Genomic DNA, 144179 nt, shown 5'->3' on the forward strand with positions numbered 1-144179 from the left:
TTGTCCATCCCATCAATCTCCAACTGGGATATGGGATTTCTTAGATTCACAACTGGTATTAAATATCTGTGGGTTCTATGTACTGTTCCCTAATGGGATAACACAGTACTGACTCCCTTATGGCTATGTGAAGACTACCCAGTGAATTCCTCTGGGGAATCTGATGAAGCAAACAATATAAAGAGGCTAAGTACATTTGTTTAATGACAAACACATTTATTTAATGAAAAGCAAGTTACTTGGAGATAAGATTGTGAAATTGTTCAGAATAGAACAAACAGAGGAAGTTAAATGAAATTTTATCTTGACATTCTTTGATATTTTTGAGATAAACAACTTCTCAAGTCCTTTTAATAAAACCAACCTCTTCTACAGCATTATCTTTGCCTGTGGTTGAGTTACTGGCTGCTTCATCTTCAGTTGTGACTACAATTCAAACGCAAGACAGACTTCAACTATCCCTTGCAAGTGAAAATATTTGGTCCATGGAAGAAGGCTGGCATCTCACTGCAGGTGTTGTTGGAAAAATGGATCATTTGTGCACTGATCCTGTTTGTCTTTATCTATGCTTATGACAAATGACTTCATCTTTCTTGGCCTTGTTTGAACATTGCCAGTTAAGGAAGCAGAAAGTAGCCTAGAACCAGGCTGGATTGTTTGAGCCTTCAACTTTTCCAATTTAGGGAACTAGAAAGGGATTCTGGCCTTTATAGCCACTGTCAAAGTTTATCTGTCTAGAATTTGGCTGGAGTTGGACCTAGAAATGTTGGAGGAGGGTTGTTGGCAGTAACAGAGGAGAGTAGTCATTGAGCTGGATCGTCTTTGGACTGGGTTTAAGTTGAACACTGGGATAGGCTGCTGGGATGGATTTGAGTTCCAGACTGGCAAAGTGTGATAGCCTAAGGAGAAGACAGAAGTGAAGTTTACGGTTTCAGTTTTACAGGTCGAAGGCCAAAGGCTGTGGCTGAGCACAGAAAGAGAAGGTAAACTAGGTCTGTCCTTATCTCAACCCATGGGAGTTACATTCTTCTGATTCTCCTCCCCACCCCCCCAGGAGCAGGGGGGGGAAGGCGGGGGAGTGAGGGAGAGACTGTGTGGTTCTGAGTTACTGACTGGACTTAAACCACAACAGGCTGGAACACTTTACTGTTAAAATACAGACTACAGTGGGCTCTAGTATGAATTTTCACTGCCCCAAAATGGACACTTTATTTGATGGTGGGAGGGATACAGGCCCTGGATCAGGCATAGAGATGGTGCAGTAGTTGCTGCATGAATCATGTGACTAGGCAAGGATTTTGGATCCAATGCACAAATCTCCCCATCTTGCCAGGCTTCTGGATGTGCTTCAGCTGTTGGGTCTGGCCTTAAGCAAGAAAGCAAGGGATAATTGAAGGAAATCAGTATTTTGTTTGTGTCATAAAATTTGAGCTCCTTAGTCCTTATATCCACTATTCTAGGGGATATTTGGCAATTGCACTGCAATGAACAGGCAGATCCACAGTCTGTGACTCTGCTTCCACTGACATGTAATAGATGGGTCACAATTAGAGCTAGGTCAGGACTACAGTCTGACAAACTTATCAGATTGCTGGCTGCCATATCCTGCTCACATTCCCAGGGCTAAACTAATTGCCAGATTTAGGGTTTATGTGAGGATTAAGTTTTTCCTTCATGTCAGATTGGCAGAGGATGAGCAGCTTTTGCTCTCCTGCAGGGCATGGTGCAGGGTCCATCTGTTAGAAATTCTCCAGGGATGCTTCAGCTAATGGCAGAACTGTGCCTCTCTTCTGTTCTCTTTAAAGTGATGCCATGGTGCAATTTTTGAAGCTTTTTGCCTTTTGTACTAATAGTCTTGTAACTGTTACATGGTCTCAGAGACTGCTTTATGGTATGAGATTTAGGTGGGGGAGTGGATACTCTGAGGATCCATCTGAGCCTAATGTCGATAACGTTACAGTGTGATCACAGGGAGCTGAATTCAGTCACACAGAGGTTCCTTTCCAGGCCCACGTTCTGCCTCACCCCCTGCACGTTCAGAGGGGTCATGTGTCCCCCTTTCTGTCTCATATTCCTGTTTAGCTGCTGCTCTTCAATTTTCTCTTCTTTAGATATATGCTTCTCTCTCTGTCTATGAGACTACCTAACGGCCTAAGCAGAACCTTTCCAAAATAATTGTGTAAAATTAATGATACTATCCTGTGAAACTATACTATTTTGATAATTCTCACCCATATCTTTCAATTCCTGCATTAGCTTTGGAGCCAATCATTTCACAGAGTGCTGGAAATGAATGTTTCATATAGCTTGGAAGCTGTGATTCTATGTTCTCATATGAAACATGGCATTGTTTCAAACATAAATCACTCAAAGGCAGCAGCTATTTAAACTGGGTCAGAACCAGTGAATCAATGCAAGTGGAGAGGATGTTAGTGAAAGTAATGTGATCTTTATCTTCAAAATCCCATAACCTCTAAACCTAGAGAACAAACTGCTGTATGTCTTTGGACTGGATGATTAGCCTTCTAGTGGCAAGCAGCATTGATTTCTGTTCTTGGTGGTAATGAACCATCAATAGTCAATGGCTTTTCAAATCAGGCAAACACACAGGTCTTTTTCTGAACAGGACAGGATGTTTTCTGCATCTCAAGTGTCTTGAACCACTTTCTGGATATCATCCAGCCCTGGTGAAATAAGGACTAGCCAGCAGGAGTAAACAGAAGTTTAAATAAATAGGTTTTGTTCTCCTAGTGTGGGAGAGTAAGAAACGCAGGCATAGATATATAAAAGGAATTGTCTGCATGAGGCCTTCTTTTCAAAGGCTTACATGGCGAGTGTAAAGCTGCTCTTAAACATGCATTTCTCAGGCAATGGCACTAATGGCACACTGCATACAGTCTTCAGCTTTAAAAGAGACTGCTTGGGTAAAAAGGAGGTTCTGTTGCCTGGTTTTCTAATTCTCTGGGCATTGTTTTTGGAAATATCCTCTCTGTGCAAAGCCCTGGGGAAGAAAATAAATTCTTTTCCATTTTTGAGTGCCTGGGATTTGTGAACACTAGAAACGGGCCAAAGCCTTGATGCTATTATCGACATTTCAAAGTCAGCTAAGCTAAAAGTCAAATACTACTTCACCATAGAAAAGGAAAAGATTGTGGCTAGTAGTCCAGTCTAGACAAGAGACCTAATAACTCCCTTGTTCTCTTGCCGCAGCCCAAAGCCTGCATACATTCCATGGGAGAAGATTTAGTACAATTCAAAAGCTAAAAAGCATTGCCTGTATGATTAACAATCACGTGATGAAGAAGAAAAATTTGTTTCAAGAAATTATGAGTAAGAAATGCTCCTATTTTCTCCCCAGGCACTCTTCTTTGTTTCTTGAGTACCCTTCTTGCTGTATCTTTTGGTGCCTCTTTTAATGGTTTCTTTGTCATTTTCTCTTTTCTCCAAAGCTTTTACTGACTCAGATTCTTTTCTTTCTTTAATCAAGGGTCTTTTTCTGGTTTCTCGTGCCCCCCGCACCTCTTCAGTTTGCACCTTGTCATTTTTCCTCTTTTTATTTCCCAACCTACTTACTGAGGCTGCTGTCAATTTAAAGCTACTGGCAGAGGGCAGGACCTGGCTTCGCTCCATAGATGAGCTCTTCACGGAACAAAAAATTTGGGAAGTCATTAGACTTCATAATCTGTACTATGCCTTTGGAGACAGTGTTGAGGTTCATTAGTGTCTAATGCAATAAGCACAAACACAGAGTGATAATGTATCACTGGAACAGAAGGGAAGAGCAGATTCTGATCTCAGAGCATTGACTGATGGAAGTCTTAAGTAACTCTGTTGATACTCATGGAATCATACTGTCTACATCAGTGCTTACAAGGATATCCACTGCCTCTTCTCTTAAGTGACAACCCCTGCAAATACTAGCTCTGATTCACAGCTATTTTCACTGAAGTTTTGCACCAGCAGAACCTCACTGCTCTCAGTGGAGATAGGCCAAGTTTAGTGATATAAATGAGTAAAAGAGTAGCAAACCTAGCCTATATATTTCCTCTGAGTGCTTTCCAAAAATCATCATTTATATTTTGAGAGTCTCTGCATTTCTGTTCAATTATTCATGTTTGACAGAACCTGCTCCAGCACTACTGTGCTTTAAAAACTGGAACCTCCTCCAAGGTATAGCACAGAAAAAATAGAATCTGTTATTGTCCTTGAAGGGAAAGCTGCATGGCTGCTGGTTCTATTCTTTCAAGTAGACTGATAGGCTTTTGTCCTATTGTGTCAGTTCATGTTTGCTGAATGTATTCTAAAACATCTCAATTACTTTCTACTTCACAGACATTTTTATTAGATTTGTAATCTCATGCCTCATATCCTCAGAGTGTCTTCAGTGCTCTGCCATTGCTAAACAATTATCTTGAGGATGTATTTTCTCCCTGATGGATTCTAAGCTTTTCTTCCAGAGGCTAGATTTTATTGCAGATCTTATGTCAGGACAGCAGAGGCTCCTTGTTTCTTCTTAATTGTTCCCAATAGAAGTCAAACCCATCAATACAGGGGGAAGAGCTGGATTGATAACCCAGACAAGAGAGAGAGCAGGTTTTGACATCCAAGATTCTCATAAAAATTCATTTCACGTTCCTGCTGACCACCTTCTTGTTGATTCATAGCAGATAAACAGAACACTTATCTCTTTTTTCCTCTGTTACAATGTACCAGAAGGGCCAGGCTCATCTCTCACACAGCATCTTTACTGCAGCATAACAGGCCACAGGACAGCAGGTAGTTTTGCAAGCTTCAGGATTTTGGCTGTTCTTTCTGCTCATGCCTATAGCCTTGTCCTCTTCACACACTGAAAAATTTCACCAACCATAGGTGGTCTTAACCCCCAAAAGACCGCAAATGAAAAAGCGTGTTAATGCTGTACCCAAAACATGATACTTCACACCTGTCTGCTATGCTCCATATTTTCCACAGTAAAACAACACAGGGATACATTCCCAGCTTTCAGATAAAAGTGTCAAATTCATTAATTAGCTGTCAAATTAACATTAAGTCTAACCTTTCATTCCACTTTCTATTCTTCTTAATACTGTATTTGAAAATGGGGATCCTGACAACACAGCAGGGAAAAGATGTCTTTCCTCCAGTCATCACAGTAGCAGCATCATAGGGATGTGAGACTTCCTAGAAGCATTGCACGTGACATATTTAATCCATATAGTGCACATTTTGAATAGATATTTTAAGGGACACATGTATTCATGAGTTAAATGGACAGCATGTGGAGGAATCAGGCTAGACTTCTCAGTTTCAGCATTTGGGAGATGTCCTACCAGCTGGCTGCTGTGAAGTAGCAAACTTGCCAAGCCTACAGACTGCTGACATACTTCAGGATCAAAGGAGAAAAAGAAGAACCTGGAAGACAGCAACTGTTTGAGAAATTAAATAAGATTGTCACAACAGACTTCCTTGGCATAATTCCAGTGGGTCCTTTAGCATGTAATAAGAGTATCATTAGGTTTTTCACTAAAAGGCTAATCACGACAAAGATTTGTCTGATTTTGGTGAAAAAAAAAATGTTGCTTTCATGTCTGCAAAAGTCCAACAGTTTGAAGCTATTGCTACCAAGTTTAGTTCATTTATTGATTCTGTCATTCTGAATGCCTTCTTCCCCATGCATCTGACAGGTGCTTGAAATACTACTACAAAACATGCAAATTCAAGCCATCATCCTTTTGCACGAGTGTATCATCTTCAGAAGCACCTACATTATTCTGGAGCCAAGGCAGTTTCACTCAGAGGAATGTAAGAATGGGGTGACATCCTCCCCCAGAGGAGCACCAAAGGCTGTAGCCTCTGTTGGGGTCACTCACATACTCTCCCATCCAAATGCAGTGCCCGTTGAGCTGATGCCTTTGTGGCACAATACCTTTCACAGGTCTTTCCCCTCACCAGAAAATGGCTTTTAGTAAAAGGGAGAAGTTGGACCAGCAACTCCATTATCCACCATCTCCCAGTAAAACACTGAGAGGGCTCATTCTTGCCAGGTAATAAATAGAAGAAGTAGATAAATACTCATGGGGTAAAATATTTCATGTTTCAAATTCACTGTGGGCTTTTTTCCCACACAATTTCTTGCAAAGGTTGGCAGTTGCCTGCTTCCCCATCCTGGCAGTTGCCTGTGTGTGTAGGAAAACCCATGCCTTGGCAAGAAGGAAGCATATGACCAAAAGTTTGAAGTGCTCAAGCCTGATGAGAGTTAGCCTTCAGCTTTAAGTAACTACAGGTCTTCCTATATTGCTTCTTTTAAAGAATCACACAGTTGCAGCTGTGGTTTGCATCTCAGCTCTGCCTTCTTTCTGCATCTACCCAGGGCTTAGGATAGGAACTGAGCATCTGCAAAGGGCGAACTACGAGCACTGAGTGAATATCCAAATAAACAGCACCATGCTTATACAGCATAGCTTGCTACGAGTTCTGCTTATGTAAGGTGACTCTTCATTTAGGTGCCTGAAGTGTCTTCATTTTCTCCTTTACATTGAAGATCTGTTTCGATTTGTTGCTTCTCTCTTGTAAAGCCAGTATTGCAAAAATCATTGGAGCTTGGTTCTGATGTGCATCTCTGACCACGTGCACAGCTGCATGGTCCCAAACCTCAGATGGGCTCTCATGAACTGGCTCTGCTAATCCCGGAACTAGGAGATTTAGGGTGTTATCCAGCTTGCACCTGCAGGAGTGCTGCTCTGTTACTCCTTCTGCCACTCAATCAGCATAGTAACTCCATGCTGTACTGAAGGGATGCTCAAGCTTGGGTTAGCCCATGGTGGAGCTCTTCATGTGCACCTACATCCTACAGAGCACCACCTCTGCCTTCTCAGCACAGTAACAAATGGAGGGGCTTTTTGGTGTTTTTTTTGTTTGGTTCTCCTTTTTTTTTCTTTTAATATTGTGTGAGAGACAGAACCAACCTTGTGATGACTGACAATGGTCTGCAGAAGGTGCAGATTATATTGTGTGTATGTATGTTTTCGTCTGCTTAAGTAGACTACCTTGGGCAGGAGCAGCAGGATGTTTGTCATACAGTTGTAAGGCAAAAGGAGCCATGAAGTGAGAAGGAATGACTTTATAGGTCTATTCCATAAATCAAGCCCACAAAGGCCCCACCATTCCTGACTGACCTTGCCCACCCTCCCAGGTCTGCTCCTACCCTTCCCACTCCATGGAAGTAGGGCAGGGGCTGGCAGTGAAGATGCATTGGGGCTGGGATCCAGCTCCGCACAGGCCTGCCCTTCCTATCCTGTGCCCATCCCTGGGGATGTGCATGATGCTGGGGCTAGGCTTCCCCCCTCCCCTGGACTGCCAGGTGCTCAGGCAGCAGCAGATCTGCTGCTTTGTCTGGAGCTGTGGGAGCTGTGGAGCAGGGTGCTAGGAAGAATTACTGGGTTAAAAGCTGAGAATGCCAGAAATGGGCTGTCAGGAAAAATGAAGATATTCATAAGAAACTAAGTATATGGCTACTAGTGCTGTATTACATTTCATTTCACCTTCACAGAATTACCCCTTCCCCCTCTGAGACTGGCAAGGACGGGGTTAGAGTTAGACAGGGGAGCTCACATCAACGCAACAGCCAGAATATTCTCAGCTGCAATATGCTGACCTGCAGCATCCTACATGAAATTGATTATTTTTACTGTCAGCTCCCTCCTGCTCTATTAAAATTCAATTTTATGGTGCAACATTCCCTATGGACGTGTTTTGTCATTTGCTTCCAAGACATGCTGAAAGCATGTATGTGCTTCTAGCAAATGCTGAACCCTGAGAGAAATAGCTCGTAAATCAGCAGCAGCAGGCTGTAGTATGATAAACTGCTTGCTTTTTTGTTATCATATAATATGTGACCATTTGTAACAGTTTTAAAGCCCAGCTATACACTATTAAATACCATTCTGTGTGCCAAGCCTTTTCGTTCCGCTGTATTAAAGTGTGAGTAAGCCTTTTTTCTTTATTTTTTAGAAATGCTAAAAGCATCAACCCTGAATGAAGCCCAAGGTGACCAAGGTCGTGATCCTGCAAGTTCCCCAGTGTGGCTAGGTCCCATTACCACCAAGATGAGCAGTTAAAGTGCTATGAGATCTCCCAAGTGGTGCCACTTTTGAGAACATGGGCTGAAACAGTCTTAAACTGTGCAGCAATTTAAGGGAAGTCTGTCTCATCGAGCTGTAGGAATCATCAGTGCTATTTTGACTGTTCCCTCAGCATATGAAGGGAAATAACACAGGCATGGAATTGAAAATCTCTTAGCATATATATATTTTTTTTTCCAGAAAACAATCATGAAAAAGGACTAAATTATCCACCTGTTCCTGGAATTATCACATTTCCCATGTTTTGTGATGTTTTTGATTAGGCATTGGTTTTGATTTTCATCTGCAAGCTCAGAAAGGCAGACTTGGAATAGTGCATCTGTAGATTTCCATTCTCCCCTAACCCAGATCTTCACACAGCAGATCAGAGCTGCATAAACAAGGCTCTTAGCTCTAATGTGACAGCTCAGTTCTGCATGTATTCTAAAAACAGTGCCACTGGTTCATTTCCTGCGTCTCCTAGACTTGATTATGCTGGCTATACGCCTCCTATACATTTTTATGTCTTTAGCAATTCCCAAGCACACCATATAAACATACAACTGTCGGAGCCCCAGTTTTCTTTTAAAAAATAATTAATATTTCATGATGCAGTGTGATGTTTAACATCTTGTGCTAAGTATTAGTGATGCATGTTTGAGTTCACAGTTCAGATTTACTCAGGAGGAGTGAGGAAGAAGGCAGCTTTTCCTCTTAGTACCCCTGTCCATGCTGTGTACACTCTAGGTTACAACTGAGGGAGCACCCAGGTAATAGTTCAGTTGGTATTTTTCCAACACATTTACCCCTGTTCTAGGAGAATTGCTGATACTGTGTGGTATCTAAAACTGCCTGGCATGATATACAGTGGTATTTGAGAAACCCTAAAGGGTAGTATAAGTAGACACTGTGTCTGACTTTCCTCTCTTCACAACAATGTAAATCAAGATGACCAAGACTAAAATTCAGAAGGAAATTCATGGCTATAAACCAAAAATTCATGGCTATAAAACTGGTGTAAGAGCACTGTCAAGCTCTCTGATGTGATCCTCAGAAACAAACTGCCCAACATAGTCACTGCAATTATTCCTCTTCATTGGCTGTGTTGAGGAGCCTGACTGTGCTCAGTAGTGGGGCAATCACATCACCTGCTGCTCTCTTGTCCTAGCAGCACTGACTCATGTGCTGTGGCACGTTACAGTCACACAGTTGAGTTGCTGCTGTCCCCAGCGAGTCTGGCTGACAGATGCTGCCACCTCTGACCGAGTAAGGACACCAGGTCCCCTCATGAATCCTCTCCTGAAGCACCATGGGTTTCAGCCCAGAACACACTGAAGATTCACATTACCTTGGAAGAGAGAGCTGGAGTCTGCAGTGGCTCAGAACCTGTCCCACAGTGTGATCTGCCTTCCAGGGTAGCCACCCTCTCTCAAGAGGGCAAAGCAAAACCAGGTTTAGTCACTCAGGTTGTATTCACATTCAGACAACTGTCAGAGCTCTGAAATGTTATCACAGAAGCAGTGACTGCAGCTACAGGAAGCACTGTATCAACCAAATCACTATCTTTGATTTCTAGTATGAATGCTGCATATTTAATGTTCTTAATACACTTGCTTTGAGAGTATTTTCAGATGGATTGTATTTTTATAGACAAATTCCATGGGGCTGTTTGGGCAGAGTGATGCTCAGTAAACTATCCCTGTTTTCCCTCCACTGTGGCTTTTGGTAAGGAGGAATTATTTGTGCTGTCCTTATAAAAAGTGGTTCTGGTTTGACTTTAGGTATTAGGTATTGTTGCAATTTACCTTAAGTTTTACTGAATCTTTCTATATTTTGTGTGGGTTTGTGAACAATTATCTGTAGGAATATCATGATTTAAGAACTTAGCCTTTATGTTAGCATGGGTTGTTGTGTTACTTGAAATCTGACTCTGTGTTGCTTGAAGTCCCTGTTCTCTGTAACACGTTAGCTTTAGTCCTTACTCTCTAGACCATAACCAAAACACCTAGGGTCTATTGTATATAGGATAAGTTATTTGACAACCTGGCAAGGTAGAAATCTAACCAGCCAGCTTGGCAGCAAAACTTACTTTTAAGTTGTCCTGAACTAAACTGCCTTCATTATAATATTATAAAACACACCCACATTCGAAAAGACCCTTGCCCAGGTGAAGACCCTTCTTTCTTGCAAGTGAAGTAACAGAAGAGAATGACACTGCTGGTATCAGAACGGTATGTCAATCACTAACCAATCATCGTAACTTGTAGTTTTCATGTATAAATTTAACAATGAAATCAGCATGGGGTGTGCTTGATTTGGGGAAATTCCACCTAGCACCCAGCCCTGCAACAAAGAAGTGCCTGCCTCTTAATGCTACACTGGTATTAACGAGTTTTATTCTCCTGACTTCTGGTGACAGGATCACCCTCTGCTAAGCACAGTGAAAGAGCTGTTTGTCACCAGTTTAAATATTTTTCTTGAAGTTGTTAAACTGCATTTTGGGACATCATAGCCTACCTCAACCAAAGAAAGGAAACCCAGGAATGGTGTCATGATCCTGTCTCAGCTACAGCCATATACAGTAGAGACACCTCTTTTAAAAAAGAAAAATGGGCATACCAACACAGTTATGAACTTGTGAACAGTCACTTGTGAACCTCTCCCTGTAATGGAAAGCAGCTCACTAGTTTAACCTGAATTTTCCCTCTGGTTGTTTCCTGTTATGAGAGAAGATTTGGTGAGTAAGAGATGCTAAAGATGCTGAGGTCTTACAGCATGGGATTAAAATGAAATTACTGAAGCAAGTTTCACTGTTGCCTTCCAATAGCCAGAAACAGGAGACATTGGTAGAAATGCATTATATGAGTTGTGCTGTCATAGCTTAGAGAGGGAGCTTCAATCAGGCAGATGTTAGGACAACAAAAAGATGCTGGTACTCCCAGAGAAGAAAATCTTACACAGCCTGTAAAGGGTATGTTTCTGAGCCAAGTGCGTACTTAAACACTGAGGAACATGGTAACTGTTCCCACTGTAGTTTGCTCTGCAGAAATATGTTATGGAAATGGTTCCAAAACCCAGCAGTAGGAACAGACTAGAGGGGAGGCCACCTGTGGGGTTCAGTAACCCAAACTCATGGGCTTTCAGTTGCCAAAACTGGTCCAAACTGTGTGAGAACTGGATGCCCTCCATCTGGGAGTAAATGCAGAAAGAAAAGCGTGGACCTGGATAAATCCAAGCAGAACGACGTGTTTCATACGTTTGTTTTGGTATACACAGTTAGATGGATGGATGTCATTTCCAATACAGAAAACACTAGTCTCAAACAGTCATGTGGTTAGAAAATGCAGTGTAAATTGTGAATAATGAAGATAATTACTCATAGTTCCTCTGCAAACATACTCAGAGAACAGGAACACAATGTATTGTTCCCAGGTATTTTAGCCCCTAGCTATATATTTTTGGGTGTCTATGCAAGGGAAAACTTCAGAGGCCATGGTGGCAAATCCATCTCATGATGTGTTAATTAGAACAGGATTAATAAAAGATATGTATGAAAAGTGAAGGACAAACACAACTCTGTAAAGATACTCATTCTTTTAGGGTTAGCTAGGGTATTTCTGACTTAGCACCTATTTTTGTACTGAGACATTCCAATATGTTCATGCTAAGTTATGCCTTGCCAGGAGAGCAAATACTTAGCTTTAATTGCAATATTTAGTTACAATGGAAAATATTATTTACTCACAGTTTTAATCAGTTTAAATGGCAAAAACATAATATAAAACTGCTACTAAGACATGTATGTTAAATACTTTTAATTTCACTGCTACATTTCACAGTTTAGTGGAGACAGGAGCTAAAATAGCTGCACAGTCATCCCTAGTACTGAACTACACATGTGGGGGTGTGTTCTAGAAATACATCTTGTTTCTCCCAAAGGTTTTTTTTCCCCTAACAGTTTGTTAGAAAAGGTAAAATTCATGCTGCAGAATAGAGAATCATAAGACTTTCTGCTGTTGACTCCCCAGCTCAGCAGTGTTTTGGCTTGCCTGAAAAATAAAAGGTGTCCAGAACTTGTCCCCTTTTTCACAGCTAATTAATGTAAGTCAAAACAAATGGAAGAAAATCTCTGTGTCCCTGGTATTGGTGACCTGTGTCTTCCTTTTGTCAGACTGGAATCTAAAATCATTTTCTAGTGCATGCAGTATTTAGCCAATATTATAGATCTGCCTAATAAGTAGCGCTGGATAAAACCTCTGGTCAATATGGGAAACAGTTCACATACCAGCCATGGACTATTGGGTGCAGCCACGCAGAAGAACATTTTCTGCCATTGACTAACAATAATTCCTGGCATTTACAAGGCATCTTTAACCTGACAGCCTTAAAATTGCTCTGCAGCAATACTAAATTCTCAGAGTGCCTCTCTGAATTAGGTGACAAAGTACATAATTTACAAGTGAGCAAAGAAAACAGAAGGGTAAGATAATTTTTGGTCAGATAGTGAATTTTTAGCAAAGTCCAGAAAAACATGTAACCTTACAGCCTCCTATATTTATTGAAAGGAGATGCCAACTTTGCTACTGAAGCAGGTTAGGTTTGTATCTCCTGTTCATTCAGTCTGTACTGATGTAAACCTGCCTGTAATGTCAGCACAATTATACGTCCTGTATTCAAACTCTGCTGTTACTGATGGTAGAAGGGTCACTTGGTTCTAAACAAGGATATGATTGGCTGCACGTGTATCACAGAATCACAGAATGGTTTGGGTTGGAAGGAACCTTAAAACTCATCCAGTTCCTATCCCCCTGCTGCCATGGGCAGGGACACCTTTCATTAGACCAAGTTGCTCCAAGCCCAATCCAACCTGGCCTTGAACACTGCCAGAGATGAGGCAGCCACAGCTTCTCTGGACATTCTGTGCCAGCACCTCACCATTGTCACAATAAAGAACTTCTTCCTGATGTCTAATGTAAATCTACCTCCTTTCAGCTTAAAGCCATTTTCCTTTGTCCTGTCACTACATGTCCCTTGAAAAGTCCCTCTCCAGCTTTCTTTAGACCCCCTTTAGGCACTGGAATCTGCTCTAAGGTGCCCCGTGAGCTTTCTCTTCTCCAGGCTGAACAAGCCCAGCTCTCTCAGTCTGTTTTTGTAACATAGATGCTACAGCCCTCTGAGCATCTTCATGGCCTCCTCTCCATTGTCCTATTGTGTTGGAGCCTCAGGGCTGAATGCAGTGCTCCAGCTGGAGTCTATACACACGAAGTCTCAAGTTTAATTGCAAAAATTCTCTGTACAGATGTCTCTGAGAACAAAATTGGTTTCAAAGTGTGTAGACCTGTGAAGAACTAGCTATGAATACCTAAAGAGCTACCATTTACAATGCAGTTCAGAGCCATGGGATGAAGCATAGCTTCTTCAGACTTGCAAGGCAAAATAGTCTGCATTGTAAAAATACTATAAAGATTATTGTCTACTTTATCATACTTACTTTTATCATAAATATAAGTGAAGAACTGTTGTGATTGATGGAATTTCTATTTCTGGGGCTTGCAGGGGGCTGGAAACCCTCTTCTTCACACAAATCAGATTGCAAATTACATCTAAATACTAGTATATTTAGTACTACACACAGTCAAAAAAAGGTCCTCTCCTGTACACTCTGTGTCTTGTTCTGCTCTTTTAGCACTTCACCACCTTGAACCACGCTTTGAGTCTGTGCTTTCAGAACTGTTTCACACTGCCAGTTTCTAAATCCTATGTCATTCTTCTTCCTGACAAATGTAAATATATTTATACAGCAAAAAGATGTTTATGGCTTAACGTTTTAGTAACACTGTAGTCAGTTTTCACTGTTACATTTCGCATGAGATATGAAAGAGTAACAAAGAGAATACCAGTGTGGGGGTTTACGTTTACGAGCTTAATGTATTATGATACAACAAAATGTATTACCTAAAGTTCCTTTTCTCGTAAAGGCAAACGAGAGCACCATAGACAGGGCAATAAAAACCAGTGGCCAAACCAGCAGTAACATTCTGTAATTGCAAAAACACTTTTATTTAAAACAAAAATGTAAATTATACAAAAAAGTTTGAAATGAGCAGTGCTAGGGTCCCTAATCTTGGCTGTATGTGTATTACACAGCTTGTAAGAACAGAAATGACGAACTAAACAGAACCAAGCCATTTTTCCCGCAGGATGTGCTTTGACCCTTGAACCCACAGCAGACAGCTTGGCCATCTGGATGGCATGTGTGACAGGATGCAAGGAATCACCCCTTCAGATGGGTACCAATGGTTGGGAGGAACCCCTGCCACACACTGGGGAGAAGGGAGGGGAGAGTCAAACATTCTTGAAGCTGAGAGGGAAAGCCTCGTAAACTCTTGATTTCTTCCTGTGCTCTCCTTACTACCCTGTAGACATCAAGATAACTTCAGAAGAAAACTGGACAGGAATTACTTAGTCTGGAACCAAATCAGCATTAAACGTGCAGGGGAGCTCTTTTTCCTCTCTCATTCCAAATTATAACGAACTTAATTAACCTGAAGCACCTCACAAAACCTAAATTAGTCTGTATTCATTTCAAGAGATAGTGGTATCTCAAAAAAGTGACAGGCTCCTCCAAAGTACCTACCAAAGCATTTGCTTTCCTTTCGGTCGGCGGCTGCCCGCCTCAGAGCCGCCCGGTGAGGCTGCCGCTCCAGCCCCAAGGGGTCGGGGCTGGTTAAGGCCGGCCTGAGGGAAAACAGGGAAAACGATCCACCAGCTGCGGCCGTCCGCTTGGAGACCGCCGCCCGGCTCCGAGGCCCGTTAGGGGCGGTGCTCCCACGGCGGCTCCTCCGGCACCGCCCCTACCGGAGCCGCGGTGGCCAGCGGCACCGACCGGCGGCCTGTGGCGGCGGAGTCGGACCCACGGCCCGCGCTGCCCCGCGCCCCCTCAGCGAGGCACGAACCGGCCACGAGCCCTCCCCCAGCCGGGGCGGAAAGGGGGGGGGGAGGATGAGAAAGTAGGCGCAGCGGGAGCGCGCACATTACCCGGCATGCAGCGGGCGCCGCGCTCGCACCAAGATGGCGGCGCCGCTGGAGGAGTACGAGAAAGAAGCGGGTTGCGTCCCCATCCTGCACCCGGAGGTGAGGGCACCCCGCCGGGAGGCGGTGACTGGCGGGCTCGGGGCGCGGCCGGGACGGCGCCCAGTCGAGGGAAGGGTGGCGGTGAGAGGCGAGCGGGCGGGGTGCGTTGAAGGCGGGAGGTGCGCCGCTGCCGCCTCCTCTCGCTGCCGGCCTGGGTGTGCGCGGCTGCGGCCGGGGAGGGCAGGGCCGGGCCGGGCCGGGTCGCAGCAGGGAGGTGGCTAGGTGGGAGGAGGATGCTCATACTGGTGGAGGGGAACAGGGCTGCAGACCCTCCTGTGGTGCCCTCCCCGGTGGTGGTGGTCTCGTCCGGGACCGTGCCGGGGGCTGAGGCCGGCGGTGGGGGCCCCGTTACCTCCCGGCCCGCGGCTACCCTGTGGGCAGAGCCGCCCCGGCTGGTGCCGCAGCAGTGGCGTCCCCGACCAGCAGCACTCGGTGCCCGGCCCCGCCGCCCCAGGGGGTGCTGCGGCCCGTTAGCCCGTGGGACGCTGTTCGGAGAAGGAGGGATAAATGTTTCTTGTTGCGTTTTGCTGGCAGCAGCCTGCTGGTCTGGCCTGGTCCCATCTAGCCCAGCGCTCCCCGGGGGCGTGGGGTTTATTTTGAAAGGAAAAGGTCTGTCATTTCCAACGTGTTGGACAGGCAGTGGGAGGAATGCTTATAGGTGATGTGTGGAGGTCGCTTCGTGACACATTTTTACTCTTCTTTTGTGCCACCTACCTCTGTCAACAGCGCGAGCATTCTTCAGGACCGGTGCGATTGTTTTGAAATGTATTTTAAACAGTTTAGAAAATCTCTTATGTGTGGGCTTGTCACCTGATACATTAAGGATTGTAAGAATTGATTTTTCAGCCTACGAAAAAGATTATTACGTGTGCCAGGATCCAGTTTTTGCAAAGCAGATGGTACTCTTGTTCCTTAAACAACATCTCAAAGACACTTTTAGTTTTCTTGATGACTGAAGAGGCTTTATAGGCCTGTGCAGTTGTGTATCCTACCCACTCCTCTGTACCTCTCCAAACTGTGCTTGCTTATGACTTTAAAATAGACCTGTCTGTTCAGCTTAACTAGCAAAGCGATGCAAATAAGTGTCTTGATATATATATATATATATTGTGATTTTATTTTTTTTAAAGGGATATGTAAAGGCTGTTGCTACATGTTCCTTCAGACTAACTGGAAAAGTACTCTTGTTCGCAGTGTCTGATGTTTTTCAGAAGTTACAGAAGTTTTCGGTAATGATCCAGATTGTTGCGTGTTGATGCACTTTGAAAGAAAATGTTGTTAACTTGTGGAAACTTTAGACGGGCAGTCTGAAACTAAAAAATAGAATAGGAATCACCTACAGGCTGTTAGAAAACAATTGTGTTCCCAAGATCAAAGACAGTATTTGTTAAATTAACATTGAACGATTACTATGTGGAGAACAAACATGTCTCAGTTTAAATTGGGGGTTTTCACAAGTTGAGCAGTCTGGTAGAATTTTATACTGTTGCTTTGGTGTCTAAGGCTGAGTGTGTGTATAAAAGACACAGAAGGAAGTTAATAGATACTGTGTTCTGTAACACCAGTGTGAATCTTTTAATATACAATAAATATCACTTGTCTATCTAGTCTTCAAGGGGTTTTACTTGATTTTGCTGGCAATGCTGAGTGTTATTTGACTGTATCTTATTCACAGGGTAGTACTTAAATGGATTTGAGTGGGTGTCCCTTAGTCCTTAAAAATCCCTTTGTGCAGATAAGCTTTAAAAGAGAAGGATGTTTTCAATGTTGGTGGTGAGACTGGCTGTTAAAAGAGCATTTTTGGAGCATCTGTTAGAAGCTTGAGGATTTGTTACCGTAGCAGTATTGTCACAGGACCTGCCCACTGAACAATGTAGTGCATCTGTGCTCAGTCATTTTTGAAGGTCAGGGGCCTTAATACTCAGTGATTTCCACTTTTAAAGAAAATAACACCATCCCCTTATGTAAGTAGTGACGTTGGAGCATATAATCACTGCTTACATTTGTATGCATATAAAAATTATGCTTTTTATAGGACTGTCAAAATCTCATGATTTCTTGCATTTCTTTCTCCTGTTACCTGTCATGCAGCTTTTTCAGATATTTTTCCTGTGTGTGTATTTTTTTATTTTTAAATGAGACTTTCACTCCTTACTGCCTTTATGTTTTGACTAATTTTGATTGCATTCCAAGTTTTTTGATGAGCTTTTTTGGAAAGGAAATTTTTGTTTTCATGTGGGCTCTATGGCTTGCATTTTGCCATGAGATGTTATGAACACAGTATTAGCATTGTAGGAAAGATGTTCTTAGGAGCAGTGGGAAAAAATACTGGAGTGCAGTAAGATCTTTGTGAGATCTCAATGTTTATTTGTGAAGGGTTCATCTGAAAGTGGTGATCCAGGTAATTCTGATGAGGAGAGGTAGAAAATATGAGTGCTTTAGGAAACTGATGATGAGGCTGCTCTTGGTGGGTTTTGTGTAGTATCTTTCTGATTAAGTTTGTGGGCCTCTCTCCATCCCACGTGGAAGCAAGCTGAACTTATATAATAGACTCTTGCTTCAAAGAATATTTATTATCTCATTCTGACCACAAGCTCACTTTAGTATGTCAGTGTAGAGGCCACTGTTTTCTACTAGTAGTGTTGCAAGGTGACTAGTGGGACAGTGAAGCATATAAATAATTTTAGTAGGGAAGTACAGTAAGTAACATAAATTGCTTGTGTAATACAGAATGATCTTATAGTATATGATAAAAGGGTGGAAAAATGCTGGCTAACTAAACTTGGAAATAGTTGCTAGAAAGAATTACTCCTGAAAGTCTTAGAGTTAGTCTACTAGACTCAAGACTTTTTTCATTAATTAATTGAAAGTAATAGCAAAATTGCTATTAATATACCTTGCAGGTGAACACAATGGGTAGGTGCTAAGCAGGGAGGACAGCACAACTGTACAAAACCATCTAGAGTTCATCTGAAGTTGTTCTACTAAAACAAAGTTCATCTTAGTGCAGCCATATTCAAAGTAATGCATTGAAGGTAAGGAATGTAAGCATGGGATTGTATCCCCAACTTTATTGACTGGTAGGTTATAAATATGAACAAGTAGTTCAGCAGAAGATCCCAGTATAATGCTTTGATTTAAAAAAAATATGTAATGTATTCCTTGATTTATCTTTTATTTTTTTCTAAGGGTGGTTTACTGATGGGAGCAAGGAGAGCGTGTTGGCTGAGCATGTGGTAATACTAACAATGAAGTTTTGTCTTTAAAAGTCATTGTTAAACAAGGAGGAGTGTGGAAAAGAGTTAAACAGTTTAAGAATGCCTGAAAAAGCATATAAGTTTATACTTAACAAGATCCAGTGGCTGGATGGTGAAGCTGAATGACATAAAATTGAAAAGTACAAATGGTAAACGGTCAGGGTGAGTGGTCATCATAAGGAAGAAAGGAGGATAGGGCTGGAATTAACCAGCTCTTAATGTTTTCAGCTTGAGTTTGGATGTCTTTCTACAGACCAAATTGGGAGCTTTCAGCTTCCGCACATGGATAAGTGTTGTGTTTCAAGTCTGTGAATACAAGCAGGTGTAGACATTTGGGGTGACTGATTCTGTGGGTGATATGCCACCACTTACACATACGTGAATCCTTCAGCAGGATTGTGGAGTGCATGGATGACCGAAGAGAGTGAGTCCTGTGGGTGTATATGGCATTATCGGCCCTGCAGTGGGATATGGTAGCTCCAAGAATGGCAGAGCCTCCCTACTGTGCACAGTAACAACAGTGCTGTATAGTGCCTGCTAGTTTGTTTCCTTCTCCCAGTGTTCAGGTTTCTGGTGACAGTTACAATGGCAAGCTCTGCTTCCATTTATACAGCGTAGCCCTAATATGGGAATGCTACTTAATACTGTTTGCACTTGTTATTCTTTCAGTAAATGATCTTAGTAGGCCTTCTGACTTTAAATTCTTTGGATCTTCTAAACAAGAACAACTTAACTATTGTGTGGGAAGTGATAGGCTTGAATGGGTTATTTTGAAACCTAAGGAGGGGGGTTGGAAATCTTTAAAAATTTGATTTTGTTTGTATTACTTTTTATTTGGAAAATATTCTTGGTGTGTGTGGCCTAATATGTCCCGAACTGCCAAAGGTGTTTCAGCTGTTCAAGGCTGTGACTCCTCCAAAATGGTAAGAACTCTTACTGGGGAGGAGCACCTGTTTTGTTACTGCTGTGTAGTGAATCCACCATTGTCCTTAGGCTTATGGGGTATGTTTGAGAGAGGTGCAAGTTATCAATTAATCCCAGCTGAAACGCTTAACTTCAGTCTTTGTTTCTCTCTCTGTGGTTCAATTTGTAACTACCTAGGAAGTTAGAAGCACAGTATCTCCTTGTAATCTTTGGCAGTAGTGTGAAGAAGATAGGTAAACTTATTGTAGATAGCTTTGGCTCTAGTTTCTTCTGTTTAAAATGTCAGTGAAAGGCCTGATTTTAAAGTCAAGCTGTATCCACTGTGGAATTCTGTTGATTTCATGTGGGGCTGTATGAGAGTGCAGTTAGTTCTTAATTGTTCTGTAAAGTTATGGGACTTTATAGTTTAGTTAGGATCACTCCAGGGACTAAGCTTACACCTGTGAGCTTATTCAAAGACCAGTTATTGTTTACTGGTATTACTGAAAGAGGAGGATGGAACCATGAAGTGTCAGGCAGATTAGTGTGCTTATTATTGAAGCTTGAGTCTTGCTTCATGGGTCACATTTAGCTTCATAGTTTGAGGCCAGAGGGGACTGCAGAGCTAATCCACCCTTCTAATACAGGCATTCAGGGTTCTTTAATGAACTAATACTCCTTATAGGCAGGGTACTACTTATAAAGCAAACAGGAAAATAAACAAAATCCAACAGTAACAAATAATATTGTATAGCTGGGAAAGTTGCCTCCAAATTTAATTAGTCTAAGACCTAAACCTGGTTTTAGTCTGAATTTAGTTCATTTCTCTTCATTACATCTTGAGGGTTACCTATTCAAATACAGTATGCCTGTATTTATTTAATATGCTGATGGTTATCAGATCCCTACACTGTTGTTACGGTCTGCAGCCATACCGACCCTTTTGAGTCTCTTGTGAAGTCCTGTTCTTTCACTCTTTCAGTGTTTTCATGGCATTGCTCTTGAGTGCAATAGCTGTTGTAGTGTACTCAAAACCAAAATACTATTCTAGTAGTCATACCAGGGCCAGTTGCTGTAGTAAAGCAACTTCTGCATTCTTGCTCAGCATTCCCCATATGTAGAGACTGTTGTCCTGATTCTGCTGGAAACTACTGCATTGGAAGCTTGTGCCTAGATGTTAACCCATCTCAAAGTCAGTGCTTTCTGGATAATTTCCAGGATGGGTTTTCATTTTAGGTATGACTTTGCTACTGTTAGTATGTAAAATAACCTTATTCTGGCCTCTCCCAACCTTCCCCAAGTAATGTAAGCTACATGGTGTGAGAAACAGTATTATGTATCCTTCTCCCCACAGTTGTTCAGCTCTAACCGTTGTTTACCCCTAAGTTGCAGACAATCATGAAATAAGGTGGGGTCAAATACAAGCTCAGTAGGATGCTTAGTGTCCTCTCAGTAGTGTTTTCATATTGACAATACCCTAAGGTTTTAAAAATATGAGCTACTGGAAAGAACAAGAGAGGGGCTTTTTTTTTTGCTAGCATAGTCCTTAACCAGGACAGTAGGTATAATAATCACAAAATAAATCATAAGAATAAAGCTTCTTCACCTTTAGTTTTTAAGACTTGTAAGATAGAGAACATGAACTTTCTGTATATTCTAATTTCTTAATCAAAAGATCAGAGAATACTAAATCAAACACCTTTGACATTAACTGTGTTTGACCATTACTACTATTTTACTATCTGGAAGTGCTGGGTTTTTTTTTCTGTGAAGCCATAGTACTTAGCATTACTAGTCTTTGGTTTTTTTTGTTAGTTCTATATCAAATATAGAAAAGGCAGCACTAAGTTAAAATGGAAACCATTTATAATCCATAATCTTCTGTCCAGATCATGGGTGTTTCTTTAGGCTTAATGAAAAACAATGTTCACATCTTTTGGACTATATGATTGGCCTGGCCTGACCAGCCTGTACTTTAAAGGAGTTTAATAATATTTGTTGTTATATTAGGAAGCATTTTATCGTGACAACAGGAGAGGTTTTAAATTTTCTGGCTTTTCCCTCAGGTTTTGTTCTACACTTATTGAACGTTTTCAAGTTGTGTGGGTTTGTGTTTTTACTGACAATTCTATCATTCTTACATTGTAATCCTGACAACTTTTGTCCATTTCTTTTGTTGTTTGGATGCTCCTCACCTGGTAGGGTTATGGATGTCTTGTATCCTTTCGCTTGCTTTTCAGTTTTCCTTATTTTCCACTTTGTCATGCTCACTATCAGTGCTTCTCTTGCTATTTTACAAGATTGTTTTTACAGTTCTCACTTCTCTTGTAAACTAGTTTTTCACTACTTTGGGCTTTTTCTCAATGGTAACATTGTGGCTTCTCAGGTATCTAGTAAAACACCTAAACCAGATTTCAACTGTTTAGAGTTTTAACTCTACATACTTTCTTCAGATTTGGGCAGTAATTATTTTTTCACTTTGTGAAGTAGGCCCTCTTGAAGTATCAGTGATAAATATCTGGTTTGACCTGAGTTTGTCTTGACTCAGTTTGCCTTTACTTGTTAAACACAGATTTCTCTCAGATTTCACAGGTTTCAGGTCTTTCAACAGCATTTGTTTCACTGTGTTTAGCTGTTTGTTCAGGATAGTAATGAGGCACTATAAACATGGAAGAGGGTTACATTTTAACTTTGCAGAATCCAGTTTATGGAAATAAAGAGGAAATTGTTTGTTTGCTGTTTGCTTGAAAATTGGGTGATACTGTCACTGATACTGACATGTTTGGATGGGAGCCGCCTCAGTAATTGATATTTCAGCGTGCACAGTGTCCTCTGCTGTTTTTCGAAGACCGTATGACATAAAGAACTGTCTTTCATAGCATCCCTGTAGTTGAAAGAAACACATGGGTCTCTTACACATGAGACAGTAGAACAAAGTCAAAAGCTTTTTCTGAAGTTGGAGGGAGTCCTGCTGAATTGAACCCTCAGGCCTGTCATGCCTAGTATGTGGTGTAACATTAGACTACAATTTGTCTTGTGCAATTTTCAAATCTAGTAATTTCTTCCTATGCTTGTAGATGCCCTTAGGTTTTTAGATGCGTTTCCTTGATTGTAATTGTAAGGATAAAGGTGCTGAAAATGTGGGTAAATGGGAATGCTGTGGTCAGAGCTTGGAAAGCTGCTCAAGACCAGGAGAAGGTGAAGATGACTCGAGGAGGGACTGCAGTAGCAAGAGAGGAAAGACATCAGAGTGTGCTTGAAAAAACTTGTATTGCTGGCTTTAAAGGGTGTGGTTTTGGAATTGAGTTTAAGCTGGTTTAAAGCCATGGTGAAACCCAGACACCTTGCAGTTGTGTGGCCAGTTGGTGAATTGGGATACTTGCTTAATGAGTTAGCCCCTAACTGAAACCATTTCTGTGCTGTTATGAGAACTGGTAAGAGGTAATGGAAGATGGGCAGCCAGGACTGTGAGTCTGACCACTCCTCTTGAGAGCAGGGCAGTTTTAGCTTGACTTAAGCTAATTATGAAATTTACCTTTAAGCACATCCAGCTGCACACATTTGCCAGTGATATTTGGTCCCAGGATAAGCCAGTTCAGGAAAGCGAATCAGTCGAAAATGCATCCAGCTGAAAAACTGCTAAAGATTGTGTGTATCTTGTGCCAGCTCACTCAACCTACTCATTGCAGGATCAAGTGCACTACAGTACCAGCAGGAAGGTACAGGGTGACCTAGTGTGACTGATTGGAAGCTTAGGAGTTGGATAGAATAGAGTCATTGTGAACTGTCACACCATAGAATACATAGATACTAAGCTTTGTCACATATGCTGCAGAAAAAGTGACTATCGGCATGACTAGAAGCACCTTTCATGCACTTCCTAGGTGTGGTAGATGAACCAGCTTGTGTTTATCACAAGTGGGAATGAGAGCTTGCTTAGCTGGCTCCATTTGCTGATTCAAGGTGGTGGTGGGAATGGTGAATTGAAGTTTTCCATAAGGACAGAGTGCAGTTTGTGCTAACTTTCTTCTCTATCTGCCAAGGAGAAAAGAGGGCCCATGGCTAGGTAAAGCTGACTGGTCTTTCTGTCATATGCACCTGCCAGTGCTATGATTCTTGATTTCATTTTTTCCACTGTTTCTCAGAGATGAGTTAACTATAAACTTGTGAAGCAACATAATTTACCTTTGAGTGTGGCTTTGGCAAATACTTGCTGAATAAAGCAGAACCTTCAGTATACTTTTTTAATATGTGATATTACCATGTTTGAAAATTTAATGAATAGTATTGATGTTTGAAAAAATAATTTTTGAAGTACCCTTTTCTAGGAATTTTAAAAAGAAGAGTTTAGCTTTTTTCCTTCAAATAGATGAGGATCAGGATTGAGCTAGATACGTGCTTAGGTGCATTTTTGAAAGTGAGTGCTTAAAAGTGTAATGCATATTTGGTTTTAAGTTAATCTCATGATGACTGAATACTAATGCTAGGTCTCTCAGGTATTTTTTTTGTGTGGAGAGGTCTCTAAGCTCATATACTCTGTGACTCAGTCTGTTGAAATCACTTGGAGAAAAATACAGTTTTACTTCTGTTGAAATACCGATGTTTTGGCTAAGTATAGAATGCAACACCCCTTGAAAAGTAAAAAATAATTTATGTACATGTTATTGTAAGTTGCTGACTAAACCAAAGCTTTAAAGTAAACTTTAAACCATAGTATTTTATTTTTATAACCTTTACAAATGCTAGCAAGCACAGCTGTTTTAAATTAACACTTGCTGGTGGTACTGTATGTGCAAATACAAAGCCTCTGAAAAGGCTACTTGTGAAGCTATTTCTTCCTGAAGTATAACACTGTTCAGTTTAGGAGCATCTCTAAGTAAATGACTAGAAAGCAGTCCATTGGTTGTGTTTGCTTTGAAGAAGCAAAACTTGCTCATTACCAGCTGTGCCTTAAATCATGCAATCTCTGACCTCTGCATAGAGTGGTTGGATTAAGGGCTTGAGTTGAGCATCTCTGACTTGTTATGTAAAAAATGAGATCTACACTGGAGTGTGTGCAGGATTCTTCTCTCTGTGATTGCTGATTGTTGCTTGTGGGTGGAAATCTGTATTGGCAAAAGAACTTCATTATGTTTGAGATGAAGATTTTCTCAATTTATCTCGCCACTTTTTAAAGCATTGTCAACTGAAACTGTGACTTGCTTATGAATAAAAACCTCAGAGTATTAAGTGCAGATTTTATGTCTGTTGTGTATGTATGCTACAATTAGCTTCTCCAGGGATTTTCTTAAACACATCTTTTCTTCTAGCATGTCAAGAAACTGTGTAATAGGCCAAAAAATACAGGAGGGAAACTAAACAGACTTCACAGGATGAATTGATTTGCTTGCACTTATTCTGTGAGCATTTTTCTATTAATGTTAGTGCCTGAGTGGCTAGTATTTCTGTGTATATAAACTAATGTGGATGTTTCTAATATGCATATTGCTATAAATACATTTGTAGAGCTTCTTGCACTGCCTTAAAAGTAGGAGCAAAACTGAGAAAGCTTACTGAAGCTTACTATATTCTAACAAATGAAGAACAGAGAAATTGAACACACAAATACAGGGGAAGGAATTCTTTAACCTCCAGTAGTCCACGTTAAATATAACAACATGAGTATTATTTTAATGTTTGACTAACCTGAAATAGTTGCAATCCTTTCCAATTTTGCAAGTATTCTTTCAACTGCATATGGATGTGGCAATAGTAGTCATAAAAAACCCCCACAAATTATGGTTTCTTCTGTTTCATTAGAAACCAAGACAATAGTATGCAATATTTTTTGGAAGGTTATGCTTTTATTTCTCTTTATGTGTCAATTTTCTTGGTCACTATTCAGAATTGGAGTGTCTGATCATGGTATTGCTTCCTTGCAGCAATATTGCATAATGTTAAAGGAAAAGCAGTTCTAGCCATCTGTTAATGCCTACCAAAGCCATGTGTGGCAGCTGTAAGTAGCAGTATTTTCCTCCCTTCCTTATGTCCAAGCAGGCATATTGGCCTGTTCCTATCCTCCTGCTATACAGAATTGCAAATGATGAAATTGGTCACTCAGAATAATTCAGACTTGGACGTCTTATTAGGTGTAGCTGTTTGGGTTTGTTTTTTGTTTTTTTTTTTTTTTTTTTTTTTTTTTTTTTTTTTTTATTACAAGTACTGCTCTCAGAATTAACCTTATTTAATTTTGGCTTTTTATTGGAAAAGATTAAGAGATTTGAGAATTAAGGGCAAATGAACATAACTTCGCTTGCATATGCAGTTGTGAAGAGAATTTATTGGGAATGCCAGTATTCTTAGTGCTCATTCTTGGGAGCTGTGCTTACTGCACGCGCACCCTTCTTGCTTTTTTCTTTGGAGTTACTTCTTGTGCTTTGCTTTAACTTCTTCTTCCTCAGCTTACCAGTTCTATTTTCCAGAGTATGTTCCCTTTTCTCCTCTGCTGAGTTGTTTCTGTTTTTCCTGAGTGCCCGTTTTTCTTTTTAGCCTTATTCTCACTCTTCTGAGATTTTTCCTACCCTGCATTACTTACGCATCTGTGCAAGCAATCTGCACATTTTGTGGCTAATGAGTAATGACAGACTAGTCACAGATGCACATGAGCGATAGGGCGCTGTCAAAGGATAGTGAAGAGGGAAGCTCATCTGGAAAGACTGATCCTTGGTAGTAATTGGGAAACCAAATTTGATTTTTATAAATAAGATCTGTCTTTTTTGAAGCCTTCTAAGTCAACCAGTTCTGCCAGTTTCTAGAAGTAGCATCATTTTCTTTATCCTGTCAGCTTGACTTTCTTGAAAATTTAAAAGCTGGTGTGTGTTGTTCCATGATTACTTAGTCAAATTAACAATTGGCAGCTGCCAGAATGTTCCTGCTATCTTCTCTTTATTTGCATTTCCTTTATCTGTGGCTCTGGAGCCTGTCTTTTCACAGGAGAAACAGCTTTAACTTGCTGTCTTAGTCTTGTTTAATTTTTTCCCCCTGTAATGAATTTAGTGAGCTCACTGTGACCATGGCTCTGAGTACCAAAGCTAGCTTGAGTAAGGCAGCAGGGGCACAGTGCCAAGAGCAGTGGGGAAAAGTGGGCAGAGAAATTACCTTTCTTTTTTAGCAGTGGTAAACTGATAATTTGGCTTAAGTCATGCTTGGAAATGGCTCCTTGAAACAGGGTAAAATAAGTAGATTTAGTGTTTGCAACCTGCTTATTGTAAATCAGTGAAGGCCTTTCCTCTCCTACTTTCCGTTTAGGTTCCTTTCTGCTGTGCTTGGAGCCATTGTCAATAGAGATTAAAATATCAACAAATCAATGTGTTTGGATTTCAGTTAGTTTTTAATCTCTGAATTAGCTATTAGTGTTTCTTAACAGTGGATCATCATTGTAAAGTTAAATTCTCCTGGAATAAAAATTTTCATCGTGGAAGTAAATATTTTAACAGTTTGGAATATTGTTGAAGGCATTTGTGAATGTGGTACATATTCTCAGCTGAAAACATTATGTTGTTACTTTGTTATCAATCTGTCATGGTTTAAAAAAAAATTAGTTTCAAGAATTTTAGCTATTTTCTTAAAATTTGCATGAGGGTGTATGAATTTAGAAGAGATTCATTCTTTGCTGATTGAGGTTGAGAACTTAAAAGCCCAAATGGTGACAGTGAAACTGACAGAACTCAAAGGCACAATGTAAATGTGCTATAAATGATATTTTCCCACTTTTTTAATGCTTGTTCCTTTAATAATGGTGGACAAATAATCTAGATGAGTGTAAGATTTTTAAGCAGAGCTTTATTTTCTGTCCAGCAGCTTGGAGGAAGTAATCTGTCTTTTGTGTGTTTTAATCTTCTGTTAAACCCCCAAAATAGATGCTTCCTGAATGTTGTACTTGCAGTGTCTTTCTAGCTCAGCTGCTGCTGCAGAATGACTGACATTAGGCAAGCTCACCCCTGAGGTTGGTCCTACTGAGGCTGAACAGGATGTGTGATGGTGCCTGGGCACAGGCAGCTTTGTTCAGGCAGCTGCTGCTGACTTAGAGCTGTGCCTGCACATACTATGACAGCAGTGGTGGTTGTGGCTGCATTGAAGCCATTATATTTGGTAGCAAGGCATATAGAGAGATATCCACAGCTTTTTAAATAGCAGTCCTTTAAATTGCCCTGCTGAACACTGAAAAATAGAGAACTTGCCAAAGAAAGGGGGTGGGGAGGTTAAGTGTTTGCTAGTTCAGCTTTAGCAGGGTTTTATTCTAAGCCATGTCTATTGCTTTTATTTTAAGGCATATCTTTATAACAAGTGAGTATTTGTACATTTATGAGGAGTTTTAGTGTCTATACTTACTAACTTGTTAGTCTTTATTTCTTTCTAAATCATTCTTTCTAGAATAAGTAGGAGAAATTACCTTTCTGTATTTATAGTACTGTGCCCTAGCCCTGCACAGGACTTTCAGAGCCTGAAGAGTTCTTTTGGAATGAAGAGGCAGTTTCCTGTTGCTAGCTGCTGCATTGCCTCTTGTATTTTACCTTGCCAGATAAGCATAGTGTGTAACAAGGCTGTTTGCAGCGACTGAATTCAGCCAGTCACTGTTAGGTGATTTGGACCAAGTATTACTGTGATTCACAAAATCCAGGTCCTCTTTTGCTGTAATTCCTGGCAGCTTGTTGACTTAGGAACTCAAAAGTCACTCTGCAGATCATGGTCATAACCTAGGTACTTAGAATGCTGAGTAAGAGTTACATCTTGTAGAATAGCACTGATAGTAGTCAGTATGCTACTATCAAGTTGCATAGATAAATACTGTGTGATAAATTTTGACTCTTAAGCTTGGGAATCCGCATCCAGACTGCAGAGAACTGAGTGTATTAGGTGAGGATTCAGATTTGATATGCTTTCCTGGAATATGTCTTAAATTATTTACTTGCAAAATGACTTATATTTGCATCAGCTTTTCAGGCAGTTCTAAAGTCATCCTTTTTCCACAGTTCACACCGTTTAGAAGATTCTTGTGTGATGTTGGAGGTTGTTATGTTTGTATACCTTTCAGGATTTTAGGGATTGTTTCAACTGTTCTTACATGTAAAATACAAGCTAAACACTCTTAGTAAAGCAGGAAACATAGGGTTCACTTCAAGTTTAGATCTGTCATGAGTCTTTATATAAAATAAAGACTCATGCTAGTGTATGTTCTAGGGGAAAAGAGGGAGACAACCGTTTCTTGCTTACTCATTTAGTGTCAGGCAGTCATATTTGTCATCATCTCAAATCTAACTTTGGAATCACTTAATCTATCTTGCATTATTGTAATCTGAAAGTTTCAGCATAAAAAGAGTAGTTCAAAGGTGCTATCAGTACAAAAGGAGATTAAAAATTATGTAATTTTGAAAGTAAAGGGTACTGTAATTGCCTCCAGTCCTCAGTAAAAGTTGCTAAGCTGTAGGAGGGGATAAGGAATGTCATCTCTTACCTTTTTGAATTTACATGGTTAATAGTTAATACTTAAGATTTTGCTCTATTCCCATAAACCATTTTGTGAAAGCATTAGTATCAGAAGGCTGTGGTTTCTTCATCACTTCAGGCTGAAATGAATTTATATTACTTATAAGTGGACAGCTCTCTTGACTCTGGGTACTGCAGGCTCAAGGGAGCAGAAGCTTTGCTTGTGTGCTTGAGGTGCTCAGGAAGATGCAGCTTAAGAGAAATAAGTGTTCCCTGGTAAATTAACATCTGCCTGAAAAATAACCCAGGTTTCTCAGTTCACTTTTAATAATTGTTAGGTAATGAGAAGAGACCTTCCTCTTCCAGCAGCTATGGAAAGCAAAGTAATACATTGAACCATTTGAACTACTCTCATGTGCTGCAGGACAATGTATTTCCTTTAGCTTTTTGCAGTCTGACCATTGCAATTTGGTATGTAAAATCCTGTTGCAATTATGTGGTGTAATAATAGGTGAACAGAGATGGTATAAATCCTGCTTTTTTTTTTCTCTGATACCAGAGAAGAGAAAATCATGTGGGACAAAATAATGAATTTAATCTTCTCTTTTATTTTACCTTTTTTCTAATTGTAATGTCCTCTGGTATCTTTTCCAATATCTTTTCTTCAGATAACACTGTCTAACCTAGTAGCTGGGGAAAAATAAAGGTTTGGTTAAGCTATTGCCCTCCTCAAATACAAAGTTGAAGCTATGTTTCTGGGTAGTAAGAGAATTCTTTGTAACCTGCAGTTTGGATGACAGCAGATGCCCTATTACACTTTTAGGTTCTCCTGAAAAGATGTCAGCAGAGCAACCTTCCTGCTAGGCTGGCAATGCTTAACTGATTAATCTAGTTAGTTTTACAGGCTTAGAAAGAAAAAGTGTATGCCACAAAATAGCATTATGCTCAAGGAAAGATGCACTCTCCTGGTCGTTTAGGTGCTGTGTGAAATTAAAAAAACCCTATTTTTTTAAAGAAAAATCTATGCATAAGAATAAACTTGTTTTGAAAATGAAGGCTTTTGCTGCACTAGTTCTCAGTGATGTTATGTACTTGGTTTAAAAGCTCTAAACATTTAAATTTCTTGATTTTTTTTATGTACATAATGTCTTATATAAGTGTTCAAACTATATAAGTGACTATGTTATTTTAGTACAATTTAGTGCTACAAAATGTATGTAATGCATTAGATTTAATTTGTTTTTTTTTTATTTCTTTGACTGAAGTAGGTGCACTGTATGTAACAAGTACAGACATGCTCAACTGAAGTTACTCTATTTTGAGATTATTACTGAGAGCTTTAGGATTTGCAACTAACCTACCTTCTTGATAGTTTACTCCAGAAGTTCGTTACTGGGAAGGCAGTGAGGCCCTGAACAGGTTGCCCAGAGAAGTTGTGCCTGCCCCATCCCTGGCAGTGTTAAGGCCAGGCTGGATGGGGTTTTGGGCAACCTGGTCTAGTGGAAGGTGTCTGTGTCCATGGCAGGGGGGTTGGACTACTTCTCACACTTTTTTACATGGCTGTGCTGAACTGCATGGTTGATACAGAGACAGTCAGCAGCAGTACTTGTAACAAATAGGTAAGTGTGTAGCATCTGTGTAAAATCCGTTGTTTAATTCTGGCTTGCTGAGCTGACTTTCATATGCATCAAGTTTGGAAAGAAAAATGGCATCTTGCTGCCCTAGTAATCTGTCAGTACAGTGTTTTAATATAAATTCCACCAAGGGAAATGTTGGAGGTTGAAGTGTTGCCTTTCTTCAAAAGAATTAAGTTTGTAGGGAGCTGTATGTGGCAAAGAACATGTTATGGTCGTGTCATTGATTTCTGAGACCCATAGGTTAAACATAAAAAGATTACCTCTAGAGCTAGGACTGGAGTTGAAGAATCAATAAAGTATGAGTAGGTTCTAGTCACAGGTATTAATCATTCCCAATTAATTTGTTTACTAGAAGGTACATGACTATGCTATTTGGAGGGATGACATTTATCTGTGGTAGAGTAAGACCTCATGAGTTTATGGCCAATAGCTTTTTTGAGCTATGCTACATTGCATTTATAAATGCCAAAATCTAAAGCTAAACAAAAAAAGAATACTGTTACTTTTTGCTAACCTTTTATAAAAATACTCCAGTGTAGGCTTTAACGGAACTCTGCTATTACAAGTCATGTTTCCTGGGAGGTGTTGGAAATCTATACTAGGGAATGTGGTTGCCTGCTTTGCAAGATGTAGAAATGTGGCCAGTCAGCTTTCCACCTGCAAATCTGGATAGCTTCATAGTTCACTGAACTGGGTACTGGGTTTAGTTTGCTTACAGCATCATCATCATTATTATTATTATTATTATTATTATTATTATTATTATTATTATTATTATTATTATTTTTGTTTGAGCAACTTCAGTAATTCTGATTTTGGTATTCTAATAGCAAGTTTTGTTGTTTTTAGGAAATAAAGCCTCAAAGCCATTACAACCATGGATATAGTGAATCTCTTGGACGGAAAAGCCACATTGATGACTACAGCACTTGGGACATTGTCAAAGCCACACAGTGAGTTTACTTTTGAGTGTTAGATTTGTCTGTGTCTGTATTAGCTGAAAAGCAGTGAAATGGATTTTATTGGCACACAATGGGAGAACTGTATTTGTGGGTACAGCAGTAGAAGATTTCAGAAGTGAACTGTACAAAATTACTGTTAAGACAAATTTATGAGCATTTTATGAAAACATGTGTAAGGAATTATGGTAAGCTGTAAATGTGCATGGCTGCTGGACAGACTGTTGGAAGCAAACATATGGTTTTCTTCCTGTTGGTAGTGATGTTTATTTTCTGTAGGTGATGATTAAGAGGCAAGTGGGCAACACTGATACGCAGACATGAGGGTTTCCTTGGTTTGTCAACATCATTTATAGGTTAGAAAGATTATATGTCTGTGTTAATTTCTACCTTTGTCTTTGATCCTGCAGTTTCACTGCTTGTATGGAACTGAGTTTATTGCTGAGAAAGAATTGTAGAAGTAAACTGTGCAAATTTAATAATTGCATTATTAATGCAGATGAGTTATACAAATTTGCCTTCTGTGCAGTCCTGTAGTACATAGTAACTCCCAAGACTTTCTGAAAAATTGTCATGAAACTAGTTTTTAGCTTTGTGTTGTTTACCATTCAGAGTCTACCATGACTGTCACTTTTCTTCAATAAGCTGAGGTGGTAGAGAGTTTTGTCAGATTTTTCTCATGCCACTAATTTGAATGCTTAAACTATTATTTCTCTTGCTGAGCTAATTGATTTGTTTCCTCTTAAAAGTTTTTTTTTTTCCTTTTTTCCTAAAAGGCATCTTCTCCAATTGAAAGCAGCTTTGCAGCTCTGCCTGTGACATAGGCCCCATTTAGGTTTAGGAAGTATGTACTTCAGTTTTTGTTTTGAGTTTTGAGGAGTTTAAGTTCCTGAAATAGATGTTGGCTGACACTGCAGTTGTTGCTCTAGATTCTTTAATAGCAATACTACAATCTGCAATCATCATATTAGAAGATTTTTAGAAATGAAAATACTGTCACAACATGAAACTATCTGCTTCTTAAAAGCATGGAAATAATGACAGCAAAAGTGGTTTTACAGGTTACCTGCTTCCATCCTTGTATGCTTATTGCATTTTTAAAACCCAAAAACACATTTGGCCCTGTTAGCCCTCAAATTTAGACTGATTATGCTTTCAACTGAGTTATAATTCTTTTCTAGTCTCCTCAAACAAGAATCAACAAAGCTGTGAGTTATCCATTATGTTCCTTCCCAGTCATGGAAAAATGTGATTTACAGAGAGGATGACTGTCACTGAAGAGGAGTATAGTTCTGTATCATAGCCCTGATGGTTAATATCACAGGGAAGGGGGACTGTCAGCATGGGTATATGATCAGGTTGTGGTATGCAAACAGCACTCTACTGAATAGAGGAAGAACTCACCTTTAAGTATTTACTAGGATTAGAAGGCTATGTTATGTAAAGCAACTGTCTTAAAGGGAAAAATCTCTGAAATTTAAGACAGAAAATAAACTCACCAAGTATCATAATGCTCGAAATAAAAATTAAAATAATGCTAATATATTTATTCTGTTATTAAAAAGATAAACAGTTCCTATTAAAATGATGTAGTTATTAATTTTTGTAGAAATATAATATTATATATGGGAAGAATAGGAGATCTTATCCTCTACCACTTGCCCCCCCCAGAATCAATATTCACTTAGATTAAAATATTGGGTGACTTTTTATTTTAGTGCTAATGTAAGTAAGGTGCCACAAAAAGTTCTGTAAAAAAGGGGGAACACAGGTTCTTAAACATTAAAGATTATGATAAAAAATGGGATAAAAAGGTTTAAAACTCATCTGTACTTCATATGACCTGTTTGACTGTAAAATTCTATTTTGAGATGTTGAGTTTGTGGACACAGGATTACAGAGAAATTAAACAATATTAGTAAAATAATGCATTTGCTCTTGTGTTTTTCAGCAAGGGAAAATAAGAGCTTGCAAACTGCACGTTTTTACAAACATATTTGTTCTTTCATATCTTGTTGAACTGTTTGTGTGCTTTATCTGCTTAGTCTGTAGATTGGATACTTGTTAAATTAACATGCTCATACACACATACACTGAGCTACAAATCTAATAACCTCTTAGGATCAAATTAAAACTTCGTATAGAAAAAAGGATTCAGATGATGTTCTCATTGCAAATATGTATTTATATTTTTTTCCCCATCATGTTCCTGATAAGTTCTCCCACAGGCGTGGAGCCTTAAGGCATGATTTACACCAAAAATAGGTTCTCAGTGTGCTTGTTCTGCAGAAACGTGTGCTGGCTTGAATATCTATTGTTATAAAGGACACTTTTCACTGGCTTTGTTATAAACCTGTCCAAGGGCATGTAGGTAGTGTTAAAAGTAGTAGTGTCTTAGCCCTTTGTCTTGCGAATGTTACCGTATGTGTGCAGTCTCTTGGCATCTGGTATTTCAGTTCTAGCAAAATTACTTGATTCATTTATATGAATGTTTCCACTGTGCTTCTGAAAGCAGAATTGGGCTGCTCATGTAATTGAAAACCTGTTTTCAAAGTAGCAGTACAAAAATTGTCCATTCTTGCCTTTGCTATTGCAATGAAGGAACATTAATAATACTTCATACTTAATAAGTATTTCACTTTCAACTGCACAGAAAGTGTTTGAATTTCCTCTGCCTGTACAAAATTGGAGGGTGGGCTGTGTACTGATTTAATTTCTCTGAGACAGAATTTAGTGCTCTCACTGGAGCTGCAAGGGAATGGAGTCTTGTAAAGAGTGGTGATTTGAAAGTGAAGTTTAATGGGGAGATGTTGGGTATATTTATCTCTTCTGGCACTCTTTGTCATGCAAGGCTGGAGTCATAACGTTGAATGTGATGTCTTGGCAAGAGTGCTCTGTTAACATAATAACTTTTAAGTTTCTGCCCTTGTTGTTTTAAATCTTTTAAGCCACAAAACTAGGTATAAGTAGCCTAATGTTCACAGGTAGAGAAGTGTATGATGGATTGTGTCTAGGAGAACAAAATCATGCAGTCATAGAAAGGTTTGAGTTGGAAGGGACCTTAAAGCTCATCTAGCTCTAACCCCTCTGCCATGGGCAGGGGCACCTTCCACTAGACCAGGTTGCTCAAAGCCCCATTAATCCTTGCATTGTGATTTTCAGTTCTGTTGATGGACATTCTGTTGTATTGAACCTGAGCAAATTCTCATTGTTCTGCAAGTGTGTCAAACAGCTACTATGAGCATAGGTATTAAACATTAATGATATTAATGAGTGCTTTTGTGACTCCTAGAAGATTGATTCCTTGTGCTCAAGTGTTAAGATTTCATTATCACAAGATTAACTTTTCTGTTAGTTTTATTCATTGAGGTAATTCAAAATGAAGTTGTGTGCGTTGTGAGATAGTGCAGCATGAAAGATGAAATGTGCTGAATCTTGCTCAGAAAAAAAATGACAGATACATCGGAGAACATGCTTTTCTCATTATTTCTCATGATTCATGGGGTAACTGGTAAGAAAATAGGATATGTATGGAATAATTTAAATCAGTGAGAGTTGACCAAAGTGACAGTTGCTCCTGGCTTTTTTCAGCTATTCACAGGAGAAGATGGGCAGATGCTGACATGGATATATGTTTTGTATGCCTGGTCATTTGTGCCCATAGCGTTTGATTATATCGCTGAAAGTGATGTGTAACTGCAGTTCACATGGAAGGCTAATATAGCCACAACTGCTTAGACAATTTGAGGCTTTGGAACACATGCAAGAGCTGAGTTCCTTTTGTCTCTCAACATCACTGTTAATTAAGCAGCTCTTGAGTTGTCCCTTTGCTGTTGAAAACAAAACTGTCTTGCTGTTTAATGCTAAACCCATGAGAAGGTATGAAAGGCTTTGTTAGTATTTAACCACCATTGTTCATGGGAGTGAGACTTCAAAAGATAAAAAAACAGTAATTTTTCTACTAATTCCATTTCCAGTTAAAACAGTTTTGAGTGGAGTTACAATGACAACAAGCTGAGGGAGTTTGCTCCTGGCTTACCTACTGTTTGTTGGCATGGTGATGTGCTCACTGAAGAGAGATTCCTTCCTAGTATTGTGGCCAAATGTTATGTTAATCGTGGCAAAGCTGGCAGTATCTGTTTCAAAGAGTCAATGTGCTTGTAGAAAAAGATTAAAAGAATGGATTATGTATTTAAAATGCAAAAGCCTTCTAGGATACTATTTTTGAAAGTATTAAATGCAGGATAAATTCAACCTGCAATGACAAAATGTTACAGGTTAGTTACCAAAATGGCTTAGAGTCTGTAATAGTGAAGCATGCATACACAGTGGTATTTTTGCCCTGGAAGAACTAGTTCAAGTTCTTTCAGAGTAAGGGAAGTTCAGTAGGATGCTTTAATTATACTTCATATTGATGTTTACAGCATGACAGTCACTCTTGAGAATTCACCCAAATGCTTGAAGATTTGTTAGATTAATACCTAAGTGTCTTGTATTTTGAGGCTTTGACTCCTGTCCTCCTTTCCTTGCTCTTGAAGGGCATAGAGCCATTTATAGCAATGTTATAAGCACGATTATGCTGAGTGTCTGAAAGAGACGACTCTCATTTTGTAGTCTAACAGTGCGTCATGAACCTTTAGAGAAGGCAAGGTGAAATCAGCTGCAGCGAATCAATGGAAGAAGACTATAGGTAGTATGTGAGAGAAGAATGCTTGATTTCTAGGGCAGGGCTCAAGAAGCCCTGACTGCATTGGATTCAGTGGTTTATTTCATAGTAAAAGAGCCTGGTGTTCCAGGAAGAAGAGCAAATTACAATTTCTTAACCTTTTTTGCTAGGCAAATTTTGTTTGCCTAGATCCTTAAAATCCTTTTGTGACAACTTAGGAAATTGAAGAATTATTAAATTACACCTTCTGTGTTACATCTTTTGTGATTGAGTTGAAGATACTGAAATAAATTGCTAAGAAGAGTCAGACTGATAGTGACTTAAATAAAAATTTGCTATATACCTCATACTCAAATTTTTGGAAAGTATTTTGTTTTCCTGGGAACACTCTTCAGATGTATTGCAGAACTTCATGATTTGTTTTGTGGCCAAGTGGTAGGAAGTACCTTGAAGTTTGCCTTCCAGTGGGTAGGAGAGGAAATTTATGATGCTAAGCCCAGAGAAGAATCTATTCTTACTACTCCTTGTATCTGAACCCATCCAGTAGTCTTTGCCCAGGATCTAGAAGCAGTGATGGGTGAATCCTAGAGAGTACTGTTTGTAAACATCAGTAGAGCATAATTACAGCATCCTACCAGGGCTTCTCTAGGAGCATTGCAAAAGCATTCTGCCTGAACAGGCTGAAGGGATGGTTCACATGCTCTCCTTCATTTTCATGTCTCTTGGCCTTTTAAACAGTGGGGTGGGGGGAAGTCAGGAATGGCATATGTTAAGCCATTTGAACAAGCACCTGCCAGGCCACACTGTTTATCTAGACTGGAATTTGGGAGATAGTGCATCTCAAGTTTTGCCAGACTTACAGCCTTAACAATTTTCCTGGCAGTTATGTGTGTCTTACTGTTTGTATCTTGTCTGGCTAGTTGCATTTTAAGACTTCGTAAATCAAAACTCTTCTCTTCCCCTTTTGCCAATAATTATTAAAACCTAAGCTTTGTTGTGAAAATTATGCATGACTGCTGCTTTTATACTCAGTCTGAGGGACCAAATTTTACAGACTTGTTGCCATTTGGCATATACTGCATGTAACAGTCTTTGTTCTGATCTTTTGTAATATTTGGAAAGATTATATGTATGGCAGCAATTTCTAGCATTTTTCATAATTTCTAATGTAACATCCCTAAGAAATTGAAAACAACATGTTCTAGGTAGATTATGTCTAGTATTTCATTTTATTATGATTTTTTTAATAGTGCCCACTGGCTTATGTGCTTCAGAACTGTGATAGGCTTGGGAAGCGTTCCTGAGGTTTGTTGACTTGGGTCACTTGAGGCTTCACTATTGGAGCACTGTCCAGATTGAGGATCCATTCAGATATATGACAGAAAAAGTAACTGCCCTGGAATGAAGGTCTGTCCATCAGTTATGAGAGCTGATCAAGTAGAGCAGAAGGGCCTTAAGTTGCCTAAGGCTATCTCTTCTGTAGAAAGTAGAACATAGAAGCAGCATAAGGAAAACTTACTTAAATTCAAACTTTAAGCTGTTAAAATTCTGTTTTAGCAGAAGTCGGATGTCACAACACATTTCAGGATGTGCACAACACATCAGTCTCCTTCTTGAGACTTGAGAAATCCCTGTGGGTTGTGCAGATGTTGAGATGTGATCTTTACTTACTACCCTGCACCGCTTTTATTGTCACTGTCATGGTTTAAAACCCCACCTCAGTCTCCCACAGTACCACACACCCCTTTTTCCCCACCTACCTCCCCACTCCCGGAGGGATGGGGAGGAGAACCGGAGGAATGTAACTCCCACGGATTGAGATAAAAAGCAATCCAGCAATTAAGGTATAACACAAATCACTACTGCTACCACTAATAAATCAATGATAGAGGAAATAAACAAGGAGAGAGAATACGATACCACCCGCTGAAACGAGCCCAACCCCCACCTTCCGGCCAACTTCCAGTTACCTCCCCGAGCATGACGTGCTGTGGTATGGAATAACTCCCCCAACTAGCCCAGGCCAGGCGCCCTATCTCTCCCTCCTCCCGGCCTCCCCTCCACCCTGGCAGAGCATGAGCTCAGAAAAGGCCTTGGACAAAACCAAACATTTGAGCAGTAACTCAAAACATACGTGCCACCAGCAACTGCTCCCAGCCCTAAAGTCAAAAACACAGCACCGCACCAGCTACCAAGAAGGAGAAAAAATGACTGCCACTGCTGAACCCATGACAGTCACTAAAAATAAATGGTAAAACAGTGTAAGCTTCAAGCAAACTTTATTTAATGCTGGAGTTAGTCCTGAATGAGATACTCACATGATGTTTGTGCTTCCTGATTTGTTTCAACTTTCAAAATATACGCAGATGGATTTTTTTTTATCATGGAAGGTAACTCACATTTAATAGTAATCTTTAATGAAAGAATTTAATACAAAATTGTAGAATTTTGAAGTGGTATATAAAAGAAAATGGTACTAATTTCTATTGGGAAGATTGCTATTTATTACCTGAGAAGAAAAATGAGGAGTGTTAGAGCTTGATTAGTGTTTGTAGTTAACCTAATGATCTTGTCATCTGCTGAATTTCAGTAAGCTACTATCAAATCAGTTAGCTAAGCTCTTGCAATCTTCAGGAGATAGAAAGGAAGGAGAATGGAGGTGGGAGAACCAAATGTAGTGGATGCCCTGGGAAGACAAGAGTTGTATTTATTCTTGGTATGCTACTGATTGATATATTGCCTTGCTCTGTTGTATAGTTTGCTGTGCAGACAAGTTTTCTGTAAAATCTTGGGCTGACTAATTTCTATAATAATATAACTTCTGCCAGTGGAGGCTTCTTGTTGCAAGAAATCTATAACCTTACATAAACAGAAAGTAAAGTTTCCTCTTCATTTCTCCCCTCTGGAAAGTTTTGTATTGTGACCATGAGTATGATGTTCGCCGAATGTGTTTTTATGTAAGGTAACAGCTTCAAAAAAAATCTTGGTTTCTTCTTCAAGGTATGGAATATATGAACGATGTAGAGAATTGGTGGAAGCAGGTTATGATGTACGACAACCAGACAAAGAAAACGTAACACTTCTCCACTGGGCTGCAATCAACAACAGGATAGATCTGGTGAAGTATGTATTACACTTTAATCATAAAGTAATCATGCTCTTAAAAAATGTTGAATTCTTTTTTTAAGGTGTTGAATAATCTTGAGTTTTGTAAAATCTCAATTTTTAGTTTTGAAATCTGGGGGAGGCGGAAGAAGTTAGCAGACCTAATTTACGTTTTGGCAGCAATATTTTGATGATATAAGTAACAGAAATAAGACCTGTTATATGTCCAAAAGTCAAGCTCAAACTCTTCTTAGATGAGATAAACCAGTGGAACAGCTAGTGAGCTGCGCATGCAATTTCTTTATTGGTTCTTTATTCTTTATTTGGTTTAAATACCAAATTTCTTTTTTGGAGGAGGGGAAGTTTGATACTAGGTGGTAGTGAATGCTGAAGAAGCAAGATTAACATGAGGCAAGGGGTAATTCCTACTTGATTCAGCATTTTAAGAAGTTCTAACTTAAATAGATTCTTTGCATTTTATAACACAGCTGTTACAAAAAGGTAACATTGTAGCACCTCTTGTGTTTAATAACAAAATCTTTAATAATGGGAGCTGTGGGATTTAGGGTATTCTTTTGCTTTTCAGTCAATAAAATGTAGAGTTTAGTACTTGAGACTGTTTTCAAATATATTATTATCTTTCAGAACTTGGAGAGCTTAAATTCTGAGGGGATAATTCTTGCTGTTTAACAAATTATGAGTGTCTAGAACATGTCGGTTTTTTTCCCTCTACCAGTAAACTGCAAAAAGACATAAACTGCATATTTTCAGTCCTCTTCAAAGCAATTCTTATTAAAGAATGTGTGTTCTTACACATAAAACCAAATGCAAAACATCTTCATTTAAACATGTTCTCCCCATGTATGTCCTCCACTAGCATCTTCATCAGACCAGATCTTGAGTTTCTAGAAGATCTCAGGTTCATGTTTCTCTTATTGCATTTAAAGGACTTTGTGTCCTGATGCAGTTCTCTTAAAAGGTAGTTGAATGGATGAAGACAGGTAAATAAAGATTTGTGTCTGATGAGAAGGGCTTTGGGGTCCTGAGCTTGCTGGGGAGGCTGTCTGCAGTGCAGCCTTGTGGTAAAAGAGGTCAGTGGTATACTGGGTCCTCATTAAGAAAAACAGTGCCAGCATGTTGAAGGAGGTGGTGCTTCCTCTCTACTTGACTGTTGAAGGTGAACATCTGTGTGAAGCTGTTGGTTCCCCTTTGCAAGACACTTCCTGGGGTCGCAAAGATGATTAAGGGACTGGAACATCTGACATAAATAGATGGCTGCAAGTGCTTGGGCTTCTTAGCATAGAGAAGGCTTTTTTTTTTTCCCCCTTTTTCTTTCTTAACAACAAAAAAACCCTCCTCCCAAAAATGTGTCTGGGGACCTTCTGTCATTCGTAGAGTAAAATTGGCCCAAATTTTAAATTCTGCATTGGTCCTTCTTTGAAGCTGAATTTGTGAAAACTACTTCAGCATGCAAGTATTTTGTGGTGCTATAGCAAATATATTTGACATAGGTATGGTTCAAAATGCCACATCCAGATAAATGGAAGTCTGTTTAAATCTGTCTGAATTGCCAGTTATGTTTTCGTTATAGGTTAGGAAGATCTCTCCAGCTATATTTGAGTGCTGGAAACTTGTTTTGAGAATTTTAATTCAATGTCATTTTAATAGTACCAGCCCTATCTCTTTCAAGTTATTTTACTATGAGCCCTGACAATTAAATCTAATGTGTCAGATTCTTCCTTTTTAGTCAACAATACATCAAAGCTCTTGTCCCTTCTTGAAGCTTCCCTACCACTGTGACATACTGCATAGCATTTTGTTCTTGCTGCTTACTGAAGTGTACGTGACTACCAATGTGTTTAGCTGTATCTAAAATTTGCTCCTCCTGATGCAGTTCTTTTGCTCTTAAGTTCCTATGTCTTTAGGGGGTCTTGATTTATTTTAGCTTATATCACCTAGCATACAAGGTGCTCTCTTACTCTCTCGTCAGAGAGACACTGTTTATTCTATTTCCTTAGAATGAAATTTTGTTTTTGTTTGATCCTATCATATCCTTATCAAACTTATTTCCCTATTGTGTGCAGTGGATATGTTAAACATGTTGGCTAGTAAGCTTGGTATCACAGAGATGGAGCCTAAGTGTAAGTGGTCTGCTCTAAAGATACCAAATTTCAGTGCCTTGCTTACTGCGTATTGACTGTGTAAGGTCTTCCCAATGAAGTAGCTAAGCAGCTCGTCTGTGGAGAGCACAGGCTTAGAATTAGACTTGTCTTATTTTTAGTATTTCCTCATCCTGTCTATTTTGAGAGTTGAGATTCAATCTGGATAATGGTGAAACCCATTGATATTTTATAAGAGAGACTACATAACCTTTTCTTAGTTCTGCAGCATCAGTGTCAGACATCCACAGAGTTACTCTTTGTTTCATTATGACATTGATCTGTTGGTCTGTCTTCAATTCGATTTTATAAAAATGAAAAAAAAAATTGGCCTTTTATCTCTACAGTTCCTACTGCCTGCATTTCCCTGTTCCCTGTTTTGAACCTGCATTTCCCTGTTCCAAACCTGCATTTCCCTGTTCCCTGTTTTGAACTTTCTTCAGACATTAATTTCTCTTCTAGTTTTCCTCCTTCTAGCGATAGTGACTGTGTGCAGAGTCCGCAAGCACTGAATGCAAGCTGGGGCAGTTTTCAAATGCCTGACAAAGACTTAGTGATCCTAAGTGGGTATCAGTGGAAGTATTTTCTTCTTAAGGCGACCTCTTTTCAGATCTGCTTGCTTTGAATGTAAGTAGATTGCCTAAATAGGACTTGCACACTTAGCATCTTCTAGTGTGGAAGATTAGATGACTCACTGAAAGTAGAATAGCCAAGTTCCTCCTTCTACCATGGACATTCTCATCAAGCACAACATTTCTTCTTCAAGATCTATCTAGACAAGGAGATTAAGTTCTCAGTCTGGTTTTGCAGAAAAAATCTCACCGTTTTTGTGTACTGAATCTGAAATGCAGTGATAAGTCTCAGCTTAGTCTAAGAACACTCTTAAGGAAACACAAAATGTGCCATCTGGCAGGAGATCATCGCCTTGTCTTGTCCGAGTTGTCAAACCGCAAGTTCTTCCTTCTAAATAAAACGCACTAACCAGTAAGCAGTGCTGCTGCTTAGTAGAATCTGAACATAGACTGTGTTTCTGCGGGGACCAGTGTTTGAATGAAGACAATCTGTTTAATGTTCACCTCCCCATGAGTGGCTGTCACATCAGCAGGATGGATCCAAGCTTTGACTGTGAATTTATCTGTACTGTGTTTTATCTACACAAGATTTCCTTGGGAACTCCTTGGCAAGGGAGACTAAATAGCTTCTTAGTGTATTTTTCAGATTTGTTCTTTGGTAGCTGATACTTTGCTCCACAATAACAAAATTACATTGTCCCTTTACCTTATATACAGACTTAACTTTTCACCTACCCACTTGTCTTTTCTGTGTGCCAAGACTTTCACAAAGTCTTTGGTTGTTCTCATTGAGATTTCAAGAAGCTTAACTTCAGCCAAGAGATGTTGCAGTTCTGTTCTTGTGTTGGAAACAAGCAGAGTAGACAATCAGAGCAGATCTTAATTATGATAAAACCAAGAATTTGTATGACTTTGGTAAATCTGCTGAAATTCTTCAGTGTGCCTGATGGCTCTAAAGCAGCTGTATAAAAGAACTCTTCCTTGAGATGTTTTTAGTGTGGACTCATACAGCTAATGTGTTTTTCAGTTTCTGCTCCAAAAGTTTCTTTTTTTGGGGCTGTTTTTGAAGTTTCTGAATCAATAAGCACTAGACAAAAAGAAGATAGTTACTTAGAGAGTGATGTTTTTCAGATAGTTCTGTTTGTTGCCACCCTTCTTGCCATGTCTTGAAACAGGTAAATTGAGGTGCCAGAAACGAAGTGCTGAGGATTTGAAGGACAGTTTGTGTGAGTGTGAGAGCAGCATTCACATATGCCTGAGTGGTATTTTGAAAGCAAAAGGTCTGTAGATACAGGTACTTGAAATGCGTAACCACTTAGGAATCTATAGCTAGATAGTACTTTTCAAAGGTCTGTTAGTAATAGCTTTTTTTCCCATTGGCTTATATAGTAGTGAATGAAGAACTAGAAGCCTTCTGATAGGGCCTGTTTATTAAAAACATTAATTTCTTTGTAATGTTTCCATATTCTTTCACAAAGAAGTCAAATTGCCAGTTTAGAGTCCCATATAAAACAGCAATGAAAACACTTCACAGAAGCAGTACAAATGACTATGAATATAAATTTCTGTGGTTAAATATGGGTAATTTGCTTTGTTCCTTCAGGTAGCTGGTATTTTTTATAAATGTTCTTGAGAGAAAAATAATTTCTAGCCCATCATTTAGAAGTGTATCTTAAATACTCAGATTTTTATTTTTTTTTCTTTGATTAATAACAAATGCGAAGTGTGTGAAAACCTTAGCACTTGGCTAAATGTGTAATTTAAGTTCTTGGAACAATGACTTTGGCAGGGCTATTCCAGAGGTGATAATATGCTGCAAGTTGAATTGCATGAAATTTTGCCATTTAGCCAAAATTCTCTAAATATAATAGTCTTTTAGCAGCATATTCTTGTACCAGTAATTCTTTTTAATGCAGCAATCCCTAAATATTTTAGAAGAATCAATTTTATTAAATATTTCTGTGATAGCACAGGTTGTACTAACATAGCAATTATTCTGTTTTACCTTAGAACCAAACTAGGAAATAGCAGCATGTTTAAAACACAGTAATGCGGTAGAAAGTATCCCTATTCTCTTAACCTGCATCAGAAAGGTAAAAAATTGAATGTATATGCATGATCTGTAGAAAAGAAAATTATATCAAGGCAAGGAAAGGTTCTGGTCTTTTGATCTTTATCATCCTGTTTTGCATAATGTCAGTTGTGCTTACTATGTATCCTCTATATTTAACCAAGGCAAACAATAATGTTTACTTTTTCTGTTATTCCAGATACTATATCTCAAAAGGTGCTATTGTTGATCAGCTTGGAGGAGATTTAAATTCGACCCCACTTCACTGGGCAACAAGGTGGTGAAAAATCTTCTGGAATTTTCTTCTCATGTGTTTAATTTGGAATATGCTATCGATCAGTTTATGAAATTGCTGTATACAGAGGGAATACTCTGTACAGGAATTAAGTCCGTCATTGTTAACTGGGCACACTGTGTATGTAGTATGATGGAGCTACAGGAGCTTTCAGTATATAGTTCAGTTTTTGTCTAACCTCTTCCTGATGTAGAGGAAGTTAATTACTGTGATAGGAAAGAAGTAAAATTAGAGTGTATAGGCACCTTGGTTTATTCTTACTTTGGAGATCTTATTTTTGTCAGTTCGCTGAAGTTCAGCAGCCCTTGTGCAAATGGGGCTTTTTGACATTCTCCTTGCAGTGTTCTATTACGTGTATAGAATTTTTAAAGATGCACTTAAAAATCATAGTTATGATGCAGAAGATAGTCAGAGAATAATTAATGGCTTGGAAAAATGAAGACAGCTTTAAGCAGTAGCTGCACCTTCACATATCCACCTAGGAATGGGATACAGAGGAACACTGTCCATATTAATGTTTTTACTGTAGACTGCAAAAGGAGATTTAGAAAGTTAGCTTTTAAAACATTTAATGTGTCTAAGTAATTTGTTTACTAAAGGTGAGGATTTGGTTTTTAGCCTTCCTTAAAGATTTTAGCTTGTATATTTCTTTTTGTTAATAGCACAAAAGCCTGATTAAATTTCTTGGTGTTAGTGGCTGTAGTCTGTTGTTCTGTGAAGCAGTGTCTGCTTTTGACAGATTAAAAAGGCCTTTTTGCTCATGTCAGAAACTGTATAGTTAGGTACCTTGTGTACAAGAAGGATATGCCAGTGCTCATTATGCCAAAAAGATGCTTAAGTTTTTAATGTAGTGTGGAGGAAGTGTAGGCCTTCAGTTTTCCTTTTTTTCTTCCTATTTTTATTTCACTACTGTTTTCAATACTAGAAAGATAAACCATATGCCCCACAGAAAGTGAGAGTGTATAGCCAATTTGACATATCTTAAAATAGCAGGTTTCATATGTGGATTGGAAGAAGTTGGAGTAGAGTAGATTTGTAAACTATATTTCTAAACTTACAACTTCTTTTTGTTGACTGGCTTTTTGCTATACAACACTTGAGTAAATTGCATGTGATGAATGCATTGGCTGCACAGAATTTGCTCGTATGAATGAGTTTGCTTACTCAGTTGCAAGAAATGGATCATGACAATTGTTTTCAAAGTATGAATAGAAGTGTGGGAGCTCTGGTAGTATAGTAACTGCTAAATATATTTGTTGTGTTCAAATATTCAAGTTCTAATAGTTTTTCTGTGTATTGTTAGTCAGTTGTTTGTTTTTTGTGTTTTGTTACCTTTAGACAGGGTCACTTATCCATGGTTGTACAACTGATGAAATACGGGGCAGATCCGTCGCTAATTGATGGAGAAGGATGTAGCTGTATTCATTTGGCTGCCCAGTTTGGACATACTTCGATTGTTGCTTACCTGATAGCAAAGGGACAGGTACATTTTCCATCAGGAACAAGTTTTGTATTTTGCACTCAAATTACATGTAATTGTATGTGGGTTTTACGTTACCAGAAAAATCTTGCAGATGTATAATCAAGTAACTTGTATAACAGGTGTGAACTTGCTTAAAGCATAGCATTAATCGAGTATAAATGGACTTTAGAATGTTCTACTGTGATTATGAAATCGCCCTGTGTTTGTTTGTCCTCATGGTTACGTACAGATTTGTCCTCTTTATCTGAGCATATAATGCTTCAGTCCAAAAGAAGCTATGTGTCTTTACATGTGTACATACATAAATGCACAAAATTTGCTTTAAAATTTAAAACTTATCTTGGAAAGAGTTCTCCTTATCAATAGCTTTTAAAATGATGATTTTTATTAAAATCACCAAATATTATCAAGTATGATTTTGGTATCCTTTGTATGCTGTAAGGTTGAATTAATTTTAACAGTAACTTTTGGAAGCACTTCAGAAAGTTTTACTTTAAAATTATGTCTTGATTTGTATATTTAAAATGTAGTATGTTTTAAATATAATACTATCAAGAGCATTGTAATAATAATCCCATAAGTCATAGTTCTTTAGCTATACTACACACAGCTGCAGAAACAATGTGGTTTCTATAGAAGCTGTGGGAAATACATGATTCTACTTTTTATTCGTTTTTATATTTTTTTACCTCCTTTGTGATGCTGTGACTTAGTTTTGGAAACTTGAGCTGCTTTTGCTTATGTGGGCTTACCCTATATGCTACTTGCAAATTATTTTTGCCTTTTATCTTTATAGAGACCAGGTTCTCTTCTAGCCGAAGAGCAGGCTTGCCCTAGTTCTGAACTTTAATCGTAGTACCTGTGTGATAAATGACAATTACATAAATGTCAGTGTAGGCTGTTGTGCTTTGTTAGTTCTGATCCTAATGCTTTTGTGGACTTGCATGTTCAGAGGAGAGACAGCTTTCATAACTGTAGAGAACTGACTGGTGGATTAAGAAATTGCTCCTAGTTGCTTCTGTTCCTTTTTGAGACACTGCTGGAACCCACTTCAGTGTTGCCACTTCACTGGCTTCCTGGGCTGCAGCAGCCAATGGTAATATTTTGAGTCTGAGGCTTGAGTCCAGTCCTTGACCTTCTGGAGTGTAGCATAGGGGAAGAAATTTGGTCAGATGCCTTCTGGCCTTGGTTAGAAGTGAACCCACTTTCAGTGCCAGCAAGTACTACTTGGCCAATAGGCAACAGTGGCCGATAGCTGTTGCTTTCTATTTAGTTATGTCTCTTAGTGAATTTTGAGAGCCCAATACCTGTCTGTATCATAATTTGTTCGTGTTTGTGTCAGTAGGTTTTCCTGGTTCAAAAATCAAACCTGGGGCAAGTACATGACATAAATATAATCAGATAGCAAGTAACAGAACCTGTAGCACAGCTCAAGCTTAGGTAAGGTGATTATTTTAGCAAAAATGTCAGAAAGAAAAACTGAGAAGAGCTTGAAGGCACTTAGAAATGTTCCAAATTCATGCTTGCACCTACTTGTGTATGCTACCTACACTACTTAAAATGCCAGAGATATATCAGGGGGCATATGTAAACACGTCACCCCAGAATAAGCTGAGATATGGATGTGGTATATCAGGTGGTTGAATAATGTGTTCGTATTATGGCATGTGTGAGAGAACCTCAGTCATACATGGTAGTTTCTAGTAGGGTAAAGTCATGTTGTAAGAAATATTCTGTAGCTAAAGTTATAGTTTAACTGTTTTGTACTCATACTTTACCATGTAATCATGAAGTATGTATTTTTTTAATTATTCTCAGAGTTGCAATTTTATATATTAACTACTGTCCCAAACTACATGAGGCTTTCTTCTGAGCTATGGCCTAGGATTAGTTGGGCATCTAGGTTGGGAGATGCCAGTGTGGTAGCAGCAGCCTTGGCTGCTTTGGTGGTGCAGCCTGTGAGAGCTACTCCTAAGCACTGTTAGCTCTGTTGGCACTAAATACTTTTCTCTCCATCAGGCTCAGGCGAGTATTAAGACATTGAATCAAATGCATATGTCCTAGACCCAACCTGCAGCACATCACTTACACAATTATAAGTCTAGTCATGTTTCTTCCTCATGATTATCAAAACTAACTCTGCTTTTGATGACCTATAGTATTCAGAACAAAGTTATTGTTGTTTGAAAGAACAAGATATGTCAGTTGTGTGTTAGTTCTGTGTCACTTCTGAGCCTTGCTTGATGAGCTGGCTGCCTGTTCATTCCATGAGAATCCTACAAAATCTCTGCTTCTTGTGAATAACGAGCACATGTTTTTCCTAAATTAGGAAATGTGTTCAGTCTTACATCTCCCTTCCTTATAAATCTTCTTTACTATATGCTTTTAAATATGTCATCTCTTCAGAAGTCTGTTTCCTTTTCCCTGGGCAACAGTCCATGTGAAAAAGATCTTTTCCTTATGGAGATAGGATTCTGAACAAGGACGTGATGGGTCTTTCTACGAAGGTCTGTGTTTTGTGAACTAACCAGTAATGGTTCTAAAGAGGATCAAATTCCTGGTCCCTTCCTGTGCAATTTAATGCACTTCTGAGTGGAATCTTGGTGCTTTTTGTGCTTTTGAAAAGGCCATATTTTATTACAGTACTGGTTTGACTGTTGCTTGTTAAATGTCCTGGTAAGCCTAAATGCTGTTCTGATCTCTAGCTGCTATTCAGAATCCTACCTTGTCAGCTACACTGCTTTCAGAAAGTAGTGTTAAGTGGCAGAATAGCTACTACAGCTCCTTTCCATGCAGGAAGCTCTTTCGCCCGTATGCTTTTGCCTCTCAAAAAGCTTTTTGTAGAATCTTGTACTAGTGTCTTAGGATTAAGTCTTTGCATATGCAAAATTGTTCTCTTTCAGAACCAGAGTTGTTCTATTTCAGAAATAAGTGAAAAAATTTGCCTTTTGTGGTCCACAGAGTTCATACTTGAAATACATACTCAGGGCAGCAGGATGTGCAATTTTTGATCATTGTATCACTTATTGTTGAAACTGAGGTTCTTCCAGTGCTCATACTGTGTTCTAACAGCGTAAATACAACCCTCCATGGGCATTATCAGATTGACCTGTCACTGAGAATTAAACAAAGAATTGATGCAGAAATGCTTGTTGGTACACACCAGAGCAGAAGAACAGTCTCCTAATATGTACATGCTGCTGAAAGTTTGTTTTTGCCTCAACCCTTTGGCAAAAAGTAGCAAAAGAGCTTCCATTCTGAAATGTCCCACTTGTTGTGTGGTTGCAGTAATAATCTGGCAAAATAATGAAGCTTTTTTGATGAGAGGTTTGTTAGAGCACAAGTCTGCTATCCACAACTATGTCAGCTTTGTTACATCTCTACAACAGTATACAAGTCAATCTTAGTTGCTTTGCCTCTAGTTAAAGTTCCTTTGAAAAGGGATCTGCCTCAGCCCATCGTACAGCTTAATATGAGTAAGGGCTGTAGCCGGCCTGGGTCAATTGGGTGCAGGGAGTAGTCTTTTAGCTGAGTGCCACCTAGTCTGCAAAGTGTAGTTTTGATTAGTGAGGTGAAATCACTGAAGGAATGGTTCTGCTTACATCTGGGCAGTCAGATCCCAGCTGTTATGAAGAATTGCTTTTCTATATGAAATACGAAGACGAAGAAGTCATTGCTCATGTTACAGTAATTTCTACAATCTTCAAAATACTGTTCTCCACAGTGTGACCTGTGACTCAAAGTCATGCTTCTCAAAAATGAATGAACTTGAGGCTAGGTTGCAGTTCTAATTTCCTTTATCATCTCAACAACAGGAGGTTAAAGGGAGTGCTGGTTGTGCTGTGCTAGTAGGCTCAAAAGGATCCTACTCTGTGCATGTACTGTGGGCAAGCGGACTTGGATCCTGATCTTAATGTGTGTAAACTCATCTGAACAAATTGTACAATAAGCAGTGTACAAAAGCAGTGGTTCTCTTTCCTCTTCATCAGCTGCTCTTTAAATTTATTATTTCTTTTTAATTAAGCAACAGAGTAAAACCCCAGAAATGTAAAGTTATCTGCAGGCTAGGGAATTTTAAAAGCAATTCTTTGGAATAACTGAATTTGTTTTCCTGGAAAACAGCTGTCTGGGTCAACCTAGCAGCACCATGAGCTCCGAATCCCAGGGTGCTGGGTATTTGGCAGACTACTAGAGCAGAGAAGAAGGTTTTGGGGTGATAGAAAGCAGCATAATCCACTTTCTGGGTTTCTGTCAGTAGTTTCTGTAGCAAAAGACTTTATTCAAACACATTATACCTATTTTTCCTAGTGAGGACTGAGGGGAGCAGCATAGAAATTATTGGCATAGCTGTATTGCCTCTAAGTAAAACTGTTCAGATCTTGCATTAAGGTAGTTTAGAGTAATTTTGTTAGTGATGGTTTTTAGAACTTGCTCAAATGTGCTTGAGAATCTTATCTGTCTCCAATGTATTTAGGGATTACCAGTTTCCAAATTAGTGAGGTGCAGGGATCTATGACAGGAAAAACTGCTGTATTAGATCCTTTGCGGTGGATAGAAAGGAATTGTCTGTATGGTGCTGTTTTGTCATTTGATGGCGATGTTCTGTTAAATGTATTTTATATATATATATATTAGCTGTAGAATTAGTCATCACTTGATTCTAGGTCAGTTTTATTTCTGTGTCTGTTGTTTTTATTAATGGCTTTTGTTTAAACTTAAAGATTTTCTGGCATCCATTAAGTTGATGCCCAGATCTGTAAATATCTTTGGAACTGAGTGAACTAAGGAAAATTGCTTTGCAAGTGGAGAAATAGATGCATCTACCATTCAGTAGGATATAGGATTCATCCCATGGTATTTATGGTGATTTATCAAGTGTTTTATTAAATATTGGTGCGTGTTTTTAGTTTTCTCCTGCTTTTGAGTACAACAGTCTGTATATCTGTTACATTGAAGATTAGTAGTAAGATAGAAATGGCTGGTCTTATACAGCATGACTGTTTCTTCATTTCCAGAATAGATTGGAATGGTTATGTTTTTGCAGTGGTGGTGTTAATGCCTGTTTTCGTATTTTAAATCCCTCATTTTATTATGTACTAAAAGCTTGCCAGTTTTTCTCCAATTCAGTTGGCTAGTCTTAAATGCCGCTTCTCACTGCAAGCCTTGTAGCTACTGAACCTTGGACATGCTTACTTATCTCACCAAAGTACTTTTTATTTTCCCCTTTTTTAGGATGTAGATATGATGGATCAAAATGGAATGACACCTTTAATGTGGGCAGCTTACAGAACACATAGGTAGTGTCTCACTGCATTTCTTACTTTCTCTTGATGTTAACTAAGTGGCATATAGGAGTGACTGTGTTTGATTTTTTTGGAAAGTTCTGTTTTTTTGTTTGTTTGTTTTTTTGTTTAAGTAGTCAATGTTGTTTTCCACAATCGCCACTTCATTTATGATCACTGTGAGTTAACCTTAAGAGGCAGCTTAGCCCTACACAGCCACTTGCTCATTCCTGCTCAGTGATTTGAGGAGGAGAATCAGAAGAGTAAAAGAAAACTTGTGGGTTAAGATAAAGACAGTTTCATAGCAGAAGGAAAAGCTATGTGCCCAAGCAAAGCAAAATGAGTTCATTCAGTATTCCCCATTGGCAGGGAGATGCTTAGCCATTTCCAGGACAGGAGGGCTCTGTCACCGGTAAGTTACTTGGGAAGGCAGATGCCATAACTCCAAATATCCTTTCCCTTCCTCCTTCTTTCCTCAGCTTTTATTGCTGAACATGACTTTGATCAGCTGGGGTCAGCTGTCCTGGCTGTGTCCCCTTCCAGCTTCTTGCTCACCCCCAGCCTATATGCTGCTGGTGGGGCAGCATAAGGAACAGAAAAGGCTCTGACACTGTGTAAGCCCTGGCCAGCAAGAGCTAAAACATGCGTGTGTTATCAATGCTGTTTTGCTCATAAATCCAAAACAACACCTTAGGTGCTGTTATGAGGATTAACACAATCCTAGACAAAACCAGTACAATAACCATAAAATAAATTGGAGACTGGATATCATACAGAAATCCTAATGTGAACTTTTAGTTTACAGAGTAAATCTTCCTGTGACTGGAAAAAGTTGGTGTAAAATAACACTTCTCCAAAGAGCAGATTTGTCTGAATTAAATTCCTGCTCTGAAGGGCCTATTTCAATCAGTTCTTGAGAGGCTAGCTTTTATGAATGTATGTCATTACCAACATTATCATCCTGTTTTATTTTCCATCTTTTGGAATGTGAAGTGGAAATCTAACATGTTTTGAACTTCAGTTGTTGTCTGCCAAGTATATAATCATGTGCATGATTTTACAAATCTGTTAATACTGTTAGATTTTGGTAAACATGAAAACAGAATCATGTAACAAATGTGTTTTATGACATCCCAGAACAAGCTGTCTTACTGAGCTCCTTTAAATGTCAACAGAATTGTGGTTGCTTTTTGGTAGGAAGGAAATTTGAGCTATTCATAATCATCAGCAAAAAATGTCACACTGTATTACATAGTGTGCCTGATTGATGTTCTTTATAGAAATCAAACTCATTAACAGTAAGATCGTATGTATTTGAGATCATCTTCTGTTGGTCTAACAAGAATTTTCTTTTCTAGTGTGGATCCAACCCGATTACTACTTACATTTAATGTTTCTGTTAATCTTGGAGACAAGTACCACAAAAACACAGCATTGCACTGGGCTGTGCTAGCAGGAAATACAACAGTTATTAGTCTTCTGTTAGAAGCTGGAGCTAATGTTGATGCTCAAAACATAAAGGTAAACGCTTGGTCTGTTCTTATTGTAAGTGGTTTGAGACAGAAATAATCGAGCCTATGATAAATCCCAAGATTATTATTGTGGGTGGGATTAGGGTGGGATTGTGAAGATGGAGCAAAAGCCATGCCACTGATGTTTAATTTGGGAGTCAGTTTTTCAAACAGTGATACATAACTACTAAATCTGCACCCTCAAAAGTACTTGTGTAAATAATTTAGCAATGGTTATGTGCAAATATATGGGATCAGGGTGTGCAATTACACTGCATACACGAAGACCCACACATTTGGATGTGAAATTGGAAATCTGACAGAATATCTTCTAGTGGAGTTCTGGGCTGACTGTTGGAGTGAGATGAGAGACACCTCTTCCAGAAAGGTGACAAACACTCTTGTATATCTCCCAGTGTCAGTAAGGAAGTTGGAGGCCTGAAAATACGTTGAGTGCCTAATCACTCTACCAGAATCTCTTAATGCTGAATCTAGATGCAGTACTATCAGAGCCAATCCCTACCATAGACCAGCCAAGCAGCTGTTAGAATTTCTGCCATAGACTTGGCATCTATAAGAGTTTCTCCAGCAGTGGTAGGTGCACGTACTGCAGTTACTTAAGTCCATTGCCTCCAGACTCTTCTGTATATAATATTAGGTGCACTTTACCACCCAGGATGCTTATTCTGTGGTGTCAGAGAAGAATTCAGTTTTAGAAAAAGAATTCTCAATTTCTCTTTCAGTATTTGTATTTTCCACTTAATGGCTGTTATGTATGGAGTGGTTACACAGGAAAATACATCTGTAAATTTCTACTTACAAAGTATTAAATGCAATCACATGGCTTTTCACAGTGTTTAAAACAAATCAACTAGCCTCTTGCATGTACTGGTGTGAATATATATAATAGTTTTTCCTGGTCTGTAAGGTCAATTCTGTGGATGAATTACGCTGCTAGCCTCACTTCTTGTAAACTGTGGAAAAGCTTTTTTTCTGTGCCACCTAATGGTAAAAATTAAGGTATTTAAGGTATTTATATATAAGGAAAACAAAAATTAGTGTCATACCTTGCTTCCCTTGGCAGACTGATCAGTGTGTTAGAGCTTTAAAGTTATCACCTTACCTACATTTGTGGACTTATAAAACCCGTAATAAAAATATATATGTTTGGCCAAATAAAAATGTATTTGTTAGCCTGAAGCACTTCATGTTCTCTCCTTCTTTATTGACAGACAGCAGCAGTCAGTAGAAAAATAGGTTTTGAACCTGCTGGATCATGATACCTTTCCAGTCATGCCAGAGGACATGTGCCTGGTTTCGTTAACCACTGCCTGCCTTCTGCAGTGGAGTCTAGGTTGCTTGCATGCCTTCCCAGATTTCCTAGGATCTTCAGGGGATAGAAATCATTTTAGCAGTGTTTTTTTTGCCATCCTGCCAGTGACTTTATAACAGATGCTGATTTGAGTGATTGTAAACATGTAGGAAACTTAGGAATTCAGTTGATTTTTCTAGGTTTGTAGAAAATAATTCAGTTTTGTGTTTCACCTTGTGAAAAACTCGATTTTGTGTTTCACCTTGGACTGTCTGGTGAAAAGGTTTTCCTTGAGCCAAAAAACAGTCGTTGCATATGGGGCTCATGTTTCCCCAGAAATGAAAGGAATAGTGAAAGGCTCCTTTCTGATGCAGTCACTTTCAGATTTCTGCAGCACTATCTAGTAAGGGCGTTTTCTCAGCTAGCCCATAGAGTTGACTAAGAGTTGTGGTAATGATCATCATTTTTTGGCTTAAATATTAGGTGCAAGCTTTGACTGTGTTGTTCCCAACTCAAGTTAGTCTGTATTAGAAAGTCATATAGTGCTGGCCACCTAGGTTTGGAACAAATTGGAACCAGTCATCTCAGTAAGCTACTCTCTTGCTTTGCATGAGAGTTTGGCAAGTGTATGACAATGGCACTCTTATTCTAGAACAAAGCTTGATACAAGCAGTGGGTTTTGTCCTGTTTGTGTTATTTAAGTGTTTATAATATGCTGTACATGGAAATAATACTTTTCTCTTGGTATAAGATAACTTTTTCCTTTTTGAGAGCTGGATTACAGTTAGAGTTGGAACCAGCTTTTCAGTTGTCAAAATAGATTGCTTTTTTTTAATTAGCTGATTTTTTTTGTTAAGGAAATTATCTTGCCACCCCAGTAGATGATGGATTGGGCCGATGAGGAGACAGGATTTCACAGGGAGTCAGCTTATCACTGGGGGTCATTGGGAAGCTGCAAATTTTACTTAAAAATAATCAGATGCTCCTTTTTTACTAGAGAGTGATAGAGACCCAAAAGAGCTTTTACAGTTGAAGGAAGATTTTATTTCTTTTTTTTTATAAATTGAATGGACTTCAGATGTAGTTTCTTGATTAATCAGTGTATCTGTAGGCTTGTCCATGGAAGTCTGTATGTAAAGTTCCCTACAGTAATAGCTTCAGATTATTCTTTCTGGCTAAACTCTTCAAATATATACTACTGAAACCTTATTGCTTCCTGGCAAATCAAGTTTGTAACTAGGTTAAGTTCCCAATTTTTATTGGTTTTCTATTTTGTTTTTTCTTTCTAAGTGAGTCAGTCATCCACCACCCCCGTGAAAACAAGGAAATAATTATTAAAATGGTGAGGTGATGAGAAGCCCAGTCAAATGACTTTAAAGCTCCCTCAATCTTTTCATTTAGACAGTTCCTAGGTGTCTCATGGCCCTCTAGTGGAAGGGATGCTCAGCGGGACCACAAGACAACTTCAGGATTTACTTGGGAGATCAACCCCCAGAGGGGATTGCTTGTCCACAGTCTAGGTGTATACGGTGATATTAAACCAGAAGCACCTCTGAAGTTTTCCAGAGCAATTCAGATTTCTATTAAATTTGTGATGAAGCAGGACCTTAGCTTGATTTCAGGCATTTCTGCTGAGGATGGAGTTAACTTAATCTGTTTCTTAAACATCTGGCTAAATAACTTTGAAGCCAAGTTAAGTCAAAAGGTAATTTTTAATTTTTTTTTTTTTTTCTAGTTAAACATCTTGCACAGGAGTGCAAGGTTGTATTTTAGCAAGAAGCTTCAGCTTATAAACTGTAGTCTGTGCTGTTTACTCTCCTTTTAGAGATTTGGAGCAAGATTTCAAAGGCAAAAATGACAGTTAAGTACTCAGTTCCCATTCTTTCTATGGGATATAGGTAGCTAACTGTACTTTTTAATCTTTGAGATCTCTTCTGTCTATAGTAATTATTGCCCTTTCTGGGTAATTTCAGTTTCTGGTACCTGTCTCACTTTTTTTTTAGGAGGGGGCCGAGCGATGGAGGATTCAGCCATTTTTCAAGCCTCCATGAATGGTTTGTTTAGGAGGGGAGTTAACTCCAGTAGAAGAGAGGAGGAGTCAAATGCAAAACTGAAGCTGGAGGTACCTGCAATTGGTTGTCTCTTGCCTCCTCTGTAATTTTAAACCCAGTCAATAACATTCATTTAGCTCTCTTCCTAAATGTTTTAAAAGCGACAAATCAGTTTGGTCAGCACCTTTGGCCCCTGTATCTCTCTCTCTGTGTCTCTTTTGCTCTGTCTGTTGGTCCTCTCTGAAAGTAGGGAAGGAGAAAGTACAGACCATTGCTGGCTTAGCACCCAAAGTACGTGGAGCACAAGCTAAGCATAAAAGCTTAGAGTTTTGGAATGAGTTGGAAATGAGCGATAAGTTTATTCTTTCCCATTTTCTCTCTAGGACTTCAGTAACAGAGATGAATATAAAGACATTAAGCTTGTGGGAAAAAAATCCTTATAGAAATATTCCATGATATTAGTAACTTCACTCTGCCAGAAAGGCAGAGAATTAACTGAGAAGTCAGGCTTTAGACTGTGAGAGTTTCCATGATCCAGTGGGTCACAAGTTCTTATTCTTTGCTTGATTTCTGCTGCCTGTCAATAGTTGAGGGGGAAGCACAGTCTTTCATTTACAGACTAGCAGACTGTGTGTAAACTAGTGAAATATAGGTGTGTTATGCCTAAGGCAACAAGTAATGCTATATCAGGACATATATATTGTCAGGATCACATGTTTTATACTCGTCCACGCATGTACAGTTATGAGAGAGTGAAAAAGACCAAAAGGAATGAATGATGTTTCATGTCAAGTAAGCTGCAGAGCAAAAAGTGTGCCAGAATGTATCTCAGACTGGTTTAAAATGTATTATTTTTGCTTGCCAATCTTCTGTTTCAAAAGTGCTCTGAATGCATTTTATTTTTAAATTGGATGTTTCCTGCTTTTGTACCTGTGGCAGGGAGAATCACCACTTGATCTTGCAAAACAGAGGAAAAATGTTTGGATGATAAATCACCTACAGGAAGCAAGACAAGCAAAGGGATATGACAGTCCATCCTTTCTGAGAAAACTGAAAGCTGATAAGGTAAGAAGTGGTCTAATGCTTATGTAAATCAGTATTACTGCTGCTGTTGGTTAGGGGGAGTGTGTATTTGTTTAAGGTAAGCAGTTCAGTAGTGGGCTGTCTCCACAATTCAGTTTCAGAAAACGTGTTTTTGTTATAGCAAGAATAATTGCAAAAGAAAAAAAAAAGCTTTATTCAATGCAGGAAGGAAGAAAACCCTAATCCTCCACACAGTTACCTTTAGTTTTTGTGCTAACTATATGTTAGGGAAGTACCAAGTGGTCAGGTATTGTAGGGAACAGCCAACACTTTCACAAAGCATTTAAGGAGAGAAGCGTTTTCGATACCCTGAACTCTGGTCTCCTCTCTAATTATGTATACTTTTGTGTGGATGAAAGAAGCAGTCATTCTTAATAATATAATGTAGTCGCTAATGTGGAGGCCTTTCTCTGCTGAGGTTATTATTTTATACTGCAGATAGGAGGAGGAAAGAAATGATGGGATAACAATTGCTCTGGCATGAAGAACTGTCTACCTGCCTATGGTTTGGTAACTTATGTAGAGTTAATATTTACTTACCAGGCAGTATTGTGCTGGATATTAAATAGTGCTATCACTGACTTGTTACACTTTCGTAATTTAAAGATAGATTGCATCTTGATTATTAAAGCACTGGCTACAGCCTGTGCTTTAACCCTATGGTAATGTAATAATGCAGTGATTATTAATTTTAAGTGGTTTGTGCACAGTGTTGTGTGTACATGGGCTTTGTGACTATGCTTTGAGTATCTGGAAGAGTTCAGTGCCTTCATCAGGAATTGTAGCCACATAATATAAGACAATAAAGCTCCTATCTTTCTTCATAGATGCTTCAGTATAACTTTTATCTATTCGTTACATAATAACAGTCTTTAAACTTCACTGAGATTACCATGTGCCTTGTAGTAGTTTATGCACTTTGACAGATTCTTAAAGAAGAGCTACCATTGTCTTTATTCTGGATTAACATCAATGTCTTTAGAAGACAATTCTTCTAAAATATACAAATCATTGAATCATTATAAATTTTGAGGAAGATTTTTTTCTTGCACACTCACTGGAGGTATGTAAATATAGGAAATGATAAATTTATGAAGGCTCCTCCCTCCAGGTCAAGCTTCCTGAAAGTTTATTATAAGTTTTTTGTGGCTGTCTTGTGTATTATAGAATATTATTTTAGAATCTGTTCCTGAAAATAAAGTTGCTTACTGATATTTGTTTCTATATAGGAATTCCGTCAGAAGGTGATGCTGGGAACTCCTTTCCTAGTTATTTGGCTGGTTGGGTTTATAGCAGACCTAGACATTGATTCTTGGCTCATTAAAGGGCTGATGTATGGTGGAGTTTGGGCTATGGTGCAGTTTCTTTCAAAGTAAGTGTTTTATCAGGACACTGTCTGTTTAGTGTGTGCACCCAAGAAATGTTTTGCTGGTATCTCTATTGTTCAAATAATCTTACATTTCTTTTTTGTGTGTGTTATTTCAACATGGAACATTAATCTTTTGTTCATTTTTTTTTTCATTGCTATTTCTTGGAAAGATCTTGTGTGACTTTAGCGCTTGTAATGCTCTGTTGTCTTGCAAATAGCCATGAAATTACCTTGGGGGAATGCCACTGAGCTAATAGAAGCTAAAAGCAGAACAGAAATTCAGTCATTATCCAGAGGAGGGTGCTGAATGTCTACAAAGAGTTATCGGCATGAATTCTGCAGAAAGCAGTCAGGGAAATATACTAGAAAGGAATAAAAAAAGATAAGAGCAAGTGTGCTATTACAGCCTGTTTTTTGTTAGCAGTTAAATACCCAAAGACATCAAAGGTTCCATATAGAGAGAAATTAAGTAAGAGTCAGAGGGTGGAAAGGGGTTAACTAAAGAAAAAGGCTGCTTTCTAATAACATTGTCAGCATGTTACCTGGTCATAAAGAATTTTAGTTGTATTTGAGGTTACTTTAAATGCATCTGTGTATACATGTACACACACATACTCATGCAGGCATGCTCCAGTAGATTTTCAAGATCTGTAGACTATCTAGCCTCTGCTTTTTGTTGTCATGTGTTATATGTGTAGAAGAACCTGTTATATCTTCATATTTATGAGATTTTTGCATTTCTGTCATTGAATGTCATGTTTATTAGAACTGCTTACTTCTTCCTTTTTGTTTAAAGAGGTGGGGGGGGGGGGGGTCATCAAGTTCTTCCCTCTGCAGGACCTTGGAAATGATCTGTTCTGTGTTTTTGACATCTCTGAGGCTGTGTAATTTGCTGGCGTTCTCCCACAAATAACGATTTGGCGATGCAAATCCTCCTGCAGGAAGCAAGGACAAAATTCCTTCCAGGTTTCTCAGGATCCATGTTTTTGTCAAGTTTTGTATTTTTTGCCTACTTGACACACATTCATGATTAGCAGCATTCTTACTTTGTCTTATGATTTGCTTAATGTTTAGTATAAATACTTTCTGAAGAGTTTTTCACTAAGCCCAGGTTTGAATGAAACCATTATTCTAATAGTATTTCCTTTCCCTGTGGAATTTTAGCTAACCTGCTTAGCTGTGTTTTCCTCCCTGCTCCTTTCACACACACACACACACAAGCACAGAAATCACTGAAAGATTTCTGCTAAGTAACTACTGTGGGTCCAAATGTGTATCCATTTACTACTCACCATGTTAGCTTGTCTTCTTTATAGGAGTTTCTCAAATGACCTAAGGAACTTCCATTAGGGATGGCAGTTACTGCAGGAGTGAAATGGAAACTACTCTGTGCACACCTTTGTCTATGGCAGCCCTGAGGGCACCACCAAAACCAGTAAAATACTTCAGTGTAAAGATATTTTGGCAGATGATGGAAGAAGTTTTATTTCAAGAAGCTGAGCAGTTTAGAACGTGACTTTTGACACGTTTAGCATTTTTTTCTTGAATGTGGAGTAACCTGATCATTCACCTAGCTTATCTCAACTATATTCGCTATTATTGAGAATAGTCTGGAAGATGTAAGAGATAAGAAGGTGAAAATATTTCTGATGGCTTAATTTTATTTTTCCTTTTTTTTTTAATTAAAGTAGCAACATTCTGTCTTTAAACTGGGAAAATCTAGTGATATGGGAAATGAATTCATCTGGGTTTTTTCTGACTTTCTATTGGCAAGTGTACGCAGAAAACGTTCAAGAATCTGAAATATTTCAATTATGTGGGCTGGTAACAGCAAGGTCTCTTAAGCTTTTTTCTTACTGAAGTAATTTAACGTGTAGTTCTCATTGTATGGGCTTCCAAACTAACTTTCGCACTGAAATCTTGTGAGTAAGTGCAGTTTGCAACCACTGTCCATTTAGTCAAGGAATCTCACAGGTTTCTATCTGCTTTCACAGGGTGGTTTATCATGAGTATTTGCTTGTTTTACCTTTCTTCTTACCAGTTCTTGACGTTCACTTCAAAAGTAAATGTATGAATTTTAATTAAGTAACTTTCAGTCAGCTGGACAGGTTGAAAACCATAATTTCTCATGAACTGTAGCATTGAGGAAAATGTTTTTATGGTGTATTTTGCAATATCCTATGTAGTACGCATTTTAACAGGAAGTCTTTTTCAGAAGCAGTAGTTCAAGCTTTATAAGTTGAAACTTATCATGTGAAATTGTTCCTACTTTACAGGTCATTCTTTGATCACTCCATGCACAGTGCACTGCCTCTTGGAATATACTTGGCAACAAAATTCTGGATGTACGTGACATGGTTCTTCTGGTTTTGGAATGATATCCTTTTTTGTATACAGTATAGTAGTATTTTTTCATGTTAGTAATATGAGGTAATACCTAAATAATACAGCATGCTTATAACAGTAACTAAACTAATCAAAATTTATAAATTGCTATCTCCATTAAACATTGCTTTCTGTCCTGATGGTAATTATTTTATTGCTTTAAAAATGTGTGCAATTTCCTTTGCTAAACAAGTTGCATTCCTTTGGTAAATGACTTTCCTTGAAATTGACTTACAGTAGTCTGCAAAATTTCCTGTACTTTAGCAGTTTCTTAAGTGAGGGAAATGTAAGCAACTCCATAAAGTATGCTGTAGCTGAGAGGTGACAGGGTGTAATTGCCTGCATTTTTAGACACCACTTTTCTGAAAAGCGGTAGGTAATTTCATGGTATGTATCAATTCCAATGATATTAGCTTTGTAGTTAATTCTTCCTCAAGATTTTGCAGATTCCATTTCATACAAACTTTAGATACATTTGTTAACTGTATTTTCAGTCTTTGAAGATGTATGTATTAACCACATAACACTAGGTTATAGATACTCCATCTTGGCTGGGTATTGTAGTTACAGTAGAGAGTTAATGTTTTTATGCAGTTTTTAATGTTTAATGCAGTTCTTGTAGATGTAAGTAGTTGAAGTGAACTTAGTATTTATGATGGATGTTGGCTTGACTTTTCTAGAAACTAGTTTTCATCTTCAGAGGAATTACCATGATATAGGATAGTAGCAGTGCAACCCTTTTCTCATCTTGTTGATATATTCTCCAACCTTAGCTAAATAAGCCTCACATTTTTTGGGCTGAGAACAGAGAGGGCACCCTGCTTCCATGTTTCTTTTGGCTTCTGTACTCATAGTGTTTGCAAAGGTGTTGGGGTGAACAATAGCAATCCAGTGTGCCTGGAGATGACAGCTATTTCATGTTTAAAGAAACTGTTTTTTTTAAAGCAGGTTTTATGGAATGGATTAGAACTATCTAAATATGTCATGCCTCTAGACTGAAGTTGCTTTTCTGTTCTTTTTGTTGAGAAAATATGACTTTAACATATAGTAAAATACAGGTTTCTAAGGCAGTTACAAAAACTACACCACCTCACATCTGAATCTCAGCTCTCCATACCATGTGTGTTTTCTTTAGAAACTCATGTTTCCTAATGCTATGACCTGTTTTGGGTTGCAGATGTTGAGCTACTGTGAAATACTTTCTTGTTCTAATATAACATCAGCTTGAACCAAATCTAAGAATGTGTGCAACTTTAAATCAAAGTGCTTGACCATGTTAAAATAGCTGCGCAGCCAGCACAACTTGATTATGGCCCCAAGCTTGGTATAGAAAGCTGTCCCTTAAGGCTGACAAATTGTGAGATTTTTATCCTGAAGCTTATGTTTTCTACAGATTTGTACAAGTTGCTTAGGTTTTTATCTGTTAGCCATTCTGATTAAAGTAACTTGAAGTTTGGGGGTGTTTTGTCATAGAATAATGTTCGTTGTCCACTACTATAAGTAGTAACCACAGACAATTAATTACACTACTAAACTGTGACTTCTGAGTGTCAATAAAATACTGTACTGCTTCTGTAGTTTAAGGTAGGTGCCTCAAAACCTTTGCAGCAGTCTTTTTGTACACAGAAGTAGTGGTCTAAAATCTTCAGTTACTAATTGCTTTCATTAGAGCTGACACATTTCTCTGACAAGCAGTTTTAGAGACTAAGTGCTTGAGGCCATCTTCCTTTAATTGGTGATTTTTAATTGGAAGTCTTTCTAATAAGATTCCAAATTCATTCTTCTTCTTCTGGAAAATTGCCCTGCAGCTTTATTGGAAAAAAGAAATTGCATGCCTGCTCTATTATTACAGCATGAGGCACAGCATTGTGGTTTGGAGAAGGGTTCTTGTATTTTTACAGCTTTATATGATTACTTACAGCAGACTAGAGTAATACTTTATTCTGTAACGTTCAAGTGATAAAACCTGTACTTGTAGTTTCTACAAATTCTGACCATCTTTTTCTCAGGATAAAAGTTTCAAACCTTAAACAGCTGTCATGAATTGCCTTGCTAGAACTTTGTATTATAAATAATATAAAGGTCTTAATTGCTGCAAGTGTTACCTTAATATTTGGGAAGAATTTTCTTGTAGGTATGTTGAAGATGTCTAAAAGATCATCTGGTCTTTTGGGTTTAATCCTAATGTGACAGAAAAGGGCAGGCAAAACAATCTGTCATAAAGAACAAGCAAAACCAAAGATTAGCAATGTGGTTTTTTGAATTTTAGGGTGGTCACCTGAAAAAATAAGTCTATAAATTCTAAGGCAGTGACATGTCTTCTAGAAGACCAATCTTGAAAGTAAATTCAAGCAGTTTAGATGAATCTAGTGTACTGAGGTTTTGTAAATGTTTTTATTCTACTGGGTTTTTCTCTCAGTGGCTTCTGAGACTGGTATATTTGTTAAAATAGAAATTTTATTCTTGCAAGGAGTGAGGAAGTTATGATTGATGTATTTATTGATGTGTGAGTGTGTTCCTATGGTTTCCTGCCACAGTTTTACTGCTATTTTACTGCTTCTCTTTAATTGTATCTTGCCCATAACAAGGGATAGTTGTGTCTTGCTCTGTCAGTGTATGCTAATCTACTGTTTGCAAAGTAGGGTACAAATGCCCTCAAAAATCCTACACACTAAGTCACTGTACTTTAATTTAGGTTTTTTTTTTTTTAAAGAAAAGATTTAAAAGTACACTTTTAATAACGTAAGACTAGAATTTCACGTTTCATTCTTTTTCACTAGCATTTATAGGTAGAACGTTCTCTTGTGTCCTGTAAAAAGTTCAGGGCATGTGTGCTGAGTTCCTATCTTAGTTGTTCATGCCCAGCTGAACAAATAGTGCCTGTTATGTAAGAAGGTTCTTATATGGCTCTGTTTTTCTAAGATGTCAGGGTTTGCTGGTGCAAATGGAGTATGTGGTATAGCTTTTCTGGTATAGCACAGTACTTGTAATGCTGAGATTATGAGATGGTATGAGTCAATTCATAATTTCTTAAATAACTTATCATTTACTAATACTGTATTATCTTTCTTCAGATACACTTCGTGTATTGATGGGGTTTAGGTGAAAGAAACTGCACACTTTTTCAATTAGAGATCATTTTAAACATGGGATGTAAGAGAATTCATGATGATTTTTATGTGTTAACAAAGCTGTTACAACAGCATAATGTGTTAAAAATGATAACAAGCCAATTGGTAGGGCTGCACAGTTACAAGAAACCCCAACATTCATATTACCCAAATTACCTTCAGGAAAGCAGCAAAAATCCTGCAAGCAGAAAGAATCTAGCAGCCATGTTTCTAGAAGAAACCGAAAGACCAAAAAGCTCAGCCCCCAGGCCCAGCGATCCAGAATGTCTGTGCCCATGTCTAAATACTTTTTCTAAAAAAATAAAAATTACTTAAATGGCAAATGGCAATGAATACTCTTTTCTGTTGTTTTTGCAAGCTAAGGGATTTTTTTATGTTACAGGATGGAAGTAGAGAGCTTTTGTAGAGCTTCAGTTGATTCAAAATGGATTTCATCTAATATGCCTAGTCAAATGAGGCTTCTTGTGTTGCTATTCACTGGTATCTACCTGGACTCTTGGATCCAGATGTACAGCTGCTAGGAATTGGCAGGTTCATTAGCATGTATTGATCTCTAACAGCTTTCACTGGTTGCAGGTTTTTTTGTGTAGAAGAAAAGGATTTATTACTGGATTAGTAGATAGTGGAAGGGAGTGTCTTGTTCTATAATGTGCATTTTGGCTTGCTTTCAGGCATTTGTATGATGTGTAGCTCTGACAGCAGGAAGCTGCTTGTGCTTGGGCCTTTCTAAATAGGCTTCAGTTCAGGATGGAAAATGAGCTCATAGGGTTTTTACCTCACTCAAAGGTTGTAGGGTGCTTGTCAGGTTTTAGTTTTCTGTTTAATGTTATGATCTTTTTGGTTCTAAGAGGTTTCCTGGAATAATTTTCAGCTTGTTGAACTTGTTCTAAGTATTAAAGGATACGGCTTAGGACTAAAAATAGGAAGTGTTTCATGGGTGTTTCTGCTTTGTTTCTCACAATGATAAATGCAGAAACTTCATAAAACACAGCAATTGGTGACAGGGCAGAAAGTGAATTCCTACTGTATCATACATTTTGCAGCCCTTAATAGTATGGTAATGAGTTTTTACTTGTGTAGTTGTAAATGAGAATGTTTGGACAAAACAAGGCACTGTCTCTGGAAAACCACTTCCCTACTCTCTAGCTAATGCAAACCTACAAGGGTTTCATGTGCATGGAGAGTTTTGAGAGATGTCTGTGCTAGAAGATGTTAAAATGTCTTTGGAAGTAAATGTCAGTGGAGAGTTCAACATAAATTTAGATACCTCTGGTATATAGAATCATAGAATAGTTAGGGTTGGAAAGGACCTCAAGATCATCTAGTTCCAACCCCCCTGCCATGGGCAGGGACACCTCACACTAAAGCATGCCACGCAAGGTTTAATCCAACCTGGCCTTAAACACTGCCAGGGATGGAACATTCACAACCTCCCTGGGAAACCCATTCCAGTGCCTCACCAGCCAACCCCCCTGCCATGGGCAGGGACACCTCACACTAAAGCATGCCACGCAAGGTTTAATCCAACCTGGCCTTAAACACTGCCAGGGATGGAACATTCACAACCTCCCTGGGAAACCCATTCCAGTGCCTCACCAGCCTAACAGTAAAGAATTCCTTATATCCAATCTAAACCTCCCCTGTTTAAGTTTTAACCCGTTACTGCCTGTTCTGTCACTACAGTCCCTAATGAATAGTCCCTCCCCAGCATCCCTGTAGGCCCCCTTCAGATACTGGAAGGCTGCTATGAGGTCTCCACGCAGCCTTCTCTTCTCCATGCTGAACAGCTCCAACTTTCTCAGCCTGTCTTCATACAGGAGGTGCTCCAGTCCCCTGATCATCCTCGTGGCCCTCCTCTGGACTTGTTCCAACAGTTCCATGTCCTTTTTATGTTGAGTGCATCAGAACTGCACACAATACTCCAAGTGAGGTCTCACGAGAGCAGAGTAGAGGGGCAGGATCACCTCCTTTGACCTGCTGGTCATGCTTCTTTTGATGCATCCCAGAATACAGTTGGCTTTCTGGCCTGTAAGCACACACTGAAGCCAACTCATGTTCATTTTCTCATCGACCAACACCCCAAGTCCTTCTCCACAGGGCTGCTCTGAATCTCTTCTCTGCCCAACCTGTAGCTTTGCCTGGGATTGCTCCCACCCAGGTGTAGGACCTTGCACTTGTCATGGTTAAACTTCATGAGGTTGGCATCAGCCCACCTCACAAGTGTGTCAAGGTCCCTCTGGATGGCATTCCTTCTCTCCAGCGTATCAACCGAGCCACACAGCTTGGTGTCATCGGCAAACTTGCTGAGGGCACACTCAATCCCATTTTCCATGTCACCAACAAAGATGTTGAACAAGACCAGTCCTAACACTGATCCCCGAGGGACACCACTCGTTACTGATCTCCAGCTGGACATTGAGCCATTGACAACAACTCTTTGTGTGCAGCTGTCCAGCCAGTTCTTTATCCAAGTTATTTAAGCTCTCTTCATAGCCAGGGGAGAAAAATAGCTGCTTGTACGGCACTGCTTCTTTAGCTTAAATATCCTGATACTGAAGATACATTGGACATGGCTTTTTCCTTTTTGTTGTGTATGAAGGCATACTGAGTGATTTAAGTAAATGAGGTGGATCCCACAGTTGGAGTCATCTGTGTTAGATGCCAGAAAAACCCTGGAGGAGGCAATTCTTTCACCTTCAAAGTCTGGTTGGTTTTCATCCCCTCTCCCCAGGTTTTGCTTAAAACTGAAGAGAAATAGATTTTTGAAGGCACTTATGAAAAATACTGCTGAATTTATCTTTCTCTATTTACATAGTTACTGCTCATCTGTACTTAACTCTGCTTTCTCATGTAGTCTTCTGACATCTCCCGTCTCCTACAGAAGTACCTTATCTGCCACCATTTAAACTGTCAGCTTTACACTCATCTAAAACTACCATAAGAGGAAAGGCAAAACTTAGTCTCTGTGTTTTATGGAGTCAAATGGTGAAGGGTAAGTTCAGAAAATGCACGGATTCTTTATCACATAGATTGTCCATTTGTCAGTAAAAAGAAAAAAACAATTCCAAAGACTTACAGTTATAAAAACCCTTTTACTGGATAGAAGATAAGTTGTCTTTCCCCCCCCCCATCTTCTTTAACAGTCTAGAAATGATGTGGAGTAATTAAGAAAGGGTCATACTTTTTTATTTTCAATTGTGCCTTTATATTGTTTGTAACAAATGTCTGATTAAGGTAACTTTAATCATAGGAAAAAAAAAAGTTTCGCTCTTGTGGCAAAAACCCCAGTGATACTTTTAATATCCTAAGGAAAATATAATCTCTCTCTAGCTATACAAATACGCGGAACCAGTTTATTCTTGGCAGCAGGTAATTTTAGAAGAAAAATAGGAAGAAATTAGATCGTGGAAATATTAAAGTCAAAGCTTTTTATCTGTAATGTATCAAATAGAACTGTGTTTAGGCTATAGTGTAGCTAGTGGAAATTACAAACTTACTGGAAATAGGTTGTTGGAGGAAAGATTAATGAGCCTTTAGTGACTTAACACTGACATTCTACTAGGTAAGTCGCATGATTAAAATTTTAATTTGCCAATATTTGTCTGATTAGAAATTCTCAAGCAATTCCTCCCCCCAACAGAAGGAAAACAAAAATTATTCAGGGTAGGATACACTCCACATGAACAATGAGACTTTCTTAGCGTCAGAAGTCAAAAAGAGACTTCACTTGCATTTATTCATATTTCAGAGTTTTCAGATCACATGATTAGTATAGAAGGATTTGAGATACTTATTGTTATTCTGTAGAAGTGCTTTTTTTCAGTGAATATTTTCTTGTATCTGTACTATGTGATTTGTTTATAAATGATTTATGTAATTTTTTATTATTGCTGCTTAATGCCTTCCATTAACATTTTTTCAAGAACAGAATATATTGTTGGTAAATAGTGGGATATGTTTGCCTTACAATGCTTGGTTTTAAGTCTTTATGCAGCATTTTGTAATGCAAGCATACAACATACTGAAGTTGAATAACAGTAGAAGTTCCGATGATTATTAAAGTAGCTAGAAATACTCATTTAAATTACTCATAATGTAATCTGTGTGTGCAGTGAGTGATTTATGCCAAAGTAATCAGTGTCCTTTTTGCCTGGATAATGCTGTAGACACTTCTGCCACCACCGCTTTGTCAAATACGGTATCTCCTTGCAGTTGTGACTGACAGCTGACACGTATCTTTAGCTAGGTTGGTTAGGGCTTTTGTAGATTTATCAGAGGATATCATTTTCCACCTTTTATGGAAGAGGATTTGTTTTTTTCAACATCATTGCTAAGAAATGTTTTAATTCTTTGAAGGAATGTCATGGGTTGTGAGACTAGGCATGTTATATGGCAAGTCATTCAACACAGGAAATGTATTTTAACACTAATGGTTATTTTCTGTCTTTATATGGTAACTGATTTTATAAACACTTCCAGAATACTAAATCCTGTGGGTTTGTAAGCATTAGATGTACTAATATGTTAAAAATAACTTTTTTGCTGTGAAGTATGGGTGTAGCCTTATAATAGGACTGGTTTTCAGACAGCACCTTTGCTGGAGATAAGTGGTGTTGAGACACGATTGCCATGGAACAGTGGTTGTTGCAACACAATTCCTTCTATGGCTAGAAGGAGTCCTTTCTCTGATCTAACAGGAATGTCAAGCAACTAAAGATATAGGCAGTCAGAGGTCTGTCTTATAAATAGAGCTCTGAAGTGTTTATTGTGAAAACAGGAAATACTTTTAAGAAGATAATTTTCATGGAGTTTATTTAAAAGGGAAAATAATTATGAAAACTGAACTATCATTATTCATTCTTCAGAAGGATAAGTGCTTTAGAAATGTCTCATGGAGAACAGCATTTTAAAATGTAAGTTTTAAAGTTTGAGCAATAGAAAATACCAAATACCAGGCTGGTTCTTGCAGCAGTGCTGAGTTTTGTCAACTCAGAAGACAGTGACTCAAGGGCATCCTTGTGTAAAAATTGATTTAAATTTTATTTCAGAATTATCAGTGGGCATTTTAAAGGTGAAATTTGGGTTTAAACTTTAAATTCCTTGACTTCAAACACATCTCAATTTTTTCTTTATACATCTTCCATTCCTCGCGAATAGTGTTGCACTTTTCTACAATTTTGGAAAATCCTGGAAATCTGATCCAGGAATCATCAAAGCCACGGAAGAACAAAAGAAAAAGGTAAAGCCATGAGATACGTGAAACTTGTTCTTCAGCAGCCTTCCACTAGTTGGTCAAAGTAGTTTACTGTCCAGTGAATGTAATGGCAATAAATTATTGTACAACAGAAGGTCTGAAATGTTGAAAAATCTTGTCTTCCAGCTTTCTCTTTTTGCATTTGAAATATGCTCAGGTCTTACTGGTTCAAAGTTGTATGGCAGTCATTTTGAGTAACAAGATGAATTTTTTATAAAGCCATGTAGTAGTAGGACAAGAGGTAATTCTTTAAACTGAAAGAGGATAGATTTAGGGAAGATAAAAGGTAGGAATTCTTCACTATGAGGGTGCTGAGGCGCTGGCACAGGTTGCCCAGAGAAGCTGTGGCTGCCCCATCCCTGGCTGTGTTCAAGGCCAGGTTGGATGGCGCTTGGAGCAACCTGATCTAGTGGAAGGTGTCCCTGCCCGTGGCAGGTGGGTTGAAACTAGGTGATCTTTAAGGTCCCTTCTAACCCAGACCGTTCTGTGCTTCTATGAAAATAAAATTGCAACTTAAATTTTCAAAATAAAAAGCTTAAAAAGAGGTTGGTTGAAAATTAAAGTGTGATGTTTCAGAGTTTTGCCTAACTAAAACAAATAACCCATTATGAGAAAAGTGTCAGTTAAATTGAGTTTATAAAATCTTCCCAGACTTCTAAGCACCTCTGATTATCCTTGTGTCTGAAAGTATTGGACTGACAAACATGTTGACATTTTGAGACTAAATCAACCAAAACACCTGGCAGTCTGGGGTGAATTTCTGTTTTGGTGTTGATATTAGAGAAAATATGGATGATATCTTTCTAAGATGTTACAATACTGTTATTAGCACTTCTGATTTCTTTTAATTTATGTGCATTGTTCTCAGCATCCACACTGAGCACTGAATATGCAAAAATTATACAAGCAGCAGAAGCATTTTGTTTGTTTCATTTTGTCTAAGTTTTCTAAAAGCTCATATCCCAACAAAGGTGAGGTTTGAGCTTCTGCTTCACAGTAATTTGTGAAAACACCTGTGTGGATTGGCATCAGAGCACTTGGAATTATGGTCTTACATAGGAATGAAAATATAATAGGCTTAAAAAAGATGGTTGCCATACCTTAAATGTTTTTTGTATCCTCAAACAGGTTGCAGCTGAGTTATGTTTAGTCAGTGTGCACATTTATTCTGCGAATTCCCTTTCTGTTACTGCAAATTTGCCCAAGTAAATTCCAAACTAAATTGTCTTCCTTCAACTGGACTGAATTAAATAGTATAGTCAGCAACTGCACTTTGATTTGGATTCAGCAAATATGGATTCACTCAAATATGTAACTCATTTTATCTACTTGCTTGAGCAGTTGAGTGTGGTTACAAAAGCCTTGCTAAACTGAATAGGAATTATGAAATGCAGCTTCTTCAAGCACATGCATATGGCTAAGAGTGTTACAGATTTCTTACACTGCAGTTAACCAGTCTGTAAAAATGGCCTATTGTCAGGGTTATAAAGGACATGTGCCTTACCTTTGTGCAGCATAGTGCTTTTTCATGTTTTTAGAATTTGTCTCCAAATATTTAATGTTCAGTTAACCTTTACCTTTGGAATAAGCAACCAAAAGAATTCTTTTAATTCTGGTTGGCCAAGTTAAATATGTTTGGAAATGTGTAGTAACAATGTCAGATGTTTATGCTTCTGACATGTTATGTTCTTTCTTCTGTGTTGGAAAATAACCCAAGTCACTCCTAAAATAAGTAAATAAAGAAAAAATTCTGGTATTTCAAAAGCATTGGAAAATAGACACAAGGGTTACAAAGCACAGCAGAGTATTCTAACTTGAGTGCTCCTGGGTCTTTGTATAAGCTCAGTGAGTTATATTTAGAACTGATTTATCTGCTCTGGTTCATTTCTGCCCTCCCAAGCTTTGGGATCTTACTTGTGGATGATAATGAACTCGTGTTGAGCATCATGCCATGTACATTCTCTTGTGTGGCACCCTTTCATTAATCTGTAGTGTAGTGTATATTCCCACTGAAATCAGAGGAACTATTTATGGAATTGTTCAAATATATTGTATCAATTTTCCAAGGTATCAAAAGGCACGCCAGCAGCTCTGAAATCACAGTAAATACATATAATTGTGTGTTTTACTTTCTGTTCATTTGGCTTATTTACTAAAGTTACTCTTGTGAGGGAAGCCTTTTAATTTCATGTCCCGTGGTGGGGATATTAGAGAAGCAAGGGATGGCAGAGGGAGATGAAAAAGGGATGTAGAGCACTGAAGGGGACAAGCTGCATGAAAAGGCTTGTGAATGGCAGTGGTTGGTTGGAGAGGTGATATGAAGGGTTGCAGTGATGGAGGGAAGAACTGGCCCAGTAGCAAATGCAAATACAAGCAAGGATTAAAAACAGTAACTTTCAGACCTTGGGAGTCTAAGAAAAGTGTTGCTTGTTCCTCATTTGCCTGTGATTGCAGGGAAGGCATTAAGACACTGATTTACCCCCAGCCTGTTGACTGTAGCTTTTACTGGTTACTTTCAAGACACCTTTCCACAGATTTTTCATAACCAGTGTAGTATTTTGGAGGAAAACTTCTACCGCTTCAGTCAAGATACCAACCTTGAGTGGTCATCATCTAATTAAGGAAGTTACGTTTATATTGCTATGGTGAGAAACTAGTTGTAAGGACTGTTCTATTGCTTCTGCAGTTAGAAACCACCTATATGCATATATGTATGGTTTGAAAGGGAGCAGTAGATGATCTATTTGCTGTTAAACTATTTATGCTGAGTGAGTTTCTTCTAGTTCAAGGAAGGTTGTTCTGTAAAAGATGCTTTCAGGATATTTTCCATATGTTCTAAATGTCATTCAAGTCTCACATGGCATGAGCTCAGCTTATGAATTTAAAAACTCTTCGAAACCATTTAATGGAATAGTAGGTTCCCTGTATTCCAACAATTAAGTGAGTACTGAAGGAGTGTATAAAATAAGAAAAGCCCCTATCATTTAATGTGAAATTATAGGCATGCTTTAACTGATACCTTCTTCTGTGTATCACTTGACCTGTAAGTATAACATTGTCAGTATAAGGAGATTTGGTTTGCGTTATTTGTTTTCTTTCTTGAAGCTTCAATTTCTGAGGAAAGAGGTGAATATAGATTTAAAGCTCTTGATGGGATACCACTGGAAAGAAAGTCTGGTTCTTAAACTGGCAAATCATGCTAGCTAGTTTCACTTATGTTCACATTTCAAAATTCAGCTGCATTAATTCTAATAGGTTTGACAGCGGGTTAGTCAAGCTGGTACTAACCACTGTGTGGATGTATCAAAATTAATATAAGCCTGCTTTTTCTCTAATTAAACTTAAATAGACTAGGAATAAGTATAATCTAGAATTAATTGAGAAATAAATGTACATATTGGTTTAATAAAGTAGGTTTAAAATCCATTTCAGCTGAATTTAAGTTCTTCCAGTGTGATAAGTACCTGAAATAAAGGGAGTTCACAACCCTGGCTCTGAAAAGCAGCTATTACAATGGCTGTCAGCATTTGTTTATGTGCTACATTCTAATTTCTTATTTTCCTTTTCCCTTTTTTTTCTGCAGACAATAGTAGAACTTGCAGAGACAGGAAGTCTGGACCTCAGTATATTCTGCAGTACCTGTTTGGTAGTGTATTTCTTAATCAATTGCAGCACTGATTTCTGTTATGTTAGGGCAAAATTAGATGTTCCTGTACTGAACACATTTTTGGCCTTAATGCAGTTTCAAAGGCAGTATTTATTTGTAATCTTTCATTTAAGCTGTGTTTTCAATTAATACGTCTGTACACAAAAAAAAGAGCCTCCAATAGGAAGAGGAAAACAGCTAATCACTGTGGAAATAACTTGCTGGTGTTGAAATCCAAGAATCCAATATATCTGCCCAGATGGTTGGCTATACAGCTAGCAAGTTATGAAAATCACTTTTGTAACTCACAATAAAATTGTGGTTCTTCTTGTGAATTTTTTCCCCCCCAAAAAAAATCAAGCGTACTTCTCAGTTTGACAGTAATTGAAGGGGTTCGTAGTTTTTTAAAGCTTGCCAAATTGAAAGCAAATGCTTTTCTTGGACTTGGTTAATACTTAGTTTCACCACAGAACATTTAAAAGGGAATAATTGCTTAAGGAATAAAAGTAACCATAGTGAAATGCTATGTGTTTCTTTTATAGAAAGTTTTACAGAAAGAAACTAGTAAATATAAAATTATCAAGGTTGTCAGTGTTGCTCTGCAATTCTCTGACCTGTGTAGAGCATCAATGATGTTAATGTTCCCAAAATTTAATCTGGAAAATTATGTACCAATGTGGCACCTTAAAAATGATATGTCTGTGTATATACACATATATCTTGGAATACTTTTGTATCAGTTCTTTTTTATTGCCATTTTATATTTCTTTCACAACATAAGCTTTAAAAAAAGTAAATATTAGGAGTAATTTAGCATTTTAAGTTCCACCAACTTCCACTTGTTAAGTTGTATTCCTGTCTTTAGAAAAAAGCTGGGAGAGTTTGTTACAACTCATTTATGAAAGATAGTGACAGAATCATGGAACTCAAACTCATTCTCTATTTTCATTATAGAAAAGCTGATTAAAGTGGTTGCTATTTAAAGCTCAATAGCTGGAAGAATGGAAAAAAAATCGTGTATATATAACAAGAATAGTGTGAATCATTCTGATGTGGTTGTATAGATGTTTGTGTTAAATAGTATATAGATAAAGCTTAATATCTAAGATTGCTTTAAAAATTAGTATCAGTTTTGAGGTTTTTTTAAGGGGTTGACAACAGCAAAATTACATTTAAATGGGGGAGGGTCCTATTTAAAATGGCAGAGTCTTTTGCTTTTCTAAACACATGTTAATAACCCTTACAGATACGGAAGCCAGTGAGATCCAAACACTGTGGTGTATGCAATCGATGTATAGCCAAGTTTGATCACCACTGCCCGTGGGTGGGTAACTGTGTAGGTGAGTAGTATGCTAAAGCATGATGTTGTCTGAACAGATGAAGAAGGGAAAAGATTCTGAAATGGCCCCTGGGTGTTGTACAGGTTTGCATCTGTTCTCATTTCATGGTGAAAGTGACTTGGTTTCTGCCAAAGCCTGAGGAAAACTGTTGAGGACTTTTGGTAGAGGGAAAAACATTTTCGGTATTGAGCTTTCTCTTTTCCTACATACAGTTCTCTGCATTATTTTTATTTGTGTTGTCTGTTACATACTCATCCTCAAAATTCTTCTATGTCTAATTCAGTTTCCTATGTATATATTTTTATTAACATAAACTCTATAAATTAAAAGATGCAAAGCTTAACTGCTTTTTAAAATCTGCAGAAAAAGCATGTACTGATTCCACAATGGACTATTATCCATTGCATAAGAGAAAATCTTTCATCTTTACCAATAATTTTCAGTAATTTAGTGGGAAAGTGTACTTATTCAGAATGTCATGATGATTGCAGCTAGATACAGAATGACTTCCTATTGAGATAGTCTCCTCTTTTTGACTCCCCAGGTAGTTGCTTATTGTCCCCAGTGATGACGAAAGGAACATATATAGAACAAGAATAAAGTCTCTAAATGCTACTATTCCCTGTCATACATTTTGAGAAACTTACTTGAAAGCCATTATTATGCAGAGAGCATTGAATACTTCACAGCTAGGAAATGAGTGCAGCCTGCCTCACTGGTTTATTTTTTTAGGATACAGGCAGAGGTAACGTCAGTCTTGGGGAAGAACTGGCAGCTGACTGCCAATAAATGCTTCATTGTGGTCCTTCCAAATACATATAATAATGGATAGTCACAGTATTTTGGTCTTGTGGTGAAGAGTAAAATAGTTATGCTGGCATTTGAATTGTAATAGCGCATCACTGAAGTCTCATTGAGATGGACCTATATCACTCCCTTCTATTTTACATTTCCTGTTGATGTTGCTACGTGAGCTACTTTTGATTTATACTTTAGATGTACAATGAAGAACTAAGACATTTTTAACTAAAGCAAGGCGGCATGGGCTCAGGTTAGGGACCTTTTTGCAGGGGTGCAGAGGAGTAAGTACTTGTCAGCAGGACAGAGGATCCAATAATTTAATCAGTAACAGGAAAAGCATGAAAACCAGACTGGGGAGGAAAGACCTTAGTGTGTGTGTGTGTTTGTGTGTAGTAAGAGAGAGAGTAATGGGATTAAGTTAGGTGGAGGAAATCTGGTTTTTAAAAACAGTGGTGATGGAAAAGCAGAATCTGTCTACTGGTGGTCCTGTACAGATTACTTGGGATAACTGGAGGTAAAACTAAACATTAGGACACTTGAAAGTATGCTGGGAAAAAAGTATTAGAAATCACACTCTGGGAACACTGTGAACTGAAGGGAGTGATGGTGTGAATGACCTTATATGGCTTCTCTGTTGTGCTCAGGTTGGTACATGGTGACTCTTGAGCATAGGATTACAAACCAGAATCCATTCTTAAAACAGCATTCCTGCTATGTTTGCCAAAAAGGGAAACATGAATCACACTTTTCTGGAATGGTGGAGTTTGGAAATAGTTTGTGTAGTCTTCCTTTGAGTGTGTTAGAAGGATAAGAATTTTACTAAAGATAGGACTGTGAAACACTCTAACAGTGTGTACAGACACTAAAATAAATCATCTGGGGATAAAACTTGGCACATAAAGAGATTGTGAGAGAATATTTTTACCATTCTGAAGAGGTTGACAAAAAGTACAGACTATTTGAAAAATAAATGCATTGGCAACTGGGGCAAATTATTTTTATCCTACCCACAGAATCTTAGTTAAAACTGCAGTGAGCAAGTCTCTAAAGGTGGTTATATTTTAAACCACATATCAAAATAACATTATGCTTTTTACTGTTGGTGTTTTAAAAATCAAAAATATTAACCTTGTAGTTACAGTGCAAACACAAACTGCAGACTGGCAACAGAAATTTAGTCTTCGAGTAATAGCATGAAAGGAGCTAGACCCAAATTTTAAGTTGTTAAGTCATATGGGTTCTGCTGATGTTGTACTATATTATTGTCCTGATAGCAGTGGCGCAGGAAGTAGGTCTTATGTATAAGAAATTATCTTATGGCTTAGAATAATTATAACTTTTTCCTCCAATCGGGATTCTTCTCCAAGGAGCTAAAAGTAGAAAAAACTAAAAAATCAACAAGCAGTCTAAATCATGCACTCTAACTCCATCAAAAACATATAATAATAAAGATAATTAATTTTTTATTACTTATGTATAATATATGCACAACCATATAAAACAAAGTAGGCGACAGTTCTTTCTGCAGAAAATAGTGCTGTGTTTTGTCCAGTCTTATTCAAGATAGAGAAGAAAGGCAGTTTCTTCACTTTATCTTTCCAATGTCTTTTGGTTTTTAAACTGTAACCAAGATTGTGCCTGTCTCTTTTGTGGTCTTGAAGTGTCACATAGATGATTTGGCCAGGTACAGATGCATTTCCTGTTAAGTATAATTTAGTTTACTATCACTGAAGATGCTGCTAAATGAAGCATCTCATCAGATGCCTCTCATATGGACCTGTAGGTCACTGTTCAACTTCCATTTTTCAAAAGACTGTCTTTAATGAAACTTAACAGTTCTGAAATTTAGAATGCAAATGAAAGTTGTATCTTAGGGACATTCCCAACACTATTTCTCATATGCTTTAGGTGATTGAAGGTAATGTTACAGCATATTTTATGTCTGCAGGAACTTGTTTGATTTTCAAGGAAATGTGTTTAGTCTAGCTTGTATTGTATGTGTATTTTCCCTCATCTCTTATTTATATAGTCTTTTAGTTCACTTGCTAAAAGCACTTTATTTTCTGCCTCCAGAGGATGCTCTTGTTTTAGCAGGCAAAATATTTGACATAATGAAGTAGTAAATGCTGTGTTGGTAGATGATGACAGCCAAGTCTTTTGTAGCCCATTATCATCTCTGTGGGTTTAGTTTACAGCCTACAGCAGTTGGAAGGTTGCAACACTGGACATATTTTACAAACAGAAGGAAGACTGAGTACCTCAGAATTATGATATATTTGCATAAAAGACATCTTTTTGGCTCTGTTAGTGTTAAAAATAGATCAATCTTTCAGTAACTGAATTTTCTTGCATTTAAATTCAGTCTTAATGAGTGGGATAAAAACATTCTGCTTATTTTAGCCAGGTTGTCCAGTTACATGTATTTGTTTTACAAGTTCTGTTACATATTTTTAGCTTCATTGAGCCAGGTTTAAATCTGAGCTGTGAGCTACCTTAGTATGAAAGGAGGTTCTATATTTATTCATATTTTTATGTCTTTTATAAAGGTGAATGCTACAGTCTGATTTTTTCAATGACATTTTAAAACTATTTATTGATGTGTAATTCCTGGCTGTTCAGGGCTCTGCAACATCTGTCACCAGCATTGTTCTAAGTCAGTTATTTTATTAGCTTGTGAAAGGTTACAAATGAAATGCATTTGTGTGAATTGCAGCTATAATGTGACAGAAATTGAAGAAAATAAAATATTGCTTTGTTGTCTGAGAAGTATAAGAAAAAAAGAGAGACATCATAAGTAAACCAGCTAATTTCAGTGTCTTGAAGTTATATTGGCTTAATATGGAAGAGTAATGTTTCTGTATACAATAAGAAGCAGTAATCTAAGCAACCAATTGAACTTTCTGGTGTAGTGTTGTCTGTCTTCTAAAAGCATAGTAATTCAGTCCCTGTTTTTGTGCAACTTTAGGAGCAGGGAACCACCGCTATTTTATGGGATACCTGTTCTTCTTGCTTTTTATGATCTGCTGGATGATTTATGGATGTATCTCTTGTGAGTAAATAAGGGCTTTTTGCCTTTTTATTTTTATAATTGCCTATAAATACTTTGTTTATCTTCTGGTATAGATTTTTACATGCTTCTGCCTCATCAGAGTTTTGGACATATTTTGTCTGGATTCGAACTGCACATTACCAAGTGACTGTATGGGGTATTTTAAGTTAGATGTTTTTCTTGTCCTAGATTTTTTTTCTTTATCACAGCCAAGTATGTGCATGTGTCATGTATTCAAGGAGTTTGGAAAGGAAGAGCAAGCAAGTAAAGCTATTTTTGGCACATTGTCATTTTCTTATTTATTACATTCAAATATGGGTATTCTGTTCATGTGTAGTAAACATGTCTTAACACTTCTGTATGTTTTCTGACACTTTGTTTACTCTCTAGACTGGGGATTCCACTGTGAGACAAGTTATGCAAAAGACGGATTTTGGACCTATGTTACACAGATTGCTACCTGTTCTCCATGGATGTTCTGGATGTTTCTAAACAGTGTTTTTCACTTCATGTGGGTGGCTGTGTTACTCATGTGTCAGATGTATCAGGTATGGAAGAGCCCTTGTAATGCTGAGTCTTGGGAGTGACATAAGCATATCTAATAGTTCTCTCATTTGAATTTTAATGTTTGTTATGCAAGATCAAGTGTTTAGTCTCTGAGTCTTGCTGGAAGAGGCTAGCATCTGTTGTCTCTGGATATTAGGCATTATTCACTTCTCATTCACTGTGCCTTCTTGGGTTTGGGGGGGGGGGGGCAAGAGGCTTAAAATACCTACCTTCTTCTTTCTGTTCTTAGAATGACAAAAAGGCAAAACAGGCCAGAGAAAGGCAATAAATACTAATAGAGGGTAAGATCTGTGGGTTGAGCTTGGAATAGTGCAATACATCATTAGGAGAAAAAGGTGGTAACTTCAGAGGGATGCAACAATTTCCCACACTGCTTCAGTGTGATTTGAGATCATGTTACTCTACTGTAATCTGACCAGAGTCACGGTTTTTGTTTTTCTTTTTAAGGAAAGACAAGTCATACTGAAAGCCTTTCAGTAAGACTTGAAAGTCTTTCTGTATGACTTGTCATTAATGAACCATGAGACTTAACTTAAAGCAGTCTAACCCACCAGACTTTTAGCAGATTAAGCGTGTAACTTTCTGGAGAGCCCTCTGTCACACTTGCATTGTGATCCCTTCAGTTTCCCATTGAGGATTCCTATTAATAGAATCTTTGTACAGATGAATCTTTGAATTATGCCATTTAGAAAAATACATCTCATAGTATTTTGTATCATTAGTGCAATTAAGTAAAATAATTCTGGTATTTGACTTCTTTAATAATCCTGGAAAAATGAAAACTGAACACAGTCATATTACTAAATTTCCTAAGATTTTTATGCATAGAAAACTTGGGATTTTTCTTGGCAAATCATCATTTGCCATGATGATGAAATGGATTAAAATATTCTCTAAAGCGCATCTTTTGATTTGCAACTGCATAACCCCTACTCTAGCTGCTTTTTTTTCCTCTTCATCATAAAGTTTGGACCTGACCCTCTTATTGAACTGGCGAGAGTTAGTGTCAAAACACTACCTACTATCTTAAAACATTTACTTTCTACTTCAAAAGGTGCCTGTTGAGAGCCCATTTGTATACATAGACATGAAACTTTGTAACAGAGTTTTATGGGGGGTGAAGAAAATGCTTCAGATACTAAGTACATCCAAATGAGGCAAGCAGGCAAACTTAACTTTTTAAATGGTCTTGCTTCTGCAACCTGGAGTTGACTTTTTATATGTCCCAAGGAATGACAAGATTTTATCTTCCTGTAGTGTACGGCTGCTGTGGACATTCTCACATTTTTGTTTCCGATTACATCACATTAAATAAGCTCCAGTTTTAAGTAAGATATCCTTTTAGGCTAATGTAGATGGAAAGCTATTACAGAAAATCACAGCCTTTGGGACAAGTTATTATGGAAAGGGGACAAAACCCACAAGTAACAACAACCAGAAACACCCCACTTTTTTCTGGCCACCTTTTTTGTCTTACAGGCAGAAAAGTTACATTACTGCAACACATTTATAAATCAGGAAAAATGTGCTAAGGGAGCTATAACTAGAATGTCTGGAGGAAAAAGAAGTCATTCAGATGCTGTGTAGAGTAACTCCTGAATCTGTTATTTACAGTGCACTTCATCTAACAGTGTAGTTCAGGCATCTCTTTGTTATGAACTAAAAAGTCACAGTTTATTCAATGATCATGACTGATTTCTGATAGCTCTCAAAATTAAATGTTTTGCATAATCTGGTACTAATATTCTGTGGTGTTTTACGTTGGGACCTGATAATTTCCCTCGACAGAAAATTCCTTCTTCAAAAGAAAGAATATAAACCAGTAAATTTGATCTTTGTTTTTCAGTCTGCCTTATGCAGGGCTTGTTTGTATGTTTTTACAAGAGCTAAATTGCTTACTCTTTTTTTCCTGTCTTCAGATATCTTGCTTGGGTATCACGACAAATGAAAGAATGAATGCAAGAAGATACAAGCACTTTAAAGTTACAACCACATCTATTGAAAGCCCATTCAAGTGAGTTTTAAAGTGTAAACATATTCGTGTAGCCTTGCATACATTTGAGTTGTGTAGTTTGTTGAAACAGAACATGGCTAAATACTTTGAGAATTTTCACTACTTGGAATGCTGAATGTGTCAGCTGTTTTTACAGTAACAGATTCTCTCCAGTTAAAGCAATAACCATTTTGTAGTGACTCTAGACAGGGATGCCTAACTGCACAAAAGAATGGCTTCCCAGCAGTGGTCATAATTTGCTGTAGGTCTTATGGGGAGGCTCAGACTGGAGGTGGTTGTTTATTGGATGGTGTTGACCTGGATCTTCACTTCCACACTGGGCACTTTCTCCTGATTGATATTTAATGTGCTGTTGGATTTGCTCTGTACAGTAGCTTCCCTTGCTCTCTTTACTGTGAACAAAGCAGCAGCATTTCCTTCCTGCTCAGGAGGATGAGCGTGAGCAAAGCTGTTTGTGGGGAAGGGAGCAGAATGTCTGAAGGGGGTGTTAAATGGGTGTGACATGGGCTTTTGGGTGTCAGTATGTATAGGATAGGTTGGGATTCTGATTTCTATAGCACTGAGGGTGCAATCTGAAAGAGAGGTGACCACGGATAAAATAGCTCTGGGTGGGAATAGGGCAGTGTGGAGCAGCTTGTAGAGCCAAAGCAGGAAATAAATGGAGGCATGAGGCTGGTATATTGGTGTGTTGAGATCAAAGTACAAAAAGATCAATGAAAGGACAAAAGTATGTCTCATCCTGCTGCATATGTTGTGTCTCCTGCAGGAGCTACTGCTCTTTCAGGTGGCACCCAGGGGAACAGGAGACAGAAGATACTGTTGCAGTTTGATTTTTGTGATAGAAGAGAAACCTGTGTGAACCTTTTTTCTCTCCATACCAAACTTGTAGTGGGAAGCAGATAAGCATTTCTGTATGGTTGCAGTCATCCAACAGATTAGATTTGTAGCAAAAGCAGGTGATTATTTTCCCTGAAGATCACAGGGTAGTGCATGGATAGGACAAAACTACTGGTTTAATCCCCAAATTAATGTCACATTCACAAACCATTTCACTGAAATAGCTGCTATTATAAAAATGATTCCTGAAAATAGCACCAGATGTCTAAAATAACTGACTTGTCAGTTGAACATCACCTGTCAGATGAAGGATCAACATCAAGTAGTTGTCATCTTGTTGCTTAGACCTGCTCTTACATATATCATATGAGCTTGTCTTCCAGCAGCTTGTGATCTCTTCAGCGTATCTATAATTAAGTTAAAAAACCCCAACATGCTGGAATTTTGATGTAGGTATCTTAAATATTTAACAGTGAATTGATTCAGCAGCAGAAAGCACTTGGATGGTTCATTTAATTCAGATAATGCTTTCTTAATTTTGTGCTGTCTAAGGACTTAGTTGAGCTCAGACCTGCAGCTGCTGAACCAGTATGTGTGACAGAAATAGATATTAATAAAAATGGAAATTATTCTAGGGAGAAACTAACTTCATGCAGTTGTACAATGCAGCTTCCGTCGTAGGGATCTGAATTGGCATGCTGTGCTATATGATGGTACACATCAATAACATGTTACACTTCTCCGGTTTTGGTAGATAGTGGAAGCAAGTTAGTGTCTTGGCTGTGTCCAAGGATCAAACATTTTGCAAGTCTGGGAACTACTTCTTATTCTAGAACTTGCTCATCAGTAAGCACTAAGATAATTGATAACAGAATTGGTTTTCTATAGCTAGGAACTTAAAGGGTGAAGAGTTGAATTTGTAGGTAGACAAAAAATGTTGTACTTTGGATAAGCTATGATGCTGCTTACTAACATTTTTGTTTTGTTCTGTTTTTAGCCATGGATGTATAAGGAACATTATAGACTTCTTTGAATTCAGATGCTGTGGTCTATTTCGGCCTGTTATCGTGGACTGGACAAGGCAGTATACAATAGAATATGACCAGACTTCAGGATCAGGCTACCAGCTAGTGTAGCACCACCTTTGTCCTGTGAGCATATCATATTTGAGTGGTGCCTGAAAAATTTTCTCTCTCTCTCGAATCTGCATCCCTTGAAGAGTAGCATGCTATGTGTAGGGCTGATGATGAATCATAAGGTACCTTCTCTTCATCAGAATTTTATTAACAAACGTAAAAGTGGACAGAATAAACTGCCAAACCTGATAAGGAAGAGGAGGAAGATCAAAAAGGGATTTTAACAGTTCTTAACATGAGAATTATTCACGACAGCGTATTCACAGTGTTTGTTGTTGGGTTTTTTATTTAAGGTCTTTCACAACAGAGCATGAGATTATTGAAGTATTGACATAAGTAGTTACATTGTGCTGAGCAGAAAAAAATATTTCCCAATACAAGTAATTCCACTGAAACAAGAATCTAGAACATAAAACCAAATTTCATGATGCAGAGTTCACTGATCACTATGTTGTAGTTCCTGTAATGTGATATTTTTAATACAGGTTTTTGGTAGTATTATGTACCTTGAAAAATGTGCTTTTCAATACTGTTACCAACATCATGTGGTGGGAATCCCCTGTAATGTGTTAAGTTACAGCAGTAGGGCACGTCAGATAATGCTGAAACAAAAATACATTGCCCATGTGTTTTGGTGACTGTTTTTTGCCACCAGTTACTGGTACAACTGAATACTTGTAATAACCCTGTTCTGAGGTTATATAGTCTGAAATAAATAAAGAAAGCTCTTCTGTCAAAGTTAAAGCCCTGCATAAATGCATGATACACCTGTAAAACTAGATTACAATATATAATGTGCAGGAAAAAAAGTGGAAAAAATCGTTATCTTTAAAGTAACTGTATAACATATGAACTAGTGATGTTTTAATACTAGGTTTGGTCCTCACACAGTACCAGTGTAGTGAAATTGGAGACATGTTGGAAGAGACGTTGCATGGGGGAAACCACAGATGTGAAAGGAAGAATCTGAGTTGTAAAAAGACAAGACAGCTTTAAATGGGATGCAACTGCAGAAGAAGAATCCAAAGTTGCTTGTAATGCTGATTTTGTTTGGATGTGAAATAATGGAATCCAAACTTTAACAAAGCAAAGTTCCCCATGATAGCACATGTACACAGAAAATACAACACAATGTTCTGAAGAAGATGGTGTATTTGCACATGGAGATCACCCGTAATTTCCTTTTTTTAAGTTCTCATGCTACAGATATGTTTGGAAGGTAAGGAATGATCTGAAATTGCATTCCAAAGGGGCTTTTCTTGAATGTGATGCACTGATTTTTGTTATGGTGTTTTCATAAACTCATAGTGAATTGTTCACTGCTTCCTTAACTATTGTTTACAGAGAGACTGAGAATCAGGTTAGTTCTCTTCTAAGTGCTGTAGCAACCCAGTGGTTCGAGAAACCTGTGAGGGGAGTTTGGGGAGGCACCTGAAAGCAGATGTCTGAGACCAGTGTAAAGAATGTGTATCTGTATATAAATAATTTATCAAATAGTTTTCTCTCTGTGTGTGTTTAGTGTATTTAAAGCTGCTCATTTTCATTTTGTTCAACCAAAAAAGTGTAGGAAGATATCTAATGAGCTTTTAGTGATGTTCAGTATTGCTGTTAATAGGCATTATGCCCTGCAAATTCACTGCATGTTTGATGCTTGGCAAAATTAGCGTTTTCTGTAATATGCAGATTACAGGTAATAAAGCAGTCTAGTGGTATTCCCGGCCCTTGCCTTAGTAAGAGGAGCAGTGAAACTGTAAATAGTTGATGTTCAGTATTTGCAAGTAAACATTTTTTCTGTAGTTGTTCATTGACCTCAAGACACACATTTAGTTTGCAAGTACCAGATATCAGGATTTACAGAAGGGCAGCATTAGAGTACTCGAATGTTTAATACTGGAAAAATCAGCATTGTCTTGGATACAGTTTTAATGGGAGGGGTTTGGCTGGAGGGTGGCAAGAAGCTGTTGCTGGTTTTGTCAGACAAAACTTGCAGTCCTAATGAAGACACGTTCTGTTTCAGTGAAAACAGTTGACATCAGTTATTCACATTTTTTTCTACTCAGAAAAAGCATAAAGACTTTTCAATGTTGTTTTAATCACCAGTAATGTTCTACACATTTCTTCAGTAGGGGTTTGGGTTTGGTTTTTCATTCCCACATTCCTGTTAGGGGTCGGTTGACTTGAAGAACTTCCATCCACTTTACTGACTATTGCCTAGCACCAGAAGAGCAGTTCAGTACATGATGCAAGTTCTGGTTTTAGTTGCCCAGTAGCATTAACTGCCATGACTTGCGTCACACAAATGTTTGTGAAAGAAGAGGTGATCTTTGGTAGTATGTAGTGAGTTCTGCACTATGTACTTGTTAATAGCTGGTGACAGTTCTGTTGAGACTTGCAGAATCTGAGCAGTAGTGGGTAGCTGTGAAAATTGCATATCTGGATTTAGGAGGTACAGAGTTTCCAGTGCAAAATGTGATTTGTCTTGAGTAATGCTGAATGGTTTGATGTGAAACCGTAAAATCAAGCAGGGGGGAGCCAACTATGCAGCATTTTCCTGTCAAGTTATCAAACATACAATTCACCTGTTGAACCAAAACTGCATTGCTTCTGAAACCTAACAAAGCTGATCCAGACCAACAGCAGATCAGACCAACTTAATCTGACATAGGTAGAATAAATGGGAATTTTGTCTTGGCCCTAAACATGTGCTGTTTCTTTGCAGGTTTCTGTATTCTTTGATGTCCACCAGATATTGTTTTGTTTTTCCAGTTAATGTGTAAAACAGCTTCACTACATTTTAAGCTATGGATTTTTTTTTGTATATTCTTTATTTATAACTGTGCCAAGTATTATTTTAATACTGTCAAGATCTTGATGTATTACATTGTGAACAAAAAAAATCTGTAAAATGTTTAATAAATTAGCTCTCCTTACATAAATTAAATCTGTTAAATTTTGTAAGTTATTAATCAAATAAATATTGACTCTTAGATGCAGTGTTTGTCTTTGACTGGGGATGTGATTTCACAGAGTGGTGTCTGTGTCCAGTTTCAGAAGCCATACCATGAGAAAATAGCTGCTGTCTTGCATCTCATTGTAGTAAGGTCTTTCTTTTACAGGTGTCTTAAAGATAGCATGCACCCAGTTCCATGCTGATGGGAAATCCTGTGAACTACTACAGTGGGTTTTGGTGAAGTACACCGCTTGCACTACCAATTAGAATTACCACTCACTTATTAGATACTCCTCTCTTTTGAGCAAAGCAGGCTGGCAAGGTAAGGTTTCTTAATGGAAAATTCATTCTAGGGAACACTTCAGGTGGCCAAATGTGCCTATTGGATAAATAACAGTTGAGGTATTCTAAGGGTAAACAAGACATAGACACGGGGCTAGGAGTTGTGACCAAGATGCATGCTTCTAGGTGGCACTTGCAGGAGATGGAATGCCTTGACTCTTCTGCTCTGTGCTTAAGGTTAGGTTTTGAGTAGAAACAAGGTAACCATCCAAGCCAGAATTTAGTCAGTGTATTTATAACCAGCAGTAGCCATTAAAGTATTAAGGCTAGGACTCAAGAGCACACCTAATTGGGATAGAAAAGTGTTTTCTCTTGGGTTCAAAGCTGGCATTGAGAATTGTTGGTGCTCTCCTCCTCTTCCCCAAGCAATGGTTCTAGTGAGGCTGGGCACAGCTGACCACCCTTTGGCTTGTCAGGGAAAGATCAGAGAAGGTACCCTAAAGAAGACATTCTGTTCTGCTGCTTTCCATCAGGAATCTGCAGTTATCCGTCAGAGCAGCTGCTGCTCTTGCAGTATGGGTGGGCCTCTGATGGCTTGAAAGCTGGTTGCTGGGTTTGTTTTGTTTAGGAAGCAGCCTGCCCTCTGCACCCTCATTATGGCTTGATTAGAGTTCACTTCCTTGTACCTCCCATAAGCTGCCTCTTAAGTAAAATTAGATTGTTCTGCTATGACAGCAGTGTCTACTTGTGAACACTTGTACTTAGTTTTTATCCACCTTAACAGTAGAAATGACCCAGGTTTGAAGTTATTTGCAGAATCTTGTGAACTTTGTGCCATACTCACATTGCCTCCAACCCTACATGCTACTGAAGATCTCCAGATGATTTAAGTGCTTTTGAGAACCCATCTCTCATGGAACTAGGGCTCCAAACTGAGACTAACTCAAAGCACTGCTCCAGCCTGGGCTGAGCTTTTGTTCATCAGTGCTTTGCTGCAGCTGGAAGGTTGATAATAACCAAGTGAAAGCTCCTCAGTGTAGGGTTCTCATTTCTCCTGACAAGGTATATTGGCTTTTATGGGTGCAAGCTTTCTCTTTCCTTAATTTCTTCTTTTGTTAAGTTGTTGGGATGGAGAGCTGTATGGAGCAATGAGTTATCCCTCAGACTCCCTCCAGGAAATGAAAGGAAGGCTCTTGGTATTTCATCGGTTTAAATGACTTCTACAATGTATTTTCTGAAGAATATAAAGCACCTTTTATAGGTAAACAATGTTTTAGGGACCTGGTATTGTCAGCATAAATCGCACCTGCCAACTCTGCTAACATGCTGGGTTTAAATCCACTACAGTAGCTACATCAGCTAATGGAGAGCACTCTCATCTACTCAGTAGTGTGTCAAGAGCATTATTTTGGTTTCTGTTTATTGAACAGTGCTGCCCAAGCCTTTTCTAATGCTTTTCCTGAGAAGAGGAAGCACTTCCATCAGATAACAAAGCTATGGAGAGGGAATACTATCAGTGTCTTCCATGTCCTTGGCTGCTAGGACCTGGATATGGTTTTTAAGTTAGAGCTGTGTTTGTCCAGGCTGTAAGAGTCAGAGGGGATCAACCCTTCCTGCATACCTGTAGAGCTGTCAAAGAAGAAAAGTTTTTGGGATTTTGTGGGTTTCTAAGGACAAAAGTACTGGATCATCAGTGTGAGTAGCAGGACCAAGCTTCTGCCCAGGTTTGCTGGGCTGCACTGTTACTTGCTGTGTCTCTCCCACCTGAAATCCGTGCTGCTTCTGCCTTGTGGTTTTCTTTTTAAGTTGCAGTCTCCCTCGCTGTGAACTGTACACACATTTGGAGAAGGCTGGCTGTTCTTCCTCGCAGCAATATCATTCCTTTGTAACCTGTACAAAACGCTCTTTGTGTGCTATTTTCACTAGTACATATTTTTCTAATTAGGTTTTTGGCTTGCACTGCCTCAGACCACAATCCTGGATGTTGCTTGAAGCTCTGCCTTAGACTGCGCTCACACACTTGCTTTGTATTTTATTGCAACCTTTCCAGTCTTGAATGTATCTTCATAAATTGACTCTGTCAAGGTTCTTTCTCTTCCAAAGCTATCGGCCTGCATCCCCAACCCGACAGTCTCGAATCTCTCTTCTTTAACTAACTCCTGCTGGCCAGGAAGAGAGTTGTAACTGAGCCTCCCTCTCCACCCCACACCACCAGGTCGGTTGTACTCACACATCCCTCCACATGTGGTTGTCCTCTAGTGAAGCCCCTCACTGGAAGGGATGGAAAGACACTCCACAAGTGCCTGTTGCCTGCTCGAGCTCAGGCATGCTCCTCTGAGGCATGGTTTGTGCTTTTAGAAGGCATCAATGACCATGTCATGTGCCTCCTCTACTGTTGGCAAGAAGTAGCCATTAGCTTTGCAAAAGTAGCTTAGTAGAGGAGGCTGAGCACACCAGTGAAGGTCCGCTTCAGGTGAAGCAGAGGAAACTTCAGGCTGATATTGGGAGCTGCTCTAGCCATTGGCTGCTCTAACCAACCTCTTTTGTAAGCCTTCCACTCAAGATCTGGCTAAGGCAAAGGAAACAGTTTCCTAATTTTAGACCTTTATTAGCAGCAATTCCTAAAGAGTTACATTAGCAGAGTCAAGGTCTCTGATTATTATGGCTTTCATCCAGCATGGTGAAACACAAGTGGTGTGTTCACACAGCATTGATCTACTGTATTTGATGTGTTTAATTGCTATTACTCATTGCCCATCAACTTTCATTCGAGTCACATTCTCTACCAGAGTGTTTAAAACAGAATTTTACTCAGCTCTGTTATTGCACTGCAGCTGCCTTCTCAGATCCTCAAGAGGCTGAAACCCTCCACCAGCTTCCTCCTTACTCCTCCACCAGCCTCCTCCTCCACCTCAGGCAACTAAGGGTCCTAGTACTATCAAGAAAAGGTCAAAAGCTGCTGAGTTTTGTGTGATAGTCCAGAGCTTGATCAGCTGCTGCATAGGGATGGTATTAATGTGCAGCTGTCCTGATAGAATACTCCTGTACATTAAACCCTGTGCACAACACCAACTACCAATCAAAGCCAGGTTAGATGTGGCTTTCAGCAACCTCAGTGAGTGGAAGATGTCCCTGTCCATGGCAGGAGGGTTAGAACTGGATGGACTTTAAGATATCTCCCCACCCAAACCATTATATGATAGTGAAGGCCAGTCCATGCACCTCTGAAGGACAGAACCAGTAATACATACATCCAGCTTTCAGTGAAGGTCTGCACCAAGTCTGTAACATCATATCTGCATCCCTCACATACCCCAACAACACTCCCCTCACGTGCTTTGTCAGTCATAAAAGGTGACACTTGGCTTTAGGATATATCAATAAGCAAAGCTTTATTAAATTGATACTCAGTATTAAAAGTGTTACAGTGTGATACACAAAGCAAGGAAAAAAGCAGTGCTTTTTAAAAACCATTAATAACCATCTGCTGAGTGTCTGCCCAAGCACTACAGTAACTAGTAGCTGTTTCACAGTAGTTAGTAACATTTAGGAAACTCTTGGTTCTTGTAGCAGGATCTCAGCAGAGCCATAAGTGTGGTGAGCTGTGCCTCCTCACTGGGCGTGAACAAGGGCACCCGCTCCCTGGCCGTATCCAAATCCCTTGGGGCCAAAGTTCTTCGCGTAGCAGCCTGTGAGAAGAGGGATGTGGAGTAGCTGAAGCTTATGGCTCAGTAATAAACAGCTCTGCATAGGACAAGCACCTCATCTGCTTCCCATCGGTAACCAGAACATCCCCATCAGAAGCAATGCTCAAAAACATTGTCCAACTGCATAACTGCCACAACTGAACTCAGCTGCCATGTAGCTCCCACCCTGCTCTGTGAAAGCAGCTCATCAGTTCTGTGCCCAGGTGTCTGTTAAGGCACACGTTATCAAACCGCTGTGTGGATCAAGTTTATACCCACAGTGCCATGGAAGAAGGCATGGCAGGATGCTGGCTAGCTTGTTTTCTTACTCTGATCTGCTCCCTGACCCAGGGAGAGGGCAGGGGCTGCTCTTGCACTTCTCAGTGTGCAATGTTTTGCTTGGTGCAGATGTAAACTACATCAGCAGCTTCAGTAATATTTATCAGGTCTATTCCTATGCCTTTTAGAACACTTCTATCCTGACAAGAGCATGAAAATTTCTTATACCAGGAATAAATTGAGCAGTTATCCTTATAACATGTTACCTTGAACCATAAAAAATGGCATTTGTTTCTTTCCTCACCTTTACAATAGATTTCTCCCTCTTTTTCAGTTAGAGTTGTAGATTCTAGGCTTTTTCCACACTTGGCACATCGGAAGCAGTTTTTGTGCCATGGCTAGGGGAAAAATAACAAGAAAAAAGATATCTTAAATGCAAAGAATGCCTGAGTTGGTAAAAAAATGCATTAACTGGAGGTGCTTGCATCTGTATTGCTTATAGATGACTGGTGTAACAAACATCAGTTCACCAGCAGCAGACAAGAGCATCTACATTTCCCCAAGTGGCCTAAAGGCCCTCATTCCAAAGAGCATCCCACTCTGGGCAGTGTTTTGGAAGGTTTGGGCTTGCTCTAATCAGTTCAGAACAGATCTTGGCTCCCATTAGTGTGCCTGGCAGACTGACACACAGCTTTACAGGGTATTTACAGAGAACTTCCCCATCAGCCTCCATCAGGAGCTGCACACTACAAGCCTGTTCCCTCTCCTGCAGGGAGAGAGCACTCATGTAATCAACTTCATGTCTCTGAGTCAAGATGATAAGTGAAGCTTCAGCTCTGAACCCCAAGGTGAGCGCTTAGCACCCTGCATTTCAAGTGCTTTCTGTTCAATTAAGTTGATCAAATTCCAATTACTATTCCCAATACTAAGAAATGCAATTTCAAGGTAACTCTGCCCTGCAGTTGCTTCCCTCCTGGAACCCACATGACACATCTGGCTGGCTCACTTTAAAGTCCATGCAGCAAGTACAAACGGCACACCAGTTCCTTACCTTTCCAGCTCCTATTACTTTCTCAGCTGCATACACAGAATCACCACACCTGGAGCACTTCTCGGCCCCTCCGAACTTCTGGGCGAACTTCGAAGTGTTCGGATTTGTTGTGGGTCGGTGGGGAGAGGGCGTGCTGAAAGAAAGGGGACAGTTGTGGTCTTTACTCTTGTCCTAAACAACCTCTTGCTCTTCTTAAGACTACCAGAGCAGCATCCAGCACACAGTACTTCTGCAGAACTGGAGCAGTAAGTTACCAGCAAGACTGGACAATGACAACTTAGTAGGGGAAAAAACTCCAACAAAACAAATCCAAAGGGAGAAAGGTCCTACCTCAAATGATAAAAAGAAGCTGTAAAAGCTCGTTTTCTGAGGAGCCTTCCCCTTTTCACTTCCCTAGAAGTGCTGAATTCTGTATCAGTATATAAATCCCTCAGACAGTAAGCTACAAAGAGCTCTGTTAAATTCCTGTCTGGAACCTGAACTGGTCATTGAGCCTGGCTGGAGAGCATACACCATGTAAACATCAAGCACTAATGTGGGAACTTGGCACGAAGCAAGCCGTGAGGCATAACTCAGCTTCTTTCCACATGCTTTGCTTCACAGCAAGGACTTAATCAAACTAGGAATGTTTACTATTTAATAGGGGTTTTGGCTATAATTAAGCACAAATGGTTTTTCATTTGCCAATTAAAAATTCATTCTTCCTGTAGCCCCAGCTTCTCAGCTCTGAAACCACCCCTGCACCAACCTGTTGAACACTTGCATTTGCAGCTTATTCAGGAGAGCAATTTGAGACCCACAGTCTCGAAGCCACAAAGGTGGTCAGAAGGCTGTAGCACCTCTCCTACTGAGACAGACTGAGAAAGCTGGGGTAGTTCAGCCTGGAGAAGGCTCCAGGGAGACCTTAGAGCAGCTTCCAGTACCTAAAGGTGTTACAAGAAATCTGGAGAGGGCCTTTTTACAAGGGCATGAAGTGACAGGACAAGGGGGAATGGCTTTAACCTGAAAAAAGGTAGATTAAGATTGGATATTGGGAAGAAGTACTTCCCTGTGAGGGTGGTGAGGCACTGGCACAGGTTGCCCAGAGAAGTTGTGGCTGCCCCACCCCTGGCAGGGTTCGAGGTCAGACTGGATGGGCCTTTGAGCAACCTGGTCTAGTGGAAGGTGTTACTGCCCATGGCAGAGGGGTTGGAACTGGATGACCTTTAAAAGGTCCCTTCCAACCCAAACCATTCTGTGATTCTCTGATCCTTAACAAAATCCAGCCTGAAAGACTCCTCTGAAAGCAGTACTGGAGACAAGGATCACACCCTCTGCAACTCACCTCTCAGGCTTGATGCCTAGTCTCTCTCCCCTGTCCATGTTCAGCGTTCCTGCCCCTTGGCCGTATCCATAACCTTTTGGTCCATACTTTTTTCCATAGCAAGACTTGCAGTAAACTTCAGCATCATGAATCGCTACAGTTGTGCTGTCCAAGTTTTTCCGACAGACCACTGGAGGAAAAAGCCAAAAAGTTAAACTGCCTTAAGGGGCCATTTCCATCAGCACATGTAGTAAGCCAAAAATCAAGTGAGAACTGGTATTATGGGTTTCCTAGTCCACAATTCTTGGGACTGCCAGAGATTAGAGGGAGCAGGTTGCTGTTTGAATGAGTGAATTATGCTTAGCTCTACAAAGGGCTCTGTTCCCTCCCACCTCTTCATGGCCATGACATTTAAAGCTTGGAAACCTGCTGTGGTTTGACGAATGGGGCTGCTCAGAAACCCAGATAGTGCAGTCAGCAGTTCCCCTTGACAGATGCCATGCAGCATAAAGCAGGAATCTACCAGTGCAGAAAAGTCCCTGTCCTGCCCTTCTGGCCAGGGTGGGGCTGGGAAAGAAAACAACCTTCAAGGTTTTCCCTGCCTCAATGCTGGTTTGGGGCAGAGTTGGGGCCATTTCACAGTTGTCACCGAAGGGGCCATGCTTTTCTGGTATTCCTACATTGTCCTTCAGCACAATGCAAGTTCTCTGCTCAAGGTTACAGTAGAAGGCAGAACTGTTTCCTTCTTAAACCTTCTTTTGTATCCCAGCTGGCACGCTCTTCCCGTCTGCAACAGTATTATGCTCGTGATAAAGAATTTGGAGAGAAAAAATAGAAAAAGCCTTGTGAATTTTTTTGTTTAAAAAGAACCTTAAGGTCTTCAAAACACAGGGTGACCTTTGCTTATGGCATTCATTAGCTCCAAAGTTCTTTTTCTAAGATGCTAATATCCAATAAGTAAATCAACTAATGCATGTTTGTTAAACCTACAGACTTTAACCCCACCAGAACTGCGCACTAAGGAAAAGCAAATACTCAGACACACTAGAGCCATTGTTTGATTCCAAGTTCCAGGTTTCTTTTAATAGAAACTCCCATAAAAGGTTGAAAATGAGGCAGCCGAGACATCTAATCTTGTTTTTGTGACTGCTGTAGAGCTAAGGAGCGTAGGTGTGCTGAGGCCCACATGCCAGCACAGTGAGCTGGTGTTACGCTGCACACTATGGCACACTACTTTGAAAGAGCCAGTGGTAACTGCTGCCCATGTGAAGAGGGTTAAAACCCTGGCTGTGCCCACAGGTATTAAAACACCAGCAAGTGGGACAAAACCGTTTGCAGTCAGGTATAATTCTCTGATTCAGACAGACAGGCTGTCTGTTCGCTAAGCAGGAGCCTCGGATTCACAGCGACCCTTTGTTCCCTCCATCTAAGCAGAGAACTGTTCAGCAGAGAGAGTGATTTTCAATGCCTCACTGGGTGTGTTGGCTGGACTGGAAAATAATGCTCTGGACTCCTTTCATCTGAAATAAACCACAGGCCCCTGTGCCAATAAAGTCTAGGCTTTTGCTTGTGCTAAAGCATCGACAGCTTGGCTGTGCTCAAGCATGCTGGTGTCCTGCTCTGTGTGGGGCTTCAGGGCAGGGCTGTGATAACTGTTCCCTCAGCTGCTGCCAGCCCCAGGACCTCCAGGAGAAGTCCAGCTGAGCTGAGATCAGTGCAAACAGAGCTCTGCCATGAGGCTTTCTCCTCTGCTTAAGCAATACTTATGCCAGGTTTCTATCTTAGATCCCTCCGACTCCCAAGGAGAAGGCTGGAAGGGGGCAGGCAGGAGAAAAGCAAAATGTGCTCTGTTTTTGGAGGTGCATCTCCCGCACTGGACATGTAGGGTAAACTCCAGGAGACAGACTCTCCATTTGGTATTGCCCAGCCCAGGAAGCACATGGTGAAGCAGGCGTCAAACCCAACAGATGATGGACAAAGCCACCTCTGGCCATGCCATCCCCTGTGTGTCACAGGTATCCGCTGAGCCTGGGATGTCTCCTGCAGAGCAACACCTTGCTGTAGTGACCCCCAGGAGAGGGCAGTACTTACTGCAGAGGAAGCAGCACCGGTGGAAGCTCCTGCCATCGCACTGCACCTCCTCAGCGTGGTAGACGATGCGGCCGCAGGCGCCGCACTTGTTGCCACCTCCCCAGTTCGGCATCGTGGCTCCCTGTGCCTGGCGGGGCAGAGAAAGGGAGAGCACTGTTAGCCACGGTGCCCTCCACTGCCGCAACGGAAGGACAGCTGGGGTTACAGGCTCCTCCAGAGCAGGCCTGTGAAGCCTGGGTACCAGAGCACACAACGCCTGTGATTTCACCAGCTGTTTGAAAACACAACCTTCCACCGTGTGAGGAGTTTTTGTGGTCAGACCCGCTTCTCAGCCCTTATGATCCCAGACCAGGTTTAAAGGCTTAGGCAGGCTCTCTACGGCTATTTGTAACAGCAGATGGGCTGGCGAGAGGAACAGAGGCTGCTGCTTAACAGCAAGAAAAACAGAGACACGGTCTTCAAGAGATGTGTCCTCCTGTCCCTGCCGAGGGTTTTGGAAGTTACATAAATTGGATATGCACAAATTACACTTTCATGCACAAGGGCTTTACTGTACCTTGCACGAACTCCCCCCCCAGCTGGATACAATTTCAGTTTCTATGCTTCATTAATGCTGGGCCTCTTGTCTGATGGAAGCAAACCAATTGTGCCAACAACGGCATTTTGTTTTACTGCAGGGCGTATCATTTGGGATGCGGTACAAGCCAAAGTTCACTTCAGTGGAAAACCACTTATTAGGGCTGCAGGGACATTCTGAACTCCTTTAAGATCAAGCCTACACTTCAAATAAGTGTAAGGGACATCATTTCCTGGGGACTCTACTGCTATTACATGAACTGCACCTTTACTAGGCACGCATATGAACCAAACCAAAATCAAGCAGATGCAGCTTCTTTAAAATAAACCTCCCTTACCTACGTTACTTGCAACAAACACTCATAAGGCTAGGAGGGTGGGACAGGCACCATCACCCATTATGTCAAACTGCAGCCTTGGGAACAGTCTCCTACATTAAGCCAGAAGCAGCAACGGTCCCATCTCAGGCCAATCTGCCCCTCCCCAGTTTTCCTGCACTGCTGCCATCACCCAGCTCAGCTGGGAGCTCCTTCTATTAATGCCCCAGGTCACAGCACCAAAGCAGAGCACTGCCAGCCACCTTCAGCTTCTCAGGGGCTTTCCTCCTCTTGCCACCACCGCCACCACCACCACCAGAAGCTAATACATCAGTGTTTATTGAAGGCACATCTCTCAGGCGTCACTGAACCACCCTCAGCTTGTGACTGCTCATCAACACGGGTTTGCTCTCCTGCAGTTCACAACCAGAGAAGCACCTCTCACAAGCCCAGAGCCCAACAGCAGCCAGAGAGAGGTTTATTGTGTCAGTGAGACTAACCCAGCAGAGCTGCTCAGGCCTCATTACCCCCACTGCTCCTTACTGACCCATGTCTCAAACAGGGTTTCTGGGTGAGGACCATGGCTTTGCCCACTGGAAGCCCAGAGGACCCTCCTGCCACCCTACCCCACCAGCAGCACCATTCTCCCCAGCCACACTGTGGTACGGGTCAGCTATCAGGGAGAAAGGGAAGGAAGGAATTTGTGAGTTTCTGACTTCTCTCAGCAAAACTCACCTTCAGTTACTCTTAGAAGCAATCCTCTGTTGGCCAAACAGTGAGAAGAGACCCCACACCATGCCCACAACCTTCTCCCTTCAGTCAGCTTTGCCACTCATGCCTCTGAGCCAGAAGCAGAGGACTACCAACCTCCAGTTCTCCCTCAGCCAACAGAGAGGAACTGGAAGAGCTGCCAACACAGGGAGGCAGAGAGCAGCACTTTGCCTCAAGATCCCTTTCTCTCATGGCTCCCACCAACGTGTGGGAGAGACCTTAGTGCAGAGGAAGGAGGTCTGGCTGTGGCCTCATGCCCCCCAGGAAGGGTAGAGTAGACTCACAGATCACATATCAGAGCCTGAATCAAGCAACCCATACGGATGGTGCCGCTAGAACAAGTCTCCTGCCCCAACAGCCTGACCAGCAGCTTTAGGGATGCAGGGCAGGGTGCACGATTCCCAGGTCAGACATGCTGCCAAGTAGCTGCTACAAGACCTTTGTCCAAGACAAGCAAATGGCCATTCATGGCATGTGGGAAAATAAGATTAGTTTATTAAGCTAAATTGGGGCATCTTAGGCACATTCCTAAGCAAAGGCTTAGGAAACTTCCTTGGAGTGGCTGAGCAGTGCCATTTGCACACTGACACTAATTACTGAGATATCCCTTTGTTTAATACTTCCACAGGATTAGCACCATTACTGCTCCATGGTTTAGCACTAATACTCTGACTGAGCTCATAAAAGTACTTTTTTGACATTTTATGACATATCCCACTTTGCCTTTGTCATTCTTGGCACAACTGTAGAGTCTAAAAATTAAGATTCCATTTCTTGTATTCAAGTGCTTGGCTGTGCTACTACACAGCAGCTGACATCAATCATGGCAAAGAGCGTCCTTATTTAAAGGGAATATAGACTGCACAAGGCTTTGGAAAAAGGAATGCACAGGCTGGAAAAAAACTAAAAGAAAAAAAAAGGGGGAAAGAAAAGATTCCTTTCCACTTTGTATACCTTCCAAAACACAAACAGTACTTGGTATAGGAACTACTTCTGTCTTATCAGCTCACCATCCCCCCGCTCATGCTTCTTTGGTGCATTTACACCAGCCCAAATTATTTTAATTGCTTTGTTAGCAAACAATTACTTAGTTGCCATGCACACTAGGGCTGAGAAACTGGATCAGGCTTCCAGCTTTACCCCAGATCTCCCATGGAATACTGGGCAACACGGGGTGCAGCTCCATCCCTCCTTCCCAAAGGAGATGGAGTATTAGACTATCTGGCAACCATTAGCAGACTCTGGTCAGCTTCTGATAAGAGCTATGGGAATTCGTTAAAAGAAAAGCACAAACGCACTGAAGTCCATACTTCCAGGTCACCTTTGCCTCTTCCACAGAAGATATTTCCATTTATCATCCCATGACAGCTTGTGTGGGAAGAACAGCAGTATTTCTTCAATTATCCAACAGCAAGGGCTACCCTGAGGCAGCAGTGCCCAGAAGGCACCTAAGGTGAAACTGGCCAAGAAGAAACAGCTCTGTACACAGGACAGCATACAAGCCTGTATTCCTACCTGCTGGAACCCCCCTACATTTCTGCTGCCCAGGTCTCCGTCCAGAGCTCCACAGGCAGCAGATCCACATGTCCAGCCCTGCATTAAGCCTTGCTCACTCCCTCAGGACCCTCTGGCTAGTTCAGGCAGGCCTCCAGGGAGCTCTGCAGCCGCAATCAGGCACCCAGGTGACCTCACTGCCAACAACCCGGCTTCTGACTGCAGGTTTGTTGGCTGGTATTGTCCTCTAATAAGAGTATCCCAAGTTCTACTAAGCTTGTACCCCTCAAGAGGGAAGCACGCTACTCAGCGCTCGCCAAAACGCCAGGGACAAGCCACAGCGACTGCAAAGTCCTTTCCAAACCATTTGTTACAACATAAACGCAAGAAACCTAAACCAGCCCCAAGACAGGCACTGAGGGATTTCAAGCTATCCAGTTATCCCGGATTGCTTTCTCAGGGACCCGGGGGAAGCCGGGCGTGTCACAGCTCCGCTCAGCACCCCGACCCGCAGCACTGGTCCGCACACACCCCTTTTCCGAACCTGCTTCCTGCGCCCCTTCCCGGCCCCAGCACCGGCCCCCCTCACCCCCCATCTCCGGAGGACTCCCCTCAGCCCTCACGGGTGAGGTGCAACGGGACAGACCCCACAGCGCAGCGACCACCGCGCCCATCCCGCACCTCCGCGGCTCTTACCTCAGGGCTCGGCTCGGCTCGACGCGTCTCAGCCCGGCGCGGACCCGCAGCCCATTAAAGAGCCGGGGCGGAGCCATGGCGGGCCTGGCCCAGCCCCGCCGCGCACTGCCAGCCCGGGCCGTGGCGGCGGCGGGCGGGCAGCAGCTCGCACACAGTCACCGTGGGGCTCGGCCCCATCCATGTCGCACTCAGAGCCGACCGCTGCGCACCCACCCAGGAGCGAGGGGGTGAATGGGGTGTGTGACCCTGCGCCAGCCAGCCCAGCGGGTGGGAAGGCAGCGGGAGGTTCTCCAGCTGTGGCCTCAGGTAGAACCATGGATTCAGCCAGGTTGGAAAAGACCTTTTAAGATCACAAGTCCAGCCTGTACCCCAGCGCTGCCAAGGCCAGCAATCAGCCATGGCACTGAGGGCCTCATCTGCACCGTTTGTGAGCACTCCCAGGGACAGATTCCACCATTCCCTGGGCAGCCTGTTCTAATGCCTGAGCACCTTCTCTGTGGAGAAATTGTTCCTAATATCCAATCTAAACCTCCCTTGGTACAGCTTGAGACAGTTATCTCTTGTCCTATCACTTGATACTTGGGAGAAGAGGTTGACACCCACGTCACTACAACCTCCTTTCAGGCAGTTGTAGAGAGTGACGAGATCATCCCTGAGTTTTCTCCAGACTGAACACCCCCAGTTCCCTCAGCTGCTCCCCATCACACTTGTGCTCCAGCTGTGCTTTTACTCATTTTGATGATTTTTCTTGAAATCCTAAACCTCTTCGCCATCCACATGAGGTCAGCGCGGGCACCATGAAGGTGTCTCACCAGCGGTACGGCGGAAGGAAGGTGTGTGTAGAGCTCAGAAACACATCTCTAGATGTCAGACAGGAGGCTGGGCAGCAGCGGGTACCTCATGGGAGGAATGCGCTCCCTGCTGAACCACACTGCAGGCTGCACTGTTTAGGAGCAATAGTTTTCACAAAAGACCAGCAATTAGGCCTGTCTTCACCAGCCAGTTCATGCTGTAAAAAACAGCTCAAGTGCTTCAGCTGCTTGTTAAAAGTGGCCCCATCTCCCAAGTCCAGAGGGCTGTCCTGCAGTGGCTGGATTGGTTCAGGTTTATGCACAAAGCTCCCTGTGTTTATAGGGAAATGCAGGTTTATCTCCTCCTCTTTATTAATCAAATACCAAATCAGCTGCTCGTTACGTGTATGGGTGCCAGGTTGCTCTGTTCAGCACAGGAACAACTTCTTCAGAAATGAAGCCTGGCAAACTGGCTGGAGGCAGCTCCATACAAAACCTCCAGCACAAGCACCGAACAGCGAAATGGCTGTCTGCAGGTCAGCCGTGAAATCAGCCCCCTGGGACTGTTAGTGGCATGCAACCCGCATTGTCCAGCAGCCGGTATGTAGGGCTGAACAGCCTGTACTGTGAGATTAAAAACAACCTCCACATCAGGCCAGTGAATGAGGAAGGTTAGCTGTCCTCTCCCCTTCTAGTGTGCTGCAGCCTGCATGCTGGCAGCCACAGCTCGATGAGATTTTTTCCTTCCCATTTATGATTTTCTTTTTTCGCTTGCAGTGAATTGTGAATGACCAGATTGTGCATGATCTGTGCACATCTCAGAGCCCGGCTCCATAAGCCAAGCCACTATCAATTCCTGTGGAACGAGGTGGTGTTCGCTGTGGGTGAGACCAAGAGACTGATCCTTTGAGGGAAGGGAGCACAATGGAAAGCAGAAGTATTAGCAACTGTTGTTTCACAGCTTGGAGGTTACATGAAGGGAAAGGATCTCTCAAAGTCAGACAAATAAGAGGCGTATGAGTCAGAGCAGGCTGACTCCATTTACTGCATGAAATGCCTGTGCTCTCTTGTCCAGCCTGTCCCACTCCCAGCTCTGCTGGAACTATGTGTGATGATGCTAAGTTATTTACCACGTCTCCTCAGGTAGCCTCCAAAGCTATTAGATTTTCCCTTTTGATAACATTTCCTATAGACTATCAAAAATAAACAGCAGAGTTCCTGAAGGGAAGAGACTAGCATTGCAGTTCTATCAAGGTCTGACCGTGCACAAGGAAAGGAAATTCTCCCTGTGACTAAGGGGCCATGCTGGTATGAAAGAAAACATGCTTCAATGCTGAGGCACTGCTAAGTGATAGAAGACAGTCTGACATCCAAGAATTAATTTTCTCATGTCTAATAATTAGTTGGTCTGTCAGAAGCAATGTAACTGTGAGGGACAGACATAAGTATGTCAGTAAGTCTGTTACTTTAGGAACAATATTAAGGAATACATTACTGTGATGCTGGAGAATAATACCTTGTAATGGAGGCAAACAAAAACAAGAATGAAAACTTTCACCATATGGTTTATTTCTATTGATAAGGACTGTGTCTATCAATTTACTATATTTTATAAATAAGTGTATATGTGTTTATAAGCTATAAATATATTTCTTATCTATAAATACATACTTTATATATATTATCATACATATTCTATCTCCTCAGCAGATCTCTTCTTCTGTCTTTGTCTTTGCTGAGGGCAAGGTTCAGAAATTTTTAAAGATAAAGCCTGCATCCAACCCTGCCACATTCCTCCTGGCTGTCCTGTGCTCTGTCACCCTGTTACCCTGAGCATCTCTCCCATTGCCTGATAAGCCCCATTCCCCCCTTCACCCTTCTTGCTATTCTCCTGACACAACCCCATGCTTCCCCATGTTCCTGCCATAAAGTCCTCTTTTCACTTCCTCAGCTTTTCATCTGGCTTCTGCCATTTAGAGCTCAGCAGTTTATAATTAGGACAGTTTATTTCTGAGAAACAGCATTAAGGTGTATTAACAGCTCCCGTTCATTCCCCTTGCTGATTCAACAGCTCTGTGAGCAGGGAGGTGTACCTCTGCTTTCCTCTGCTTCCCTGGCCATGAGAAAGCCCACAGGCTCTACATAAAACCAGTTTTCCCTTCACTTGTAAATTGACCCAAAGCACTTTTATCACCTCAAAACTAAATTCTCAAGGCTTTAACTATACCAAAATTATATGTAAAAGTTTTTTTTTCCCTGTTTTGGGGAGCTGAGTAAAGCATTGGCTCGTCTGACCTAGTTACTTCTTAAAAGACTTGTCGTACATTGGTGTCCTCAGGCCTTTTGCATCCACTAAATACCTTCCACTCACCTGGGATTATCTTATCCTTGTTTGATCTTGTAAGCGTGGTCCCACATGCCTGCTTACAGCAGAGTCAATCTGCTTGCTCTGCTGGTAATCCTTACTATTATTTTATGAAAGCTTATTCTAGATAGCCCACATTGTATTGTGCAAGGGGTTTAGTCATATGCTGGCATCATTTGTGTCAGAACTAGTTTTATCCAAATGCTGCTACTACTGATAAAGCTCCCTTAATTACATTCTTGAAAGAGCACAATTTAGTTAATTTTCCTATTAGGAAAGATGGTTTAAAGCTAGCATTAGACCTTATCCTTAACCAACTTTTGAGGTCACCCAGCTCACAGTGGTTCCTGTGGTATGTTGTTTGATTTATCACTGTCCAACCCCAAGACTTGCCTCTAGTAAAAGCAATTTTCAAGTGAGCTGTATGCAGTGTCAGCTAGTGCAAATTTAATTCATGCCCAGAGTTACCCAGATTTGCCCTATCCTAGAAGGGAACGGGTGTCTAGCTAATTTCCTTATCTAAATGTTCATGCATCTCAAGAGTGCTAAACTATACAAGAGTTACTCTACTGTAAAGATAACAGCGATAAATCAATGAAGTTTGCAGAAATTAATGCAAATACAAAAGGGAATTCAAGAGTTTCCAAAGCTGTGATTTATATATATATATATATTTATTTTTTTTAATTAGCTCTTGAAATCCAAACTGCAGATCTCAGGGACATTCAGTATGAAAAGGCTGAATTCTCATTGATTTCTTTATCATTGTTCATACTTATAAACTAATTAATTTCTAGGAAATTTTAGTTCTAGGATAAAATTAATTACAAAATCCTCATTTGCCTAGTGATTATAAGAAATAGCTACTTGGGTGTCCAGTTTGACTCAGAGGCTCTCTGACTCTTCTCCAGCTCAGCAAAGTGTTCCTGGACTCAATGTGTTCCTGGTCTCCCAGGTAGATGGATGTGGACTCCTGCAGAGAGCTCCCATTCATTCCCAGGGTCTGGCACACAACACTTCAGCCTGATGTGAGGTTTATCTAAACCCCATAAAGATGAAAGAATCACAACTGTTTGCATCTAATCCTAAATACGTTTAGCAAGGTAAAGTACAGTGTAGGCTGCCAGTGTTGATGTTATCAGGCAACAGCACTGTAAAATCCAGAAAAACATTGAAGTTACTGTATTTGAGTTCTGAGGTTTTGAATGGAGGCTTCTGAAGAGCCCAGCAAAACATGAGCTCTATTTCAGATGCCAGCTCAGCAGAATACTAAAACCGGGACTAGTAATGATGTCACCTCCCTGGCAGGAGGCATAATTTAGGCTGAAAACAATATTAATAAAACACAGTTTATTCACCATACACTCATAAGACCAGATTATCCCTTGCATTGTGCTATGGAAAATCCTGCAGGCAAGATCTTCAGTGATCTCAGCCGTGTACAAGCTCTGTTGCTGACTGACAGGATTTCATTAGTGCAGGACAAAATCTGAGGACTCACACACCTTGTGCCAATAATACCATTACTGATTTTTGAGGAGCGCAGGAAAATGTGTTTAAGTATAATAGGGGACAGCAAGGTGAAATGGTCTTACTGCTGTTTTTGAAAAGCTTCCTGCTCCAGCAGACTGGTGAGTGAGCTGCTGGGAAGATGTTACCCAGATAGTAGATGGCAACCTTGTAAAATCTATGTCAGAAAGCAGTTGGTTGGGCTGAAAAATTAGTCCATGTAATTCTTTTCCCTTCTTTCATAGTATTGGTTAGGACTCTAACCCTAAACCCTTCTCCACCACCCTAGCACTGCTGCATGTAGCTTCATGCACTGATACGAAGGGGGAGCTCCAAGGAGAGTCATGCCAGGGTGGGACGGTTATCATCCTGTTCTGGGCCTGCCTGCAAGGAGCACTGCCTCAGGCTCCGTTACATCACCTGTGAGCAACCTTCATCAGAGTCACTGGCAGCTTTGGGCCAGGGCTCCCTGCTGTTGTGAGAAAGAAGAGGGTGGATGGTTTCCAAGTTGCATCGTGTTGCCGTTGCATGGAGTTTCCTGCATCCTTACATCAAAGGAAAAGCATTGCAGACTCCACAGAAACAGCTGGAGGGTGATGAGCAGTAAACCCAGCAACATGCTGGTGCCTGCTGGAAACCGTGGCTATAAAATGTGTCTGTGCTGTCCTTCCCCCTGGCAGCACAACATGCTAAGGTGCAACGATGCTTCACCTTTCCCAGGCTAGGAACATCAGATCGAGGGAGAGGGGTGGAAGTTTTGGCAGAAACCCATCCAGCCTCAAGGGGAAAAGCTATTGAGTGTGGTTGGGCTGTAGCTTTTAGCATGTCTCCTTGCAGTCAGCAGTGGTTTAAATACCCTGGCTGTCTGCAGAGGGGCTTGGTGGGATTGCCTGTTGTTCCTGTTCTCATCTGAACATGAGAATGAGAAATGAGCATTTTTTTTTTTTCCACTGAGCACTGGACTCCTACTTTGCAACTGATTGTAATGCCAATGACAAACATGTGTATGAGCATGCTGTGAAGTCTCATGACCTCATGAATTATATCAGCTAATGATGGCTATTAGTTACTACAGTTATCATATATATAATACAGTTGGAGTACTTTAATTACTTATATCACTAAATTATTACTTGAACCAGTAAAACCAGGTAATAATAGTACCATGGAAATGCTGATTACATGCAGGGGCTTCAGGAAGGAGAGGTGGTCTAGACTGTTTGGAGAAGTCTCTGTGATTGTATTAACATAAAGGCCATCATAGTGCACACTGAGCACTCAATGTGAGTCACCCAGCAGAAACTGTTCATCTGAGATACTTCCTTTCACCATCAACAGAGATACCCATCAGCCAACACTGGCATTAGTGCTCCCCCTGTCCCTTTATTCCACTTCTCTTTCCTACTCCCACCCCTTCCCATGCTCCATCCCTCTCCTCGGCCACAGCATTAATGAGGGTGCACAACAGTTCCCAGTTAAAACTAATCATGCAAAAATAATTTCTAGTGCCAGTACTGGCTTTGGCGACTACATCATTAACAACAAATCATTGTAAGGTACTCTGCTTTTCTGTGGTTTCCCTGGGTAACAATTGATGACCTCCGTCCCCACACAGCAAGTGAAAACAAGCTGTGCTTACGAAGATCATGTTGGCTATCTATTGAACATCACAGAGTCTTGGCAATGATCTCTTTTTCTTGGCACAAATACAAGAGGCTGCAGGGTGTCAGAACCTTTTCTGTATGGTGCTGATGGTCAGCTTTCAATGCTTGGCTTATTCATTATCTTTAATCCTGCATACAAATTATGGCATCTGCACATACTGTCCTGTTAAGATAGAGCAATGCCTGTAAAATACGGATCTCTTTTGCTAAGATATACAGGTGTAAAAAAGCAATGAAAGAGCAGAAATTGTTTCTAGAGATATTTTATTACTTGGAAGAGAAAATTGAGCATTAACAAAACTGAAATTCTGTGCTCAGGAAAAAGCCTCCAAAAGTTACAGTATTTCCCTTAATTGGATTATAAATGTCACCTTTGGAATACATTTAAAAACCAGTTATTCCTTTTTCTTTGTTGTGCTGTTTGTTTTTTACACTTCGTTGAACAAGGCAATGAAACAAGACTGTTGTGCTTATTGATTCTGCTTCATGTTTGAAGTCAGTTTGTCTTTCTAGATAGTGAGGAACAGTAAGCTGCTTTCTCTTCTAGCACAGAGGAAATAGTTATCTGCATTATTATTGCTGTTATCTACTACAGGGTCTTTTCTGGTCTTCTTTGGGTTGTAGATTTTTCCATACAGTTAACTAAAAGACACACTGCACTATAAGAAAAGACAGCATGTTTGGTTGTTGGAAAGTCAGCCTCCTTAACCCAAGAATTAAAATGGAAGAAGACATATGAACATAGGTTGAAGGGGAGTGTGTTGAGATTTCTTATCTAAAAGTTAGGGATTAAACAAGGTTTGAAAACCCAAAATGATTTTGGAGATTGTTTTGTAGGTGTAAATAGGGAGATGGTGGCAGGCAGAGGACAAAGTGTGCAGCTTGGAGTAATAAAAAGAAGCAAATAGAGTAAAAGTGTAAATGGGGGAAAAAACATAAATGGTAATAAGGGAAACTGGAACAGAGATAATATGCAAGTTCCCGGTGGAAAAGGCCTCTGGATGAGGAAAAAGAGCCAACATTTAATGCTGTTTGAGACATGAAGTCTGAACAAGGGAGACAGACAGTCGTCAGCACGAAAAAAGGTTTTAGTATTAGGTTGAAGATAAATTTATTATAAAATTCAGAAGTTCATTAACTCTGAATGGTCTGCTAGATACAGAAATAAGTGTATTTACTTTCTATGTTCCTTGCAAGTCATGGTACTGCTTTTACTGTAAGATTTATGTTTGATTTTTTTTGTCCTAATATATTTTTCCTGTAGCAGTCGATATGTTCTAAAGCTTTCATAGAATAGAATCATAGAATAGTTAGGGTTGGAAAGGACCTTAACACCTTTAATAAACAATACATTAATTTTAGGACTTACTGGTGACTTTTCCTTACCACCAAAAGGCTTATTGTCGTAGCTCAAAATAATGGGTACCTTTTTTTCAAAGATTGAATTTCAAGTCAGGAATGTATGCAACATTATATATCAGTATGCTTATATGTACATGTAAGTATACACTTTGCCATTGTTATGTCTCTGTCATTTCTGATCCTTGGTTGCACACAGTGTTATTTGCTCTTTATTATTTTTTCTGCACTTTTGTGTTTAGCGCAAGTACACACCTTCAGTTCGGTGTAAATCACCTAAACCTTCCCATTCTTGATGAAAAAGCTGTGAATTAACATGTTGTACCTTGGGTTCAATGCTACAGTTTTTGTGCACATAATGGCCTCGGTGATATGGCTCAGAGTAGGACAGCAGAAGGGTCTTCTGGCATTCCTTTCTCCTGGGGGCTGGTGTATGCTGTGCTAGAGCAGCTGTGGCTGCTGGACATCCATGGGACCCACCACGGCGCTCTGATGGTGCTGCTGGGCTGAAAAACCCTTCTCAAAGTAGGTAAACTCCTTATATAGCCAAGGCTGAACCCAAGTAAAAAACCTACTGATGATAGCTAAGGAGGTCCATGGATTTCAGTAAGGTCTGGATGGGCTTTCACTCCTTTTCCTTGGCTGTCTTCCCCAATCTGCAAAGTGAAGATACCAGCTGACAGTGTTGGGATTGCTGTGTGGAGACAATAGGTTTTAACTATTGAGAGCCATATCACCATCACAGCTGGCTGCAACTATAATTCTTTCAGTAATTAAAAATCAACATAATAGACGGAAGTTGAAACACTAGGCATTACTGTTATGGTGATGGTCATCTAGCAAGCAGTCTTCCATCTGACTCTCCTTCACCATATGTGGTTTCAGTCTTGTTCCTGCAGTGACCCACTGCATCAGTATTTCCAGCAGCAAATTCTCAGCATGACTTGGGCTAAACCCCACAGAAACAGCAATGGAGCAAAAGTACAGCAAGCACTGAAAAGTTTCAGCAGGTTTTGCAGCATTAAAAAGTCTTCAGAGTAATTTCGCATTCCACAACCTTTACAACAGAAATAAAAGTTTTGTTCCCATTCTGTTGTTACTTGGTGTGAATTGGGCATCTTAAAGGCCTTTTGGCATTGTACATGTTCTTCCAAACCAACTTTCAATGTCCTGAGAACAATTACATGGGCCTGAAATTCACAACTCAAATTTGTTTTGATTTATTAACATGTAATTGTTGTCATGCAACCAGATACTGTTTTCAATTTGGCATTATGTTCACAACAAAAAGGTTAATGGAAATCAAAAGTAATTAGCATTCAGTCCTTTTATGCAAACCAGAAGAGGATTTAGGATGTTTTGGTGTTGCTGCAAAACATGTACAGTAACATAAAACTGCTTTGCAGGTTAGCACAGTTTTTACTGTTTGATGATGCTTTCATCATGCTCTTCTCTAAAAATCAGAGGAAGGAACAGTGTGATTCCATTGCCTGTGGTGGTTTTGGAGTCTGGTACCAAAACCAGTAGGGAAATCAGCTGAAGATGAAGATTTAACCAATTGAGTGAGATACTTGTTGATAATTACATGTTCAGGATAATGAATGCTGGTAGTTTCCATCAGCCTGTGGCTGTTTGCTGCAATCGTAGCCATCACTGCAGCTAAATTTTGGTATTACTGTTCCTCTTGAAAATCTAATTTACTTGCTTTTATCTGTTATAATTTCCATTTTCCTTCTGACCTTTGCGGACAGCAGCAGGGAGGGGGTTTTCTCTTTTCTTTTTGTGCCTGTAACAAATTTTGGTTGTGAATTTCAGGCTCATGTAAAAAACACCACTCTTCTAGAACAGTGTTTTCTATGTTAATCATCTCAGTAATGTGTATAGAAGTCGTTTCTAGGGGTTACCCGCTTGGTTATACAAACACTTCCTCATATTCATTTTGCTTTCATTGCCTTGACACTCCTCCAGTCCTTGCCATATGGAAAATGTAGGACATACCATGTTGCCTAATCCTTTATTTTCCCCTTTGCCTGGCAGTCTTTTCGCTACCTCCACCCCAAAGCCTTCATCAAGCTTATTTTACTCCTCCTTGCCTGAGAGCAGCCCACAAGTCCGTACAGAGCACACACACATGCACAGACGCATGTACACATGTTTACATACATATATATGAACGTATTATTTTCACATGGGCTGGAAGGACAACATGTTTTACATCATCTCACAGCTATTGCCCTGACCTTTTCAAATAACTCATGTCAAGTTTCAGTGTTGTTTCAGTTTGTCTTAGCAGCATGTTTGTAGCTGAATGTACATAATATTTTATAGCTTGATTCTTTTCTCTCTCATTGAGCTATACTTCAGGGAAGAAATGTTGGAAAAATAAATACATCCACAAGAAAATTATTGTGCAATATACCACTCTAATGCTAGAATTTCACTTCTTTATAAGTAATTTCATGTATAGATGAGGAACAGACTTCTGATTTACTACTGTCTGCCTGAATTAGTCATATATGGTAAGTTTCTGTAAAAGGGTCATGTTTGACTGAAGGTGTCTGTTATTGTTGGCATTAAGTGGTATGCTTTCCAGAGCTGCTAGACTACTCATGGCACTGGACCAATTTGTTATTTTGGGAGTAGATAAAGTCTTTGTTTAGCCTCTGGCACTCAGCGTAGCTCTTAAAAATGGCTTTCTTTGTTTTGCTTTAGGTTTTCTGTTGCTCTTAAATCTGCTCTATTATATGGGGTTTTGTCACAGGAGAAAAGGGCCCTGAGTATTAGGTGTTCTCTTTCTTGGATGTCTTCCCAGAAGGCTTAATTTCAGGTGGGTTGGAGGGGGGGACATGTGCAGATACTGTAGATACTGTACTTTGCAGTGTCAGCACTCCTACATTTGTCTAAGACCAGAGGCTGCCACTGTTGCTGGTGTTCACTAGATGTCAGATATGGTTTTTATATTACATCACACCACCTGGAGAAGTTGAATCATATTTTTTTCCATGTGTGTTATCTCACTGTATACAGCTTGGAGTCAAACCCAGTAGAGGATTGGACAGTTAAAGGAGAAGCATGTTTATACCTGACTGCAAAGCTTCCTCAGCTCCTCATTTAAAGATTGGTGGACCACCATGTTTACACAGACCCAGAACTGACCCAGCTCTGGCATGGAGGTCACCTCAGGGTGTGGAAGATGCCTGAGGCCAGCCAGGATCCTAACCAAAATGTTCCTGCCCTTCAGCCATTACCATGCTTAGTACACAGGCAGGATTGTTCTCACAAAACCACCATTGCCAGCTTCCCCAAAGGCAGCTTGTGGTGCTATTGTGTGAGATAATCTTGCAATTAGAGCAGTCAGCAAGGGTCTGGGAAACTCGTATTTAGCTCTTTTTCCAGAGGGAGAGGATGCCAGTGGTCCCAGAGGCCTGTCCCCCTTGCCAGGCTCCAAGCTGCCCTGTGAGAGTGGGGCTGCCGGGCCTGGGTGCAAAGGAAGGGAATAGCCTGTGCTGGTGGGGTGAGGGTTTATCCACCCTGCTCTCCCTTATGTTCAGGGCTGCTTTAGTTTATCACCCAAGGATGGCTATCTGTCAGAGCATGCTAGCAGTTACCTAGGGAAACAGGGAGTCCAGGCCTTCCCCATCAGAGGTGTCTGGCCCTGGGGCAGTACAAACACACAGCTGCTCCCTATTCCTCTGTCCACTCTTCTTCATGAACTTGCTCTGCAGGACCAGGAGTGCCCCAGCCTGGGCTGGCCCATTTCCTTGGGTACTGACCAGAGAAGAGGGATTTTGTGCCCTACGAATTCTGAGCAAGGGCTCTGACCAGTTACTGTCCCAGCTGCTACCCATCCATCTCTTCCAGCTGTGGTTTGGGAGACAAGCAGGCTGTTCTGTTTTCAAAAGCCATGTGCTGGGTGCAGAGGAAGGGATGCCTCTGAGGCCAGAGCACGGCCAGGGTCCCAAGGGGCTGGGCTGAAGGCTGCTTTTGCCTCCTGGTCTCTACCTCTCTATAGTAACCTCTTCAGCCTGTGAGTTAATCTGGGTTCCACCTGCTCTGTGTTTACTGAGGCACCTGTGTGCACCATATATACAGCCTAACTACTGAGCCGTAGGGACCCAAACATCCACACTGGTCCTGGATCTGGGGGCTTGATCCCAGCAGAAGCTTTCATCCTGTTACACAGCTGGGACAGACTCTGTGTGGCTCAGGAGATCAGTGGACTCTGCTGATTTACAGTCTGGAGCAATTGGCTGGATTTGGGCTTCGTATTGAAGTATTTTTTATCAAAAGGTTTCCCTAAAATGGTTTTTGTTCAGTAAAATGAACACTTAAGGGTACACCTGAAATCCCATCAGCTTGAATGACTCTTAAGTATGTTCCCCTTCGTAGCTTTGCAGAACAGCACAGTGACCTCAAGAACTGATTTTGCCAGCACTCCTCAGATACATGGCTCAGGTCTCAGAGCTGAGTGAGGATTTGATCCTCCACAGAAGACATGATCACCTGCTTGGATGTACAGCATAGTGTCCTGTGTTCAGCAGTAGCAGTCATTTTTCTCCTTCTTAGTAGCTGGTGCAGTGTTGTGCTTTCGACTTTCGGCCTGGGAACAGCACTGATAACTCCGATGTTTTTAGCTGCTGCTCAGTAATGTTCACTCTGACCAAGGACTTTCTGAGTCTCATGCTCTGCCTGGGAGGAGGGGAAGCTGGGAGAAAGCAGAGACAGGACACCTGACTCAAACTAACCAAAGAGGTATTCCATACCACAGCACGTCATGCCCACTGTATAAACTGGGGGAGTTACCCAGAAGGGTGAGGTCACTGCTTGGGTCAGGCTGGGTACCAGTTGGCGGGTGGTGAGCGGTTGTATTCTCTTCCCTTGTTATTCCCTTTATCATTATTATTATTGGTGGTAGCAGCAGTGGTTTGTGTTATACCTCAGTTACCGAACTGTTCTTATCTCAACCCATGGGGTTTACATTATTTTGATTCTCCTCTCCATCCCTCCAGGAGTGGGAGGAGAAAGAGGGGGAGTGAGCGAGCGGCTGCATGGTTCTGAGTTGCCGGCTGGGCTTAAACCACGACACATAGAAATGATACTGTGCTATCTTTCTGTACTCTCCACAGCATGTGTTCCAGACGGTTCAGCAGAGATGGTAGACTTGGAACATTTATGCACTTGAAGCTCATAAAATACGTTGTACTCCTCAGCCTTTTGAACTGAAGCACTTCCATATTTTCTAAAGCACTTTTTAAAACAGCAATCAATGAAAATGTCTCCAGGAATCTAGTTTTCCAGGATACAGCTCCTCATTCATCTTGAGTACAAAGTTACACTGCAAAAGACCCAACTCAGCAAACTCAAACCCGCAAATTTACCTTAAGCCCCAGGGGAGCCTTGCTGAGTACCATTCTGGCTTGTGTTAGCATGTGTTTGAAGAGTCTGAACACAGAGACCTTATGTTGGAAATACTTATGACAGTTTGACAGCATTTGTTTGGAAATGTCACTCCAGCAGCACATGGACCCCACTCCAGCCCTCAGGCAAGCAGCAAGGGGGTGTTGCTGGTGCCCTGTGCTACAGGTGCTCTGAAAACAAAAGTTTAGATGATTTACAGAGGGATGAGAAGGAGAGCAAGCTCCAGATTTCTGCTGTGGATGAAAACATGTTTCAGCAAAAGGCAAGTTTTTATACAATGTGTGCCCAGTCTGTACAATTTAGATGCTAAATATCAGCTCTCAGTGTTGCTTAAAATGTAGGGCTGAACTATGTAGTCCTTTATCGGTAGTTGCTTGAGGCATCTGTATCTCCTGAAATCTCAGCTGAAGTATCTGATGTAGACAGTGCTGTGGCACAGGTATCTCCAGTATCCCTGCGTCCCTGTTCTCTTGAGGCACAGGGCTTCTAACTGCTCCCACCACCACTGCTTTTGCAGGGCCTAAAAGGGAGGACATACTCCACCATCCTCATGTATAGCCTCTTGATCCTGGAGTAAAGGCTTTGAAATCTCAGAGATGTTATTAGGTTTGTTCATAATTCAAGTGAAGTGACAGGACAAGATAGAAGGGAGATCATGCAAAGAGTACAGCAGTTAGCTCATGAGAGCAGGCTAGTGAGCAGCATTTCAATGAGGGTTTGAAAGGCACGTGCCTATACTATTCCTGGCCAGATCCTGAAGTCCCTGTGCTAGTAGTTGCTCAAATAGACTATTAACCTCAGAGGGTTTATCTGTACTAGGTGATGCATACACAAAATGAGAGCATCAGCATTTGATGTCTCTTAGTGAGGGAGCGTGTTTTAAAAAGCAATTTGAAGGGCAAAAGGAGGTGAGGAGTTGGACAGAAAGGCAGCTCTTTTGCTCTATTGCTAGAATGCTTTTAACACAGAAGAGCACTGTGGGTACAAGAAAGCTTGGCTTCTTCTTGATTCCTTGTTTTGGCCAGCTCATTGCTTTGCTTGGTTTTGGCTGAGTGGCTGTAGTGGCTTGTTTCCATGGTCCTTGTTGGTTCATCAGTTTTACTCAATTCTCCAGCATTTTCAAAGGGACCAATTAAGGCCGTTTCCTTGAACTTCACGATTAGGGACACTGCTCAGTTCGCACACTTCTATTAAATGCCAGATCTGGTGCAGCTGTCCCATGTTTCAGGTCTTGTGTGCAGCTTCCTTTCGTGGAACTGGGGTTTCTCCTGTCTGTAGGAGAAAAGTTTTCTATCTGACTTGAATTTCCCCAGGCCTTGAATGATACCCAAGAGGAAACTGGAACCTGTTTCTTTTATTTTAAATACATCTTCACAAACTTCTGCCATAAAGAAATGGAATACTGGAAGCAGGGGCAAATGGCATCCCCCGGGGATCACTCTGTAGTGTAGGGAAACTTTCTATGATAGGATTTGGGTCTTAATTTGAGGTTTAGCTAAAAAAAAAATGTCAAAATGTTGATCTTTCCAAACTGTGTGCAGCATGTGTTAGAGCTGGCTGCTGAGGTTTCACTTCAGTCTGCATCAGGATTGCTGATGCAACTCACTAGTATAAGTATCACTAAAAGGTTCATTTTCTCTTTTGGTGTGGCTGCTAGTGCTCTAAAGTTTTTGGTTTCATTTTCTTTTTCCTGAATATTACTTACAAAAATACACATTAAATGGGTTATCTTTTTGGCTATTTATATATATGTTTATATATATATATATAAAGTGGTGTGGTCAGTGATGTTTATTGAACAAAGCTAAAGCCTGGGCCAAAGTCAGAGCAAATTGCAAGTGTGCATTCTCTATGTCTCATAACAACACAGTAATGCTGAAGGACTATAGCTAGTGTCCTACAGTACCTGACGATGGCTTCATTCGCCTACTTGAAGTTTTTTTAGCATTTTATTTTGTGGAGAAATGAAATGTATTTCATTTTTTAGATTGGATGAGAGGCATATGGACTTTTTCATCTTTGTTCTGATTATAAACATTACTCCTCAGGAAGTTAGGATCAAAGAGCAGAAACGATGCTTCATCTTTGCTTTCTTTCTTAATGAATTAAACAAGTTATTTTCTCTTGTCTTGTGCTCTGGCAGGCCCAAAATGCAGGAATTGTGGATGTGGTAATGGCTGCTTTTCAGTAACAGATCCCTTCTCTTTTTTTTTTTACTTTTTTTTTCCCAGCTTACCTATTTGTTTTGAATATTTCCATCATTTCTCTAAGTACTTGTAACTGGCTTTAATTGTAAACACTGAAATATTCTCCCTTTCCAGATAGTAGTGTAGCTAGGAATGACAATTCAAATCAGCCCAGGTTATGCTGTGCAAGCAGTAGCTCTTCTCATGCTACAGCAAATCACTTCACTTGCAATGTTTTAAACAAATATGCAACTGAAGTGATAATTGCAATCCTCTTACAATATTTTCTTAGAGAAAGCTACTAAAAAATTCATCTGGTGCATCTGTTTTCAATTCAGTACTCTTCTGGGTTTGGTTCTGAGTTATGGAGAAGCCGGATCCTGTTTGTGTCTCTGCTACCTATTTCAGCAAGTCACCTCAGCCTAAAACACTAGAGGCTATCTCACATTAATATGCTGATATATGCCCAGCATCACACTTACCTTCCCCACATGCTGTATACAAACACCTTGCAGTGAATAAACGCTGCTCCATGCGTTCCCATCAGATGCAATCATTGATAGAACTGGTTTTGGATGAAACAATGAACTTGGGCTTCCTTTGCATCCATGGAGCAAACTTTTGCCTTTGGAAACTTGAATAAGAAGCTCATGTGCCAGTAGATCACCACGTTGAATAAATGAATGCAGGAGGGAAAGGAAAGTAGGTACAACAGCAGATGTAGGTAAGGGGTTTATAGCCCAGAAGGAACAATGAAAGTTTTAGGATGTGGACATTTTCCCCACTGCCATGTTATGACCCTCATATATTGTGAAAGGGAAGATGATTATGCTGTAGCTGTGTTACTATAATGTCATAAAATGGATGGGATGGTATCTTTCAAGGAGACTCAAATGATTCAGTAGCATGGATAACTAACTGCGGATTTCTCTGCATGACAAGACCAAGTTGTAATAACAGCTTGGGAATAATGATGCTATATTTTTCCATTAAAGAAAGTTTTATTTCTGGAACCTTGACAGATTTTTAGAGTAGCGTAGATTTTTCTTACCACTGAAGTCCACATCTTTATTACAAAACCAAGCTGGTCTCTCCGAAACCACATTATGCATGTTGTAACAATACTCTCCCACAGACGATGAATGCTTAGAACATATTTTTCCATTTGAATCATCCATTCATTTAAAAATAAATTCTCTTATTAAACAGAATACAACCATGCAACAAGCTTTGTAGGTTTGTGTTCCATCTCTCCTTTTCGTTAGACTATTAACATTTTGTTGCTGTTTCAAATAATTTTCTGATGACTGCATCATTTTTCCTCTTCCCCTCCCATTTTCTTTTCCACATAACATAAAACACTTTCCATCCTTGCTTTGTTACAAACACACCTAAGTAAAATAACTGACCATGAACTGATCCTGCAGTGGCATAAATGCAAATACATCTGTAGTGCTCCTTGAAACCAATGATCACACAGCTGCACGTGAAGTTGCCTGTCTGCATTTCTCTGCTGTATAAAGCCCTTGAAGAGAAACAAAGCCATCATTACAATCCCTGACAGTGATCACTGAAGAAAACAGAGTCTCCAAACAAGAAGGTTATGGGGGAGCATGAAAAGCATATGTTCTTTTTGCAAGGCTGGCACTCTTGGTGAGCAACAATCACTGGTGATACACCTTTTAATGGTCATTATCTGTCCATTTCACAGCCCCAGATAAAAGGTAAATAATATTCCAAGTTCCAGGAGTGATTAGTTTTTATAATTGTTCTGCTGCTTGCTTTGTGCAATTTACATCTATAAATACACACTGGGGGAATCATTTGCCTCGTGCAGCACGGCACAGTAATTTCCTATATAATTTCATCCAATTGCTGCAGGAACTCATTTGAGCAATTGTTAATTAATCATTAATAATCATTAACTTCGTGTAGCAATGAGTGCTGATCAAGATTTCCTTGCTGCATTTTTAATTTCTGAAGGTTCATCATTAATCAAATTAATATCATTTTTTGTTATTTGAGGAAAAGAAACATTACACATCCTATCCACTCAAAGGAACTGTTAGTAACATCTATGCCTTTAAAATCATTGCACGCCTTCACTCTGGCTGTTGCAAAAGTCAGAGGCTTTTTTGCTGCATAAATTACTTGAAAATATTTTGCAGTTTAAATTAACAATGCTTTCCCATTGTTCCTGCTGTCCGGAACAACCATGAAAGCAGTGACACCACTCCCACTGTTTCCCTCATGGTTAATCCTCTTTGTCTCATACCTCATGGCTTTGAAATAAAAAAAAACAAGCAGCTATTTGTAATACTTCTAGTGCCACCTTTTTCTCAATGATGTAGCTACTAATAATCTAGTTTTTCATTATTGAACCCTTATGGCCCATCAGCACCATGCTTGTAGATGAGGTAGATGTTGCTGCATCAAGACTTTGTGCAGCTCTGCAATAAAAGAACATTTAATTCTAATTGCCTCTCACCCTAAAGTGACTTTGTGCTGTCCCCTTGAAAAGAAGAGAGTGGTGCAGCCCACGATGACATGCAGATTGAAACCTTCCCTTAGGATAAAAGGCTGGTCAGTGTCTCTGCTTTCCTTCCTTCACACTTTTACCTGTCATCCTTGACAGCAACTGTAGTGGGAAGGAAAGAGCAAGGAGCTCCCCTCCACCACATCTCCAGTGAGGACCTTCACCCCCTGTAGCCTGTCCAGGCTGCACCAGCCAGACGCTGTACCTCCAGTCCCACCTGGGACTTCAGGTGACCCCCAGGGAGAAATAAGTCTTGGGAAATGAAAGATTTCCCCTTTCTGAGGTGCAATGGAGAAGCAGCCCAGAAGCCGAGATGTTTGCAAGTGGTGGGAGGATGAGGCCAACAGGCTCCTTAAACTCCTGGTTCAGCTCCAGCACCCTGGCCTCAGGCAAGCAACTCCCATACGTGTGCCTTCACTCTGGCCAGGAAAAATGGGGTAATAATTAACTCACAGGGCTGTGAAATACTTGAACAAGAACAAACAGCATATTTGAACAGCACCTCCATCGGCTGAGCCTGCCTCTGAGATGACAGAGTGAGCTGCAGGGCCTTGCCATGCCAGCACGGCGTTTATCAGGGTGTGACCTTCCAGCCTTGGGATGCAGAGCTTAGCCACTCCTATCACTGCATTTACTGAGATAAACCAATCACACAACTTACAGAGAGCTGTAAAGATTAAGGTTGGCAAGTTAAGCCCCTTGATGGTGAAAATGCTATTGAATGGTGCTAACGTTTTATCACTGCTGCTTGCCACACAAATACGTGCTATTGCATGTATTATTAGAATATGTTTCCCATAGAGCTGCAGAATGCGAGGCCATGAATAGTATCAGGCTGAAATCAGGGTGATCTTATTTCAAGGAATTCCAGAGGAACGAAGAGTAATTTGCCACTAATTGCAAGGAAGCTTTGACAAAAACTCTGAACAGATTCCCAACAGCACATATTTTCCAGAGCCTGCCTGGTAATTTTCAATAAACCCCAAGAACAATATGACCATTAACTCTTATATTAAATGTCATCCAGATTCATTCATATCATTCTTCACCACACTGTATCTTTTCTGTGGGTGTTTTCATAATTGATGGTGTGTGGCCACATTTGGGCTTGCTCAGTTATACATCCATGACAAAATGTTAGATGAAGGTCACATGAAGCCCACAAGGGATGGGTGATTACCTTTCCCATTTGACTCTTTAAATAGACAGAGGTTATCTTCTGGCTTGTGGCTACATTTGTAGGCAGATTGTATCTGCACAAACCTGTTCCCACCTAAAAGCCTGATTGAAGACCCGCTGTGGTCTGTGGAGACTTGCACTGATCTACTGAGATTTTCTCTTTGTGTTGGGGCATGCTAAATAAAGTGATATATTCTTGTTGAAAAGAACTCCAGCTCTTCATGCTTGGATGGTGCTGCTCATGGTGTAGTGTGAGGTGTTCCTGCCCATGGCAGGGGGGTTGGAACTAGATGATCTTAAGGTCTTTTCCAATCCTAACCATTCTATGATTCTATGTTGTCCAGAGGCTGTAAGTGTTCAGAAAGTTACCAGCTATTTGTAAGCCTGTGCTGAAAGCTTCCCAATTGTAACAATACTGTTTAATTATTGAGAGCCATTTTAAAAGGTAAAGGTCCTTTTGCTTAAATTTGTTGCCATATAAATTCCACTAGCAGTAATCAATACCAGATGACTTCAGCTACCAACCAAACAAAACTGGTGGATGGTTTGCAAAAATGCAATTTGTAATACCTCATGGGAAAGTTCATTCTTCAAATTATCAGGAAATATTGCAAATTCACTGACTATTAGAAAAATCTCTTGAATATTTTGTCATCATGAAAGATCTGTGTCTATACAGAGCTTTACTTTAATATTTCAGCTGGCTTATGTTTAATTTATTCTGCGTAGCTGGCCTGGTTTTGTCCTATTGACAGAGGAGTAACAAATGTATGAATGTGCTCTGATTCCCTAATTCCCTATTTAATAAAATATATTAAAAAATTAAGAACAAGCTTTAAGGCACATCCCGCTGTGTTGTTAGTTCTCTTAAGAAGATTAGCAGGCATTATGGCATGCCAGTTCTAGCTGTGCTGGGATCCTGGCTGTCAGTTGCTGAAAGGCTGGGATCTCCCCTCACATACACATAAGCCATTAAAAAGTATAAATGTTGATGTTTTAAGTTCCCTAAATTAGGAGATGTCCTTATACTGCCTAAATTGGGAGATGCTCGTGATATTCGTTAGGTCAAATCCATTGCTGACATAAAGCCACAGAAAGAAGTGCAACTAACTCTGAAGATCTATAATGGCCTTTAGTACAAGGCTTCTAATTTCAACATAAAAATATCAGCTGTTGTCTTTTTGTGTTTAAATACCAAAGGAGAGTGTAAATGAGAGATTCTTTACATCACACATTGTACTTGCTGATCATGTAGGTTAAGGGAGTTTTACTGTGCTCTGCTTTAAGGTGTCCGCTCCATCTCCTGGCTCTGGTGTGGCCACCACTCTATCCACCAGTATGTCAGAGTGAAGGTACCAAAGAGGTATTTTAAATGTTTGAGTCTCTTTCTTATAACTGTACTCCGATTTGAAATGCTGAACAATGACAGATTCTGTTGTATTTTTCCTGAATAATAAGCTGCAGATTGTTATTCAATGAAGCTTCCTTGAGAACTTTTGCAGGAAGAAAATGGCTTGTATGCAAGCACTGACACATTGATGGGTTGTGTCTTTGGGATTGATGGGATTTTTCTATTAATAAGAGTGCAATCATGTATAGCAGCATGCTGTACCAAGAGAGGACAGTGTGCTTTTCCTGGGGACAGCAATTCTCCCTCTGTGTTAAGTTACACAAGCTGGTTTGTGGGCTAGAGCTGAAGAGCCAGGGTGTCTCTCTGGTTTCTGAAAGCTTCTGCCCAGAGAGACATTCTGGATTTCACTGTGCACCTGAACATTTAGTTAAATTATAACTCAAGTTTCCTAAAATACCTGAAAATCTGGTGTGGGTGCCCTCCATGCACTTGATCAAAGATGTGTAGCTTACCCATGGGACCAGACCAACTTAGTGTTTGAAACCTGATGTAAATGTTAGCAACTTGTCTTTTTCAATAGAATCATAGAATCATGGAATCACAGAATGGTTTGGGTTGGAAGTGACCTTAAATATCACCTAGTTCTAACCCCCTGATAACCTTCCACTAGGCCACGCTGTCCAAAGTCCTGTCCAACCTGACCTTGGAAAATCCATTATAGTTGGAATTCCAAGGTCAGGCACGAAGTAAAGACAGCACAAGTAGGATTGTCAGACAAGCCCTGGCAAATGTTGGGCTGAGAGGGGCAGAGCATGTGTGTCAGTGTCCCATTTGCACTGCAGCCTGTTACTAGACTCTGCCACTGAGGACAAGCATTCAGTGAGGTACTTATTGAACTGGAGAGATCAAGGTGAAAATACATATTGCTATTTGATCAGCTGTAGTCTTATAATAGGAAAAAAACCCCACCCAACCAAAACCCCATAATAAACCACACAATGAAACAAAACACTGGTTTTCACCCAGACAAATGCCAAATGTACATCTGAATACTTCTGTAGGCAGAAAGAAAGCAATCCAGAAAATGCTTATCCTTTCAAATATTTATGCAAAAATCCCCCATGGATAACTATAGTATCTTCAGTTTTTGCTAGTTTATGTCCTTTTGTGTAATAAGATATTTTTAAATGACTCCCTTCTGACAGCTTTCTAGAAGAGCTGTAATTTCTTCTCTCCCTCCCTCGCTGTGCTTTGCAAAGTCACATTACACTGCAATGTTTAAAGCACGGGTAGAATTTGACAGTACTTCATAAAAAATGTACTTTTCAAGAACAGAAATAATAAATGCTCAGGAAATTGCTGGTTTTTCTGTTATTGTCCATTAAATCCATGGGAAGGGAAAAAATACTGCAAAGCTGATAAAAGATCCACCAGCCCAATCTGTTTTTTAAACTCAGAGGAAACTTCAGGAGACTTCAGTGACATGATTTCTGCAAGCAGGAAATTTTGGAGCTAATAAAATTTCAGTTGGAAACCACTGTTATAATTTGCAGCTTTATTTATACTTTGCCTTCTATTCTGCAAATAAGCTTCCCATATTTTTGTCCTCATATTAGGTGTTCCATTTCAGCCTAGGCAGACGTTTTAAGGCTAAAACCTCAGTTGTTGCTAGATTTATGAATCAGTTTTGCTACAATAAGCAGCTCTAAAAGAAGTGAAGCAATCTGATATTTCTACTATAGGAAACAAGTATCCTTCTATATACTCAAAAGCATGATTATTTTGTTGTTTAATGATAATATTCTGTTCTTTTCCTGATTTACATGTTTTGGACCTTCCAAATTCCTTCATCTTCCAGTTAGCTTCCTATTACATGTATAATTAAAGACAAATCAGATTATGGTGATTAGCATATATTATAAACCATTTTACTAATTTCTGAGGGCATATTCTTACAGGGGATAACATAAAAATTAGAAGGGTAATTAGGCCAAAATTACCTTTGCTAATGAATCTAAGCAGTCGTTTAATCCTCTAACAAAAGACACATTTTGATACTTTGGAGGTTGAAGGTATGATTCTCAGGAACCAACATTAGGAATAAATCCGTGGAGCTTCAAGGTTTACAAAGGGCTCAGCTCCAAAACACCTGAACACCTCCGGAAGCCTGCTGCCATTGGGTCTAACTGTGGTTACTTAAGACATTCCATAATGTTGTAGAAGTATGAGGGGGGAGGAAATACCTCTCTGTGGAGTGCAGCTCTTCCCACTGTTCTTGGAGCTCACAGGGAGAAAGAAGGAGGTTTAAGGAGTCAGTGCCCAGCTTTCTATGTGATGTGAAGGTATGCTCAAGCAAGAATGATGGCACCTGCCATCAGGGGTCAGTGAGGGCAGGGTGCATGGCCAGGTCCTTACCCTTGGCCTATTGCCTAAGGAGATTTAGTGTTGCAGTGGGTGAGGAGTTGATGCGGGGTTGTGACCAAAGTGCCAAAGGCAGAAACCCGCAGTGGAGGGATGCCCTGCTCCTGTCTGTCCATGGTTTAAGTGCGATGCTCCAACTCCCTTATTCAGCAAGAAAGTATGCTGAATTCAGGAGTAGCTGTTTTAACAGAAGAAAACATCTCCAGGTGTCAAAGCACAAGCCCAGGGCTCAGGAAAGCCAGCATAATTTGCAGGCACAGAATAGGGACACAACCTTTGAAGGGTGGTTAGTCCCAAACCTTTATGTGCACTTGAGTTCTTGACTGTCCTTTGAATTAGGATCCAAAATATGTCTGAGGGCTCCTATCTTAGTGTCCTTATCTGTAAGCAGGAAAAAAACCAGTACTTTCTACTTGAGATATGCTAAGTATGCTGCAGAGGGCAAGTGGTTCAGTGATAGAAAGGAAAGGGAATAAAAGTACTTGAGATCCACCAAATAAGGATAGCCAGAGCTATTGCAGGTTTTATTTTTGCAGGTTTTATTTATTGCAGGTTTTATTGCAGTCCTTCCCTAGGCTCAGACTCATACTGAAGTGGCACTATTTATTAGAGCCTTCCTTTTCCCCCAGTTCTCCACTGGGATAGGTATCTGTGCTCCATCTGAGGCAGAGTAATTCTGCCCCTTGTTCTTCATTTAGGGATGTATATTTGGAATATCACAATCAAGCTGTTTGTGTTTAACGGCTGTATTTTCTAATGCTAATTGCCTGCTGAAACTTCGAGCCTTTGAGCTGAAGATTTCCAGACCAGGTTTCTGCCCTGGATTAATTCCATTTAAATGTGTAAGTAACAAAGTGCAGCTATTCTTGTAGACAGGGAAAATATTCTCCCTTCATCTGAAGGACAAAAAGAAGAAAGTGATAGATTGTTTTGAACAGCTTCAGTGTCGAAAGGAGTGGGAGCAAGAAAAGACTGAAACACTACAGGAAAATAGTCCTTTGAGAGGCAATGAGCCTTTTTGTGTTCCAGTGAAGCTAGCCAAGATTTGAGGATGATAGTTTCCATATGCATAACAGGTTTGCACAACTATTTCCCCATATTCTGCATAAAATAAGGCAGTGCTTTGCATGGTGATACCATTCTTTACATACACTAAAATAACTCTCTAGCTGGTGAGGTGGGCTGTACCTCCATCACTGCAACAAGTGAGGGGAGGAGTGGGCAAGCATTAACGTGCAAAGTTGCCCACTGGATGGTGGTGGGTTTTGACCTATCCAACATCAAGGTGCCTTTTCCCTTAAAAAAAAAAATCCAGTAGGGAAAGACCTACTACTTCAGCCACTGAGCATGTGTGCATGTGTTTCGAGGCTGCTTCTAAACGAAACTTGGCTTATCTCACTCCAGCCTATGTGCCTCAAGTTGTCAAGATCAAGGCAATATACAGTATCAGAGAAAATGCATTATACATTTCAAGAGGAGTATTTATGGACTTAGAAATTGAGAGATCTGCAGAGAGCAGAACAAAGGCAAAAGGGGTAAAGTGAATTTTGGAGGAATTGAGGCATATAAGGGTATTGCAGGTGTTTTTCAAGCCTATCTCTAGTACAAGCACAGTGCTGTTTGCAGGCTATGATCACTCATCTTGAGAATCGTGAATAGACTGATGGGACTAGTTGTAAACCACTGTTTAACGAAAGAAGCAGTTTTCATTGAGTGTCACTGGCAAAACAGTCTTGACTTGGGGAATTTTATTTCATTTTTTGCAACATTAACATAAAACTTTGATTACTGATTTGGATATTTAAGAAAAGAAGACACTTAAACAAACACTTAGGAAGACATCTTTCCTCCTTCAGCTTAAACCAGGCACCTCCCAAGCCTCAGCCCTCCCTTGTTCCACTAGCCTTCCCTTTCCATCCCTCCCAGCTCCTCTGGTGAGATGATGGGCAGTGCTCAAAGGTGGGTCTGTGCATAAGGGTTTGTTTCAGCTGCTTCTCCCTTTTTACTTGTTCCCTCTGGCCACCAGCTGCAGGGTTGTCTGCCCTGGTGTGGCTCACGCATGGCCACAATCCCTCTGAGGTACCTCATCTGGCGCAGAGCAGCTCCCACCATGTGTTTCTTCTGCCTCCCCTCAGGTATCTCCCACCGCTGTGCCTTCTTCTGTGTCTCCTGTCCCTTTCCTCAACCTACTGGAGGCAGGTGCTGGGGATGCCCAGGTGGCTGGGGCTCTGCCTCATGCCCAGTGCAATGACAGAAATCATGAAACCTGTTATGACAATGGTGAGTAAGAACCAATTTTCCTGGAAGGCAGGGTGGCCCAGGGTCCTTGTGGCAGCTGAGCAAGCCACAGGCACCTCAGCATTAGGGAGTCCTTGGGGCACTGGCTGCTGGTGGATGTTGCCAAAGAAAGAAGAACAAGGTACCAAACATAAGCAATATGTGCAGAAGAAATGGAAGGGAAGTCAGAGCTGAGTGCACAAGTTACTTGTCCATGGTTTGAAGAGAGGAGGCACAGTAAGCTGTGTGTCTGAGAGAGGGGTGAGCATCCCTGTGTACACTCCAGGCTGTGGAGGGGGTCAGGCTGGCAATCCAGCTCCAGGAGCCTGTGGTAAGGCATCCAAGCCCAGGAGGTGTGGGGAGGTTAGGTTATATTATGCTCTTCCTTTTGGCTAGCTCAGGTTTCTGCCTTTTACCCTTCAATGTTGGCATAGTCAAGGACTGTAAATCCTTCTCTGGGAGGCAGCCAGGTGAAAGCTGCTCACCACTGCAGCAGCTCTTTGTGGCTTTAGGTCTGTTTGCCTATTCAAAAGATGCTCCTGGCAGCTCTGCTCCATGCATGATGGGCCACATGTCCAGGTTTTGTGGAAAACAGATAAATCCCAGCCAGAATTAGGTGGCCTAAAGGGCTATAAAAGAAAAAAAGGAAAGCTGGGAGACTCCTGGGGATGTAAAAAAATTATCTTAAGTAAGTTACTCTCCTGTCCTGAACATTAAATGGATGGGTTCCCTTCCATTTTCTCTGACAACTGTTGCCATTCAGCACCTGTGCTTCCACTTTAACACAAGGTCTTCCTATGGGCTTGTACAACAGTTTGTCTGGTGGCACTGGTGATGTGATGGTAGCCCTTTGGCAGTGACACAAAACAGTTGTAAATCACAGCACAGGCTGAACCCCCAGGGCATCTCTCCCTGCTCCCTGTACTGGGTGTAAAGCCTGGCCACCAAAATTGCTCTTTCCACTTGAAAAAGACCTACAGGCCTGGTCAGCACTAGTGGAGCAAGTAAAGACCTCCCAACACACAGTCCTCAACCTTCCCTACTCCTGCCTGGCTGTGCTAGAAGGGTGCTGTTGTTTGATTGATGTACCTCTTTGTCCTTGTCCTCTGAGGTGGATACCCCTTAGAGGGGTGTCCTCAAACTTAAAATAACCAGACTTGTTCCCACTTACGGCCCATAACCATCAGTGCACCACACAATTAATCTTGTTACAACATTTGCTTAACCTCAGGAAGGTTTCTTGTTCTGCAAGCCCTAGGAGACAGATAGGCTGATTCAGATCAAGTGAGTGTAATTCTTATCACCTTGGGAAGAAAGCTTTCCTGCAACATAACATGCAACAATTTATCACGCTTTTCTTCCCTGTGGCACTTACAGAATATGTAAGCACAAAGGATTGCAGCCAAATATAGAATTGAAGACACATTGAACTTTAATTAATTTTCTGGAAGAATTTATGTGGGGGAACCAGTGGGAGGTGAGAAGCAGAGCTCATCCCTGTATTTCATTTTCCTCAGCTGCATATGACAGTAGCTGTCTCTCAGCATGACTCTTTCTCGTAAGCATGCTCAGAAGCAGCTGGAAGCTGGCTAGACTGTAACGGATGGTGCCAAACCTCTATTGTTTTGGCTTAAGATGGGTATTTTGGAGTGGTTTTGCTTTAAAAACAATTATCCTCCAAACTTTCCATTCTCTCTGAGGCGCAGAAAAGTTCCTGGTGAGGCAGGAATCATGGGAAAGGTAGCAATGAAATGAATGTAAATCTACCATTATCCTGACATAACTTATTTAGGCTGGGAGATGAAAAAACTCAGGAGCATTTCCATGCTTGGGTAAGCATTTCTGATGAGGCATTGCTAGAACATCTTGCTGCAGGACAGACCATTCACCAAAGAGCAGGCAGACACTGCTGATTGTGTACGATCACAGCTGGCTGAGAGCTCCAGTGAGGCTCACACTAGAGATGCTAGCTGCAACAGGAATGTTGGCTGGGGCAGAGGCATGTGTTTTAATACAGCAGATCCGTGCCAGCAGCAGCCGTAGAGTCATGCTAACAAAAAGTGCCTTTGCCAGCACAGCATATACAGGGTATAGCAACAGCAGAAACTCCCTTTTCAGCTTTTGGCATCTACTTGGGAAACCGAACTAGAAGCATCTGCCGTTCCTGCGCAAGCTGAAGAGATGGGGCCTTGGAGGTGGCATTATCCTCTCTGGATTGGGCATAATATGCCTGGCAGGGGGTGGTGGCTACCCTGAGCACAGCCCCAGAAATCCATGTTTCCCACTGGTGGAGCAGGTTGCACCTTCAAACTAGGACAGGCTGCAAGTGTAGAAGAAGCTGGTTCCTGTACTGGAAATTTCATGGGTATGATGCACTGGTGTCTAGTCTCTGACAGCTCAAATCAGGGCTAATCCCCATTATTGATAAGTCCTTATAGAAATCCTGCTAAGAGCAGTAAATCTTGCTAAACAGCCACTTTGCAGAAATCACGACCAGCTGGCTCACGCAGGCTCAGCTAACTGGTACTGACAACTTCACACTGAGCACCCTCGAAATCCTGCAAAATGCACCCGCATCAGTATGTTCCCAGAGCCAGCACAGTACAGAATTCAAAGGGATCTTAGATAGGTGAGTTTTTTGCTTTGGTTGGGAACTAGACACCCTGTAACAACTGCTTACCTTATTAGCAGCTAGCAGGTGCCAGTGGGAGGGAATTTACATTCACTAGACAAATGCAGATTCCAGTGAACAGATTAAACTTGTAAGAGTCTTATGGAAAATAAACATCCTCGTTAAGGAGAGAGGCTGGAGAACTAGTGCTAAGTATAACCACTGGGTACTTAGACCTCAGCGAAGAGTGTCAATGGATAACTTGTTAATGGATAGCTTGTTACCCAAAGCGCTGAAGGAAACCTCAAAAGTCCATTTGAAAGGAGTAACAGAAACTCTGTGTGTGTGTGTAAGATAAGGAAAGAGGCCAACAAACACAGCTGTGTTGAAAGCACTGGGAGTGATTTAAGAGACAGGAAGAGGATCTGAAAAGCTGTTAAGGCTGCGAAAGACCCTGCTTCCAGGGGTAATGGGATTCTAATTTTCCCAACCTGAGGTACAGGATACAAGTTGGACAAGAGGAGTTTATTTTTAATGGAAAAGTAACCACTTGGGTAGAAAGGGGCAGAGGCAGAGCCCTTATTTCTGTTATACTCAGTCATTTTCCTGGCTAAAGCATAGGCGTTTGGGGAGGAGGAGAATGATAGTGCAGAGCATAACTCCTGGGAGACTTTTATTTGAGAAGCTCACACACACACTAAAAATAAAGGTATCTGTATCTTCACAGATTATAGGGAAATGAAAGACTGAACTACCTAGACGGAAGGACATTGACACTGCCAGGATACTGATACTTTCAGGTATGGATAAAACTCAGTTCTATGACATAACAACCTCCCTGAGGCTATTGCTGGTCTACAGTCAAGTCTGCACACTAGGCCTAGACGATTATATGATTATGGTCTTATTCCTCCCTGTGCCCCGCAAGAGAGGATGAATTCTTGCTCTTTTTTATACTGGAGGTCTTTTTTTATTGTATGCATTGCAAGTAAATGCATACATTCTTATGTGCATCTTTTTAAGAATGTGATTTAATATAGTATAGGAGGCCTAATTCTGCACCACCAGAGGAAACAAAAATGGCTAAACAACTGCAATGTCTTATTATGATGTATTCTGTTAACTGTGCAGGTAAACTTCTGGGCTCAAAGGGTGGCTCACATCTGGTTGGTGGTGAGAGGTTTATGAGAGGAGTACTGCAAGGGTTGTTTAACATCTTCTTCAACAACCTGGCTGATAACACAGAATGAACCTTCAGCAAATTTATAGAAGGTATTTAGTTAGAATAAGAAGCTGGCGAGATGAGTAGCAGAGCTTCAGTCCAAAAGACCTTTGCCAAACATGAGGACAAGGCCAACCTGAACAGCTTGAATGGCTTATCAAAGAGAAATGAAAAGTTTTGTGGCAGAATAGCACCATGCATCAGCACAGGCTGGGAAGTAACTGGCTAGTGGTAACCCTGTTAAAAAAGCCCTTGGTGCTTATGGTGGATGGGTACTGCGTCACCATCACAGGTGATGGGTATTCTTACTGCAAATAAGGCAAGCCATACACTCGGCTACATTAGGAAGACCTAACATAGCTCTCCATTAGAAAGATTCTTGGGATGTCAACAGTCCTGCTTTGAGCAGGAGTTTGGAGTAGATTACCTCTCAAGTTATATGTCAACCTATATTTCCATGATGCCATAGCTTCAATCTCAACAGCAGCTTAGTCATTGAATAACTTAATGTTTATTTTTTTCCCCAGAAAATATGTATAAATTATTCCCCTGATCTATATATATCAGTGTGAACTTGAGACAGCACTTGAATTTTCCATGCAGAATCATCTCCTTCCCCAGGCAAGAATACTTACCTTGAAATCCTAAGGTAGGCAGAAGATTCTGAATGTGGTGTGTAACAGTTGGGGGTTTGGTCAATTACATTGCTACCCTGGGTATTTCTGGTGGCTTAAAACTCTTTGCTTTATAGCTTAGTAAAGTGATGCTGGTTGCTATGAATGTTATGTTGATAGCTGGGAGGGACAGGGTAATCTAGTTTTCGTTACTGGCCTGTAGAACTGCAGTTAATAAAAGCAATGATTTCTTAAAATGCACTTTGTATTGCAGCTGTCTTCAGGCAAAAGGTCAGCATGCCTGGTTAAACACTTGGCCTTTAGACCAATAGCAGAAAGTCTGATATTCAACTCTGAATCATGTGAGAGGAGAAAGAAGAGTATCCTCTGCTGAAGATAGGGTTTTGAAACTGTATTCTCCATCCTGTTCTGGTTTCCTCGAACCCTTTTGGTTCACTCATCTCTACACCCACTCTCTTTCTAAATTGGAAAGGGAATGCTTTCTGGTTTGGGGATTAGTGACTTGAGCAGAGCCACTGGGATGAGATCAAAGGCTTGTGGGAAAATGATGAGCTATATTTTCTCCAAGTAGAAACTCAGCAGGAACCCTCCCAGGGAACACTTTCACCCAGATTCATCTCATCACATCATAGACACTTAATGAGGCACCTAAATTAAGAGTCTCGTTGTCTTAAGCTCTCTTATTCCTGTAGAGAAGGAACTCTGGAATGCAATTTAGCACTCCTACAACCTGAATTACTGTTTTCAGGGTGCCTGTCTCTCTCTGGATGCTAAGGAAGCCTTGGGTGACTAATGTAGGCACTTCAAAACTTTCTTTTTGTTTATCAATCTGAAAGTCAAGGTCTAGATATTTTGTCTATGTTAAGCTTGCAAGTTGTGGTTAATTCTGATGGCTGAATAGTTTGGTGTGATGAGCCAGCCCAGGCTGACACACTGCTGATGCACACTACCCAGACAGTCTAAAGGGTACTACAGAGGACACAATAGAGTCATTAACCTCAGTGACTGCTGTGAACTGACAGATAAACCAAAATGGTAAGGTCTGAGCTTGAAAAGTAGTTCCACAAGTGAGTCAGCACAACAGCTAAATACTGTCAACATGCTGCAGCTGTCTTCCCTCCATTTGTCCCTTCTCTTTCCTTCTTGGAGGCTTCAGACCTGCTGTGAGAACAGGTATGTTTTGTTGCCTTGGTCTGCACATACTGAGTGGACAGACTTCCAAGGTTTTCCATGAGCTTTGTACAGCCATGTACAACAACTGTGACTCCACAGCTAACTGTTTGAAACTCCAAAATAAATGGAGTGGATGAAGGTGGACAAAGGTGGACGAAGACCTGATGTGGTGATCTGATAACATCTAATAGTTCTTGTCTCCCTACCCCTCCTTTACTTATACCTTACTCCAGTCCCCCAGATTCTCCTATTCTATGATCCAGCCCCATTGGAGAGGCAGGCAGGCATGAGCTGATGGGCTGTTCCCTGAGCCTGTACCTCCTGTCAAGTGAGCTCTTCCAGAAGGGGTATGAGATGATTAGGGGAACATCCTTCAGGACATCACTTTGCATGCAGGTGCTGCTGCACATTAACTGTGTTGAGCCTTTAGCCTTTCCTTAGCCCTGGTGGATTGCCTTTTGCTAAACATTTCTTTACCAGGAGCTCACCTGGGCTCCTTTCGAACCTCAGCTGCTGTGTCTGAGAAGGACCCATTCAACCATGTTATTTCTCAGCACAGGTAAGACATCTCAAAACACTTCTAAACAATGGCACTGCACTTTCTTTTGTCTTCCCCGTTCCAAGGCGCACAGTGATGCCTCCCCTTCCATTCACCATGCTCACCAGGGTTTTTTCTGCATATGTTAGTTCTGCCATGTTTTAAGAGGAGTAGCTATTGCCAGTGTAGAGATGGAAAGATAAAGTGGCACTACAGAGGCAAGTTTTAGCTCTGACATCAGGAAAGGTTCTCTAAAACTGTGGCCTGGATTCCTACCTCCTCAGTCACTTAAAGCAGTACCAAGGACCCCCGTCAATAGAGTTTATACCAGGTGGCAGTTGTTTTCTTTTAGCTTGCCTCAAGTACCATCAGAAAATGCCCATCTTCCTCTATTGTCCACCTTCCCTAGGCGAGGGCTGGACTGTGCTGTGACTCCTGAGGTGTTAAAGAAGGTTATCTGCATCCTGGAAATCCTCTTTCCTGCTGTGAGCCTGGAAAACACATCCCAAACCTCAAGAGCTGTTCCTATGAAATAAAGATGCTGGTACCCATAAAAGATGCTTTCTTTCCTGTTCAGATGTCAAAATAATACACATTCTGCTTTTGTTTCATACAGCCACCCACTTGTTTGAAGTTGCGAGCACATGGCGAGTGTCAGTTTCCTTCTTTTCTTGTTTCAAAGTGTACACTGCATGTCTGTATTAAAGTATCTCTAAGCATAGGAAATCCTTCTTCCTTTCATTGTGCATCTATTGGACACGTTATCCATTTGTGTAAACAAAAAAAGGGTATTTTGAAAAAGTGGAAAATCCCAAGTGCTTATTTTCATTTTTCACCTATCAGTAGATTGTATTTATCTCATTTTGAAGTGAAACTTTCCACACGTTCCTGAGGGATCCAAAGCCCCTAGGGGCTCAAGGCATCCGATTAATCAGGAACGACTCATATGGCTATGTAAGCCTGACCTCTGATGAAGTGGGCTCCATCTCACTGGAAATCATCAGGAGCCAGGCTGTGGAATGATGGAGAAGGCTGTGACTGCCCAGTGAAGCTTCCTGCTGCAGCATTTGACCTTTTGGCTGTACAACACAAGAGACACAGAGCAGCTACGCAGCCTGCAGCAGCCGGAGCAAGGCTGACCCAGCCGGGGCTAGCATGGGGGACCTTTCTTGGTAGGATTAGAGCATCAACAGTGACTGTGCAGCCAAGTGTTTCCGTATAGCTTTGGAGTGCATTTTTATGCTTTCGTAAATAGATAGTTGTCTTGTTTCTCCAAAGAAGAACGGAGTATGGCTTACTTCCCAAGGACACCCATGTGCCTGTGTGCAGGAAGGAAACACCTGTGGAGGTGAGCAGGCATGGTGAGGAGTTTTTGCTCTGTGCTGGTTTGTGGGAACTTATTGCAAGCCACTCAAAGGTTTTATATCAGGTGAGTAGTGTACTAATGCCCCATCACTCAGGAGTATTTCAGGGCTGGAGGTCTCCATTTGTATAGTTTTTGCTTGCTGTGCATGGGGTGACAGAGAAAATTAATTGGAGGGGCTGTAGCTGCACCGGCAGTGAGCCTGAGTATGAGGAGCAGTCTGCCTGGAGATTGGATCTGTGTCTGGTCAGACTGGAGAGTCCCATCTGGGGACCTGTTAGGACCCAGAAGGCATCAGCTTTGCACCCACGCTCTGTGTGATGTCCACACGTGGGGTGGCACTACCTTGTGACATGAACAGTGGGGTCCAGGACAGTGGGTGCAAGCCCAGCTGTTCCAGTCCCCAGTTCCAGTTGACACAGCCTGGACATCTGCAGGACAGTGGGGAGCAAGTGCCTTGCAGCCACCGTCCCTTACCATTATCTACCAACAGTATTACTGGGTCACATTCTATGGGAAAAGGTACCCATTAAGGTAATTTATACCTGTCAGGAATGCGGAACAGGTGAACAGCTTAGAGGCTACCAACTACAAAAGAGAAAGAAGCCAGGAAGATGTATCACAAAGCTACTGTTCAGATGCTGGCACCTCATGCTAGTTCTGGAAAATGGTTGGAAACTTATGGGTTTGTAATCTGCAGTAAACCAGCATTCTGGAAAAAAGAAATAAGTTCTCCTGCCCCTCTTATCCATTAGATGATGATATTGATCCAAAATGAATGGCCTATTTTCCTTAGTAGAAATGCATGCATAGGAAATAATATTCTGTTCTATGGAATTGGTCAAAAACTGGACAAAATCAATCAATTAGACTGAGCAGTGACTGATCCTCTTCTGAAGTAATTCCCAAATTACAAATGTCCCTTGGCTCTCCACCGCTCTCTCTTCTGCAAGCTCGGCAGCTCTCTTCATTCCCAGGCATTCCCTTCATTCCCAACTTGTAATGTCTGAGGTGAAACACTATTAAATAAAAATTAGGAGACACAATCTGCCACTGTGCTGGGATCTATAATAACAGGTGCTTAAAAACTGAACCAGAAAAGAGAACTCCATTTTTCAAGTGTTGCACACGTACCGCTAAGTAGTGCCTTTGTCAAACTCAATCTCATGCCCTACTGTTAAAACCTAGGCACCTGGTATAGTATTCACCTCCAGAGATCTTTTATTTTTTTTCCTACTGTCTGAAAATGGCCTCTTACTTTACTGTGATGAATTTAAAATACACCAGAAATATATTTTTCTGCATAGCTGTTCATTCTGCCTCAAGAATATAGAAAAAACAGATGGGACTCATTTTCTCTTACTTGGTCCAAACATTTTAACAAGTGGCTTGTTTTCTTTACCAGCTGTTTGATCCCTCACTGTTCATAATAGGATTATTTGGATAAATAAACTCATCCAACTTTGTCCCTTTATTAATCATACACCTGAGGCAGAACATGCAGAAGTTTATGAAAAGAAAGGATGTCTGGTAAGAAATGAGCTAATGTTGCTTCACTACGAAGAGACATAAAATTCTTCTTGCCTGAAACAAAAATTCTTTCTCTTGGCATAAATCTCCAGGTTTTTCTCTTCTATAGTTCAACAAACATCAAAAAGTGAACAGATTGGAACATAGTTTGGGAGGGGAAAAGATGGAAAATTTACTAAAACTACCTTATGGTTTACAGATGTTCCAGGTAGGCATACAGATGTCTTTTGTTTCAGAGTTATCCCTGTACTATTTTGACAGTGTTCAAACTCATTTCTGCATTTAAGTCTCTACCTACCTTAACTATAGGTGGAAGAAAACAGGCCGTAGTCTAGCATACAGCAAAAGCAAGATAAGAAAATCGAAGAATGAAACAAAACCAGTTTCCACAATAGACAGGAAAGGAAAAATTTCACAAAGTGAAATTATGAAGTAAAATAGGATGTGCATGCTTCTTTTCCTTTGGGGTGAATTAATTAACAATGTAAGGATGCTACGAGATACATCCATCAGTGATATATTTCAAAGACAAATAACCCAAGCTATTCTGTGATTCCAACCCAACCATCCTGAATAAAGGAAATTAAAAGCTGAGCAGTGCTGCATGCATGCTGATCACAGAAAAGGTGCAGGTTAAACTCCCATATGTTATACTAGAATGCCTTCATCTGGTTGCCAAGCTCTCACCAAGGAGCTGAAGCTGCAGTAGAATGTGCCAATGGGCTGTACCTGCCTTTAAGATGAACTATGGTAATGTCTGCCATGACTGAGGTCCTCTGACACACCACCCTGTGTAATGTTCCTTGCTTTCTCCTCATCATCTGGGCCTTTTGTAGAGGGATTAAAGGATTACAAACACAATTGAACTGACGATACAATGGACTGGGTGTGAGACTGAAGCATCCTTCATACCTGATCACTGAAGGTGTAAGCAGCATTGATGTGTTGCCCAAGTGTGCAAAGAAGACATGCACTGCATGCATCGAGGAAGATGCAATAGAGGAAGAGGACATTATCTGCTCCTTTTTCTTTTTATTTTTATTTATTTTTCTTAATTTCTTTTTTTTTTTTTTTTTTATTGCTGGGTTACCAAAAGCTCTTATTTGCTCAGATCTGCCAGTAGGGCATCTCATGAATGTCCCTTCCTCAGATCGGTCCATGTGATCTGAGTTAACCAATAGCTAGGAATAGAGCTGTTTAGACTAAAAGGAGATGCTCTCCTGAGGACCAGGGGAGAGTGGCAACGAGTGGTTGCAGCAAGCTAAGAGCACTCACCTCTTCAGCTGGTGCAGTTGAATTTCTCTTGGATATCATGAATCATTCATCCTCCCATGAATTTGGCCCCATGAATTTATCACCCTGTAAACACGGAGCTGGTTCCAACTGTGAATTCAATGAGCAGGCATATAATGTTAATGTTTTTACCAACTCCTTTGGCTAGAACTGCGTTAGGATGGTTAGCTATGGCACCCGAGAAACTGGCTGGATCTGTGAAAGCAATTTTCCTCAAGCAATCCTCTTATTTTGTATATAAAGTACTCATTAAAAACAAGTCAAGTTGTGGAAGACTGTGTAGGTAATTTCACTGTACTATAATGTCTCTTTATATTAGATGCTGGGGGTACAAACCAAGCAGACGGTAGCATATTTGACAAGAGGTAGAGATGACCCTGCACGATGTCATTCTGTTTCTGGGCAGGACATTTGTCACAGCTGAATTACTGCTTTGCTTTGGTTGAGAAGGGTGTGCAGTGTGTTTTTTAATTAAATATTTAAGACACTGTTTCCAGTGTGAATGGGGTCTAATAAACACGGTGTACTAACCTTTGTTAATGTTGACTGTGCCTGTTACCTTCAATAAATCATGGCATCTCTTCGTGTGCATCCTCATCTATAAAATGTCTTCCTCTCAGACATGTAGCGGAGATTCATTAGTCAATGTTTACAGTTATTACTTTAATGACTCTCAAGTTTATGAGATTAAGAGGGCATCTTACTCTGCATCCTACTCACCAGTTGGGAGCTGCAATAACCATCTCTTAAATAAATGCATCATTCACATCAGCCCTTACATATAGCTGTTATCTGCTCCTGAATGTCTTTATATAATTCTGCCTGTCACTGGTTCTCTGCTCTTTATGAGTGCCTAGACTTTCATAGCAATTAAGGAATAAATTATGTTCAGTTTTACAGAAATTTTCTACTAGAGATGAAACTTTTCACATGCTCTATTATGATTTGTCACTCCAAGCAACTCCAGGGTGATTTTTTTCAGTCATTCCCCATTTCATATGATCTAGAATATCTTATTCCCCAGTCAAAGAGCAGAGTCCTACCTGGACTTGGGGGTGCCATTAAAATGAAATAGGGTTGAAATTCGTAAGTTTATTTTGTGCCAAATCTCTGGAAGACATTGGCAGGTATTGTTTTAAATGTCTTTTCTGGGCTCCCAGATGAATATACCCAACAGATGCACCTCTGCTTCTTATGCTATAGTTTAATATGTTACAGAAAGAAGGAATCTCTAGCATAGTGAAGCAAAAGAAGTCTTGATAAGAGCTATTGAAAAACTGTGAATGCTCATAAAAGCCTGACTAGAAATAATATATATTGGTGAAACTCAGATATCCACCAATGCAAATGAAATCAGACTTTGTCCCATGTTGGTTGGTAACATCTTTCTTTAGTCTTTTTGCAGAAAGGAACTTCAGTGCCATGAAAATAAGCAGGAGCTGTCAACTCTTAGAGCAGTTCAGTGTAGCTCTGATTTATATGTTGGTGAACGGTCCCCGTGCTAAGGATAAATTAGTGTACACTTATTGTCCATGCTTGCATCTTCCTGTGTTCTTCTGTTCTTCTGGATTGGGGTTGAATGAGTTCATTTCCACCATGAAGAAGGGAAGGATATATGGAGATGTGGGGAACAACAGCTGTTTGGCATGGCATGAAATGGGCCATGAAAAACTGGATGAGGCTACTTTCCTTTACCAGGAAGCATTACCTGCTCATGGAAAACCATGAGCATCTATTAGCTGATGACGAGATCAACCGTGAAGCGACAGGTTTTTTGTCTTTGCTGCCATCTAGCAGAAGATAAACATCCCGACACCCATTCACCCCCTGGGACAAAGACCATCAGATGCCTGAGGTAGGTGGGTGATAATGGGGATTATGGCTAAGGTCTGAGCTGGCCATTCTGGCCTAAGGCCTCTGCATGTTGCTAGTTGACTGTTAAAAGGCAGCTGCCATTCCTTCCTGCTTGTCTTTACTTGCCTTAGTTGGAGAAGTCTCCCTCAAGAGCAGAAGGAGCTGAGGCTCACTCATGTCACTGGAGGAGTGAGCCAGGCTGCTGCTGCCCCGCTGGCACTGTTACCCTGAAAATATGTGGCAAAAATAAGGAGACTTAAAGGAATTTAGCTTCTAAAGACAAACCTTCTCAGCAAGACCAGAGCCCTTTTCCTTCCTGGGGAAAGGAAAGCACCCCACGTGTGCACAGAACACATGTAATAATAATCAGTTTATAATAACTCTTCTTGATCTAGGTTTGGTCAAGGCTCATGCTAAAAAAAACACTTTAGCTTTTAGAGCATTTCAAACAAATCATTAGTTGATTCAGGGTTTATACTGCTTTATCATCTGAACAGTCTTGAACAAAACTTACTTACGTCATGACCATGTTAGGCCCCTAAATGAGTTTCCTTTCCTGTAATTATTAATCCTCCAGCTTCCCTCTTTCCTCCAATCTCATTTTCTCCTGCAGTGTATATTCCTTTCGCAGAGACAGATAACTAGATCTTGCAGACAGTCATTTACGGTCTGTGCTCATTAGTTCCCAGGCAAAGGAAGTTGAGCAGACTCTACTCTGATTTTCCCTTTGTTCAGTGGAAACTGAACATTTATTATGGTTTTCTTGCTGAGGGAAATTTCAATTGCTAACGTAACACAGGTTACGCAGAAAGAGGAATGTTTCACATTCTGGAACAACTGAGTTCATATGTATTTTCCAGGGAAGGAATAAAAACCTGCTAAATCTGAGTTGAGGTAACAGAAATGTGCTTATGAGGCTAAGAAACATTATGAGAAGTTTGTGATTAGGCTCAAACTAAGGATTACCCAGATCAGCCTGGAGATTAAGCTTCACAAGAAACGGAGGCAAGCTAAGATACAGGAATATACAGACAAATCACCTGGGCCGATCTGCCCTGTAGCAGTGTTCACTGTGTGATTGAAAGTAAGTAAGTCATTTTTCCTGACAGATTAGACTGACTATTTTTAAAGATAAAGTGAGAAGTTTTATTACTATTCTTCTTCTATTGGACATCAGAATATGGTGAAGGTCATTTGTCTGTGAGGAGTATTTCAGGAGCAAGGACACCCACACTCAGCTGAGTTTCTGGGCTGCTGCTTTTTCCTAGGGCTTATGAATTTGGCACTAGATTACATTTTAGGTCTCTAAATTATATTAGATGTCATGTGAATGAAAATATGCATAAAGTAGTATAAGAAACACCGTGGGGGAGGAGGGATGTTGACCAGCCTTCTTGCACGCTCAGTTGCCAATGGATGTAGAAGGACATGAAGCACGCCTCACCTTCCTCACTGGAGCTGTCAGATGGACATTGCCCTGGGGAAGCTCTCCAGGAGAGAGGACTGGCTCATGCACTCAGCACCTGCAGAGCCACAACTCTTCTGAGAGTGCTGTGTGTCAGGGCCTGGGGCTAGGGTGGGATAGACATCACAGAAGGTGTCCAAGAAACCACTGTGGCCATCAGGGTACATGAGCTGCTCAGAGGAAAAGCCAGGTGCTGTTGGACCCTGCTGTATACGCAGCAGGTGTTGGGTTCTCCTTCTTTTAGACTCCTTCTAACTTTGCAGTAGGGATAGTCTTAAAATACTTTATTGCACAAGCTTTCACCAACTGTTTGTTTTCACCAGATCCAGTAGACCAGAAGGGAACAGTGTCCCTGCTCAGATGTGCACCAGTTACCAGCCCTGAAGATGTCACCCCCTCTACTACGGTATCTATGGTGCAGTGACATGGGCTGCATAGGCTCTTGGTGGGGCTCAGTTTAGCAGAATTTCAGGGTTATCCTCTGCACCTAATTGAGAAGGGAAATGTTCATGTATGCTTAAGTGAAATAGGTGACCTTAACCAAGAGAGAAAAAGAGAGAATAACTTCAGCTTTAAAACAAAATAGCTTTCAAAGCATATTGTCAGTGACACCCAAATAATGGTTTTAAATCCAGTCAAATTACATCCAATAGAGTATTTTTCAAAAATGAGAATGTTTCATGCTGCAGAAATGTGCATTTTAGTCATCCAAACAACACTGGTGTAGGGGTACAATTATGATTTAAAACTAGATTAAAATAAATTGATTTTTGCATTAACCTACTGGTGCCTTTACAATCATTTCAGTCCTTCTGAAGTCCACCTCAGTGCATGTTTTCTTTAGGGACTGGGAACTCCTAGGAACTCCAGGGAGTGCTCCTCTTAATGTTCAACAGACTGCTACTGGTGGAATTAGGGTTGTTCTGAAGTAAGAGCTGACCTGCTATCCAGACTTATCCCTGAAAGCAAGCGGTCTGTAAACCCAAGTACCACTCAGATTCAAAGAAAGCAGTGTGCATGCTCCTTGTATTATTCTTACTGCTTCTTCCTCTATTAAATCACTCGAGGCCCTGCAAGCGCTTGCTATGATCATTTGCTTACAGTTGCTCTAGCAATTAGAACAGAGCATAGCTGTGCCAGCATAGTCTCCTTAATGGTAGGATGTTATTGGTGGTCCTCTGGGTATATTTTAACTTGAATTACATTTTCAGGGCAGGAATTATGTTTTCAGATGTATGTATCAGGTAATGGGGCTCTCTTCCAGTGCAGGGTCCTAGGAAGCTTTTTACACAAGCAATAAATGCAGCTAATTAGAGGAAGCAGAGAGCTGTGTCTTTCCTTTTGTAGAGAGTATATGATATTGCCCAGAAAAGGACAATTTGCCCAAGCAACACAGAGTTAGCTAATACAGGTTTACAGAAATCCAGTATTGGCTGGTGGATTTATGGGCTACTGGTAAGTGACCAAAAGCAGGAAATAGCAAAGCTTCCTAAACCACCACAATCAATTATAAATGTGGGTTTACGTCTTTTAACATACATTGTTAATATTCATTCACTTCTCGTTGTGTTTTATTCATTCCTTTTAACATAATATGTAGCTTTCACAGAGGAGGAAAAGGTGGATTTTTTCATTAATGCCCTCTCTGTAGGATTTTTGCTTCCTTGCAGCAACAGTTCTTTGTGTGCAGATAACGGAACAGACAACTCTGCTTCCATCAGTGACTTACATGTTCAGCAGTTGTCAATAAGGCAACAATGCCGAAGGAGCTGCAGTTTTGAAGCATGACTTTACCTACACTGAAACTGTTTGCTCTGTTGTATGAAGGCTGATAGCTTTGTGAGAAACATGTCAAAAGCTATCGAGGGAAAGGCTCTCTGAAAATTCTCAAATGCAGAAAGCTTCTTAAAAACATAGAGAGAGAACTTGATATTGTGCAGAAGATGTCAGGGATTGGCATCTTTCTCTCCAAGATGGAAACCATGAGCAGAAATAGAAATGAGTGCCTGTGTCCCCCTGATGTTGAGCTGTTCCCACAGCTGTTCCCACTTTCAGAGAATATGTGGCTACTTGGAAAGGCTCCTGTCTGGGTAGGACCACAATAACCTTAAAAAAAACTGTGGACAAAATTTGTCAGAGCTCAAGCATGTCAGTACTTCTGTAGCGAAGGATGCTCCCACTTGTCTGTCCTCTGAGATCCCCATTATTGAGACATGCCTGTGTCTAGGGCTTTCTGGGAATTATAGGTTTCTTAGGGCCAAAATGAACCTTTTGAATGGTCTGTCTGAAGAAGGCATTTGGAAGGGGAGCCAACTGCAAGTGCACTAAGAACCATGACAAAATGATGTTGAATAGATGATGAGGAACACTACTAGCTATACTGTTGAGAGTTGCTGGAGACTCCCCATGCTTCCTTTCCCTAGCAAAAAATATCAAGCCCTACATAGGCAAATAGTAGTTTTATAGGGTAGTAAACTTCATCTGTCTGCATTAGCTAGAAAACCCATTTAGTACTTTTCTCAACTCTTCAAATACATACTCAATGTGGATATTAATGTGATTTTCCTGGCCACAGTAGATGTGGGTTTGGCCATGGCAGTGAAGTGCTCACAGCAATTTGTTGCTAAGGAAAAATGTTGCTTAGTTTCTTATCAACTGGAATGCTTTCTATGTGTATGGCTTCAATTTCATATGGGCCTTTCAATGGTTGAAATTCGGAAGCTATGAACATGTACATACCCCTGGTCATACTTGGCTCCAGGGACAAAATGTTGGTAGGACAGAATTTCAATGGGATAAATGAGGTCTAGTGTGAGGTGTCCCTGCCCATGGCAGGGGGGGTGGAACTAGATGATCTTAAGGTCCTTTCCAACCCTAACTATCCTATGATTCTATGATTCTAAGTGAGAAAAAATACTGTGTGACAAAACCTTACTGCAGGCATTAAAAAATGCATTGAAATGAGGCACCTTAGACTAACTAGCATGCCACCAAGATAGTTTTCTTGGGCATTAATTTTCTCAGCATCTCCGGATATACCTGATGTCCTGAGCTTATTTATAGAAGTTAGTCCTTTTCTTCTCTTTTGCCCTACCTTTCCTCTAGAAGTACAAAGTTAACTCCTGTTTACTTCATTTCCTTAACCAAACTGCACCAAACTACTTCCTGGTGCAAATTCATCAACTTCAGCGCAGTATCACCAAGGATTATCTTGGTATGCGCACCAATCCCTAGGGGAAAATAAACCTATTTAATAAGATATAACTGACATAATTAACAAAGAGCCTGAGTAAGATTTCTCCTTACCTTGATGTCCACTGTCTTCACAGTCTAAAAGTGGCATGAAGTGACTTAGGCACTCTCAGGTGCTTGAATGTCCTCAGAGTGGTGTGATAGCTTCACAGAACTGAAAGCATTAGGAAGCAGAGATCAAAGCAAGCTCCTTTTATAGTTTTGCTGTTTGTGAAACAAATTCTCTCTTTGTAGTATGTTACAATACCAATTCTGAAGTCTTTCAAGTGATATTTCATCCAAGTCTTAAGTGGGACTTTTTCTGTCTACACTGTGTCATGATGGACGTCCCATGTAAGCGACTCACTCATCCCTAAAAATCTCCTGGAATTGTGGCACTACGCAACAGGATATTCATTTAAAAAGTCTATCCCTGAACAACAAACCAAAATTGCACTGCTGAGTTACAGATTCAGAAACAGGAGGTGACTGTGGTGAGGATGAGTGACAAATCCCTTACACAGAGACCTTAAAAATTACCTCCAGTGTTTTAGATATAAATATACATGGGTATTTTATTAATGGTATAACTTTTACTATCTTGAGAAGAAGCACAAAAAGATTTGACTCCTCAAACAGAAATCACAAATGTGATTTATGGATTCAAACTGATCTACTGGATTGCTGCGGGCAGAATTTAGGACTTAATCTAAACTAGCAGAAGTTTTATTCTGCAATTCCAGCAGAAACGACAACTCACTAATACAGGAAAAAGGAAAAGGATTGTTACCCTTTATTTGTGGAAGCTCAATCATACATGCAACAAGGATTCAATTAAAATGTAGCAGAAAAGCTCCTGAGAGCAGACTGACACTCATTTGATTCCTTAAGAAGTACCTATGTGGCATACAAATGTTTTTCTGAGGAAAACACTGTGTGGAACAGTCCCCTGATATCAGAAGGATGGGATTGAAAAATTCTCTCATTTTCAGATGAATTCTTTTATTGCTTTTTTCACGAAATGCTGCAATAAGGGTAATTCCCTCTTCCCTCTTTTCCATATGTCCTGTTCATTAGAATTGCCAACTTGGGACAAGAAAGCAGGGACTGCCCTATAGACACCTTCCAGGCAGCACATTTATGGATTTGCCTCAAGTTGTAACACTTTTCCCATTTTACAGAACTGAATTAGGATGGTCTTCTGGTTTGCAGTGTGGAGAAGGATGGGACCCCATAGAATATGTCATAATTCATGGATACAATAGGAAGACATAGTATATGTCATAATGCAGTGACATAACAGGAACACATGGGAGGGGACCAGATGTTCGTACAAGGGGCTGTCTTTTGGAAATGCAGGCAGTTCAACATGAAGGGTTTCACCCTCAGTTAATATAAACAGGCGGAGACAGTACTGTCTCCAGCTGTTGTACAGCGCTGTGTGAACAGCAGGTCTGTGCCAGCTATTACAGTTCCATGGAAGACCAGGTGAACGCTTTCAGGGAACTGTCATGGAAAAGCACCACAGTGCAATACTCAGTAACTGACTGCTTGTGTTTGCTGACATTGCTCACTCTTTGTCGAATTGTTTCCAAAGCTATGATCATCTTACAGTTGCTTCACATTTTCCTAGTTCGAAATGGAAATGACCCAGCTTCTATTCTGGTTCAGCTGTAGCTGACTTGTTGGCTGGCAGTTGTTCCTGCAAAGGGTTCTGAATTTCCTCTATTCTTCCCCTCCTCCACAGCGCTGGGTTTAGTTTAGCATCTTGTTCTCCAAAGTGCTGTCAATGTCTTTTTTATGCTCCCTCCCCCATACGTTTCCAAGCTGCTGTAAACAAGCTGTATTGCTGGTGAGCAGGCAGGAAACAGCTTGAAAGGATATGAAGGACATGAAAAAATGAATTCCCGTCAGAGAGAGCTTGAGTATCATCAGCTGTGGTTAGGCAGGTACCTGCGCTTCTGATGTGGCAATTACACCATCAGAGTTGGGCCATTGGAGGGGACATGCAAAATTCTCATAACACAGCTTTCTGATAAGCTGCTAAGAGAGAAAATCCATCAGTTCTAGCAGAAGCTGAGTATACTCAATCTGTTTGTTAGGAGAGAGCTTTAGCCAGATGTGGTTGGGTAAAAATCCCTTCCCAAGGGTAGGCTACTGTTCAGTGAGCAGTGGCTGCTGCCATCATCCCAGGAATGCCTGTGTTCAACTGGTGCTGTGTGGGTGTGATACAGAGAGTGACCACAAATCCTGTGGCTGGAAAGACATTTAATCCAGCTCATCATACTGCTAGCTGTTGATCCATATGTCCTCTGTCTGAAGTACTGCTGAAGTGGTAAGTTCTTTTTATTCCCATCTGGTTATGATTAACCTTAGCCAGGCTCCCTTTGGCCAAGGAGGGGCCCAAGACAAGAATGGTGTCTCTCCCTCTTAATTACAGCCTCTACCCTTTAGTTTAACACAGAAACACTAGTAATTACAGCACAGAAAGCCAGTAGGCATATGTGAACACAGAGTCAGTTTACAAGGTGATATGTTAAAGATGTTTCAAGTCTGCACACAATCTCTTTCTCATTATGGAGGTGTAATTAATCACTTTGTCTCTCTATCACACTATTGAATTAAATAGAGTCATTTTTAACCTTCCTCCCTATCTTGGAATCTAGTCTGGCGCAAATAAAGCCAATTTCCTTTGGAAGATGTGACTGAGATTTTGTATCTGTGGGGACAGAGATCTTCTAGCATTGAGTTGATTTTAGGCTTTTCATCGATCGCCCAAACTTGACTAGCATGTTAAAGTCATTGCCTTGGAAAGCATCCCCCAGGGATGCCTTCTTGGCTGAGCTGAGGAGCTTAGGTGGCCGAGTCCAAGGTTGTCTCCTTTGCCGATAAGGGCTGTGGTGGACAGCTAAAGGCGAGGTCCTGTCCCTCCTGTCCCCTCGGAGCTGCTGGTCCCACCTGGGCTAGGTGGCAGCAGGGTAGCACTTGTGCCTGGGCTCATACCTGTGTCCAACCCACCGGCTCAGCAGCCTGGCCTGGCCTCAGACCAGCCTGGTCACTGAGCTGGGTGATTGCTTGGATGCATATAACCCTGTCACTGTCTCTGGGCCCAAGCCAGAGCTCATGCATCCTGGCTCCTTGCTGCTGAGGCCGATGCCTCTGCCAGCCCTGCTACACCTAGCTACCAGCTCTCCTTCCCTGGGGAGCAGCTCGCCCTTGCTGCACCCTGACACAAGCTTTCAGGGCTCGCCTAAGCCTACTAATAATCAGAGGGTCTTCCCTGTGACTCCTCTCCTTAATCCAGTTCTGAGACAGGTCTGAAAGCAGTTTCACCTTAGTGACAGGCAACCCGGTCTCAATTGACCACTCCTCCCCACCAAGCATTTGGTGTCCATTACCCAATTCCTGCCAAATTGTGCTGTGCAGTCAATTGTGGTGAGCATTAGGTTCCATTTAGGGAAGCTGACTGTGCAGGGAACAGAGGAAGGACAGCCTGGGTTTACTGCAGTGAGGGAACTCATCCCATCACAAAACTTCACAGAGAAGCAGGTTCAGGATTGATCCTACTCACAAGGCAGAACAACTGTGGTGCAAAGCAGAGACTTCTGTGCAATTCTGCTGCAGTTTATATTTAGCAGCAGGGATGGGCTACAGCTTTGCCTGGGGTTTATTTGCCATAGCACTTGGAGAGGCCTCCCCTTGCTAACGGGATGCTTGCTGGTGACTGACTCCAATAGTGCCCTTCGGTGCTGCCTCATAGCCCCACACAGGGAATTATCTCAGGGAGAGGTTTCTGCTTCTCATCATTGCATCTCTGGTTTTCATTTTGGCCAGGAAGAATCCCTCCTTGAAAATGAAACAGAGGAAATAACTGTGACCTGGGTTTGTGTAGAATTACAAAAATAACATTTTTTTTCTATGCAAAATCATAATTCAGACAAAGATCTCCTCAACAGACTTAAAAGGTTTATGAACCTCTGGGATTCACTTTGCTCTCCTTAATCGAACTCGCCATGTCTTGAGAAAGCCAAAGGGAGATGATGGGTGTTTTTACCTGGCATAACAGATGCTGGGGACTTTGCTAAGGAAAAATCTGGTGGGCTGGTACTTCCTGTCCT

The 144179-nt window shown here is 40.5% G+C and overlaps 2 protein-coding genes across 3 annotated transcripts; one reads left to right on the forward strand and one right to left on the reverse strand.

Moving 5' to 3' along the window:
• The first annotated feature begins 14986 nt into the window (after window positions 1-14986).
• Window positions 14987-85583, forward strand: ZDHHC17 (zinc finger DHHC-type palmitoyltransferase 17). 2 transcript variants are annotated; one of them, XR_004549618.1, is made up of 18 exons: window positions 14987-15254; window positions 31366-31469; window positions 39142-39264; window positions 44248-44325; window positions 45682-45826; window positions 51059-51123; window positions 52467-52629; window positions 56922-57047; window positions 58295-58437; window positions 60711-60811; window positions 69065-69189; window positions 72788-72850; window positions 74097-74190; window positions 77957-78040; window positions 78431-78588; window positions 80527-80621; window positions 82456-83813; window positions 85314-85579. XR_004549618.1 is itself a non-coding variant. In XM_034062956.1 (17 exons), the coding sequence occupies exons 1-17, from the start codon at window positions 15192-15194 to the stop codon at window positions 82592-82594; spliced, it is 1869 nt and encodes a 622-aa protein (XP_033918847.1). In that variant the 5' UTR covers window positions 14987-15191; the 3' UTR covers window positions 82595-85583. The 2 variants fall into 2 exon arrangements, 1 of the variants encoding a protein (XP_033918847.1); XM_034062956.1 differs by having other exon boundaries at window positions 82456-85583.
• A 3609-nt stretch (window positions 85584-89192) lies between these two features.
• On the reverse strand, window positions 89193-98152 carry CSRP2 (cysteine and glycine rich protein 2). The gene is made up of 6 exons (XM_005147904.3): window positions 98091-98152; window positions 94237-94363; window positions 92167-92335; window positions 90843-90975; window positions 90096-90189; window positions 89193-89515 (listed from the first exon to the last, which is right to left on the reverse strand). The coding sequence occupies exons 2-6, from the start codon at window positions 94346-94348 to the stop codon at window positions 89439-89441; spliced, it is 585 nt and encodes a 194-aa protein (XP_005147961.1). The 5' UTR covers window positions 94349-94363; window positions 98091-98152; the 3' UTR covers window positions 89193-89438.
• Window positions 98153-144179: the final 46027 nt, after the last annotated feature.

The sequence above is a fragment of the Melopsittacus undulatus genome, chromosome 5 (assembly GCF_012275295.1).
Source record: "Melopsittacus undulatus isolate bMelUnd1 chromosome 5, bMelUnd1.mat.Z, whole genome shotgun sequence".
Classification (NCBI taxonomy): domain Eukaryota; kingdom Metazoa; phylum Chordata; class Aves; order Psittaciformes; family Psittaculidae; genus Melopsittacus; species Melopsittacus undulatus.

What these genes read in the sequence shown, in the direction of transcription:
- ZDHHC17 (XM_034062956.1), top strand. Translation starts at nt 15,192, where the DNA reads ATGGCGGCGCCGCTGGAGGAGTACGAGAAAGAAGCGGGTTGCGTCCCC. An exon ending in GACATTGTCAAAGCCACACA is followed by an intron (nt 31,470 to 39,141) that starts GTGAGTTTACTT and finishes TTCTTCTTCAAG; the next exon opens with GTATGGAATATATGAACGAT. An exon ending in GAAAACTGAAAGCTGATAAG is followed by an intron (nt 57,048 to 58,294) that starts GTAAGAAGTGGT and finishes GTTTCTATATAG; the next exon opens with GAATTCCGTCAGAAGGTGAT.
- CSRP2 (XM_005147904.3), bottom strand. Translation starts at nt 94,348, where the DNA reads ATGCCGAACTGGGGAGGTGGCAACAAGTGCGGCGCCTGCGGCCGCATC. An exon ending in CCGGTGCTGCTTCCTCTGCA is followed by an intron (nt 92,336 to 94,236) that starts GTAAGTACTGCC and finishes TTTTTCCTCCAG; the next exon opens with TGGTCTGTCGGAAAAACTTG. An exon ending in AAGTAATAGGAGCTGGAAAG is followed by an intron (nt 90,190 to 90,842) that starts GTAAGGAACTGG and finishes TTTTTCCCCTAG; the next exon opens with CCATGGCACAAAAACTGCTT.